At 45.2% G+C, this 143,072-nt stretch overlaps 4 protein-coding genes, 1 long non-coding RNA gene and 2 pseudogenes across 49 annotated transcripts in view; 3 read left to right on the forward strand and 4 right to left on the reverse strand.

The window, feature by feature from the left end:
* Nucleotides 1-7,419: 7,419 nt before the first annotated feature.
* Btnl1 (butyrophilin-like 1) lies at nucleotides 7,420-16,459 on the forward strand. 2 transcript variants are annotated; one of them, XM_006523364.1, is made up of 11 exons: nucleotides 7,420-7,689; nucleotides 8,122-8,273; nucleotides 9,791-10,008; nucleotides 10,093-10,144; nucleotides 11,258-11,539; nucleotides 11,647-11,847; nucleotides 12,403-12,423; nucleotides 12,538-12,564; nucleotides 12,759-12,785; nucleotides 14,658-14,684; nucleotides 15,565-16,459. In XM_006523364.1, exons 2-11 carry the CDS (start codon nucleotides 8,192-8,194, stop codon nucleotides 16,071-16,073), a joined length of 1,446 nt encoding a protein of 481 aa, XP_006523427.1. In that variant the 5' UTR covers nucleotides 7,420-7,689; nucleotides 8,122-8,191; the 3' UTR covers nucleotides 16,074-16,459. The 2 variants fall into 2 exon arrangements, with proteins under 2 accessions (XP_006523427.1, NP_001104564.1); NM_001111094.1 differs by having other exon boundaries at nucleotides 7,429-7,689; nucleotides 9,791-10,144; nucleotides 15,565-16,325.
* A 6,240-nt stretch (nucleotides 16,460-22,699) lies between these two features.
* Nucleotides 22,700-23,114, forward strand: Gm15321 (annotated as a pseudogene).
* Nucleotides 23,115-29,063: 5,949 nt separating this feature from the next.
* BC051142 (cDNA sequence BC051142) lies at nucleotides 29,064-91,031 on the forward strand. Of its 38 annotated transcripts, none has more exons than XM_017317560.2 (33): nucleotides 29,064-29,150; nucleotides 46,764-46,901; nucleotides 47,539-47,830; nucleotides 48,260-48,401; nucleotides 49,152-49,238; nucleotides 49,849-49,881; nucleotides 50,684-50,710; nucleotides 52,150-52,284; nucleotides 58,392-58,442; nucleotides 60,228-60,278; nucleotides 64,824-64,844; nucleotides 66,080-66,100; nucleotides 66,492-66,512; nucleotides 67,468-67,506; nucleotides 67,997-68,017; nucleotides 69,478-69,498; nucleotides 70,134-70,154; nucleotides 70,625-70,645; nucleotides 71,164-71,184; nucleotides 73,735-73,755; nucleotides 74,335-74,355; nucleotides 75,784-75,795; nucleotides 76,316-76,330; nucleotides 77,254-77,274; nucleotides 78,391-78,417; nucleotides 78,600-78,629; nucleotides 79,063-79,119; nucleotides 79,548-79,571; nucleotides 80,106-80,126; nucleotides 81,928-81,951; nucleotides 82,797-82,811; nucleotides 90,160-90,416; nucleotides 90,491-91,031. In XM_017317560.2, exons 4-33 carry the CDS (start codon nucleotides 48,380-48,382, stop codon nucleotides 90,545-90,547), a joined length of 1,215 nt encoding a protein of 404 aa, XP_017173049.1. In that variant the 5' UTR covers nucleotides 29,064-29,150; nucleotides 46,764-46,901; nucleotides 47,539-47,830; nucleotides 48,260-48,379; the 3' UTR covers nucleotides 90,548-91,031. The 38 variants fall into 38 exon arrangements, 37 of the variants coding, with proteins under 37 accessions (XP_017173049.1, XP_017173050.1, XP_017173046.1 ...); XM_017317561.2 differs by having other exon boundaries at nucleotides 90,494-91,031; XM_017317557.2 differs by having other exon boundaries at nucleotides 52,150-52,179; nucleotides 52,255-52,284; nucleotides 90,160-91,031.
* Nucleotides 91,032-98,706: 7,675 nt separating this feature from the next.
* On the reverse strand, nucleotides 98,707-107,725 carry Btnl4 (butyrophilin-like 4). Of its 4 annotated transcripts, none has more exons than XM_006524760.2 (10): nucleotides 107,282-107,725; nucleotides 106,150-106,245; nucleotides 104,301-104,651; nucleotides 103,203-103,487; nucleotides 102,889-103,089; nucleotides 102,663-102,683; nucleotides 102,554-102,580; nucleotides 101,276-101,302; nucleotides 100,358-100,384; nucleotides 98,707-100,075 (listed from the first exon to the last, which is right to left on the reverse strand). In XM_006524760.2, the coding sequence occupies exons 2-10, from the start codon at nucleotides 106,232-106,234 to the stop codon at nucleotides 99,339-99,341; spliced, it is 1,761 nt and encodes a 586-aa protein (XP_006524823.1). In that variant the 5' UTR covers nucleotides 106,235-106,245; nucleotides 107,282-107,725; the 3' UTR covers nucleotides 98,707-99,338. The 4 variants fall into 4 exon arrangements, with proteins under 4 accessions (XP_006524823.1, NP_109671.1, XP_030105824.1 ...); XM_030249964.1 differs by having other exon boundaries at nucleotides 99,944-100,075; nucleotides 102,663-102,715; NM_030746.1 differs by lacking the exon at nucleotides 107,282-107,725 and having other exon boundaries at nucleotides 99,339-100,075; nucleotides 106,150-106,234.
* A 9,976-nt stretch (nucleotides 107,726-117,701) lies between these two features.
* Nucleotides 117,702-127,726, reverse strand: Btnl5-ps (butyrophilin-like 5, pseudogene; annotated as a pseudogene). Its single transcript, NR_004051.1, has 9 exons — nucleotides 127,360-127,726; nucleotides 126,216-126,312; nucleotides 124,402-124,752; nucleotides 123,316-123,597; nucleotides 122,775-122,795; nucleotides 122,666-122,692; nucleotides 121,154-121,180; nucleotides 119,445-119,471; nucleotides 117,702-119,095 (listed from the first exon to the last, which is right to left on the reverse strand). The product of NR_004051.1 is annotated as a butyrophilin-like 5, pseudogene (transcript).
* Nucleotides 127,727-128,102: 376 nt separating this feature from the next.
* Gm15331 lies at nucleotides 128,103-134,551 on the reverse strand. 2 transcript variants are annotated; one of them, XR_001782249.1, is made up of 4 exons: nucleotides 134,290-134,551; nucleotides 133,023-133,099; nucleotides 131,434-132,561; nucleotides 128,103-128,397 (listed from the first exon to the last, which is right to left on the reverse strand). It is a non-coding gene; the product is annotated as a predicted gene 15331 (long non-coding RNA). The 2 variants fall into 2 exon arrangements; XR_876766.1 differs by lacking the exon at nucleotides 128,103-128,397 and having other exon boundaries at nucleotides 131,092-132,561.
* A 3,615-nt stretch (nucleotides 134,552-138,166) lies between these two features.
* The window catches only part of Btnl6 (butyrophilin-like 6), a 10,907-nt gene continuing 6,001 nt past the window's right edge, over nucleotides 138,167-143,072 (reverse strand). The window contains exons 8-10 of one of the 2 annotated variants that reach the window (XM_030249938.1): nucleotides 142,259-142,285; nucleotides 139,186-139,212; nucleotides 138,167-138,836 (exon numbers count right to left, since the gene is read on the reverse strand). In XM_030249938.1, coding sequence (XP_030105798.1) covers nucleotides 138,232-138,836; nucleotides 139,186-139,212; nucleotides 142,259-142,285 — 659 coding nt within the window. In that variant the 3' untranslated portion in view covers nucleotides 138,167-138,231. The remainder of the gene's footprint in view (nucleotides 138,837-139,185; nucleotides 139,213-142,258; nucleotides 142,286-143,072) is intronic. The other variant, NM_030747.1, reaches the window with a different exon arrangement.

Genomic DNA, 143,072 nt, shown 5'->3' on the forward strand with positions numbered 1-143,072 from the left:
CTTAGTTACTGTCCAATTGACATGATGAAACACCATGACCGAGGCAACTTTATAAAGGAAAGCATTTGGTCTGGGGCCTATGGTTCCAGAGAGCTAGAGTCCATAACCATTATGGCTGAAGGGAATCTGGCAGCAGGCAGCCAGGTGTGGCACTGAAGCAATAACTGAGAACTTATATCTGACCCACAAGGATTAAGGCCTAACTTGGAACCATGTAGACTTCAAACCTCAGTGACTCACCTGCTCCCACAAGGCCACACCTCCTAACCTTCACCAGGGTCCACCAGCTGGGTCTAAGCATTCAATCATATGAGCCTACGGGGGCCATTCTCACTCAAGCCACCACATTCTTGTCATCCTTTTCTAAATTTGCTTTTTGATCCCCACTGGAGTTTATGTGAACAATAAAAGCAGCCAAGTTGAGTCCATGGGAACCTTGCTGGCAACCTATTCCTTTTCTCTTGCTGTCAAACCCATCCTTCACGTCCTTATAAGTGGGGTCTGCCAGTGGACCCATGGATCTGGTGCCCACATAAACAGCAGTGCCAGGATGCAGGAAAGACAGAGGAAGGATGCTGTAACCCTGAATAAAAGACATGCTGATTTTAACTGCACATACAAGTTCACCTTTAAGTCTCTCCTGGGCTCACTCCCTCATTTTTTGGATGGAGGAAACATCATAAAACTTGACATTTTAACTAAAAATTATAATCCCTCTAATAACAGTTGGCACCATACCACGACCAGTTAAGGAGGATAAAGTTCTGGACAACAGCAAATAATCTATAGCTCAATCCATCTTCCCAGAGCTGCCTGAGGAGCAGCTGCTACACGCTCTTATGCAAAATGAAATGAATACGTACATGAACTTGGTCCTAAATAACATGGCACAGACCAACCTAGGAAGCAAGAAATAGACTTTGAACTCCTGAGAGAACACAGCATGGGTGTCCAAAGTAGAAACAAAACTGAGCTAGCCATAAAAAGGAACCTCAAAGGGTGCCCAGGGAACGGATGGAAGTGTGAATGTAGATTTAACCAACCAGGCTAAGGGAGCAGAAGATAAGCACATTATACAACCAATCAACCCCTTCTAAAGGTCGGCCTCAATCTATACTCCGCGGTCAATCACCTGGTAAGGGAGAGATAATGGCAAGTGCTGAGATAACCTTGAGACCAGCTCTGAGACTATTGGAGACCTCTGACCTCTTCCTGAAGTGGAACACCCCTTCACCACCCAATGGATTTGGACTCTTCCTGTTAGACAAATATTCAGTAAAGAAAATGGGTAAACAGCATGGGGGAGGGGCAGATGAACACAAAGTCCCACCCCTTAGCTGAGGATCAATTGGCATCTGGTACCTGCTGGGAGAAGGGGAGTCAGTGTTCTTTAATAGTGTGATCCCTGGCTTATTGACCATACTGCAGGGTGGGCCCCACTCCCAAGAGCAGTTGGGCCTGGGAAAGAGAAAGAGAGATGTTGGGTGAGAAGGGGGCGGGGGTGGGGGTAGAGCTGGGAGAGGTAGGGGAAGGAGAGGGGATATGATCAAAGTAATCATATGAAAATCTCAAATAATTAAAACATTAGTTTTAAAAGGGAGATGGCTTTACCATATAAATTGTATACTTCTCTTTCTTTTGAGTCACAGATGCTGCAGGCCTATTTAGAATTCGAAGGCACTGCAAGTGCATTGGGCTAGTCTACATTTTCCCTTAAAATAATCCTCTGTCCTTTCTTACATTTAAAATATTTTGCTAGTCTATACCATCAGTATGCTTGTATAACAAAATGGTTTTCCCATCCCTTTTTCCTTATTTTTTTTTTCAGTGAAGGACTGGGTGTGGTGGTACCAACCTTTAATCGGGCAGATCTCTGTGAGTTTGAGGGACAGCCAGAGCTACGTATGGAGATCCTTTCTCATAAAAACAAACTCAGTCCTTCAGTAAAGACTAATGGGGGGGGGGGGAAGATGGGCAAAAGGAACCATGCCAGGAAGCATCAACTGAAATGCATCACTTGGAGATGAGGCTGGCCTCAAATGAGAGGAGAGGGTCGTGTGGGAAAAGCTCATTTGTCTTTAGAGGATGAGTTTAAGTAAAGACCTTTAAAAACTCTGGGCCAGGTGGTGGTGGACACCATTAACCCCAGCACTCAGCAGGCAAAGGCAGGCAGATCTCTGTGACTTTGAGGCTACCCTGGTCTCCAGAGTGAGGTCCAGGACAGCCAGGGCTACACAGAGAAACCCTGTCTCAGAAAAACAAAACAAAAAAAACGGTTCTCACTCAAAGTACAGCATAATAAATGCATCAATATATTAAGACCATTTAGGTCAAATCCAGCATCCAAGACTTTGACTGTCTCCAAACACACCTCTCCTTTTCTTTAACGTGTGCTGGTTGGTTTAGGGAAGATGGAGAAAATGTCTCCATCGGATTGTCCTATAGTCAGTGTGTGGAGCATTTCCTTGATTAATGATTGACATGGGAGGGCCCAGCCCACTGTGGGTGGCACCGTTCCTAGGCAGGTGGGTCTGGGTTGTATATAAAAACTGGCTGAGCAAGCCATGGGAGCAAGCCAATAAGCAGCCATCCCCGCACCCCTAATCCTTTGTGGCCCCTGCTTCAGTTTCTGCCTTGAGTTTCTCTTCTGATATCCCATGACCCGAGTGTAAAACAAACCCTTCCTCTCCAAGATTACTTGTTTCTTTTCTTTTTCTTTTCTTTTCTTTTCTTTGCTTTTCTTTTTCCTTTCCTTTCCTTTCCTTTCCTTTCCTTTCCTTTCCTTTCCTTTCCTTTCCTTTCCTTTCCTTTCCTTTCCTTCCCTTCCCTTCCCTTCCCTTCCCTTCCCTTCCCTTCCCTTCCCTTCCCTTCCCTTCCCTTCCCTTCCCTTCCCTTCTCCTTTCCTTTCCTCTCTTTTCTTTTCTTTTCTTTTCTTTTCTTTTCTTTTCTTTTCTTTTCTTTTCTTTTCTTTTCTTTTCTTTCTTTTCCCATTTCAACAAAGCCATAGAAAGCAAACTAGAACACAGGTGCACAAGAATCCCTCCAAAACCCAACAGGATGTTTACCCCTCCTCTAAAATGTTCTTCACATTCAGCTACTGGCTTCCTCAGAGTCATCTCCTTCCCAGAAGAAATGGTTGCAAGTCTGCTCTCCCCTCAGCCACAGTAACCCTTCCCTAACTCTGCTCTTCCTTTGAAGTTTCCAAGCTCCCTCCCACCTACTCCATCCCATCCTGATACACCCACACAGCCTCTGAGAAACAGGAGCAATACATCCTGGTTCTGTGTCCCTCACACCAAGGTTGGGGACCACACAGCAGGAGAGCATGGTGTCTGCGCCCACCATGCTCTCCAATGTGACCTCAGGGGCCATTCACTACTGAGGAATCAGCGGGATCAAGCCAGAATAAAAAGTGTGTCCGGATGCTCTGCCTGGCACCTTCAGAGTACATCATCATTGTCGCAGCAGAGCCCCAGGGAAATTCCATTATCACAGAGTTTTACAGTGTTTGCACAAGCTGATAGGTCATAGGTTTTTACAGCAGACAGGATAGCCTCATATAAAGCAAATAATTTATTGGTTACAATGGTGGAGTACTCTTGGAAGTGGGGTGAGAAGAAGGCAGGGATACCATGAAAACACATTCCCTGTGAAGATTTATTTGCCCTGGTGTGCAAATAAATCATTTATTAGATGAGGATTTAGAAATAGCCAAGGTGTGTTTGCAGACTCACCATGTGACTTAATCCTCCTATGCAGAAGACAGAAGGTCGGTGCTCCACATGCGGTAGGTTTTTGCCTGAGCCCCATGGAAGTGGAAGTGAAAGTGGGGTAGAGAAGAGGTAGACCAGAGGGACGGCCTGCAAACACCTGGATCCATGACAAGGAGATTGTCAAGGTTAGAGGGCCATGTCTAAGGGGCTCATGGTGGTGCTAAAAATGATCTCCTGTGACTTTCAGACAACTGTGGTGTCTTTCCCCAAAGAACACCAGGGTCCTTTGTCACTCACACAAAGACCCCTTGCCTCCCTTTTCCAGAAACAGCTTTGACCTGAACAACCATGTTCTGAGGCCATTAGTCTGCCCATGTCTCTAATCACTCCTTGAAAGAACATGTTATCTCTCACTGACTGAGAGAGAGAGAGAGGGGAGAGAGGAGGCAACCTGGAAGAGACTTAGCTCAGCCTCCTTGAATTCTCACCAACACTTTCCAGTATGACAAAGGGCTGCCTGTCCACTACCCACCTTCAGGATCCATGCTGTACCCCCCCCCCCCGCACTCCTTCCCTCTTGCCCATCATCCAGGAGAGCTTCGGACTGTCTAAATGCTTAGAGAGATGAAGGTTTCTTAGAACCTATCACCATCTCAGAGAGGGAGCCAGACAGGGTGACCCTGCCTTGCCTCCCGGCATGTCTCCTCCTGGATACCAGCAGGTCTCTCCTGTGAATCTTGCTCCAGATGCTTCAGGGGTCTGAGGGTCCTTGAAGAAGGGTTGGATGGACATTTAAGGATTCAGAAAACTGGAGGCAAGAAGACTCCTCCAGGAAACTTGGGGAGTAATCCTTCAAATGAACTAAGACGGAAGGAAAGACCATCCAGAGACTGCCCCACCTGGGTATCCATCACATATACAACCACCAAACCCAGACACTATTGCATATGCCAGAAAGACTTTGCTGACCGGACCCTGATATAGCTGTCTCTTGTGAGGCTATGCCAATGCCTGACACACACAGAAGTGGATGTTCATAGTCATCTATTAGATGGAACACAGGACCCCCAATGGAGGAGCTAGATAAAGTACCCAAGGAGCTGAAGGAGTCTGAAATCCTATAGGTGGAACAACAATATGAACTAACCAGTACCCACAGAGTTGTGTCTCTAGCTGCATATGTAGCAGAAGATGGCCTACTCGGCCATCAATGGGAAGAGAGGCACCTGGGTCTTGCAAACTTTATATGCCCCAGTACAGGGTAATGCCAGGGCCAAGAAGTGGGAGTGGGTGGGTAGGGGAGCAGGGCGGGGAGAGGGTATAGGGGACTTTCGGGATAGCATTTGAAATGTAAATGAAGAAAATATCTAATAAAAATGGGGGAAAAAAGGTCTCAAAACTAAAGACAAAATAGGATTAGAAAATAGGGCTTCAATGCAGACAATAGAGCTGTAGTAATTACATGGTTACAAGGTGCAGCCAAGAGCTGGGGCAACTGATTTCTTTCTTTCCAAACTATGTGTTCCAGTTAGGAGCCGACTGTTTGGGTTAATCTCCTGATTGCTTTGCTTATGCTTAGGATTCAGGATGAGCTACAGGACCCCTTGGTTCCTCAGTTTCCTCATCTGACAGTGTACTGGATGGTAACCCATGTCCTTAATTTTTTGAGATTACATAAATTAACATATGGGAAACAAGGGTGTCTATAGCCCATCCATTTAGCCAAGTGCTTGCAAGCTCTATCACAATGTATCTGATGCTTTGATACACTGTCATCTCCTGGCTAGTCCTCTATTCACTTAAGAAAGAATTGAATAGACAGGGACACAGTTCAACTTTCGGATTCTCATTCACTCAGGCCTGGAGATACCCTCCACAGACATTGATTAAATCTGCCTCATCCAGATGGGGAATACACAGCATGAACAGCCTCAGCTGGGCCCTTCCATTGTAGTGCCAAGGAAGTGTTTGATCCTCAAAAAAAATAGACAGGAGCCAATCTGATGCAGCTGACAACAGGGTCTTTATTCTATTCCAGCTAGCTCAGGCCCCCTCAACACACCACTATCACGCAGGATGTTTTTGGTTGGGGGGTGCCCCAAATACCTAGGCTTTATAGTAAGCAGCAAGCAGGGAGTACACATGCAAGCATCTAATTGGAAAGCTATTTCACATAATTGGCTGGTGCTAGAAGTCATATCATAAACTTAATTTTTTTCTTAATTTCTGCTTCCCTCTGCATTGGTGGTCACTACAAGACTAGAGCCTGTAACCTGGGGGAACATGTTTATTGGGGGGATAGCCTGGAGATGCTGGTCTTGTTGAGGGTGTGACCTGGAGACGCTGGTCTTGTTGGGGATTAGCCTAGAGACTGGAGCTAGGCTTGGGTTTTGTTGGTGGGGGGGCAACTTGTAAACTAATGCCAGGTACCAGCCTGTTAGTTTACCTGAGTTCAAACTTAGGTCAGGTTTTCTAAAATGGAGTCTGAACTAAAAAGATTTGGCCTCTCACCATCTCCCTCCTTTGTCGGCGAGCAAAGAGAGGGAAAGCCTGTGAATGCTGGAACAATTATCTTCTTGCTCACAATGACAAGAAAAAAAAAAAAAAACCCTTACAACAGTCAAGAAATCTGTGATTTGGCTGGAGAGATGGCTCAGTGGTTAGGAACACTTCAGGGGGCCTGAGTTTGGTTCCCAGCCCCCACATTAGGAAGCCTACAACTGTCTGTAACTTAGCTCCAGGGAACCCGAAGGTCTCTTCTGGACTCCAAGGACACTTGTGTTCATATTCACAAGCACACAACTCTCCCCACCCCCAACACACACACACACACACTTAAAAATAAAATAATTCTTTAAAAGGGAAGAAAGAAAGCACTGATTTGAATCCTCAAAATTCTAGCTCTAAGATTGAACGTCCACAAGCAGGTCATAGGAGGCACACAATGGAATGGAACAAGCACAGGCAGACATTTTCTAACAAAATTGTACATATCACAATTGTACATATCACAATGCTAACTTAAAGATGAAAAAGAAGCTTTTGAAAGAAATCATTCCAAGAAAATAATTCCCTTTTAAGTGAAGATATTCACTGAGACCGTGTGACTTTCAGCAGTTGTGAAGGGATGACAATATACAGTAGAGTATGAAGATGCAAAATGGAGGTGGAGGTAGAGAGATGACTCGGTGGTTAGGGGCACTGGCTGCCCTTACAGAGGACCAGGGCTGGTTTCCAGCACTCACATGACAGTTCACAACTGCCTGTGACTTTCCTCCTAAGGGATTCTGACACCCCCTTCTGGCCTCCATGGATACTGCACACATAACATCCATGAGGACACAATACCCATACACATGAAATACATTTTAAAAAATGCAAGCCTATTGAGAGATGAAAGAGACCCCTTTTGCTGGCATTTTGTTTAAGACATGGTCCTGTGTTGTTCTGGTTGTCCATGAATTCACCATGTAACCAAGGCTCTACACATACGGCCAGAAGTCAATCATTGTGGGAGGGGTAGAAGCATTCTTGGCTTTATTCTCTCAATCTGTTAGCTGTGTGAGTGACCTCCAATCTGACCACCAGACCTGAGCGCTTCTCCCTGGCTCTGTGGGAGGCAGCTTATGGTGAGAAGTATCTTAAAGTGGCTTTCAAGTTCCTATCAGCTTGTGGCTCAGCCCAGTGCAAAGTCCCTTGGGCTTTAATTACTTCCACCCTTAAATAAGAGCTGAAGATGGCTGCAGCTTTCTCCTAGACTCCTCCAGGAGAAACTCTAAAGCCAGAGCCTGGGGGCAGCATTGTGTGTCCACCTTGCCACTGAGAACATCTACGGAAATTGGACACTCTGGCCCCAGCATCCACACGCTTGACTGTTGGCCACAGTAACACAGGTGTGGATGGTCCCCAGAGCCAGGGTCCAGGAGTGCACTGAGGATCCCTGGGGCTTCAAGGAACCCACAGCTCTGTCCAGACGGTGAGTGAGGGTTTGTGGTTTCTGAGGGAGGTGTGGGCCTGAAGAAGGGTGAATTGAAGTCATGAGGATATAGTGAGAAATGGTTCCTTTTTTGGGGGGAAAGTAGGTAAATGAATTTTAAAAAAAGAGTAAATTAGAAGAATGAAAATAGACTGAATGTGGGAGTGGTCTACTTTCTTGTATGACTTCACTGCCCTACATTGGACTCAGAGAACCCAGCTCCAAGATCCCCCTTGGGACCATGAACTCACAGAAAGGCGAGAGAAAATGGGAACTTGGCAGCTTTCCATGTCCACGGGGAAATTGTTGGTCTTCTGAATAAAGAGGGGACATGAAAGGCCCTGGGGAGGGCTAGGGTTGGTGGGTTTTGTCTTAAGGATTTTGTGGAAGACACAGCTAGAAACCCATGAATAACATTAAGTCTTGGAACAGGGAATTTTTTTCCTGAGAACTTTCACCTGTTGCCCTCCTATGGTGAACCTGGACTTGACCTTCCACTCTGATGATGAAGGGCTCCCCCTCCGTCCCTCCAGCTGGTTGTCTCCTCCCTCTGCTCCTCCTGCTGTTTACCGGAGTCTCTGGAGGTCAGTGTTCTGCCTTCTGTGCTGTGTTGTGTCTTGTGTTCAATGACTTCTCTTGTGTAAATGAACTCCCGTGGCCATCTACTGGCCAAGAAAATATCCTCCCTGATCCTTTGGGTAATTTTTATAAAACCTGGAACTGCGATATCTTCCTAACTCTTTGCTGAGTGTGGGTGAGTTTGGCCTATAAATGCTACAGTGCCTGTGTGTTGAGATATCCTTTGTATGTTCACTGTGCGTGTGAGTTTTCTCCCTGCTGTGGCCAGCTACCTGTCAAGAAGTTTAAAGGTGGAGAGTTAGCTCATGGTTTGAGGGTGTATGGCCGGGAAGGTGTGCATTAGGGGGTTTGTGTGCACAGGAGCACAAAGAGTTTGGACTAAGAGTTCTTAGGTTGTGACTTTAAATAAATCATTCATTCCCTCTGGGACATTATCTCTTCCTTCATAAAACAAAAGCATCTTTAGGTTAGAATTCTCAGACTCTGGAGAGAACTCAGAAAGGAGACCATGTGAATGGCATAGTGGGTAAATATAAGAATCCAGATGAAACCCAGGGCACTGTACATGCTAGACAACTGGTCTACCATCAAACACACCCCAGCCCTAGTATCAAAAATGTTAATGTCCATGAATGCCAATTCAAAACTCTGTAAATTTTTGTGTAAAACATTTTTGTGTATTTGTGTGCATATGTATGTGTGTATGTATGCATGTATTCATATGTGTACCTGTGTGCATGCATTGTGTAGTTTATTGAAGGATTGTTTCTAGTAATAGAGTGAAGTGCTATAAATGTTACTGATTGCCCAAACTGCTGCATAATGATTGCATTCATGTGAAACCATGATTCCCCACTGCACTGTGAAATGGTGGAACGGACTTTCTAAACTGAGCTGCTGACATGTATATATGCTGACACCTGGTGTTAGGCAGAGGAGAACAAGTGTCCCCTGAGTCACAGAGGCACCCCACAATTGGAAGCAATGCAGAACTGAAAAGAGCCTGTCTCCACTCTAGCAACGGTCACTGTGACACTCCTAGCTCAGAACACCACTCTCTAGAGGGTATCATGGCCAGGGCCACCAACCCTAAATTCACACAGAGTTCCCTAACCCTGCCCTTCCTCCCTCCATCCACCCCTCTCTCCTTCCCTCCCTCCATCTCTGCTGCTGCTTTTGTGATCTTGGCTATGTTGGCATATTTGAAGAATGTCCATTTCCTAAACTGTACAATAAACAGGCTGCGTATTTGAGTAGATTCTAAATACTGAAGAAGCTAATATTTCTGAACAAGCATTAATGTTGTAAAAGTCCCAAAAATACACACATGTATATACATATACACAGAGACCGAGACATTTATACACTGAACTATTAAATTTTTATCTGTTAAAATTTAATACTTTTTCTAAAGTAATACAAAGGAGATAAATGTTTAATTCCCTAACTGTGAAAGTGCAGTGTTGTTTGTTTTAAGTCTCATATCTCTAACTTGCTTCCGCAATCTGTCTCTGTTCCCCAGAAGTGTCTTGGTTTTCTGTGAAGGGACCAGCTGAGCCCATCACTGTCCTGCTGGGGACTGAAGCCACCCTGCCCTGCCAGCTGTCTCCTGAACAGAGTGCAGCTCGCATGCACATCCGATGGTACCGTGCCCAGCCCACCCCTGCTGTGCTGGTGTTCCACAACGGACAGGAGCAGGGAGAGGTGCAGATGCCGGAATACAGGGGCAGGACCCAGATGGTGAGACAAGCCATTGACATGGGAAGTGTGGCTCTGCAGATACAGCAGGTCCAGGCCTCTGATGATGGCCTGTACCACTGTCAGTTTACAGATGGCTTCACCTCCCAAGAGGTCTCCATGGAGCTTCGAGTCATAGGTGTGTGAGCTTGGCACAAGGTCACAATGTAACTGCCACCATCAGAGTTTAACATCACAGACTTTACATTTCTGAACCTAAGAGGTGTGTATGTGTGCATGTGTGTGTGTCTCTGTGTGTGTGTGTGTACATGTGTGTGGTGTGCATGTATGTGTACATGGATGTGTATATATGTAGATGTGTGTATGTGTATGTATGAATGTGTGTGGTGTGTGTGTGCATGTGTGTGTGTGTCTGTGTGTAAATGTGTGGTATGTGGTGTGTGCATGTGTGCATGCATGTGTGTAGTGTGTGTGTGCATGTGTGTGTCTGCATGTACATGTATGTGGTATGTGATATGTGCGTGTGTGCGTGTACATGCATGTGTGTGCATGCATGTGTGTGTATGTGTGTATGCATGTGTGTAGTGTGTATGCATGTGTGTCTGCATGTACATGTGTGTGTATATGCATGTGTGTGCGTGCATGTGTATGTGTGTGTCTGTATACATGTGTGCATGCATGTGTGTGAGTGTGTGTGGTGTTTAGTATGTGTGTATCTCTGTGTGTGGGCATATATGTGTATGTGACTGTGTGTGTGCGCATGTGTGTATATACACAGATATGTGTATATCTGTGTATGTGTGGAAGGCAGAGGTCAACCCCAAGTCACTGTCCACCATGTCTTTTGAGATGGGATTCTCACTAACTGAGCTAAGCCGAGTGGTCAGTGAGCCCAGGGATCCACCTGTCTCTGATTCCCAAGCTTGTGCCGCCACACCCAGGCTTTAATGTGGCTTCAGGAAGCTGAACTCTGGTTGTCAAGTTTGCACAATAGGCACTCTGCTCACTGATGAGGGTTGCTTGTCCAACCCTCTGAGCCCATTTCAGTATCTTAAAAGACCCCAGAAAGTGTAGCAATGCTGACACCCTCTGGCACTAACTTTCAGTAAACCAAGACAGAAAATAAAAATTGGGCCAATTTTCAAGTTTACCTCTGCCAGTCCACACACATGCAAAGACAGTAAGCTGAGGTCAAGCAGTGTCACAGGGTAGCCTCAGCTGACCTCTTAGCTATAGTGAAGGTCGACCTCCCTCGGGCTGCAGGCCTCAAGATTGTGTCTTCTCTCCTCAGGTTTAGGCTCTGCCCCTCTTGTTCACATGACAGGACCTGAGAATGATGGGATCCGAGTGTTGTGCTCCTCAAGTGGCTGGTTCCCAAAACCCAAAGTGCAATGGAGAGACACCTCCGGGAACATGCTACTGTCCTCCTCTGAGTTGCAGACCCAAGACAGAGAAGGGCTCTTCCAGGTGGAAGTGTCTCTTTTGGTCACAGATAGAGCTATTGGCAATGTGATCTGCTCCATCCAAAATCCCATGTATGACCAGGAGAAATCGAAGGCCATCCTCCTCCCAGGTCGGTGAGGACCAAACTCTGACAGGGTGGGGGAGGGAGGGGAGAAAGAAGGGCTGGAAGGAGTTGCCTCCGGGCTGGTTTCTGACTGTCCACCTGTACCTTGTCAGAGCCCTTCTTCCCCAAGACGTGTCCATGGAAAGTAGCCCTGGTTTGTTCTGTCCTCATACTATTGGTCCTGCTCGGTGGGATCAGCCTTGGAATCTGGAAAGAACATCAAGTCAAAAGGAGAGAAATTAAAAAATGGTCAAAGGAACATGAAGAAATGCTTCTGTTGAAGAAGGGGACAAAATCTGTACTGAAGATCAGAGGTATATGTGGGGACAGCAGCATCAGTCAAGGGTCTGTGGAAAGACTGGGGATTGGGGGAGCTAGGGAAGCCCGGGATGCAGGGGTTCCACAGCGCACTAGTTTTGCAGGGGACCAGAGGACAAAGGAGAGGAACATCAGATCTCTGAAATGTGGCCTCAAACCACAGCCAGTGCCTTCACACCTTGATCATCACAGTCCCATGCTTTGCCCACGCCCACTCTCCACCCCTCCCCTCTGCCCCCACACCCCATCTTTCCCTGCACCCACACTCCTCCTCCAGAGGGTGCTGCCAGTTCTCTGGCATCGGGTTCTCCTTCTACGAATCAGTCAAGAACAGGTTTGAGAAGCCCTAAGACACCTTAAACTCCCAAGGTGCTGGGACATTGCTCTGTGACTCCATAGCACCTTATCCGGTTGGTGTCCCTGTGAGCATGCTCATCTCCTTTATCATGGGGCCTCTACGGGAACGCCAAGTCTAATTCGTTAGTTAGTGTCCAGACTCGGGACAGGCTGAGACTCGATTTGATGGCTTTTACACCTCCCTTTTCTTTCAGATGACCTCCAGGCCGACCTAGGTGAGTCTAGCTTTTCCTCCCCTTCGTTAGCATTTGTTTCTCCTCCCCAACCCCGCCCCAGCTTCCATCATTCATCCACATTGGGCCTTCTGTTTGTTTCTGTTTTGTTTTCAGATCGGAGGAAGGCGCTGTACAAAGAAGGTAAGAGACCATGGGTCCTGCACCTCAGATTCCCTGATGTAAAAACTCCCCCTCGGTACTCTCTCAGGGTGGGAATGAGGAGAGACTGGAAGGGTTACTGATGGCCAGTGCAGAAAACTGAGAGGAAATGGGGACAGATGGATGCGTGGGGCCACAAGTCAGAACTCAACTGTCTTGGGTCTGTTCTGTTGCAGACTGGAAGAAGGCCTTGCTGTACCCTGGTAAGTGACTCCTGGGCACTGGTTCTTACCAGTAACTCCCAAACACATATGAGCTTGTATATGCACACTTTATTGGCTGTCAACTTGCAAAGTGAAAAAAAAAGCATCAACAAGAAGAAGAAACTTTTAAGATAGGGTTTCACACAACATGCTCTGTACCTAAGGCTGGGTCTGAGCTCCTGGGCCTCCACCTCCCAAATGCTAGGATTTCAGGTGTGCAGCACCGCACCTGTCAAGTTGTGATCATTTTTGCTGGGGATTCAAACAGTCAGTTACTTTCTATAGCTAAAGAAAAAGGAAAAGCAACTAGAGTTATTGTTCATATGATATGTGAGTGAATGTGTGTGTATGTATGTGTGTGATGTGTATGACTGTGTACGTGTGTGTGTGCATATGTGCGAATGAATGTGTGTGCATGTGTGTGAATATGTGTGTAATGTGTGTGTGTGTGTGACAGGGTGTGTGTGTGTGAGTATATACTTGATTTGTGTGCAAGTGTGTGTGATTTTGAGTGTGTGATGTGTGTATACGTGTTGTGTGTGATGTGAAGAACACAAATACACTAGGTTCTTCCTTGGCCCCATCTGTGCAATTTCCTTTCATCAGACATTGTGCCACATGTAGGTGACACAGCTGTCACCTCTGACCCTGTGGAAGTTGAAAGGAACACGAGCGAGAAACCAGGCCACTCCAGGCAGCCTGAGTGCTTGCAGGACACACTTACTCAGTGGGACCTCCGACGGGTTACTAAGCAGTGTCTAGTGGGACTTTTCAATGATTTGCTTAAGATGTTCCAGCAGGGGCTGGAGAGAGACCTTAGCGGTTAAGAGCAGTGGCCACTCTTGCAGAAAACCGGAGTTCAGTGCCCACAGTCCATATATGGTGGCTCCTAGCCTCCTGTAACTTCCATCTCAGGGAACCTGGCGCCCTCTTCTGGCCTCTGCTGGCACTGCACTACATAGTCCACATACTGCATGCAGACAAACACACACACATAAAATAAAATTTAAAAATAAATCTTTTTTTTAAAACTTCCTGTGATTCTGAAAAGGGGAGTTAAGCAATGAGGATGGACGCCTGAGCTCAGGCGCCTGGGGAGTCAGCCACTCTCTTCACTGCAGGGTGGAGAGAGAGGACAGGCTGTCTTTCCTAGCCACTCCTCCTGACTCCTGTCCTCTCCCCGCTACATTTAAGAAGTGAATTTCTTTGTGTGTGTGGAAGGAGGTTATTGAGAGACCCAGTGATCTACCTAACAGCGAAAAAAGTCCTTATCTGTCCCTCCTCCCACGGCTACAGACCTATCTAACTTCTGCATAAAACCTTGAAGCCCAGCTGCTGCTGCATCTGAACAAGAGGAACGGATCACCCACTCCAACCCTCACCCCACCTTCATCCCCACTCCCACCCTCACCCTCATTCTCACACTCATCCCTACTCCCACCCTCATCCCTATCCTCACCCTCATCCCTACTCCCACTCCCACCCTCACCCTCATCCCCACTCCCACTCCCACCCTCACCCTCATCCCCACTCCCACTCCCACCCTCACCCTCATCCCCACTCCCACTCCCACCCTCATTCCCACCCTAACTCCTGCCCCTCCCCCACACATCCTCACCCCCACCTTCATCCTCTCCCACCTCCACCTCCCATCCCCAACCCCACCCTTATCCTCCTCCACCCCCAACTGTAGCCCTGGGTCTCTAGGGAGCAGTTCCTGAGAGCACAGAGAGCACCCTGCATGCCGGGAGTTCCTGGACACTAGAAAGTCTGAGGGGCTTAGTGAGGAAGGAGAGAGGAGGGGAGAAGCACTGAGAGCGCACACCTCCTTTTCCTTCACTGTGTGAAAATGTTTGCTCTGCTCTCTTCCAGACTGGAGGAAGGAGCTGTTCCAGGAGGGTGAGTGGATTTGCTCATCTACCTCAGAGGTTGCTTCTGGTCTTTTGTTTCTTGTCTTGGATATGAGTGTCAAACCTTGCATATGCCGGGCAAGCCACTGAGCACACCAGCTCCCCAGTTTGCTCTCTGGTGTCTTGTGTGATCTTCCTGGCATACACTTGTTCAAGCTGAATGGGGAAAAGAGGAAGGGATTGTGCTGTGTGAGCCTGTGCTGGAACCCACGGCCAAGCTTGGCCACACTGTTCAGTTCCCATCTCAACACACTGGCCCAATGGGATCCACTGAGCTTGGGTAATAGAAATCACCAATGCTCCTTACAGATGAGACTCCTGACTAAGGAAAAGCTGCTCCGAGTGGCAAGAGCACTCAGCTTCATTTTGTGAGGTCAGCTTGTGATTGGTCCTTCCATAATTGAGGGACAAGGCTCTGATCTAGGACATGGGGTGAACAATGTTCTTACATAATTCCTTCAAGTCCTGGCTCACTCCGTGCTCTCCCAAGACCCAAGCTGGAATGAGATGCAGAGCTCAGCATGCACCATGAGAGCACTCAGCCCAACACACAGAGGAGTGTTGATGTGCCAGCTCTCCACACCCAGTCTCCTTAAGACTGCATTTGTCCAGGAGCCTCCCACACACAGCGCTAGCTTTGAACTCAGTTATTAATATACAAACATTACAGTGGTGGCTTTGTCTGCTCCTCCTCTGCCCCTCCTCCTCCCCCTCCTCCTTCCACCCCTCCTCCTCTTCTGCTCCTCCTCCTCTTCCCCTCCTTCTCCACTTCTCCTTCTCTTCTGCCCACCTCCTCCTCTGCCTCCCTTTTTTCTCCACCCATTCCTCCTCCCCCACCCCTTCCTCCTCTCCTCCTTTTCCTCCTCCAGCTCCTGTGAGGATAAATTATGAAATGCCTGACCAGGACAAGACAGACTCAAGGACAGAAGAGAACAGAGGTGAGGAGACTGTCAGCAGCTCACAAGTAGACCACAACCTCATCACACTCTCCCAGGAAGGCTTCATGTTGGGAAGATACTACTGGGAGGTGGATGTCAAGGACACAGAGGAGTGGACACTAGGAGTTTATGAGCTGTGCACTCAGGATGCATCACTTACAGACCCCTTGAGGAAATTCAGAGTCCTGGAAAAGAATGGAGATGGATACAGGGCTCTTGACTTCTGTTCCCAAAACATTAATTCGGAAGAACCTCTGCAACTGAAGACACGTCCGCTGAAGATCGCCATCTTCTTGGATCAGGAAGACAATGACCTCTCTTTCTACAACATGACCGATGAGACACACATCTTTTCCTTTGCCCAGGTCCCTTTCTTGGGATCACCCTATCCTTACTTCACACGTAATTCCATGGGGCTCTCTGCAACAGCACAGCCCTAAGTGATGTGCACAGGGAATTCAATGGGTGGGTGCTGCAGCGTGCTACCCGTAAGGCCCTCTTAGGCAGGCACAGGGGGCCTCTGACCAAGAGGCCTCTTAACCTGAGACTCCATGAGCCTCGGGGATCAGATCCTGGACAAGATTCTCGGACCATCTGTGTCGTGCATGGTGTTATAGTTATTAATAGCCTTCCTTCTTTTGACAAAAATGTGTTTAATCATTCCTAAGATAAATGAATCCATGGCTTTCTGAGTCTGATATCATGGTTGCACCCTGCTTACACACCAGTGCATCAGCATCACTGTCACTAATTATATAGGGTTACATAGGACCATTTCCATACAAGCGTACAATGTATTCTGAGCACATTACCCCCCCCCCACACACACACCAGTATTATTCTTTGCTTATGCCTAACATACTGTAAGCCAATAATGTGGCTGGTTGGGTTTTTGTCAAATTGACTCAAGCTAGAGTCATCTGAGAAGGAGTGTCAGTCGAGAAATTGCCTCTCTCAAACTAGCCTGTAGGCAACTCTGTGGGACATTCTCTTGAGTGATGATTGATGTGGAAAGACACAGCCCACTGTGGGTGGAGCCATCCCTGGGCAGGCGGTCCTAGGGTATAAATGAAAGCAAGCCCTGGGGAGCAAGTCAGTAAATAGTGTTCCTTCATGGTCTCTGCATCAGTTCCTGCCTCTAGGTTCCTATCCTGACTTCCTGTTCTGGATTCCTCAGTGACAGTGTGACCTGGGAGTCCTGAGATGACATAAATCCTCTCCAAGGTGTTCCTCACTCACTGTTCCGTGGCTGTGAAGAGCCACCATGACCAAGGCAGCTCTGAAAAGAGAAAGCATTTAACTGGGGGCTTGCTTACAATTTCAGAGGTTTAGTTCATAATTCTCATCGTAGTGGGGTGCATGGTAGTACATAGAGTGCTGGAGAAGGAGCTGAGAGCTATGTCTTGGTTGCAGGCAGAGAGAGAGAGTGGGGTGGGGTGGGGGGTAGGAAGCTGGGCTAGCACAGGCTTTGACACACTTCCTCCAAGAATACCACAACCCCTAATCGTTCTACTCCTTTTGAATATGTCCACTCCCAGGGGACTAAGTGCTCAAATACATGAGCCAAGGGGTCATTCTTATTCAAACCACCACAGTTAGGAACAGCAGTAACAGAGACTCAAACCAAGACAAGCAGTTTTCTTAACTGAATTACCATAAAATTACACAACAGAGGCAAACCTTGCTATTGTGAAATTGTAGCAATTATAATAACTAGATTTAACATAAGTAAAATTATTCTGTGAATTTGCTTCATAAGGTTTGTTGTTGTTGTTGTTGTTTTTAGAAGGGTTTCTCTGTGTAGCCCTGGCAGTCCTAGAATTCACTCTGTAGACCAGGCTGGCCTCAAACTCAGAGATCCACCCGCCTCTGCCTCCCAAGTGCTGGGATTAAAGGTGTGTGCCCTCACTGCCCTGCTTAGCTCCACAAGTTTTTAACACTCTCTATCTGTGTATGTTTCATTTCATAAAGAACTGGCCATAAATAACTTCTGTATGGGCATCATTCACCAGACTATGCCTTTGATCACAGTGTTAAGGCAGCATTCAATAGAATAAAAATAAATCAAACCTCATGATTCTCAAACAAAAGCAGCAATGTATTAAAATATCAAAAAATGATCTTTCAGATATGCTCTGTAACAACCTAAGTACATCTTAAATGAAGTGGTGATTTAAGTAGAACTTTGAATATGTCAGCAGAGGGAAGGGAGGCTTGTTTCCTTCCACTCCACTCAAAACTACGTATGCCGTTAATGAGGAAAAACCCAGAGGAAACAGGGCCTCCCTCTTAGTTGTACGTTCTTCCTACTGCAAAGGCCAGAACATCTTGAATGCTCATTGGACACTGGGTCCAAAAGCGTGGGGACTTTGATAAAATATCTTAACTTGACTACAAAGCAAAGTTTAATAAGATAAAATTTATAGTGCCTAACACTAAAGGAATGAGCTGGGAAATGTCGTTCAGATGGAGAAGAAGTGGATAAATCACAGCTGTGTGGAACTGTTAGGTAGGAGTCAGTACCAAGAGTGTAGAAGTCATGGAAGTGACTGAATGTTGAAAACGCTACAGCAGATGTGATTCAGCTTTTTAAAACATCCAAATTAACTTCAATAAATGAAAACCTTAATGAGATGGTAGTTAAACTGCTGAGAACAGGAGAAAACAAATTAGTGCTTCACCCATATTCTCAGCCAGTAACCGACATACAGGTGGGGTCACGCCGCAGACAATGAAGGGATCCCCAGCGCCTCCACCTGCCAGCCCCTCCACCTGCCAGCCCCTCCACCTGCCAGCCCCTCCACCTGCCAGCCCCTCCACCTGCCAGCCCCTCCACCTGCCAGCCCCTCCACCTGCCAGCCCCTCCACCTGCCAGCCCCTCCACCTGCCAGCCCCTCCACCTGCCAGCCCCTCCACCTGCCAGCCCAGGTGTCTCAGCTCACTCCCAGCTCCGCTCCACAGACCCACTCTGTTTCCTCATAAGCCCTCATAGACCTGCTAAAAACGGGGGCTCCCAGAAGCCCCTTTCAGGTTCAGTTGCTTGTCTCCTGGAACTCATAGATAAGGTGAACCATTAAGGTATTTGAAACTCAAACTGCCTGTTCCCATGAATGGAATCAAACCATGACACACTCTAATATAATCTCTTAGAACTCTGCAGCAAAAGTTGATTCACGCCATTGCCAAACATGCCGTGGATATGCCCAGGAAGCTGAGACATAGTTGATATACTGTCCTATTCTACTTATCATTTTAAAGTTTTGTATCTTTAAACAAACAAACAAAAAAAAAGATCTATTTGTTTTATGTGTATAGCTATTTTGCCTACATGTATGTCTGTGAGCCATGTATGTGCCATGCCTGTGGAGGCCAGAAGAGGGCATCAGATTCCCCAGAACTGGACTTGCAGATGGTTGTGAGCTGCCTTGTACGTACTAGGAATGAACCCTACTCCCCTGGAAGAGCAGCCAGTGCTCTTATCTGCTGAGCTCTCTCTCCAGCCCCAAATTTTAGTATTGTACTCTATAGTTCGGAAAATATGTATTTTCAAACGATGTAAGCTGCTATTAAAACACAATTAGAATAAAATTCAACTGGAAAAAACTCATTTGTTTTATAGACTTTGTGTTGCTTTGGTATGTTTTACTTAATGGTATACTGAAGTGGCTGCTGGCTACAGTAAGCATTCGGACAGCAAACTCCGATCAGCCATTTGTGAGCTGAGATTTCCTAAGAGAGGCTTGAGTAAGCCAGTGAAATTTGCTACAGAGGTTTTATAGCCCGTTTTGTGCAGAGTCCAGAGTGGCCCCTGCTTGCAGGGTCATTTCCCATCCTACTTTGCTATAACACCCAGGAGCATAGGGCCAGTTTGTGAGTCTTAAGACTCCTTCTAGCCCAGTGCTAAATGCTGTCCCAGATGTGGAGACTCCTCCATAGGATTTATGCTGAGAACCCAAATGTCTTAGTTAGGGTTTTACTGCTGTGAACAGACATCATGACCAAGGCAACTCTTATAAGGACAACATTTAATTTGGGCTGGCTTACAGGTTCAGATGTTCAGTCCATTATCATCAAGGCAGGATCATAGAAGAGACTGGGCAGGCATGGTTCAGGAGGAGCTAAGAGTTCTACATCTTCAACTGAAGGCCACTAGGGAGAAGACTGGCTTCCAGGGAGCTAAGATGAGGGTCTTAAAGCCCACACCCACAGTGACACACCTACTCCAACAGGGCCACACCTCCAAACAGTGCCACTCCCTGGGCCAAACCACCACACCAAAGCCATTGTAATCTCTGCTGACATAGATCAGAACATAGCCAGGGATTCCCTGAAACTGACTCCTTCCTGAGATGTTGGTTCAGCCAGGAAGAGACCACGAGGCAGGAGAGATGCAGAAGTGAAGAGTCCCCGATCCACTGGCTACTGTCCCATACTCTATTTCTTCCTTCATCCATAGTGGACTTTGGCTTTGGACACCACGTTACCCGCGTTTCTCCCCTTGCAGCTCCTGTTTCCCTGGGTGGTATTCATCCTGCACATCTGAAGTTGCTTTTCTCCACCCTCACAATTCGGGCTTCCAGAAGGATCTTGCTTCCCTTCTTTACCATGGCTCATAATGGCTTATATATTTAGTGGGGATGGAGAGATGTTTCAGTGGTTATGACCGCTGGCTGCTCTTCCAGTGGACCCAGGACTCAGTGCCCACATGGTGATCCACGACCATCTATAATCTTTCAAAGGAGCTCACACCCGACTCTGACTTCTGTGGGCACCAGGCACAAATATGGCACACAGATGTACAAAACACTTGTATGCATAAAACGATTTTTTAATTTAAAGTCATGTATTTTAATAAATAGCCAGGCACATAAGAAGTAGGATATTAACTCTAAAGATAATACAAATGACCTTGTGGGATTGAAAATGGACCCTTCTCAGGATGGCTGGATAGTGTTTGCAGCTAACTCTGACCCCACCCCCAGGTTAGATCCTTAGGGCTCACTCACATGATAGAAGGTGGGAACAGACTCCTGAAGCTTATCCTCCATGGGTACAGGAGCACACACACACACACACACACACACACACACACACACTGTCTTAGTCAGGGTTTGTGTTCCTGCACAAGACATCATGACCAAGAAGCAAGTTGGGGAGGAAAGGGTTTATTCGGCTTACACTTTCATATTGCTCTTCATCATCAAAGGAAGTCAGGACAGGAACTCACACAGGGCAGGAACCTAGAGGCAGGAGCTGATGCAGAGGCCATGGAGGGATGTTACTTACTGGCTTGCTTCCCCTGCTGTGATGGTTTGTATATTCTTGGACCAGGGAGTGGCACCATCTGGAGGTGTGGCCTTGTTGGAATAGGTGTGAGTTGGTTGGAATAGGTGTGTCACTGTGGGTGTGGGCTTAAGACTCTCACCTCAGTTGCCTGGAAGTCAGTCTTCCACTAGCAGCCTTTGGATGAAGATATAGAACTCTCAGCTCTGCCTGCGCCATGCCTAAATGGATATTGCCATGCTTCCACCTTGATGATAATGGACTGAACCACTGACCCTGTAAGCCAGCCCCAATTAAATGTTGTTTTTATAAACTTGCCTTGGTCATGGTGTCTGTTCACAGCAGTAAAACCCTAACTAAGACACCTGCCTTGCTTAGTTTGCTTTCTTATAGAGCCCAAGACTACCTGCCCAGGGATGGCACCACCCACAAGGGGCCTTCCCACCCTTGATCACTAATTGAGAAAATGCCTTACAGCTGGATCTCATGGAGTCATTTCCTCAAGGGGGGGCTTCTTTCTCTGTGATAACTCCAGCTTGTTGTCAAGTTGATACACAAAACCAGCCTATACACACACATACACTCATAAGAACACACAGCCACACATGTGGACACACACACATGCACACACATGCTCACATACCCACCCACACTCGCACACAATCCCTCTTTTTGCTCCCTCACAGAAACCCCTCACCTTCCTTCTCTTCTCCCACCATCCCCACTGCTGACCTGTCTCACCTCTCCACTTCACAGTGAAGTTCTCCAGGACCCCAGAGCTGTATCTGCAGTATGTATTTACCACAGCCCAATTGTGCTCCAGGAGTTCCTTCCAGTTGTTCCTGTACTTGGCTTCCAGCCACCCCAGCTCGGTCACCTGGAGGTACTCACCCATATTGCTATCAAAGCACATGAACTCCTTCAGGTTGCACAAGTGTCTGAAAAGACACCACACTCGCTGAGTCCTGTTATAGAAACGACACTCAGATTTAAGTTGTTCTAAAACCATGCTGTAAGAACGGGACTTTTCTTCTCTGGTCTGAGTCCCAGAGTTCCTCTTCAGCTGCCCAAACTAAACCAGACACACACTTGACCCAGCCCCCTCTGATGTCACAACAACCCATGAAGCAGAGGGACACTCACCCCGGCCCAGGTCGGACATTGACAGTGGTGAAAATAGTGAAGAGATGGAGGAACTCTGGGAAATAGCCCCTATTCCCAGGAGAGGCAGGCAGTCCTCCCTTCAGTATCCGCCCCACCCATTTCTTTAACCTCATCGTGGCAGAAATGTCATGGGAGGGGGACACCTCTCAGCTGAGGTAACACCTCTTGCCAACACTGAGTTCATGAACAACAGACCACAGGGTCTGAGGGCAACAGTGAGAGATGAGGCTGAGGGCAACAGTGAGAGATGAGGCTTCAGGGATTGTTGGGGACCAAGCAAGAGAATCAGCAGACGAGCTTTAGAACCCATGGAATGCGGCCCTCCGGTTAGCACAGCCATGATGGGTGTGCCTCGGAGGGAAGGAGCCTGGAGGACTAGAGTCCTGAGAACTTGATGTTGTTGTGGAGCACCGCTGTGCTTCCTGCCTTCGAGGTCACCACATTCCTCCTGATCTACATGTTGCATGAGAAGGAGTTTCCAGCCTCTCATTGGGCCGTGTTATTAGTACTTATAATAATCATTATTAATGGGGTCGCAGCAGTTCTTGTGGTGGCGGCTAGGCAGTGCGGCTCCTCAGTGAAAGATCCGGTGACGCACGCGTCTCCCACCCCCGCCACGATGCCCAAGAGGAAGGTTAGCGGGTGCGGATGGAGCGATGAAGGCGGAGCCCAAGCGCCGCTCTGCGAGGCTGTTGGCCAAGCCCGCCCCTGCCAAACCGGAAAAAAGCCGCGGGAAAGGATAAAGCATCAGACAAAAAAAGTGCAGATAAAAGGGAAGAGGGGAGCAAAGGGCAAACAACAGGCTGAAGCGACTGACCAGCAAACCACAGATCTGCCCTTAGAAGATGGAGAGACGGAAAACCAGAGTCCAGCCTCGGAAGAAGAGAAAGGAGCCAAGTTTGACTAAGCATCCATCACGCCTGTCAGTGGTCCCGCCTCCCTTCTTGTACAGTCCAGAGGAATATTTTTATCAACTATTTTGTAAATGCGAGTTTTTTAGTAGCTCTAGAAACATTTTTAAAAGGTGAGGGAATCCCACCTCATTCCTTTTTTTTTTTTTTTTTTTTAAGAGTAAAAAATTTTTAAGAGGTTAAATCATTTGCTGGTTGTTTATTTTTTGGTACAACCAGAAAATAGCAGGATACTGAATCAGGAGAGGCTGTGACTGCCTCGGGGGTCACCATCACATTCCGTGGAGGGGGCTAGTTTTATATCCTACAATACAAAGCACACTAAATGGCAATTTGGAGACTCGGTGGTGCATTTGTGTCTGGAATATTTTTAGTTATATCTGGTCCTGTGTTTCTTGTAGAGCCATTTTATAAGAAAGCCAGTCTTTGGTCCTTGCCCTGTCAGAACTGTGATGTCTGTGGTCGTGGCAGTCCATTTTCCTAACAGTCATGATAATGTGCTGTGAAAGATGGAAATTCTGAGTACGTTCTCTGTGTGGCATAAAATTGTGAGTTGGTGGAGCTGAAGATTATGAACATTTGGTTGTTATGAGAGCTCTTAGGGAAACTTGCCAAGTTTGAGGCTGGAACATCACTGGAATAAGTTCATTTGTGTACATGAACACAATGAGACTACTCAGAGTTTGGGTGCATGAACACAGTATAAGGCTCTTTTTGGGTACGTATGATAAGAATTGGAATGTCTGTGTACTCTGCTCTTCAACCAATAAAATCTGTTGTGAAAGAGTAAAAAAAAAAAATCATTATTAATGATTGGTCTTTTCCAACCATTGCTGCTAGAGCAGGTTAATGATTCAACCTCCCCTCTCAGAAAGAACTTTAGTAATGACCACCACCCTTAGAAATAATTTGGAGATGTAGATTGTCAATAAAGTTTGGTTAAGATGTTTTTGCTCCTGGCTTTGACATAGAAATCTTGGGAACTAATTTAAATTTCAGAAAGGCACACTCTTGATAACTGAGTGAGGGAATTTTTTTTTGGGGGGGGGGCTAGGGAACAAGAACAATGGCAGCCTGGCTACTACTATAAGACCCCCTTTCAGGGACCCCCCACTCTAGTCTTGGGAGAGAGAGCACACCCAAAGAAACATGAGAATCCTTCTTGCTGTAAACACATGAGGCAGTTTAATGAAGGAGCTCCGGGTTGAAACATATCTCATGCAGGAGACAGTGGCTCAAAAGCTAGGGGGCTTTATGGGGTAAAGGGCTTAGGGGTGGGGAATTCAGCATAGCGACACACTATTGGCTTATTCAAACATCAGCAAAAGAATACGTGCAGGTCAGGGTGTCAGGGTTCTGTGAGTTGTTGACTCAGTTCAGATAGCCCTGTTACGTCCTCACATTCCTCTTTATCTTTATGGTCAAGCTGTTCCCAGGAATGTTTTAACTACGGGGCATGCCCAGGTTTGTTTTTCTTTGTTCTCAGCCCCAGGCAGCTTCTAGGCTCACAAACAACTAGCAATTTCTGAGTACTTTATATGTCTTACAGGTCTTGAAATTTTATCTTTCTTTCATTACTAGCTGATGTGTCTTTCTTGCTAAAGCTGGACTGGTGATCAAAAGTGAAGATTAATTTCTTGTACCCATTTTTGCCCTTGTCTTCCTGATATGACTTGAAAATTATTAATGAGCAAATGTGAACTCTGAAGATTTAAATAGAAGTGACTGGTTGTTTTTTACATAACAGTTTAGATTTGTGATTCTTTTAAGATTTTTATAAGATTGTTTAAGATAAATAATAAAAATAATTGATCTTTTTTTGTAACCACAAATTGCAGCGTGCCAGTAAGAAAAACTGGCAGAGAAAATTACCTTGCTTGCTTACACTTTGTTAATCTACAACATGTTGCTTGGTTGCAAATGTACGTGGGTTCTTGGGAATAATTTGTTTTTCACTCATAATACACAAGATCATGTGAGAGTATTGGGGAACATGTTTTTTTTTTTAAGTATACTTAGTGTAATCACTCATTCAAGAAAAATAGAATGTCACCACATTGTATTTTTTGTATTGCTTGAAAGACTTTGCTGGGTTATGCAAGCTGTGGGAGAAAAAAGTAAGTTGTTGGAGCTTTGTTTCATCCATATGTGTATATGCGTATATGTGTGTATATGTACATATTTATATGTGTGTGCATGTGTGTGTATATATGTATGTATACATGTAAGTGTCTATATGTGTATGTGTATATGTGTGTATGTGTATATGTGTATGTATATATGTGTGGATATGTATATGTGTGTATAGATGGATGAATGTGTGTATATGTATATGTGTGTGTATATGTATGTGTGTGTAGATGGATGGATGTGTGTATATGTATATATGTGTGTGTATGTGTCTATATGTGTATGTGTGTATATATGTAAAACTGTTGAAGCTTAGAGTTTCCTTCATTCACCAAATGTCTTTCACCAACCCCAGAGAATCAAGTTTTGTTCCCTCAGATTAAAGACTTCTGACTGACCTACAGTCTCTCATCTGAATTACAGATGCAGAGAATTCACAGACCAGACCATTTTAAAATCCGATATCAAATGTGACCCCAGGGAAAGGTAAGGGCATGTCTCCAGGATCTGGTGGGTCAGTCAGTCACATGAGCTGCTCTAGTCTCAATAGAGGAAGACACATCAGATGGACGTCTTTTCATTTTTTTTTTTTTTTATATTTAACCTAACTCAGAAAATGTTCCAGAGATTTGTGAAAAGCAACTCCAATAAAGGCAAGAACCAGACATTATCAACCTCAAAAATTCACAGAAGGATGAAGTTTGGGCCATTTTTTTTATGAGAAATACTTGAGGCAGTCACCACTACTCATGACTTTAAGAGAGAGATCACTGATTGTTTCAGAGACTAAATTACTCATCTCTGTGTTTGAGACAACACAGACTATAGTGAGGAGAATGGGCTTGGTTTTTATAAAAGGCAAAAGTGGAAGGAAAATGACAGTTTCAGAAGCCATAAGAATGGTCTATGTGAAAGACGCAGATGGAAGGGCAGAAGACAGGTCTGTGGGAGGTGGCAATGAGATGAGGCAGTTTGGAAGCTTCTGTGAGTCCTTTGATAACAGAGATAACAGCTTTGTTGGGGCTCCGTTCCAATGCTTTGATTTAATCCAGCCCCCAAATCGGGAAGATGCATGTTCAAATGCTGAAAGCCCTTGTCCCCAGTTGGTTTCTGATCAAGAAAGAGCCAACAGCTGGGCGGTGATGGTGCACGCCTTTAATCCCAGCACTTGGGAGGCAGAGGCAGGTGGATTTCTGAGTTTGAGGCCAGCCTGGTCTACAAAGTGGGTTCCAGGACAGCCAGGGCTATACAGAGAAACCCTGTCTTGAAAAACAAAACAAAACAAAACCAAAAAAACAAAAAAACAAAAAACCAAAAAAAAAAAAAAAAAAGAAAGAAAGAGCCAACAGCCAATGACTGTGCAGGGAGACTGAGGTAGGACCTTTAGATTTGCACGGGCTAGGGACTGGGAGAAAGGAAGACAGAGGATTGCTATGACTCAGGGGAGAAGGATAGGACGTAAGAGCTGCAGGAGAGAAAGACAACCAGCCATGTAAGATTAAGGAAAGTGGCCACTGGTCATTTCTCCACTGGGCCTGGGGTAACAAGAGAAGGTTTAGGAGTGCCCAGCCTTTGAGCTAGTCATGGCACGTCAAAAATTAACTGACGTGTGTGTGTGTGTGTGTGTGTGTGTGTGTGTGTGTGTATTTCATTTGAGAATCCAAAGAGCTCCTGGGCTCACTGAAAACCATGTGACTCACTGAAAACCAAAGCTGTGTTGTAAATTACATAGCTACATAGCTTACAGAAAGGAAGCATACAGTGGGGCAGCACACAGTGGGGCAGCAGCTTCAGGGGCTGTCACAGCAGCTACACTTTCTTTCCTGCCTCAGCCTACAGCCTTACTGCTTTACATGGCCATCTCTCCCAGTCCTCACACAGCTCTATAAAAAAGATCATCTCTTCCACATTTTACATTTCAGCCAAAGCAGAGAAGGGTCAGAGAATTTGCCCACAGTCCCAGCATTTGGGGGTCACAGCTTTCAGCAGTGTTAATAACCCCATCTTTTTTTAAAAAAAATTTTAATTAGATATTTTCTTTATTTACATTTCAAATGTTATCCTCTTTTCTAGTTTCCTCTCCAAAAACCTCCTATCCCATCCCTCTCCCCCTGCTCCCCAACCCACCCACTCCTGCTTCCTGGCCCTGGCATTCCCCTGTACTGGGGCATAGAACCTTCACAAGACCAAGGGCCTCTCCTCCCATTGATGACCAACTAGGTATCCTCTGTTACACATGCAGCTGGAGCCATGAGTCTCACCATGTGATTTCTTTGATTGGTGAATAATCCCATCTTTTATCCCCTGTGTGCATAGCACAGACTTTGATTTTTCTATGTGTGATGTATATGTGAATCATAAAACTAGGAAGGGGATCATATCCTGCAAAGAGAAGTCAGGTCTCTTTCATGGGCTCAGGCCAGAGAATATGGAAGAAAAATAAAAATGCAAACATGTTCAAATCACAAACACCAAATGGGTTCTAACCCACTCAGGGGTTTGAGAAGGGGCCTCAAGTTCGTTAGAACAGCCCACAGATGCCCATCATCTCGAAGGCTATTTCCTCAGTCTTAGCTGCTGTGTGCTCCCAAGGACAAGGGGAAACACTAGCCACCACCCAGCAGAGGTTCCACACGGGAACAGGCTGCGCAAGCACTGGGGCCAGGGAGAGAGAACGAGGAGGCCCTGGGTTCAGACACACAGGTGGCTAAGCAGCAGCTGCACAGCCTGCAGAGGGCGCACATGGATCTCCCTGCTATCCCTTGACTCTATGACACCTTCACAGAAATCTTCTGATTAGACCAATATTTTACTTAACTTTATTTTTTTTTACTAAAACAAAATATACAAAATAGAATAGAAATACACATATGAAGTTCTATTTTTATACAAAGACCTCTTTGCCTGGCATAGCTCAACCCATAAAACCCCTGTGTGAGAAGTTAATTTAATATCATGATTTATCAGTCCCCCTGGGGCCCTAATGGAAGATGACACAAGGCTAGAGATGTTACTGGAGGAAACTTGAAAAACAATGGCTGATACACAGGGACCTCTCACACAGCTCTTAGAGCACAAACATCCAGGCTTCTGTTTGGGGACATAGTTTGGATTTCATGTGAGGTCTGTGCATGCTCACAGAAAACATCCATAGTAACAAGGGACTTGGCCTGGACAGTGAGGAAGTTAGCTCCTTCCTCCCTCCGTACCCAGCAGCTCAGAACCTGAGGTGTGCACTTACACTGGGGGTCCCTGACCAAAGCCACAGAAGGGCTCAGCATCATCAGCATCACGATCACAGCGGCCAAACAGGGGCCTCTGGGGAGCCACAGTCACATCCCGCTGCAGGAGAGATAGTGGTCTCACACCTTGGCAACTATCTCCTCACTCCATCTATGCCCCAGGCCATAAGAAGCAGGAGATTCACAGCCTTGCTGCTGGATTGGATAAGGTCAGTATTAAGGACCAATCAGCGTCAGATATGAACTGCATCATCAGTTGCTAGTTAGAAATTCAATGTGAGGGACCTCTTTGAAACCAGCAATTTCTTTTTTATTTACTATTTTAGTGCTGGATCCAGTTGCAGCTGAAACATTTCAACCAGGCTGCGGAGTTGGGCCAGCTCTGTGATGGTCAGTCATTCACTCAGCAGTTTGAGGACTGGGGGTGGGGGTGGGGGGGTGGGGGGGTGGTACTCACTTTTCCTACATAAAGCTGTTAGGACAACTGTTGTATTTGAAGCTGTGCGAGAGCAAAGGAGGTGAAGGAAGACGACTGTGTAGCCAGGCACCTTTAGCCTGGCGCTTACTGCACTTCAGCTTAATAGTGTAGATGTCAAAAGTGATTTACGTGCACCCACTTCAGGAGACTCATATCCTAGAGCTGGAGAAGGCTGTGGCGCTGTGGACGCCTCCAGGAGCAGCCATCCCTGGTAACTGATGACGTAGCTAAGCTCAGCCTCTTGATTGGACCAGGGAATCCGCACTCCTTCAGTTAGGGGGATTCTAACAAGCCCGAAGGAAAGAGAAGGTTAGTCATGGTGTAGTCCTGCCACAGGCGGCGTGTCCAGCTCACTCCCCGCCCCCGTACAGTCCCTGAGCAGCGCGGCAGCCCCACAAAAGCTGCCGCGCCACAAAAGCGCTCAAAGCGGCGGCAGGTTTGTCCTTGCCGCCGCAGGCCACAGCCGACGCCACGATGAAGCGTCCCACAGGAGCTGTCCAAAATGGCGGCTCCTGTTAAAACGGCCTCACCGCGGCCGCTCAGCTTGCAGTGGCGGATCCCCTGTCCCGCCTCAGCCTACAGCCTTAGTGAAATACCGCCGCTGGAACTGTCCACCATGGCAGCAGCGCCTCCTCTCCAGTCTCCCCTAGCCTCCCCACAGAGATGGTGCCTCAGCAAACCCTGGCGAAGGCCGGCTGCAGTCAGGAAGGACTTCCTACCCTAACCCATGGGTCTGACTGATGCAGGGAAAGGGGGGGGGGGAGGGGGGATGAAAAAAAAAAGCCACCAATCCCTGAGCTTCCCACAAAACAAACAAACAAACAAACAAACAAAAAACCACCAATCCCTAAGCAGGAAAACCCACCAATTCCTGCGCTCTCCCAAGTTCAAGACTTAAAATCCCACCAATCCTCACTCTGGAAATCTCTGCCCCGAAAAACACTGCCCCCTCAGAAATCCTATATAAGCACTGCCCTTTCGTCCAGTTCCCTGCTGTCCTCTCCCAGGAGCAGAAGGCAGCCATCCCTGGTTTTGTTCCTCCACACCCATATGCCTTCCACTCGCCTCAAAAGAAGCCAAGAAGAAAAGAAACAATGAAGAGAAAAAGTGAAGAGAAGGAGTGGAGCTGAGGCTCCTGAGCTCCTCAGCTCAGCTGGGGAGACCCTCCCCTGGGAGCTGCAATGCCTCTGCTGAGGAGGCTTCCTTGCAGAGCTGTGTGGTTCCTGTGGTCTCCTGTCTCAGGATGCCCTTCTGCTGGGATATCATTTCCAGTAGAGCTGTAAGGTTCTTGGGCTTCCAAGATACCCTCCCATCCGAACAGAAACACATTTTAGTGCTGTGACTTGGATAGGCTCTCCTGGTGCCTGTGCTCCCCCTAGTTCTGGGGTCTGAGCCGCACTAGGACCCTATCCCCTATCTCCAGTTGGCTTGCAGCAGTCTCACCTTCCGGCTCACTGCTTACTTGACACCCCATCCACCAGTGACAATTAGGTAAGCTTCCCCTTCTGGTGGGTGTAAATGCTTCCCTGAGTCCGAGGATGTGACTGTTGGGTGTCTAGCACCCCGTTAGTACTCTTGGAGGTGGAGGTACCTCCAGCTGTGGTCTTTAAAGCTACAACTAGCACTCTTCACCTGCCCCCCATTCTCCCACCATTGGAGCTGCTATTCTACAGTTCCTTTAGGTCTCCTGGGCCATGGTGCCCCTACCTGCCCTTGCTCACCTTCCCTTCAGAGCTGCCTATCCCACAGCTCCTCTAGGCCCTGGTGGTTTTCAGTGCAGTTTTTGAGGGCTACTACAACCCTTCCTGTCCTGACTCTATCCCACCACCCTCAGAGCTGCAACCCTGCACCTTCTTTAGGTCCTACTGGGCCATCGAAACCCTTCCTGCCCCATTTTACCACTCTCACTTAAGCTAATTATAAATTCCACAACTTCTCTAGGTCCTTGTGACTTTTGCAACTCCATTCCCAAAATTTTCCTATGGATAAGACCCTCTATGAGAGCTTGGTTCTTGTTCTCACCTTTTGGCTTCTACAAAAGTCCTGATACCAGGCACCAAGACTCTTTGGCTTAGCCAGTCTAAGATGACCCCACTGAGTTGTAGTGATGACCCACTGACCCACTGAATGGCTTGGTCCTCAATTTGTTCTCCCTGAGTCAGGGGATGCCCATGACTACAGGCTGCAGGGACATTCCATTTCCCCTTTCTCATCTATGGGAATGGTATATTTCCTACGCTCTCATTGCTTTGGGATGTCTTTTAGAAACCACCAACCTGTATACCTGAAACCCAACCTGAAGGACCCTAAATTTATTCGCCTCTCCATTCAAAATTGGCCTCAATATTCCTTAGAGAATCAATATAAATGGCCACCTAATGGCATCCTTAATCCAATATTAATTGAGATGTTTACTGATACTACAAGCAATCAGGGATATGGAAAGAGATTCCCCATTCCCTATTTCTCTTTTCTCCAAACCTTGTTTGTCTCTTCCCAACCCTAAGTGTAAATGTGCTGTTCTCTAAGTTAAGGTTGATGACTCTGTAAGTTTGTTGCAAAATGGAAGTCAGAAGCCCAACCTACCAGGAATGGAATAAAGCAAAGGAGGTAGGACAGCTGCAGTAGGCTCACTTCTAAGCACACACTCCTGGCTGGCTGGTGAATCTCTCAGCTCCCTCCTACAGTGTGCTCCATCTATAGTCGGGCTCACAATTCCCCTACCTCCAAGTCTTCTTACTGGCTTCTGTTTTACAGGAATCCAGGTGTCTTTAGGTATAAGTGGCATTAGAATGTTGTATGGTGTCCCACTTCAATTAAAATCCGGCTCTGGAGTTGGATATGGCTCTCCCTCCTCTAGACCCAAGCATGCTTGTCTAAAGGTTTCCTTCAAAATCTCTGTCCTATATCAGGTGAGTCACCTGACTATGGAACAGAGAAAGAAGAGGGAAAATAAAGGGACAGAGTAATCACAGACCACTGCTGCTCATCTCTACTCTTTAGGTTTTGGTTTAATTCTCTACACTTGCTAAGGTATATGATTAAAATACTATAAAGTCTCTAACAAGGGGGTTAGCTTGAAACTTGTGACAACTGGGAGACAGTTAAATCTATACATAGGAAACATGTGGCTAGTTGCCATCTCAGCCACTATCCCTCCATCAGGATGGAGGCAGTCACATGGCTGACAGCTGTCTTTGCTGGGGTTTGAAAGGATGGACTTTGTCTTATACCCTCACTCCCATCCTGGTTAAAACATGATCAAATAGCACAAATCAAGGAAAAAACAGCTCCTCCTACCTGTGAGGCATGAACCAGACAATTCTTCCATTATGTTCAGTCACACTAACAAGCCACAACCCAGAGTAACATCCCTTTCTAGTCAGCCTCCCTGGTTTCTTTTTCCCCCAGTGACAGACTGCCCTCCCAGTCAGAACTCAGGTGGTCCAAGACCTGGACCCTAGATGGAATCACAATACCCCAGGGGGCATTCTAACAAGGAATCAATTTACACCTTGCTTCCTGGCCAGTCTCCACAAAGCTGCCCTTAAGGCCGTAAATTATGAAAAATTCCAAAAGCTCGTGCAAGATAAATATGAAAATTCATCACAATTCCTAGGCTGCCTTACAAAGGCCCTCCTAAAATATACTAATCTGGATCCCAAGACCCCAGGTAGAAAACAACTCCTATGAGCTACTTCTTTTCCCAGAGTTCCCCTAATATTAGGACCAAACTTGACTGTCTTAGAAAGGACCCCTGATTCCTCAGGTGGAAATCTTACCCATGGCCTTCAAGGTGTACCATGGGAGAGATGAAAAAACTCCAAAACAATAATACCCAATGACAGCTAAGGCCTCTCATGTGGCTAAAGTAAAATACCAGGATCTCTAAGTTCTCACAGCCTGAGAACCTAGTCTACATCCCTGGTCAAGAGGGTCACTGAGCTCAGGCCTGTCCAAATCTTATAATCCACCTAGACTAAGGTGCCATTAAAAGGACATTGAGCCCCTCATGACATGGGTCCATCAAACCCTGTTCGACTTTCAGCCAGTCTCCTTAGTCTGGCCATGGACAATTGGGGCCAAGGCTCCCTTGGCCTGACCACTGCCATCTCTGACAGGGAGCCTTGACCAAGCCTGCTCAGTCAGTCAATAGGTTTTCCAGTGCAAGAGTGAGGATTAAAGAGAAAACAACAACAACAACAACAACAATTAGACAACACTGTAGCATGACCCCAGCCAGTTCTGAGACTGAGGGCAGGTTTCATCTTTCCCAATCTGCTTTTATACCATTTCAATTACATGCAAGTATTAAGGGAGAGCAGTACAATAAGGAACTAGCAAGGGAATAAGCAAAGTGATTATTTTGCAAAAAAAAAAAAAAAAAAAAAAAAAAAGATTACTCCGCAGACTGTTGTTTCCAAGGGCTTGTCAGAATGACCAAAATACCTGAGCCCACTTCCTTGTCCAAGCCCAAAATCTGATTCTTGCCTGAAGCCTACTTCTTTTGTTCCACCCTAAGATTAAAATTCCTGCCTGCATCTAGTTCCCTGTTATAGCCTAAAGTTAGATTCTTACCTGAACTTACTTCCTTGTCACGGCCTAAAGTCAGATTCTTGCCTGAAGTCCATTTCCTTGTCTTTGGCCAATGTCAGATTCCTGCCAAGCAGCCCCCAAAGACTGTCCACAGAGCCTTGGGTTAATTATCACAGTATCAGGGTACTAAATATCCTTCCTTCTGAACCCTGGAGCCACATTTTCAGTCCTGACAAACTTCTGGGGATCTACCTCTCCTTTCCGTGCCTCTATTGTTGCAGTAAGTGCCGCCTTACAGGGCTTACCAGACCCCACCACTTAGCTGTATATTTAAGGGTATCCCCCTTAACCATTCCTTCCTAGTGATACCAACTTGTCCCATCCCCTTACTGGGAAGGGACCTCCTAGCCAAAATGGGAGCTTCTTTGCTTTTTGCTCCCTACATCCTCTTGACCCAAGGCTTGCCAGTTGTTCCCCTCCTCTTCCAAGCCACACTCTGGCACACCTTTTCCCTTACCTCAGGTAGATCCTCAGTTATGGGGCACCCCAAAACCCTATGTAGACAAACATCACACCCCCACCATTCAATTATAAAACCCCACCGAATATATAACGCAAGCTCAATACCCACTCCCCTCCATAGTTGTAGGGTAAGGACTTAAGCCTCTTAACTCTGACAACTTAGAAAAGAATCCTCTGTGTCCTACTTCATGCCCCCCTTTTGTTGTTGTTTGTAGAACATGATTTTAATATTTTCAACTGTCAATATTCAACAAACAATTATTTTTAAGATATATTTCATTGTTATGGCTCCCTTTTCATTTCTGATTTTATTAACTTGGATACTGTCTCTGTACCCTCTGGTTAGTCTGGCTAAGGGGTTTATCTATCTTGTTGATTTTCTCAAAGAGCTGGCTCCTGGCTTTGTTGATTCTTTGCATAGTTCTTTTTGTTTCTATTTGGTTAATTTCAGCCCTGAGTTTGTTTCCTGCTGTCTACTGCTCTTGGGTGTATTTGTTTCTTTTTGTTCTAGAGCTTTCAGGTGTGCTGTCAAGCTGCCAGTGTAAGCTCTCTCCAGTTTCTTTTTGGAGGCACTTAGAGCTATGAGTTTTCCTCTTAAACACTGCTTTTATTGTGTCCCATAAGTTTTGGTATGATATGTCTTCATTTTCACTAAATTCTAAGAAGCCTTTAATTTGTTTCTTTATTTCTTCCTTGACCAAGTAGACCGTTGTTCAGCTTCCATGTGTATATATATGTGCTTTCTGTTGGTTTTGTTGGTATTTAAGACCAGCCTTAGTCCGTGGTGATCTGGTAGAGCACATGGGATTATTTCAATCTTCTTTTATTTGTTGAGGCCTGTTTTGTGACCAATTATATGGTCTTTTTTTTTAAAGATTTATTTATTATTATATCTAAGTACACTGTAGCTGTCTCCAGATGCACCAGAAGAGGGTGTCAGATCTCATTACAGATGGTTGTTAGCCACCATGTGATTGCTGGGATTTGAACTCAGGACCTTCAAAAGAGCAGTCGGTGCTCTTAACCACTGAGCCATCTCTCCAGCCCCTATATGGTCAATTTTTGAGAAGGTACCGTGAGGTACTGAGAAATTATATTCTTTGCTTTAGGATGAAATGTTCTATAAATATCTGTTAGATACATTTGGTTCATAACTTCTGTTAGTTTCACCGTGTCTCTGTTTAGTTTCTGTTTCCATGATCTGTCCATTGCTGAGAGTGGGGTGTTGAAGTTTCCTACTATTATTGTGTGGGGTGCAATGTGTGCTTTGAGCTTTAGTAAAGTTTCTTTTATGAATGTGGGTGTCCTTGCATTTGGAGCATAGATGTTCAGAATTGTGAGTTCCTCTTGGTAGGTTTTTCCTTTGACCATTATGAAGTGTCCTTCCTTATCTTTTTTTGATAACTTTTGGTTGAAAGTTGATTTTATTCGATATTAGAATGGCTACTCCAGCTTGTTTCTTTGGACCTTTTGCTTGGAAAATTGTTTTCCAACCTTATACTCTGATGTAGTGTGTATCTTTGTCACTGAGGTGCATTTCCTGTATGCAGCAAAATGCTGGGTCCTGTTTATGTATCCAGTCTGTTAGTCTATGTCTTTTTTTGGGGGGGGGGGAATTGAGTCCATTGATATTAAGAGATATTCAGGAAAAGTGATTGTTACTTCCTGTTATTTTTGTTGTTAGAGGTGGAATTATGTTTGTGTGTCCAACTTCTTTTGGATTTGTTGAAAGATTACTTTCTTGATTTTCCTAGGGTGTAGTTTCCCTTCTTGTGTTGATGTTTTCCATCTATTAGCTTTTGTAGGGCTGGATTTATGGAAAGATATTGTGTAAATTTGGTTTTGTCTCGGAATATCTTGTTTTCTTGTTATTTACGGTAACTGGGAGTTTTGCTGGGTATAGCAGCCTGGGCTGGCATTTGTGTTTTCTTAGGGTCTGTATGACATCTGTCCAGGATCTTCTAGCTTTCATAGTCTCTGGTGTAATTCTGATAGGTCTGCCTTTATATGTTACTTGACCCTTTTCCCTTACTGCTTTTAATATTCTTTGTTTAGTGCGTTTGGTATTTTGATTATTATGTGATGGGAGGAATTTTTTTTCTGGTCCAGTCTATTTGGAGTTCTGTAGGCTTCTTTTATGTTCACGAGCATCTCTTTGTTTAGGTTAGGGAAGTTTTTTCTATAATTTTGTTGAAGATATTAACTGGCCCTTTAAGTTGGGAATCTTTGCTCTCTTCTACACCTATTATCCTTAGGTTTTGTCTTCTCATTGTGTCCTGATTTCCTGGACATTTTGGGTTAGGAGCTTTTTGCTTTTTGCATTTTCTTTGACTATTGTGTCAATGTTTTCTATGGTATCTTCTGCACCTGGGATTCTCTCTTCTATCTCTTGTATTCTGTTGGTGATGCTTGCATCTATGACTCCTGATCTCTTTCCTAGGTTTTCTAACTCCAGGGTTGTCTCCTATTGTGATTTCTTTATTATTATTATTCTATTTCCATTTTTAGATCTTGGATGGTTTTGTTCATTTCCTTCACCTGTTTGTGTTTCCTCTTTAAGGGCTTTGAGCTGTTTACCTGTGTTCTCCTATATTTCTTTTTTTTTTTTTTTTTTTTTTTAAGATTTATTTATTTATTTATTTATTTATTTATTCTATGTAAGTACACCTTAGCTGTCTTCAGACACCCCAGAAGAGGGAGTCAGATCTCGTTACGGATGGTTGTGAGCCACCATGTGGTTGCTGGGATTTTGAACTCAGGATCTTCGGAAGAGCAGTCGGGTGCTCTTACCTGCTGAGCCATCTCATCAGCCCCTCTCCTATATTTCTTTAAGGGAGTTATTTATGTCCTCATTGTTTAATATTTCAGGTATAAAGGGAAGTCCTCTCTCATCATCATGAAAAGTGATTTTAGATATTAATCTTTCTTTTCTGGTGTGATGGTGTATCCAGGACTTGCTATGGTGGGAGATCTGGGTTCTGATGATGCCAAGTAGCTTTGGTTTCTGTTGCTTATGTTCTTATGCTTGCCTCCCGCCATCTGATTATCTCTAGTGCTACCTGCCCTTGTTATATCTGACTGGAGCCTGTCCTTTCTGAGATCCTGGGTGTGTCAGAGCTCCTGGGAGTCAAGCTGCCTCTAGAACCCTGAGATCCTGGTGTGACCAAGCACCTGGGATCCAAGGATCCTGTGGTCCTGGGCGTGTTAGAGGGACTGGGTGTGGAGCTTCTTCTGGATGTTGTGGGACTGGCTGCAGAGTTTGTGCCCAGGTTCTGCTCAGGGCGCTGGCTCAGATGGAAGGAACCTGTGCCACTGGTTGGGTGGAGTTCCTGGGAACCTGGATCCTGCTGGTCCCAGTTACTCCTGGTGTTGGGGCAGATGTTGTGTCTTCCTCACCTCTGAACCTATGGTCCTGGGTGTGTTAGACCCCCTGGGAGTGGATCTTCTTCTGGGTGCTGTGGGACTGGCTGCAGAGTTTGTGCCCAGGTTCTGCTCAGGGCGCTGGCTCAGACTTCATTCCCCTTTAATATCATATATTGGAAGTTTAAAAAACAAAACAAAAATAATGGAACCTATTACTTGGTTCAAGATCTCTGGCTTGCAAATTCAGTAGTAATTCCCCTGCACTCTAACCATTATATCTAACCATTCTAATATCTAACCATTCTACTCTCCTCTTCATCATTCCCTCATAGACCTCCCATTTCTCTGTCCTAAATCTCAAGGATACCTTTTCTATTCCTCTGGACCTCCAATGAGGAAACATCTTTGCCTTTACCTGGACTGACCCAGACAGGCACATTTCTACCCAACTCACTAAGATCGTCCTACACTGGGGCCTCTGGGAAAGCCCATATTTATTTGGTCAGGTTCTTATCTCTGACCTACTTTCTTTGTCACTTCCTAAATCTAATACATAGATGACCTTCTCCTTCATAGTCCATCCCTGCAAATCAGCCAGGGAGACACACCTCTCTGCCCAGCCAGGGACATAGGGTCTCACTCTCTAAAGTCCACTTCTCCACCCCTCAGCTTACTTATCTGGGACTAGATATAACTCTTACAAAGCCATTACCCTAAATAGAAAACATCTAATTTGGTTACCCAGAGTCCCTACCACCAAGGACAAAATTCTATCACTCCTGGGGATAGCTTGCTTCTTACACTCTTGGGTTCCCTCTTTCTCTCTTCTCACTCTTATATGAGGCAGCCCATGTCCCCTCCCATGAATTCCTACTTGTGCCCATTACCAAGCCCTTTCATAGACATCAACAGACCCTCCTCCAGGCTCCAGCTTTATATCTTTCAGACTTAATTTTCTTCTTCATGTCACTGAAATGGAGGGATAGGGATGCTACACTTACCTTTCAGCCGTGTCCATTTTTCATCATTACAAACTGACTCAAGTTACTGACGTGACTCTCTTAAAGTATAAACAAATCATTTGCTTCTGCTGGCTCCTGCTACTTTCATATTTGGCTCCAAATTCTAGAGTCTGCCTCTCCAGCAGCTTCTTCCCCCAACCTTCTCTAACTATTTGTCTCTCCTTGCCTACTCAGTAAAGAGATGGCTTTTTCTGGCTCCTGGAGCTTACTTTGATCTCCAGAGCCTCACCATGTGGGCAACTCTCAAGTTACTAAAGAATTTGCTCCTCTCCCTCTACTAGGGCCTTTCCTGTTTCCTAGGAGCTGCCTAATAAGCCCACAGCTTCCTTAAGCCCTTCTGGGCCTCTGTGATCTTGTCTCCGGCTGATATTAGCATCCTCAATTTTCAATGATGACAACTTTTATCACTGTACAAACAAATGATCAAAAAATCTTTTATATTCTAATTAAGGATCCATGTTATCCCAGATGGGAGATGAGGGTCATTGGTAAACCTGACTAGCTAGCATTTACCACAGTCGCCCATTAAGGCACACTCTAACTATAGAGGGTACACATTCCACTCTCAACCCTATAGATAGATAGGGTAAAAAGAAGTGGTCCAAAGCTCCTCAAAGGTCCTCTTATCCCTAATAACACACCCCTTTAGGTGATATTGATCCCACCATCCTTTTTTTTTTTCCCCCAGAACTTAACCTCTGCATATCAGCTAGATTTACTAATAACAGATAGAGGTGATCTCTGTCTCTTCCTTGGGGAGAAGTGTTGCCCTTATGTTACCCAATTGAGTATAGTAAAAGATAAGATCTAACACTCCAAACAGATTTCCAAAAAATCATAAGAAACCATTCCATGTATCTGGCCAGTGAATCATTCACAGTCCCGTATAGAATTAGACACTACCCTTCCTCACCCCCTTCTCCTCCTTTTCTTAATCCTGCAAATTATATCCTGCCTTACAAACTTCTTATCTAATCTTATCCAACAACAAATACAAAAGGTTTCTAGACTTTTAACCAGTTGTAATTACAGGATTACTGGGATTATTGATCCTTAGCTACAGAGCCGGAGACTTGTAACACCAAATTTATATCCTCAGAGCTATGGCCAAACTTGCCCCAAGCTCCCCACAAAACCCCACCAATCCCTGAGTCCACCCCACCTCCCAGCAAGCTCAGGACTTGAAATCTCACCAATCCTCAACCTGGAAGTCTCTGCCCTGAGGAGCTCCACCCCTCAGAAATCCTATATAAGCCTTGCTGTTTGTTCAGTTCCCTGCTCCCAGGAACAGAGGACAGTCATCCCTGAATTTGTCCTTCCACACCCTGGACCCTCCAATAAATCTCTTTATGAGATTTACTGCCTGGTGTGACTCTCTCATCAGAACTGAAGCCAAGAAGAAAGGAAGCAATGAAGAGAAGAGAAGGAGCGGGGCTGAGGCTCCTGAGCTCAGCTGGGGATCCCCTCCCCTGGGAGCGTCAATGCCTCTGCTGAGGAGGCTTCCTCACAGAGCTGTGTGGATCCTGGGCTCTGTGTCTCAGGATGCCCTTCTATTAGGACAACTTTTCTTGCAGAACTGTGTGGTTCCTGGGCTTCCCAGTCCCAGGATACCCTCCCATCCGAGCAGAAACACGTACACCCTGAACTGTTGCTGATTTCAATGGCTCCCCTAGAAGAACAGATGAAGGTCTCTGTGGTCTTCAAAAACCACATAAGGGAGACACTCAAAGATGCAGAAACTGAGCATCCTGGGGAGAAGAAGGTGGGGTCCTGCCAAGGTTCAGCTGAAGTCCTAAGTGCCAGAGTCTCAGGAGTGTGGAGTGTAGAGAACCAGGCAGAGCTGGATTTGGACTGGAAGCAGTTCTCTGACTTGGTGTGCTGCTTGGGAGATGTGTTCATCTCTGCAGGCTACAGCTGGAGGCAAGGCTCTACTTCCTGCAGTATTTGAGTCAACTTACTGGTGTTATATCTGTTAGCACAACAGTCTGAGGTCAGATCAGAATTGCCCTGGAAGCTCAGAGAGGGAACTTCTCTCAGCCCTGAAGATTAATATCATACATGGGGAAGAGTTTAAGTTCTTTCCCCATCTAGATCTCCTGTCAACTGCACCATGGCAAAAGAGCTGGCCCCTTTAAAGATCAAGCTAACTCTGGGCAGATTAAAGTACTAGGGGTTGAACCTAAGACCACATGCATGCTGAGCAAGTGACTTCCACTGAGCTACAGGCCCAGATCTCTTTTTACTTTTACAGGACTCACTGTTTGGCAGATAACTTTGAACTTGTGATACTCCCATCTTACCCTCTGAAGTAGCTAAAATCACAGACTTGTGATCTACAAGGTCCCCGTAGGAAATTTTTTTCCTTCAAATTCATTTCAATATTCCACTAACTTACTATTATGCAGTTGCATGTGGTGTGGACAGAATAAGAACTGATCAATCTGAGGCTGGGGAGATGGCTCCGTTGAGAAAGGGCTTACAACACAAGCATGATGCCCTCAGCTTGATCTTCAGAACCACTATAAAAAGCTAGACTCATGACACCCAAATATAATCCCAGCACTGGAGAGGCTGAGGCAGGTGGATCCCTGAGGCCTGCTGGCCAGGCACACCAGCCTAACCAGCAAGCCCTATGTCACAGTGAGAGAGCCTGTCTCAAATAAGGTACATGGCTTCTGAGGAATGACATCCTAATTGACATCTGGCTGTGACACGCACACACATATACATGTGCACACTGTCACACACTTTTGCATTCTCTCTCTCTCTCTCTCACACACACACACACACACCACATGCACACACACACACTCACACACACACACACCACATGCACATAATAGAAATCAACCTGACCAGTAGACATATTTACAATCCATTCTGTAAATCCTGTGACTGGAATGTTTCTTATTTTATTAAAACTAAGCAGTAGAGCCTTTTGGTATTCAATTCACTGATAACCTATCCCAGCTGATGAATATGTTCCTAACTAATAGCACAAAATAAGTAGCATTTCCTTACAGTAACAATGTTTTATAGAAGTAAAATCAACTTAAATGTGTAACCAGCAATCCACGGAGTGTGTACGGATGGAGGTGCGCTCCTCGAGTTGTACTGACATTCCAAATATCATATCCTTGTAAGCCCGTACAGCACCAATATTGAGGAGCTAATCTCAGATAGAGATCTCAGACACCAGAAGTAACTAAGTCATGTTCTGACAACCATAGAAAGAAATAGTCATTAAACCCAAAGGCAGTTTTGTGCCCGTTAGCAGCTATGTGCCTACATGAAGCTGGCAGCATGCGTGCCCCACCTACACACGCTCACTGTCTGATGGGAGGTGAGTGCCCCCTGGTGGATACCTGTGGATAACACATCAATTTTCATTTTAGAGCGAAGCTGTGTGGCAGAGGCCAACTCCGAGCACTGATAAAGCCACAGGCTTCCAGAGGGAGTGGGAGATGGGGGCAGATTATCCTTGAAGGGCTAATGTTGGGCTAACTGCTGCCTTCTCAAAGAAGCCAGAGCAGAACTCCCCTTCTCTTCAGAGAGAGGAAGACATCATTTGTCACCATCAGGTTTCAATGCAGAAAACTGAGAAGGAGGTGTTCACCCAGAAGGAAGGGGCTCAGGTGGCACATATAGGGTAAAGAGCAGTATGTTGAATGTGTGGGACCTCTTAAATATGTCAGCCTATAACAATAACAATACTGTCCCGTGGAATTTTAGTGTTGCCTGACCCAGGAAGATAGGGACACGTGATTGGCATGCAAATCAAATGCTCACAGATGATAAAGAACTTTCTTGTAAAACAATTATTTGAAATATATATATATATATATATATGTGTGTGTGTGTGTGTGTGTGTGTATATATTTTTTTTATTGCCATATATTAAGAAGGATGCAGGGTGGAGAGATGGCTAAGAGCACTTGCTGATCTTGCAGAGGACCTGAGGTTGGCTAGCAATAGCTCACAACACCTATAACTCCAACTCCAGGAAGATTACTTCTGACTTGCATGGGTACCTGCACTCATGCACACATACCAACATGCAGACTTCGCCACTGGCACACACTCATATACATAATTTAAAATAAAATATGCTTTAAATAAATAACTGAAAGTGAAAGCCATTTTGCAGGCTAATGAGATATGTATTTGTCCAATACAACACAATCCAAAGATGCTCTGATTTGGCCCCACCTGGCAGGAGAGCTGCTCTGGGAAATACTAAGTCTTTAACTTAAATCTGCCAGTCACAGCACCTTGTTCCATAGAAGAGGAAAACTGTCAATACATCGAAAGCACTACAGGCACAGCAAAGGATAGCTTCTGGCTTGAGCTGAGGTGTGTCAGGTAGCACTGGCAGGTGTGGCATGACGTGAGGGTACATGTACAGCAAAGCACAGCATATCTTCATGTTGTATGTGGCTCTAGTAGTCCCATGTGCTGCTGTTTGACCAGGGAGCAACTGGTCTCTGAAGGCTCAGTGGTCATGGGGCTCTCTGGGCCTTGAAGGCTTGGTTCCAAGATGATGCCTAGAACCTGGATGCTTTTTGGTGGAATCTTGGACCCTCTGGGGATTTTTGTGGTGTGTGTTTTCTTGTTTTCAGGCAGCAGGGATTGAATATAGGGTCTTCCACAGGCTAGAAGCGTCCTGCCAATGAGTTCCTGGAATGCTCTTTATTGATGGTTACTGTACACTGTCATTCTATGTTCTTACAGTGCAGGTGGGATTCAGGGCTTCTCCCTGCTTCCATATTTATCATAGCACAATTCCTCATAGCTAACTGTACAGTCAGGCAGGATGCCTATTGATGGATGAATGGGTAAAGGAAAGGACTGAAAGTTTTATCTACTTAGCAACTGAAATGATATAGATACAGACATTGATAGATTCTGATGCATGTATCAGTTTTTATGCATCGGCTTCAGTTGTGTGTACGCATAGATATACTCATTCATATACATACACATATGACTAGACTCAGAAGAAAAGGAAATGAAAGAGTTAAGTCACTGAACTGTTTAACTTAGAAACCCTGACCATAGAAGCTACACACTGGATGCTTCATTTTCTCCCAGCATGAGGTATCCTGCCTTCCCAGGCCACTGCACAAAGAGGTTCAGGTGTGGCTCAACAACCAGTCCAGAGGGCACATATGTTAACTTTGGAGGCCTCAATGCACTGCTAATTCTGCAGGTGCACCAAGAGCAAGGGCTACCAGCCATGAAGGTTTCCATCCAGACTCCATGAGATGCACTGCCCACTGCGGCCCAAGAAGATGCTTGTTGCAGGGGTAAAGGACACCACAAAGAGACCTTACCCAGTCACCACCTAGGGACCACAGGACCAAGGCCACCACAAAGTCCCCATTAAGGCCTCAAACTCCATATTACCCCAGGCTGGCCCCAAACTTGTAATTCTTCTGAGCCAGTCTTGCAACTTCTAAGAAAACAGGCATACACCACCATATCCAGATTAGGAGCAAGAGATTTTAAACAATGGTAGAGAAATAACAATCAGGTGATATTAGGACATAGTAGTTTAGTAGGAGAAATATGTCATACATACATATGCACATACACACATGTATACTCATACACATGCAAAGTTAAAATAACTTATAAAACACTCTTTTAAAAAATTAAAATCAAATTTCCAAAATGACTCTAAATGTATCTACCAGGTTCCTTCCCTGCCCATTGCTCCTGATTACCAGGGCCATCACCCCACCTGCTTGTGAGCTTTGTTCATCTGTACTGACTAAATTGAATCATATAAATCATAGACTAAAACCCAGTAATCCACCCCAGTGTAACTGCACAAGAGAAACTGGAACACCATGGCATAGGTTCACACTCTCCTGGCAACACTGGCACTATGTGCTTGATGTGTTCTTTGGAAAGATGTCCATTAAGTCTTTGAACAATTTTAATCAAGTTATCTGTTATCTGGTTTCTGGGCTGTACATATTGCTTATATATTTTGAATAGCAACTCTTGTCTGATTGATAGTTTTCAACCTTTCCCCTCATTCCTTCAGCCCACTTCCCACTGTGCCCAGTCCCTCCACAGGTAGTTTGGTAGGGAAAAAAATGAGTGTGGGGTGTGTGTGTGCGTGCGTGTGTACATATTGTGATGGTTTGAATAGATTTGCCCCCCATAGACTCATGTGTTTGAATGCTTGACCTACCAGGAATGGCACTACTAGGAGGTTTAGCCTTGTTGAAGTAGGTGTGACCTTGTTGAAGAAAATGTATCACTGTGGGGGTAAGCTTTGAGGGTCTCCTAGGCTTAAGCTCTGCCCATTGTAGAACTACAATCTCCTCCTGGCTGTCTGTGGGTCAAGATGTAAAACACTAAGCTCCTTCTCCAGCACCATGTCTGCCTGCAGGCTACCATGCTCCCCACAGGGATGATAATGAACTAAACCTCTGAAATAATAAGCCAGCCCCAGTTAAATGTTTTCTTTTATAAGAGTTGCCTTGATCATGGTGTCTCTCCACAGCAATAAAACCCTAAGGCGCACACACACACACACACACACACACACACACACACACCTATATCTATCTATCTATCTATCTATCTATCTATCTATCTATCTATCTCTATATCTATACCTATATCTATACCTATACCTATACCTATACCTATATCTATATCTATATCTATATCTATATATCTGCTACAGAGAACCCTGTTTTGGTATCATGTTCTAGAAATAATTACCATAACCACACCACAAGGTTCTTTGTTTCTCATAGGATCTTACAGGGCCAGGTTTTCCCCTCGAATGTCCTGCCAGGTGTAGAAATGTCACGTGTGTTCTCTGTTACACTGAAGTGTCTTCTTTCCATATCAAATTTATTGCAAACTTCAATCATGGAAGAATGTCTAAATTTGAAAAGATGTTTTCTACAAATATTGATTCTGTGGTTTGGTTTTTCTTGCACTTTCTATCACCTCTTCTGATGTATGTGTAGAAATATCCTTGCATCTCTGGGACAAGCCCACATTAGTCATGCTGTATGACTCTTCCAGTGAGTTGTTGAATTGGGTTTGCTGGTATTTACTTGAGGACTTCTGCACCTCTGTGCCTGTGTGTCATTTGTTCTCATTGCCCCCGTTTGGCTTTGGTATCAAGGATTCTGTTAAAGTGAGAGTGGACGCCTTTTGTCTTCTTCAGTTATGCGAATGCTTGGGGAGGAAGGCTTTTGGTTCTTCATTAAATGTTTGGAGAATTCATCTGTGGAGTAATATGATTCTGTGCTTCCCATGGATGAAGTATCTGGGGTGTTTGTTTGTTTGTTTGTTTAATGGGCTCAGTCATCTTACTCATGGAAAGTCTGACTCTGTTCAGGGCATGACAACTTCATCTAGGGCGGCTGCAAGGAGAAAAGAGAGGGGAAATTCGTTTTAAGTGCCAAAGGCTATGATAAATCTATGAGGCCTTTCACATCAAAAGCAGCAGCTGTATGGACTGCCACAGCTGGCTTCCTCATCAAGAGCCCCTGAGGTGCCCAGCAGCTGCTAGAAGACAATGGCATTAACCATAGGGTCCTCAGTGGATTGGGAACAACTATGAAGTCTGAGGGCCCATGCAGAATAGCTCCTGTGGGTGTACTAGAAAGGCAGGTCACTGGCTCCAGGGGATCACTCTGCCTCTCTGATACTGGATACCCTCACCTTTCTTATCTGTTCCCCAATATCAGCAAGTGCCATCACTATGCCAGTCTTACTGTTGTGATGGCACTTGCTGATATTGGGGAACAGATAAGGTGAGAGTATCCCCTTTTTGTAAGCTCTCAATCACACTGACAAAAGATCTTAGAAACACACAAGAGAAACTTGAAACTTGGAAACTGAGCTGAGGTAGTAATTTGTTTTGTAAAATGTTATGCAACCAAATCCTTATTCTATTACCTTATCCTTATTGACTGTTATTACTGCAGTCAAAGTTTTATAGTTGAGGGACTGGAGAGATGGTTTAGCTTGTAAGAGGGTCTGCTATGCAAGCATGGAGTTTCAGTCAAGCAGCCACAGAACAAGTCAGGTGTGGACCTATGCATCTCTAACCTCAGCAGGGACTGAAGGATCACTGAGACTCTCTGGCTGCCAGCCTACCCTAAAAACCTGAACTCAGGAAAGAACCTGAAAAAGGAAACAAGACCAAGAATGATAAGTGCCTTCATGTGGCCACTACCACACTCACACCTCACACACATACACACACATTCACCATACATATAATGTCCATGCCAAGTCTTAACAAAGTTTTTAAAATTACTATTGAAATTTTAGAGATTTAAATTTATAGATATAAAACTTTCTTTCAAACTACCTCATGAACTTACACTATAAGAATGGAGGAAGGATTGTAACTATCAAGGTTGACTTAAAACAAAGTAGTACTGCCCAGTCCTAAAGGTGGGATATTTGACACTAAAGGGCATCCTTTCTCTTCCAGGGCTGGCTGCTTACCCCAGGAAACAAATCCTCAGACAGTAAGCCCTCAACTCTGAAGGAAAATGTGGCTTTGTACACATCACATGGCCTTTATGACAAGAAACTGAGCCATGTGTTAGTAGGGTAACTTCCAACGTCTGTATCCAACTTGAAAGTTTATTGGAGGGGGGACTATGAGGGCTATTGGGTGGGGTAGGATTGAAGGTTACTGGGGGTATGAGGGTTACCAGGGGTATGAAGATTACAGGCGGGGGTGGGGGTGGGGATAATGAAGGCTACTAGGGAGATAAAGGTTACTCAGGAGTATGAGGGTTACTGGGGAGTCTGAAGGTTATTAGGGGTATGAAGATTACTGGGGGGGATGCTTGTATGCTTGCAAGCTTCCCACTGCACAGCCATGTGGCTAACAGACTTCAGCAAGAGGTGCTTTGGTGCTTATTACTTTGTTATCAACACACGGTGTGAAACCCCAGAAGGTGCTTAGTCTACAGCACCACACACCTGATTCAACACCTGCACTTCTGGACTCTGTTACCTGACTTAATACCGTCACCTCCCTGGTATTCTTCATTTGAAGGCTCTTATCTTTATAGGAATTGTTTACCTTTTTAACATAATCGTAAAATACCTACTCTGCTAAAGGCTCTTAACATGAATTAGACATAATCTCTTGAGTTAAGAGTCCAGACTATTAGAAATTATTGTAAAGGCCAATAGTTTGAATCTCATATGTGAGTTCAAGATCCTCCAAAGTGTCCTTACATCTGGTCTCTCAGACCCCTCACCTCTAGGAACTTCCCTTGCCTTTGGATGTTCTGAGCCTTTGTTACAACACAGATTCTAGAACCTTCATAGGCCATATACCCCATACATCCGATCAACCTAAGCCACATATTTCCTGGGAGGCCTTCTGCACCTTTGTCTATGAGGATCTCCCTGATACTCAGGGTCTCATAGCTCAGGGATAGTGGCCTTTCAACGCTTGTTTTATCTTGAGCTCTCTCTGACAAAAGAGTCCAGATGACGTGGGACTTACTGGAGACAATAACCGGAAGATGGCAGATCTCGGTAAGATCCAGCTTTCTCTCTGGAATTTTCTTGATACCTACTCTCTCAAGAGCAGAGTCTTGAGGGCATTAACAGAACTGGCTTGCTCTCCTACCTAGTTTCCTCTCGAATCTACTTCCATTCTTTCATTCCGACTGATTCCTCTGAGAAGCTAAGGGAAAGTTGCCCATGGTCACCTCAGCTCTAGAGCAATCTTCTCCTTAGGTTTCTGCCATAGCTCCCTCCCCCACCATCCTTCCCATAACATTGTTCACTCGACTATCTGCCTCAGCGCTGAGAAATGACAACTTCATCCCTTTTGCCCCATACCCGGGATGACCGCATTTTCCAAATGCCCCCTCACAGACTATTTTGGACTTGAGCAAAGGGACCGCTGCTTTCAGGGACTTCCTCTGAGCTCACCATCTAAGCTTATATTACTTTGACCAGAGTTTCTCGATCTCATGATGGAGACGGGCTGTTGACTACAGTCCCAGCAAATCTCTGAAGGTGGATTTGGCAGCAGAATTTCCTCACATTGCCAAGTATCTATAAAGCCCCAGAAGACATATGTTCTTTCGGCTGATTGGAGGTGTGTGCTCACAATGTAATGTGGATGCCACTAGTGCTTTTTGAAAGTAGCCTTGATCACAGAATACTGTACTTCCTTGGTCATTCAGAATTTATTATTCTCCAGCATTTCCACTGTCACAGGTTTGTAGCTGCTAGGATTGTTATCTTCATTGTCTGTTCTGCCCTACCTTAAATATCAACTACAGATGAATCATATAGACAGACAGACAGTCCTAGTGTGGATTATCTCTCAGTCTCTGTGACAAACTTCACAAAAATATAGAAGTTCAAATGTTTTTTGCTCACCCCTCAGAGAACGGTTTTTGCCAGACCACTGATCTCTCCAACCTTCTCCTGCCAGAGGGCAGGGGTTCCAGAGAGAAGCACACCTCTCAGATTACCCACTTTAAAGCAAGGGTTATAGCAGCCACGGTGGTTCTTAGTATAAAACGAAGAGAGCGAGTATCAGAGCTAAAACTGAGCTGGAACGGGAAAGACAGAAACATGAGGAAGATAAATCCAGATGTGGGGCTTGCTGTGCAGCTTGTAATCCTGTACATGAAAGGCAGAGGCAGAATCGGGAATCAACACCAGCCTCAGTTACATAGTGAGCTCAAAGCCAGTCTGGGCTATGGCCACCTACAGGCAACAATATCAATTAAGGAGTTGAGGAAGAAGGATTCAGGGACAGAATGAACGGTGTGATGGTAGCAGTTGTCCTGTTGATGACATGGCTCAATGTCTTAAGGGTTTTTCTTTCTTATTTCAGAAATAGTTTTGGCTGTCATCCTGACTGTATTGGCCCTTGCTATTCTGACTATTCTGATAGCAAGATGGTCACGTCGTAGGAACAATGGTGAGTAACCATGGCAACTCGACTCCCCAGAAAAGTCTCACAGGGAGGGAAGACAAGATGAGGCTTGAGTCTGTCTCTACTTACAAGATAACTACAGACTTTGCCAGAGTGCTCAGAGATCTTTTCCACGAGGTGACTCTGCTCACAGTGTGAAACTCTAAAGCTCTCTCAGCACAGACGACAGCAATATCAGCATTAGCAAGTGAAATAAGAATACTTGAAGACAAAATCTATCTCTGCTCCAAAGGAAACAGTTCTAGTCTGAAAATGTGGGAAAACAAGATGCTGGCAGAAGCAAGCATCTAGCAATATGGAAACAGAACCCAGGGCATGGGACTGGTGCCTGCCAGAGGGATGGGACAGGGCTCAGAGAATTATGGTCCCTTTCCACAGAATCCTCCTCAATATCCATCCCGTGTGCCCCAGATTTCTTCTCAGTGCCTGTGAACCCTCAGAGAGAATACAGGATAGCACGGCAGTGCCAAATAGATATGCTAAGCTCCTGTCAGGAAGACTGGCTTGGGGCCTAGGTTTAGAGTACAGAAAGTTGGGTCAAGAAGAATACCTCTCTCAAATAGCTAACAGAAACATTTGCTTCACCCTTCCACAGGGGCAGGGATGTCCAGATTCGCTTCAGAACAGAGTGAGTACCTGATGGCAAGAGCATCGAAGCACTTAGCGCTCATGGGTTCTTTGCATATGGCTGGCTCCCAACGTACTTCCAGAACTTGATAGGATATGTCATACCAGCCGGGCGTGGTGGTGCAGGCCTTTAATCCCAGAACTTGGGAGGCAGAGGCAGGCGGATTTCTGAGTTCAAGGCCGGCCTGGTCTACAGAGTGAGTTCCAGGACAGCCAAGGCTACACAGAGAAACCCTATCTCAAACAAAACAAAACAAAACAAAACAAAACAAAACAAAACAAAACAAAACAAACAAGATGTCATACCATGAGCTACACTTTGGTCAGAGATCCAGATTAGATTAGTCGTGTGTGGGTGCGTGTGATCCTGTGGCTCCTCTTGGCAGCAGCAAAGACAACAAGCCTTGGGATCAGCAGGTCCCTTGGGCATTAGACCTTAAGGTTCAGGGGAAGGTGCAAGTCTTACTGTGAAGAGAGCCTCCATACGGCAGCTGGACAGAAGGTTCTAATAGTCAGGAATAGTGAGAGTTGGGACAGCGAAGATTTCCCTGATGGAGAGGGAAAAACAGTCACGTCTCTGAGAGCTGGCCCAGGACTGGTGCGTGGGAAGAGGAAGCTGGGTGATGTGGTGAGAGCACCCCCTCTTGGTCACCCGACTTAGCCAATTTTCTAAACTGTTTCTTCACAGTTAAACCACATCCCTAGAAATTCCTGCTTACATTAACTCTTAGATGTGTAGGTAGATTCCCATTGACCATCAAGAAAGTTCACCAGTCACGAAGTTCTTTCTCCTTTCTCCCTAGGTGCCGGGCTTCTGGACCATGAGGATGGTAGGGACAGAGAGATCAGGGTCTACAGACTAGTCATGAAGAATGTGTTCCTTAGGGAATAGTGGCTTCTCTCTTTCAGCTCTAAGTGTACAAGCAGCACAAAATCTGCTGTTACGCCTCCAACTGCCTTTCCCTAGGCTCAGGCGTATGCAATGCAAAAACAGTTGTACACTTTTCCCAAAGGGGTGAACATTTCTCTTAAGATCACTGAAATAATTTCCATTCTTGTTTATTCTCACCCCAAAAATCTTATAAAACCCTTTATGAAACAGTTTTACAAATGTTTGAAACGGTGCAAAAGAGACTGGAGAGATGGCTCAGTGATTAAGAACACTGGCTGCTCTTCCAGAGAAGTCAGGTTTAATTCCTACCACCCACATGGCAGGTCACAGCCATCCATATCTCCAATTCCAAAGGATCCAACACCATTTTGTAACTTCCATGGACACTGCTAGCACATAATGCATGTAGGCAAAACACCTGCCCCATACACTAAAAGTAATTTTAAATGAATAAATACATATTTTATAGACTGTCATGAAGGCTAAATAGCATATTGAAAGATACTTTGAAAGCTACAAAATAAAACATGGGACACACAAAATTTGTGATCCCAATTTTAGAAAATGAAGTTGATAATTTAAACAGCTGATGCTTGTGCACGCTCAGCTGCTAACAGGGAAGCCGAGCCCTGTGCTGAGGCTCGAAACTCCAGTGTTCACCCACGTGACTTAAGATTAAAAAAAAAAAAAAAAGACAGTTGATTGCCAAATTTCAATATTTAGCATTATCTATGGTTAGTTATCCACCAAATTAAGACATGTAGTCTGGCATGAGTGTAGAGTAATTACAATGGTAATTTGATGAGACTCCAGGGCACTGAGGTTTCCTGCATGGACTCATTTACTGTCCCACAGATGTCCTTCTCTCTGACACTCCAACATTCCCACTGTTCTCCCTCAAACCTTTTTCCAAGTGGCTATCTATGGATGTACCCAGGGCTCACTATCCCAACAGTCACATCTCATTAAGAGCCACTAGACTTGCTTATCATTCCTGTTTGAAGGTCAATCTATAACTAAAGGAACATGAAGCTATGGATTGTAGAAACAAACCAAACAAACACACTCACACACACACACACACACCCCACACCACAAACCACCCCCCCAAGAGTGGTGGAAAGTCTGGTAACTCAGTTTGCTGCATGTACCCTCCATTTATGTTCACTGCCCCTTTCTCTCCATCTCTATGATCTGTAACATGCAAGAGTGAAGAGCAAAGACCTTCTGGATCCTCTTTCTTTTCTGAAATTAAGGGTGAAGCGATAGGAACACTGGGAAATTGATAATAATGATGTAATGATGTGGTCTTGTGGTAAATTTACATCCTGATGAGATATTGATAACTCAGTCTCCTTTCTCTTTCTTTCATAAAAGGTATTTCCCATGGGAGACACAAAAGACGAGGTAAACAGTTTCGTTTCCTATGCAGGACTGGCAGTGTTATCAATGAGGACCCTCACTGTGTCTCCTTTCCTTTAGGATCTCGTTGCTCGTTTTCATCAGATAGCGGTAAATAAATTAAATAGTGGCTTGTTAAGAAATTAATATATACGTCTGTTTAGAAGATGTTAAGAACCTTACATTTTCCTTCACTCCTCCAGACATTTCATGAGATGACTGAGGTAAGTATATTTATGGTCAAGTTAGAGTGGGCTCAGTCCTTCTCCTTCTACCATGAGCGTCTGTAAGGCCCATGTGTTACTTATCCTGTGATAAAACAGCCGAAGGAAAGAAACACGTTTAAAAGAAAGAACTTAGGCTTGTCTGCTGACTCAGATGTCCCAGCCCATGGAGCCTTGATCCAGTTGCTTTGACGCTGTGGCAAAGGAAGCACACTTCGACAGGCGCTTGTTGGGACTGCCCACAGAAAGCACAGAATATTCACTTCCATGGCAATCCCTGGTGCAAAGCCATTAATCCACAGGTTTACAAACAAATCAATCCAGTCATGAGATGAGAGTGTTCCTGTTCTAATTGCCTCCCAAAGACCCTACTCCTGGACGCTGCACTGGGAGCCAAGTCTCCAAAGTGGCCTTCTGGAGTACCACAGGCTCATGCACATCCTGCAGTATAAAATACACCTCGCTCTTCTCCAAGACTTCCTAAAGTCTCAATGCTTCCAGAACAGGACAAACACTCAAGTCACAAGTTTCCTCTGAGACCTGAGGCAAATTCTCCGCTCCGGGCATCTTCAAAATATCAGACCAAACAATTCACATAGCTCCCAGATGCACCAGCATGGGGCAAATATTCTTATTCCAAAAGGGAGAAGTGAAGCAGCTGAAGGACACCTAGACTGAAGCCGGTCCAGCAGAGCAAGCTGAGTCCCTGAGTTCATATCACACTCCAGTGCACAGTAGCACAGTCCTGGCCTTCTGAATCCCCACACCACCTCTGCTGTCTGCAGCCCACTTAGGTCTTCCTCAGGACTGATTCCACCTCACTATGGCTTCCTTCAGCAGGTGTTCCATATTCTTGACACTGCCAACTTCTTAGGGTCCCCTCAATGTATCTTTTATTTCTCTTTCACCTACTCACACTTGCTTACACGCAGGAGTAAAACCTGTAAGCAATTACTCTGTGACCCACACCAGAGCTTTCAGAACCTCCTTAGACCATGAGTCTTGGTAGAAGCTTCTATGGCTATGTAACTCTTACATTCTATATACTTGCAAGCCAGCATCACACAGATGCTATGGGAACAGTAGGAGGACCACCACTCTCCCTTGGACCATTATTTTGGTGGCCCATGAGTCCCTGGGTTGTTGACTGAGAAACTAATCCCCAAGCAGCCCTGAGAGTCTTACAAACTCAAAGTCTGATACTTTTGACCTTGCCATGGGCAAAGTCTACAAACTTCATACTGTCCTGACACAATGTAGCCAGCTTCTTTGTAAGGAGCCTGATCTCTCTAACTTTCAAGCAATTCTGTTCTGGCCAAAGAATACTTTTCAAATCTTCCCACTGTTTTCCACTTACAATTCCCACCATAACGCTGCCTACAGCAGCCACAAATAGCCTTGCCAGCACCTGAAGAGTACAGGGCCTTGAAAATCCCAAATCAACTCAGCCTCGTCCATTCACTGTAAAATAGAAGGTCAAGAGAACAATCCCCAGGAGAATTCTAATTACTGCCTAAAACCATCTTTACTGCCTAGAGTCCTGTCAGCATCTGGTCTGAGCACAGGCACAGCTGCCCCAAAAGTTCTGTTTACAGCATCTACATGATCACCACATTGGTTGACTGGAAAGATAAGCTGCCAGACAATGTTCCACAGACTCCATCAAGAATATTTCTCCTAGGCCATTTCAGATACCTTCCCTGGGGCTCTTGAAACAGACCCTCTGAATGGCTCACCAAGTGTCTCCCAAAGGGCAGAATCTGGAAGCAGCTCCTGTTAGAAGGAGAAAAGAATCAGCTATTTGCAAAATTCATCAAAAGTCCAGGCCCACACACAAGTGAATTGACCTTACATTTCATAGAGAATGAATCCCATTCTCTCAAACTCAAAGTACTGGTGAGAAGGGGATGCTTTACTACTCAACAGTCCCAGAGCAGTGGTACATGGATACCAAAGCCAGGCAGAAGCACCAGAAGAAAATACCAGCTACACCACCAAAGAACCAGGTGCAAAAACAATGGATGAAATATAAGCAGACCAAATTATGTATTTCAAAAACAAGTCATTTGCCATGATCAATAGGGAATTACTTCTGCATTCAAACCAATATGAGATAGAAAATGAAGGAATTAAGTCATAGGACCACTTTGAGATTTGTAGAAAAGGCATTTGCAAAGTCCACCATTCTTCTGTGATTAAGGCATTTGCAAATTCCACCATTAATGAATTAGGTGCATAATTAATGAAGCACCTAACTGACACTTGTAAAGATCATGTCATATTCCAGGGTGGAAAACTGAGTCTTTTCCTCTATAGTCAAGAATGAGGCAAGTCCGCTCTCCACCCCCTCTACTCCTTGCATATCATGAATCATAGAGGTGGAGAGAAAGGGGCAGGGAACACAAATGGAGGGTACATGCAGCAAACTGAGTGATCAGATTTTCCTCAACTCCTGGGGGTTTGTGGTGTATGTGTGTGCATGTATGTGTGCATGTGTTTGTTTGCTTCTACAATCCATAGTTTCATGATTCTTTAGTTATAGGTTGGTTGGTGTATCCAGTTAAGTGGCTTCAAACAGGAATGATAAGCAAGTCTAGTGGCTCTTAATGAGATCTGGATTTGACTCATTATTAGGATTTGACTCTCATGTTAGGAGAGTGAGCCCCGGGCACATCCATAGGCAGCCACTCGGAGAAAGCTAGTAAAACCCTAACTAAGACAGGCTGGGTAAGAGAGGACCTCAGCTGAGAAGATGCCTCAGCTGGAGGCAGCCTGCAATGTGCTTTATTAGTTGATGATTAATGTGGAAAGGCTCAGTCTACTGAGGATGTGCCACCCCTTGGTAGATAGTCATGGGTATAAGAATTGATAGTGAGCCCTAAGGAGCAAGAAGTTAGCAGTGTTCCTCCATGGCTAGTGCTTAAATTCTTGCCTCCAGGTTGCTTCCCTGTCTGAGTTCCTGCCCTGACTTTTCTCACAGGTAGACTGTGGGTTTGGCATGGAGTGTATAACAAAATAATAAAAGACTATGAATTTGAGAAACAATAAATGGGCAATTCATATAAATAATAGATAGATAGATAGATAGATAGATAGATAGATAGATATGTATATAAAATGTCAACATCAAAAATTATAAAAGATCATGAATTTGAGGAGTGGGCAAGATGTGGAAGGAGTTGTAGGAAAGAGATGCAGGGGGAAAATTATTTAAATACAATATTCATATATGAAATTCTCAACAAATAAGCTTACAATTAAAAATAAATAAATTTATGCAAACATATTTGTATTAGTTAGGGTCTTACTGCTGTGTACAGACACTATGACCAAGGAAAGTCTTAAAAGCATTTAATTGGAGCTGGCTTACAGGTTCAGAGGTTCAGTCCATTGGGAGCATAGCAGCATCTAGACAGGCATGGTGCAGGCAGAGAAGAAAGTTCTACATCTTCATCTGAAGGCTGCTAGTGGAAGACTGACTTCCAGACAGCAAGGAGGAGGCTCTTAAGCCCATGCCCATAGTAACACACCCACTCCAAAATGGCCACACCTCCTAATAGTGCCATTCCCTGTGCCAAGCTTAAAGCATCACATTCCACTCCTGGCCCCCATAGGCTGTTCAAACATATGTCTATGTGGGCCATACCTAAACATAGCATAATGCAAAATACATTTAGTCCAACTTCGAAAGGCCCCCATAGTCTATAGCAGTCTTAACAAAGTCCAAAATTCAAAGTCTCTTCTGAGATTCATCTAATCACTTAACTGTAATCCCCAAAGCAAGACAGAAAATCAGCTGGGCAAACTCCAGACTTTTGCATCTCCATGGCTGATGTCAAAGCATGTTCAGATCTCCAACTCCTTTTTCATCTTTGTTGACTGCAACAAACTTCTTTCTCCTGGGCTGGTTCCACTCTCTGTTAGCAGCTTTCCTCAGCAGATAGCCCACAGCTCTGGCATCTCAAACATCTTGGGGCCTCCAGTGCAACTTCAACATTACAGCTTCTTATTTCAATGTCTGGGATCCACACATGATCTTCTGGGCTCCTCCAAAGGGCTGGTATCATTTCTCCAGCTCTGCCCTCTGTAGCACTCTAAGCTCAGGTTGATTCACCCCACTGTTGCTGTTGTTGAGAGTGTGACCTTTTTTGAGACTTTCTTTGTCAATGCAATTACTATACACCTCTTTAGCTTAGCCACAGGTAGACTCTTCACCAAAGCAGCCACATTCTTCACCAAAATACCACAAAAACAGTCTCTTGGCCACGTGTTAAAATTATTCTTCTCTGAAACCTCTAGAACCAAGCTTCTACCGTTCAAATCACCCTCAGCAACAAAGTGTTCCATATTCCTACTAGGATAGGCCATCAACCTCCCCCTCCTTAAAGCATTCCATGGCTTTCCAAATCCAAAGTCCCAAAATCCACATTCTTCCAAACAAAAGCATGGTCAGGCCTATCACAGCAATACCCCAGTCCCTGGCACCAACTTGTGTCTTAGTTAGGGTTTTACTGCTGTGAACAGACACCATGACCAAGGCAAGTCTTATAAAGGGATGACATTTAATCAAAGCTCCCTTACAGACTCAGAGGTTCAGTCCATTATCATCAAGGCAGGAACATGGCAGCATCCAGGCAGGCATGGTGCAAGAGGAGCTGAGAGTTCTACATCTTCATCCAAAGGCTGCTAGTGGAAGACTGACTTTCAGACAGCTAGGAGGAGGGTCTTAAGCCTATGCCCACAGAAACACACCTACTCCAACAAGGTCACACCTAATAGTGCCTCTCCCTGGGCCAAGCATATATATCAAAATATTAGATAGGCAATTATGAGAGACCAGGGGCAAAGGAACAGGCAATGCTAGTTAAAGGCAAACTTGACATTCTAGTGAGAGTACACCCTGAAGAGCTAATGACAGGGTAATTAATATATGCTTGCAATTCACTCAGTGAATGGATTGAAAGTATTCTCATCATGACAAGGAAAATAATCTGTGAAGTGATTAGCAAACTTGTTTGCTTTAATATGGTGATTGTTTTGCAATGTTTATATCAAACCAGTGTTTGGGGTGTAATTGTCAATGTTACATAATCTTATGCCAATATCACCCCAACACAGGTAGAAGAAGAAAATACCATCAGATTACTAGAGGGAAGCCCCTGCACCCCATTCCAGATCACACAAACACTAAACACTAAACACTAAAAGTGCTTTCCTTTCATTAATCCGGGGTACAGATCCCTGAAAATTGATTGCACTGTGGTATGATTTGGACAATGAAGTTACAAGTGTTCAAAGAAGTACGGGCATTATCTGGTGGTGTCTCTGTGGCTCTTAGTTCTTGGGGACTCACCTTCTCGGTGACAATCATGCCTCCTCAGAACACAGCCAGCCAGTGGGTGTAACTTTAATTTTTTCAAATCTTACTTTTAAGGATGGTTCTTAAATGTCCCTTGTAGGACACCACCCATCAGAGGTAGTGGAAAAGAAAGGATACCAGGGGGTAGGGGGAGGAGGGGAAGTGGACCTGTGTAGAAAGGTTCTTTGGAGCAACTCCTCCCATCAGTGTTGTCTGGAACTCAGCAGTTCAGTTCACAGATCAGCAGCAGCAGCTTGATCCACTCACAAACACTTCCCAGATACACCAGCAGTCCAAATCAGTTGAGTCAGGATGGCAAACAAAAACCACCAGCAGTGGTACTACCTAGCAGAGACAGCCAGGCCTCTGTGAGTCAGCAAGAGGGACCAGGGCCAACAGGAATGCCAGGAAAAGCAAGAAACAAAGTCTTACAGCAACAGCATTTATCTACTGAAAATTAAACTCTTTAAAGGGTGGAATGGAAAGCAATAGCTGGCCCAAGAAGGACACTACCAGGGCTGCCTCCCTGGGCTCTCAGTCCCTGAGAATGAGTGACAATAGCAGAGCCTGACAGGCAAAGGTTGGGAGCCCAAATCTGAGGACTGGACTCTTGATTTTCTGTTTATGTGTTTTAGGGCCATCTTCTGGTTCTGTGGGAGGAAAGTCAGTCAGTCATCACTCCCTGGGTGAGTGTTCTATGGCTTGCTTTTAGTTCTGCCATTTTTTGTTTTGCAAGCCTTAATGTTTCAAATACTTGCTGCTGCTGTTGTTTTTACCCAAGTCTCCACCCCGGGGCCTTCCTTTTCTGTGTCATGTTTGGCTTTGCCGTTTGGCTGGATTTGTTTTTTATCCTTAAATTTGTATAACACATTCTCTCCAGTTATTGCTTTTTCAAAGAATGGAGACAATCAATATTTTCTACTAGACAGTAACCTTTCATTGGCCATCTCCCAAAAGGCTTTCTTCCCACTCCAATGGCTGTGGACAATTAATAATGTTAAATCCACATAAACAAACAAACAAACAAAGAAGCAAAAACAGAACCTTTGTGTTGCAATGTCTGCCATAGTCTTTCTCCTTTCTCAACCATAATTGGCCTCTACATCTCACATGTGAGTGGCTGTTTCCCCAACCTTTTCTATGATTGATATCTTCAGGGGAAGCTCCTCGCCATCCTGAGTGTCCCCTATTTGTCACTTCTGGCAGTGATAAGTGACTTCTACACCACAATCAGAGGATTGCACCTAACTGCAAGGCTTGACTGTGTACATTTCTGTGGCTGTAACAAATTACCCCAGCTTTCTGGCTTAACACAAGTCTACCAAGCTTCATGCCATCTAGTCTTCTGCCTTTGCACGTACCTTCCTCTGTCTTATCTGTTGCCCTCTTTTTGTTTATAAACACAGCTAGGTCATGCTTGAAAATAGAAGAGTGTGTGTGTGTGTGTGTGTGTACACCTGCCTCTCATACAAGGACTCGAAGGGCGGTTATAGACAAAATGCACAACCGCAGATCTCTTTCCAGACAGTTCAGTGCAGCAGGAATAAAGCCCAGGCTTGTGCAGGAGTCGGTACAAGTCAGTGCTATATGCTAGGAGTTTAAAAGTCTTAGCAAAGACAGGTCACTGTGGAAGCACAAAATAATTCCCTTAACAGTTTATTCAGAACAATTCTGAGACAGCCTGACCTCTGTCTATGCACTGACCCCCACTCCATTAATAGCATCACAGGTCACAGGGGTTGTTGGGGCACAGAAACCTTCACGGGGGGTATTGTTCTGCTTAACACACACACACACGTGCAAGAAGGGAGGAATTTTTTTGATGAATCTCTTGGTTAGGGATACTGTTTGGTGAAACCCCAAGACCAAAGTCAACCAGGGAAGGAAGGAAACAGTTTCTTTGGCTTACATTTCCACATTGTAATCCAATACTGAAGGAAGTCAGGACATGAACTGAAGCAGGGCAAGAACCTGGAGTCAGGAGCTGATACAGATGGCATTAGAGGGTGCTGCTTACTGGCTTGCTCCCCATGGCTTGCTCAGCCTCCTTTCTTACAGAACCCAGGACAACCAGACCAGGTAGCACCACCCACACTGGGCTTGGCCCTCCTCCAACAATCAAGCTTGTCTACATCAGATCTTCTGGAGGCATTTCCTCAACTGAGGCTGCCTCCTCCATACTAACTCTAGCTAAAGTCAATATAACATAAAACTATCCAGCACATACTCTTAAGATCAATTCCATCACCAAAATAAACAAAGTCTTACAGCAACAGCATTTGTCTGCTGAAAATTAAGCCCTTTAAAGGGTGGAATGGAAAGCAATAGCTAGCCCAAGGACACTAGCCAGTGCTGTCTCCCTGGGCTGGCCCTCAGCCCCTGAGAATGAGTGACAGTAACAGAACCTGACAGTCAAAGGTTGGAAGCCCAAATTTGAGGACTGGCCTCTTGATTTTCTGTTTATGTTTTAGGGCCAACTGGTGTTTCTATAGGAGGAAAGTCAGTCAGTCACCACTCCCTGGGTGAGTGCCCCATGCTTGCTTTTAATTCTGCCATTTTCTGACTTACATGCCTTAATGTTCCAAATACTTGTTGTTTGGTTTTTCTTCTTTTTAAGTTTTTTTTTAAGATAAGGCACAAATTAATTAACACACATTGAGTGCACACTTTCAATGTATAAACACATCTTCAGTGTATGTACACACTCAATTTTAAACTCAACATCACTGTGTGTATAGACATTCCTATGTGAACCCACCTTCATTGTGCCAATTGATAAATCTTTGTCCTATTTCTCAAGCATAGATAATGCTGAAATTCTTTCTTTTGTCCCCATTACAGATCCTTTGCCCTAACCTTTCTCAAAGACTTATAAGTGAATTATGGTCTTTAATGTCTACTTGCAATATTTATACATTCTCACTGAATGCAATATATCATTCTTTATCTTATAATTTTTACTGAAGTGCTGTCTCTTTTAAGGCATCATTACAATTTTCATCTTCCTCAAAACTTTAATATTAAAATATACAGAAAGGTGACTTATGCACCTCAGTTGAGGAATAAAATCACAATTTATAAATATATAGTTTTTTCTAATCTTTTTCTTACTGATGCATTCTCAGTATATCCCCCAGTTCTATGTTTTCTCTTTACTAGCACCCCTCCAAATTCCTCAGAAGACAATCCCTGTAACATAGTCAGTCCTTTCAAGTCTGTGATTTCCTTGGTATCACAAACCTACTGTCTTGAGTTGCGTCTTATCATTATATAGGTTACATTTCTACATAAAAACCTTGCTCCAAATGATTTCCAAATTTGCTTCTGGGGGTTATTTTGGAAATAATATGTGTGCAGGGGTCTCATTTCTCTTCTTATTCAAAAACCAACTGTTCTGTTGGATCTGTTAACCCAAGTCTCTGCCCCAGGGCCTTCCTTTACTTGTCATGTTTGGCTTTGCTGTTTGGCTGGATTTGTTTTTTATCCTTAAATTTGTATAACACATTCCCTCTGGTTATTGTTATTTTTAAAGATGGAGACAATCAGTATTTTCTACTAAACAGTAACCTTTCATTGGCCATCTCCCAAAAGGCTTTCTTCCCACTCCAATGGCTGTGGAAATTGCTCTGTTAATAATATTAAATACACACACAAACACACACACACAAACAAAAGCCCACAGAAATACCTCTGTGCTTTATTGTCTGCCATAGTCTTTCTTCTTTCTCAACCACAATTGGCCTCTAAATCTCACATGTGAGTGGCTGTTTTTTCCAAACTTTTCTGTGGCTGAAAGTATTAGACTTCAAACTTGGTCTCATGAGTTTCACTGGAGGATGGAAAATTATTTTATTTTAGCACACAGCTAGACCACACTGGAAAATAGTGATGTTTTGTTTTGATTTGATTTGATATGATATGTTGGTCTACCTGCCTCTTATACAAGGACTCAAAAGGCTCTTATAGACAAAGTGTACAAACACAGATCTCTTTCCAGACAGTTCAATGCAGCAGGAATAAAGCCCAGGCTTGTGTAGGAGTTGGTACAAGTCAGTGCTGACATGGAGGGTATGCTAGGAGTTAAAACATCCTAGGACAGCCAGGTCACTGCAGAAGCACAAAATGATCCGCTTAAACTTTTGTTTCCATCAACACAATTTGGACAATCCCAAGGAGAGCCTGACCTCCATCTGTGCACAGACCCCTCTTCCATTGACAGCATCACAGGTCTCAGGGGTTGGGCACAGAAACCTTCAGGGGGGGGCTATTATTCTGTTTAATACAGAGAGAGAGAGAGAGAGAGAGAGAGAGAGCGCAATGCCAGAGGGGAGAAAAGAAATTTGTTTGGTGAATCGCTTGGTTACAGTTAATGTTGCTATGATGAAACCCCAAGACCCAAGTTGTCTTAGTCAGGGTTTCTATTGCTGCACAAAGCATCATGACCAAGAAACAAGTTGGGAAAGAAAGGGTTTGTGCAGCTTACACTTCCACACTGCTATTTATCACCAAAAGAAGTCAGAACTGGAACTCATGCAGGTCAGAAAGCAAGAGCTGATGCAGAGGCCATGGAGGGATGTTACTTACTGGCTTGCTTCTCTTGGCTTGCTCAGCTTGCTTTCTTATAGAGTCCAGGACTATCAGCCCAGGGATGGCACCACCCACAATGGGCCCTCCCCCCTTGATTACTAATTGAGAAAATGCCTTACAGCTGGGTTTCATGGAGGCACCTCCTCAACTGAAGCTCCTTTCTCTGTGATAACTCCAGCCTATGTCAAGTTGACACAAAACCAGCCAGTACAATTGACCCCTTGTCAACTTGACACACAAACACATCGCTATTAAGCCTCAACCCTTACTTTCTTATTCATTCCCAAGATCTAAATAACTTTAAAAGTCCCACAGTCTTTGCAAATTCTTATATATTAAAATTTCTATCCCCTTAAAATATCCAATCTCTTTTAAAATCCAAAGTCTTTTTACAATTAAAAGTCTTTTAACTGTGGGCTCCACTAAAATACTTTCTTCCTTCAAGAGGGAAAAATATCAGGGCACAGACACAATCAAAAAGAAAATCAAACTCCAACTATCCAATGTCTGGGATCCACTCACGATCTTCTGGATTCCTCCAAGGACTTGGGTCACTTCTCCAGCCCTGCCCTTTGTAGCACACACCTTGTCTTCTAGGCTCCAGCTGCCTGTACTCTACTGCTGCTGTTGTTCTTGGTGGCCATTTCATGCTACTAGCATCTCCAAAACACTTCCATTAGGCTTCACCAATAGCCTCTCATAGGCTCTCTTCATGGTGCCAAGCCTCAACTCCTTTGTATAACCCCTTCGGTCCTGGACCATCAATTGCAGCTGAGGCTGCACCTTCACCAGTGGCCTTCTGTGGCCTCTCACACTGACAAGCCTCAGCTGCTCTTCACAACCTCTTCATGCTTCAAAACCAGTACCACCTGGGTGACTCTTACACATTACCAAGTTCCCCTGCAGCATGAGGTATAACCTTGGCTATCTCAGGCACACAGCTTCTTTGTCCTCTCAGAAAACACTTCCCAGAAGATTTCACTTCAATGATGCTGGTCTCTTCTTAATCTCCACTAATTTCTTAGCTCCAGCTAACCAGCATCAATAGTCCCAGTAATGCAAAGGTTTCGCTTTAGTAGTTCTGGTAACTTGTTAATCACAGCTGATTCTTCAGCCCCAGCTAACCAAAACCACAGAATCTTCACAATCAAAATAACAACAGCCCCAATAAAAGTCTTTAATCTTCCCTCTGAAATTTCACAAGCCAGGCCTCCATTTTCTGTACTGTTCTCGACATTATCTTCCAACCTCCTACACAACATCCCACAGAGATCTTAACATCCCTATGGATCTTCTAGCTCAAAGTTCCAAAGTCTTTCCACAGTCCTCCCCAAAACATGGTCAGGTTGTCACAGGAATACCCCCACTATGCTGGCACCAATTTGTCTTAGTCAGGATTTCTATTCCTGCACAAAACATTATTACCAAGAAACAAGTTGGGAAGGAAAGGGTCTGTTCAGCTTACACTTCCACACTGCTGTTCATCACCAAAAGAAGTCAGGACTGGAACTCAAGCAGGTCAGGAAGCAGGAGCTGATGCAGAGGCCATGGAGGGATGTTACTTACTGGCTTGCTTCCCCTGCCTTGCTCAGCTTGCTTTCTTATAGAGTCCAGGACTATCAGCCCAGGGATGGCACTACCCACAAAGAGCCCTCTCACCCTGGATCTCTAATTGAGAAAATGCCTTACAGCTGGATCTCATGGGGGCATTTCCCCAACTGAAGCCCCTTTCTCTGTGATAACTCCAGCTTGTGTCAAGTTGACACACAAAACCAACCAATACAATGTTCATCATCGAAGGAAGTCAGGAGAGGAACTTAAGCAGGACAGGAACCTGGAGGCAGGAGCTGATGTAGAGGCCATGGAGGGGCTCTGCTTACTGGCTTGCTCAGCCTGCTTGCTTATAGAACCCAGGAATGGCACCACCCACAATGGGTTGGGCTCTCCCTTCATTGATCACTAATTCAGGAAGTGCCCGATAGCCAGATCTTATGGAAGCATTTTCTCAGATTTGGTTACCATCTTTGAGATAACTCTAGCTTGTTTCAAGTTGAGGTAAGACTAGCCTCACAGTGAACAGGTAGTCCCTGCAGAACTTCAGAACTTCCCCAGGCTTCACTAACCCCTTGACTGAGTTCATTCTCTGTTCACTCATGTGAACAAAGAATTATTTTCTGTATTTGTTTGCTCTATTTTGTTCTTTTTCAAAATGTCTGATCTTTACTCTGTGGATTCTAGTCCTTCTCAGTACTGCCAGTGTTCCTCAGGAAACACACTAGTGCCTAGGGCTATACCTGGAGGGTGGTCCAGAGATACCAGCTCACCACACTCCCCACAACCACCGTCAGAAAATGGGTTGTGACTCTTTCCTACAGCCTTGCTTCAAGGCAACGTTCACAGAGTCTGAGCGCTCTGTCAGTCAGTGAGACACTCACTCTGGTTTTGTTTTTTGTTTTTTTGTTTTTTGTTTTTAATTTCAGGACTGAGCAGATCCAATCCTGGTAAGTCGCTTCACTTTTCTTCTGCTCTGCCAATAGTCAGCCCCTTGGTCATCACAAGGCCACATCCCTGAACCATCACACCTCCTCCAGAAGCTTAGCAGAAACTCAAGTTCCACATTTCTTGGTTCACTATAAACAGACACCCCAATACTCTTTGTCCTTATTTAAGTCTTAGTCAAATATCATGTCAGGAAACACATAGATTTCCAAATCTGCATAACAAGGGCAGAAAAATATAGGAGGTGAGGGAATTCAATGAGAACAGGGGATGCAGCATGAGTGACTTAGTGTCATGTGTCTGTGGGGGAGTGAAAAGTTCTGTGTGACTGACAGCACCAACTCTCCCAAAGATGCCTCCAAGTCAGGCTGGCAGCAATGAAACAGTGCTGCAACTGGCATTGTTTGGGAATTGATTCTCTCTGGACTTCTTGTTTACACACACACACACACACACACACACACATACATACACACATTCACACATACACACACATACACACATACACACACACACACACACACACACACACACACACACACACACACTGAAGGTATGAGGCAGCTCTCCAGAATCATGAGCTATGAGTCCTATCACCCTGGCTTATTGGAGAACAGGCTCATGCACAGGAATACACAGCTTTTGAGCCTAATGAGTAAGCCCTTTAAGATGGCAGTCAGCAAGACCAGTAGCTGTTGTTGATGGAGGGGTAAGAGCAGGAGAGGCAGGGTCACAAAGGGACCAGGTAGAGAGATGGCACTGTGCCTCCTGGACAATGGAAAGCCTTCAGGTGTAGCTCCTGAGAAGATTCTGGGGATGTAGGTGCAGTGTGTGAACCACTTAATTAGGGTTTTACTGCTGTGAACAGATACCATGACCAAGACAACTCTTTTTTTTTCCCCCAAGACAACTCTTATAAGGACAACATTTAACTGGGGCTGGCTTATAGGTTCAGAGGTTCAGTCCATTACCATCAAGGCAGGAACATGACAGCATCCAGGCAGGCATGGTGCAGGAGGAGCTGAGAGTTCTACATCTTTATCTGAAGGCTGCTAGGAGAATACTGGCTTCCAGAGAGTTAGGACTAGAGTCTTAAAGCCCACACTCACAGTGACATACCTACTCCAACAAGGCCACACTTCCTAATAGTGGCACACTCTGGGACAATCATATACAAGCCATCACAACCACTGTCTAGACTAACTCAATTTTTTTTCTTTTTTCTACTCTTCTTCAGCTATAAACCAAGGACCACAAAGTGAGTTTTTTTCTATTTTCACAATCTTATATCATTAAATATATGTTATTAACTATAGAGCTACCATACAATACTGTAAGGACCCAGCAATCACTTCTCCTCTCCTGTTCTGTGATCACCAAATGAGAGGGCTGTCCAGCTATCAAAGCAAGGTAGTGTCAAGACACTGTCGCAATAAGTATTCCCCTAACTGTGGTACCCTCGGGAAGGGGATCCCAAACCTATGTTCTTAAGAACTTAGTCCTGACCAGGCAGAGAGATGGTGCTGTGCCTACTGGGCAATGGAAGACCTAGTGTATCCTGGGAGATTCTCCTGATAGATTCGGGGGTAAAGGTGCAATGTGTGAACCACTATCCACATTAACTTGATTTTTTTTGTACCCTTCTTCAGCTATTGCTCAAGAACCGCCAAGTGAGTTTTTCTTCTATTTTCACAATGTTATGTCATTGAGTTCCCATACTAGGCAGAGGACCACCCCCTTTCTTACCTGTTCTCCAATAAGCCAGGGTGATAGGGCTCATAGCTCATGATTCTGGAGAGCTGCCTCATACCTTCAGAACATTTCTCTGCAAGGCAGTGCCAACCTAAGCAAACTCATGCCTTTGGCCACACATTCCTCAGCTCCTCAGCTCCTCAGCTCCCTTCTGTATCTTCACATTCTATTAACACAAGAGAGTCTTCCTTTGACCACAGCCCTGTCTAGCTACAACCACCCCAGGGGAGTTTCTGCTCACAGACACTTTTAACTCATGCCTGAGTGTTGACTAACATCTTTCTGATGTATGGAGGACTGTTGTCAAGGTGCCTGGAGCTGCATCCCACTCCTTAGTTGTATGAACATAGGCAAGTCTCTCCTGAGAGCTTAAACCAGTTACCTAAGTAATCACAACAATAAACTTGAAAGATTTCAAACAGCTAGAAGGATAAGAAGTAGGGAAGCATGAAGACAGAGGAGGTGACACTTAGGTCTATAACCTCAAGACTCTGAACCATATCTGGGAGGAGGGAATAGAATCACCAGCCCTCTGTGGTCTAAACTGGAAGCTCACAGTTCTTCCCTTTTTGTAATATTTTCATGAACCTTTAGAGAATTGTATATAGTTTATTTTGACCATATTGATTACTACCAGTAATGGGATCTACCAGTCCCACACCATGTCCTCTCTTTTGAAAAAACTGTCTCTCAGCAGCTAGCTGTCTTGATCCTCCAGCCCTGACAGTCTTTCCGCCCCTTTTCAGAGATGTTTTCTAAGCCTCACATGTTGGACTGTAGATGTATTAATTGGGGGTGAGCACCTAAAATACAGTTGATTTCTGTATCTCAACCAGTTGTGGTTTTCAGGAATGTTCTTGATTTCTATTACAGGTAGAACAAGAAGCACCAAGTCCTTATCCGAACCTCTGAGTACGTTTCCCCAAACTCTAACTCTATTCCTGGGTCTGCTATGCAATGCCTGCTCTGGGGGGGGCTTATGAAGGGCGGTAAGGAGACACACTCAGACAGAGGAAGCTGTTTGACTCTTCCTGTCCCTCCCAGTGTGGAAATTGCCCTCCTTTCAAGTTCCTTTAAGTAACAGTTCCACCGCTTTATGCAACCCAGTGAAGAGTCTGCTAACAAAAACCCAAGTTCACTCAGTTAAAAGCATGAGGACAATCCTGGGGCCAGGTGAAGCACTTACAAAACAGTCTAGGTTAATAACCTTAGAGGGTGGCCTCAGTCTCTTAAACAACCAGAGGAAATGCACTGACTTCCCAGAATCCTCCCACATGGAGGACTCCGTGAATGCTTGGCCTGAATCCCTCCCCACCCACCCTCCCCACAAAAAAAAAAAAAAAAAAACAAATGCCCTGAGTCATGCTCCTTCGAAACTTAAGGTTTTGTGTTTCTGTTTTAGCCGGCAACGCTGGAGACATCTGTAAGTTCCTCTCTGCATTTGATCCTCAGCAGCTTTGCCTCACTACACAGAACAGCTTTGACATTTACTGCCCTGGCACCTCTATTTCCTCCTGTGACCACTGCCCACTCTTCCCCTTCCTTCCCTGCTCTTGACATACTGGGCGCCCCTGTGAGATAGAACCCCTCCCAAACCTGCAGTACCAGCTGCAAAGGGAGACTTGTCAGGGACAGACAGACTAGCAAAACGTAGAACTGTCTCTCTTCTTAAAGCTCCAGTGACACTCGAGGGAAAAGACTAACACGGTGTCCTCCTCAGCAATGGAGAGAGGGCTCCATGGCATTCAGAGAGCACCAGCCTATAGATGGAGGGTCCCCACACCATCAGTGATGGTTTGTGGGAGGAGTGAAGAGTGTGGTGTGGTGTGGTGTGTGTGTGGTGTGGTGTGGTGTGGTGTGCTGTGGTGTGCTGTGGTGTGCTGTGGTGTGCTGTGGTGTGTGCTGTGGTGTGTGCATGTGAGCACAAGTCTAGAAGAAGGGCCTGGAGACTATTGCAGGTGGCATTGTAACAATCATCTGTCAGGAGCTATGTGATGCAGAGCAGGAGACATGAGGACAGCTGATAGGACATTTGATCAGTCCCCTGCAGCCCCAGGGGGGAATCACCTTAGATTCTGATGGAGATACCGAACCTCAGCCTGGTGTCCACCCCTGGCCTACTAATCAGACCCTGTGTTTGTCAAGGTCACTGGTTTGTCAAGGTCACTGGGTGATTTACACATACATTAAAATTTGAGTTTCATCATGCTATAGGATCTGAATCTTCTGCACTTAGAAAGGAAATAAAAGCAGAGCACGGTTGACCCCAACTGAGTCAGCTTCTCCATCCCTGTGGAGTCTCCACACAACAGCATGTGACTAACAAGAAAAGTGAACCTCCTTGGGGCTTAGTGGATTTGTTAAAGTGTCTGCTCAGATTTCTGAGGCTGTTCATACCTAGAATAGGTTAATCCTGAAAGCAAGAGGAAAAAGAATGTCAGAGTCAGGGCTCATGAGTCACACCCTGCACAAGGAGAATGCTATTTTGCTGAGCACGGGAGTCTAGGCTCTGGATTCCTTCACCCACAATCCCTGCCTAGAATAGCTTCAGTCTGTCTCATACCACCATGGCAAGCCAGGTTACTCTGGTGAACAAGGATCTAACTCATCACAAAGATAGGAATTCCAATGTCTCCTTCAGAAGATGAGGCCATAGACTCTAGCTAAACAGTTGGAGATGGCCAGCTAACAGGAAAGCGATAGGTATGTTGACATCGCACTTACTCTCCCCGGGAGGGGGCTGACCCCAGCTCGTGCTGCCCATCGGAGTGAAAACGGCACTGTTGGCTTTGGTTTTGGAATTTCCCAAAAAGAATTTTGATGCAAACTGTTTACCTCTGCTAGAGAACTAACTGATTTTGGTTTATTTTTCCAATATTTTAGCTGGAACCATTGGACCTATAAGTGAGTTCTTTTTTTAACCTCTTTGTCCTTCTATGAGATCTGGGATCCTACCCTCTTTGTACCCCACCTGCCCCAACTCTTGTCTGGAAGGATTTTCCATGCATGTTTCCTGATCACATTAAAAGTTTAGAGCACTTCCTGATATCCAAGACCTAAGACAAGGTGTCATGAAATATCACTGAGTTTAAGAAAAGGGAACGTCTGGCTGGAGAGATGGCTCAGCAGTTAAGAGCTCTTCCAGAGGTCCTAAATTCAATTCCCAGCAACCACATGGTGGCTCACAACCATCTATAATGGGATCTGATGTGTGTCTGAAGACAGTGACAGTATACTCATGCATAAAACAAATAACTTTAAAAAGAAGAAAAGACAAGGGAACGTCAAGTAGTTCTTACATCTTTATTTTATTGTCATTTTATATTTTTATTAAATATTTATTTGTTAAGATGGGTGGGTCCTCGATAACTTGCTCTGATGGAAAGTCTCTGCTCTCTCTGAGATAGCTGCCATCTTTGTATTAGCGCTACCCCACCCTCACCCCCATTGAGTTGCTTTGTGATTTCTTTGGTGAATATTGGTGGCATGCAGATTCTGCAACTGTCAACCACATTGATACACTCTTGTTCCCATTACAGTGCAGTTCTCGGCACCTATTCGTGAGTATTTGTCCTCCACTCTAGCCCTGTGCATAGCAAACCTGCAGAGGTGTGAGTGGACATACCTCCTTACAGTTTGCAAAGAGGCCATGCATGCCATGCAGTGACCTATCCCACAAGCTGACTTAATAAAAGAACACTAGGGGGCAGTATAGTCACCCCTCAGAAAAGGAAATTATATTTCTCAAACCATAAGTCTCTAAGGAAACACAAGAAGAGAAATATATGCATTACAAACCCCACATCGTCTTTCTTGATTGTCTAAGGCAATTCATCACAGAATGAAAAGAAGCCTCCAGTCTTACATGTTCCCAGTGTTGTGCAATTGGAGGGCTGCCTATGACTAGCAATACAAGCCACCCTGGGTTTTCCTAGCATTTCCATGCACAATGTTGAAAGATGGGTATTCAGTTATTAGGTATTACCTTCACATCAATTAAGCATAATGATCTCTCTCCCCATCTCTCTAGCCGGAGCTACAGGACCTATCAGTAAGTTTATTGTCCCTTCTAAACTGTAGAGCTCATGCTTTTTCTGTGACAACTAACAGGTATTCTCCTGCTCTTCATGGTGGAGTCTCAAAGGTCTCATTGTGTCATTTTCTTCGCCTTTTTGTTTCTCCTCCCCCTGGCATGTCAGTGGGTCACCTCTGGGTTGTGAATACTGACAAAGCAGAGACAGAACCCCCATAGAACCAACAAGGGGCTCACCAACATCATGCCACACAAGAGTGTGAGGGAGGACAGTGGGAGGGGAAAAGAGTTCCAGCAGGGAGGGTTTGTCTAGTCCTTTGCAAGGGTTTAAGTTAAACCTTGGGCACCCACATCCCAGGGGGACTGTTGGGCAAAGGTCTTTTCCCTGCCTGAGCTTGTTCGAGCACTCATAGCAAGGGAACGAGCTTGCTATAGCCTCCATTAGGCTCGAAGTTCAGACCCCAGCTGAGGAGGCACATAGATGAGGGCAGTCAGAGCTCAGGACACCTGCTAACTTCTGTTCTGTTTCTTTCCAGAACTGACTCAAAAAACCTTCCGTAAGTCACCTGCGTCTCCGTTGCACCTCTTGACCCTCAAGAGACTTAGGGTAGCTGTTCGTTTTCATGCCAATCATCTGTACCCATAGACCCAAAGACAGAGCACTCCCACTGCTTGATCATCGTTTTCCAGAGCTCCCCAGGGTAGCAGTAAACCAGGCTCCACAGTAAAAGGATATTAACTATGGCAGTGGAACCCAAAGTGAAAAAAATCAGCCTATGGGCTGCCTCTTCCTGACCCACTAGTCCTTATCCAGCCCTACGGAGCCAGCACACAACAAAGACTTTCAATAGAGCCCCGAAACCCTCATGGCTTCCACGAATTTTGTTCATCCTGTAAGTGATGGAAACATCAAACTTCTTTTGACTTCCAAGTTCTCAGATGACTTTTCTCCAGGACAGTCAGCTTCTATTGTCGCCAACTTCCATGGCAACTGTGACTTCCCTGATTTACATTTTTCCACAGAAACACTATAAGGAGTGTCTGGGTGCCAAGAAAAAGTTGCTCATCTTATAGCTTTATGAATTGAGTCCTAGACACACATAAACTTTTTTTTTTTGCTCACCATTTTATAGTCTTACGAACAAAAATTAAGCTTTGTTTTGAATTTCACGACCACGCCATGGATGGCTAACTCTGTAACATCTCTTTGCCGTTTACATTATTTCCCTGGACCTCAAAATGCTGACTGTGGTGAAGATAACATAGGTAGGCCTCACAGCTGACCTTAATAAAGAAGACTCTTAGTCCTTCTGCTACCGTTGCTGGGCGTCACAAGCAGGTTACAGAACATGCTGAACTGGAGAAAGAACAGGCCTAACAGAAGAGAAAGCTTAAAAGCAACCACAAAGTAAAAGAGAAGGAAGATGGCAGCTAAAGAGAGAAAGAAAAGCAAAGCTGGACAAACAGAAGAGAAATGGGAAGAAGAGTGAGGGAGACAGCAGGTGGGAGATCAGACACGGCTGAGAACAGGAAGAATAGAACAGGCACACACGGCGGTACAAAGATGGAGACGAAGGAAAATGGAGGAAACAGAGTATCTTGTACCCATGTGAAGGTCATGTGGCTGGCTGGCATTAACTTAGCAGATATTCTAAAGCTCTACCACAAGAACAAGGGCATACACTCACATGTGCTTGTGTGTGCGTGTGTGTGTGTGTGTGTGTGCGCGCGCACGCACAACATACACATACACACACACACACACACACACACACACACTTGCTATAGCAGTTTGAATATGCATGGCCCAGGGAGTGGCACTGTTAGGAGGCGTGTGGCCTTGCTGGAGGAAGTGTGTCACTGTGGAGATGGACTTTGAGACCCTCCTCCCAGCTGCCTGGAAGACAGTCTTCTGTTGTTTGTCTTTGGAACAAGAAGTAGAACTCCCAGCTCCTCCAGAGCCATGCTTGCCTTGATGATGCCAAGCTTCTCACCATGATGACCGTGAACTGAAACTCTGAACCTGTAAGCCACACATACATGCACACATACATGCACACATACATACACACACAGAACTGCTAAATTATGTTGCAAAATACTCCAAATTCTAGCTTGTCTAACTGCTCAGAGCCCAGGGGATCTGGAAAGCCATGTTCAGATGGGTCAGTCACAGACATTTTCCATCATAAGCACCATGGCTTGAGACAGTGGGAAAAGTGGGGGGGTCTTGACCTGACTCTGAATTCACAGGATTATGGTAGCCGTCTGATACAGCCTACTCAGTGTGTCCTCAGCAGGAGAAAGCTGCCAGCCAGCAGGACAGCAGCAGCCAAACCCCTTCCTGAGAGTTGTCCTCACTGTGGACTCTGCAAAGCTCAAAAGCCACCTCAGAATATTCCCTTCCATGGTCCAACCAACAAAACAGAAGCTTCGCTGTCCTGGAAAATTCCCCCCACAGATCCTCGAGGCCCTGAGTACACAAATCTACAGAAATCCCACAAGAGGCATGGCCACAGCTTCTGAGCAGGTGTCTGTAGTTATCCATTCTGGATATATGCTACCCACCAAGGCTCCTTCCTACATAAGCAACACTGAGAACGAGGTGATGGGTTTCCAGTCTTCAGATTGCCGAAGCAGCATCAACTGAAAGCCAACTCTTCATTAAAAGCAGAAGGCTCCGCTCACTCACTGTTCAGACTCTGAAGCTAATCAAACTCAGACAGCAGACCCAACCATTAGCCTCCAAATAGCTAGAAGCTGGGAGAGGGATGAACAGGGCCCTCACCTACTACACCTTTATGCCCCTGGGACATAGTAGGCAGTGACTCAAAAAAAAATCTGACTCAATGCCAGTTCCTCATATAAGCTGGCAGAGGGGGAAGCACGGTTCTGTCTTTCTCTACTGTTCCCTATGCCCACAGCAGCCCCACAGTGAGTGTTGCCTGTGCTTTTGTTCATAGTTTGCAGACTGACCTAGCTCTCCACAATCTCAACACTGTCCCTGCACCCATGCTCTGCACCGCCCCCCCAATAAAATGCACACACACACACAAAACTCTTCAGCAAAAACATTCAAACTAATGTCAATTCTAATTTCTTTTCAGTGCAAACTCCTGGACCTATTGGTGAGTGAAAATGCCCTGGTTCATTATTAGTGACTTTCTCTGACTAAGACTTTGGCTTCCAACTGTTCACAAATTCTGCTCGTTGGCCTGGCTTTTCCTTGTATCATTACCATCCTCCTTAAAGACTAGTCATATTTTAGAAAATGGGGATCCCACGGCCTTAAAATTAGCATTAAGCAGCATGCAATCATATACTTACGATTGTAAGGATATGTCAAACATTGGGAGAGTTTCCAAGGCAAACAAAATGGTGAAGCGGATGGGGGAAAGCTTAAAGGGTAGGCACAGATATAAAAGGGGGCTGGCGAAGAGATGCACATGTGCCTGATAGGATGGGGGTGGAAGAAGGCAAGGAAAGGCTACCCCTAAGGATCTCACCTGTAGTACCTACACAAAAAGCAAGAATGAGGAGGCAGCCCCTGCTTCTAGCTAAGTCTACAGAAAGGCTGGGTGTCATGGGGACGATTGATGCTTACTGTTGGAGTCAGTGCCGCCTAGAAAGGCTGCTATCTGCACACTCCTTTGGAAAACAGTTTGCCTTCTTTCTGTCTAATCACAATCATTTGTATCTATTTACAGTACAATGTATGGATTCCAGTGGTAAGTCCCTTATGGGTTGTTTTGTTGTTGTTATTGTTATTGTTGTTTGGGGTCTTGTTTTGTTTTGTTTTGTTTTGTTTTTCTCTCTGGTGTTCCTTGCCCTTGCATAATGTTCAGATGGCCTGGCCTGTTGCTCCTCTTGGTGGTTTTTGTTACCACAGTATGATGGTTTAAATGTGTTGCTGTGCTTCCCGCTTTGTGCTTGCTAAGAATTCTCTAGAGCTATACATTAAGAGAGGGGCTGCAAAGATGGCTCAGCAGTTAAGAGCAATTGCTGCTTTTGCAGAGGACCCAGGTTCTGTTCCCAGCACCCACATGGAGCTCACAACTGTAACTCCAGCCCCAGAGGATCCAGTACCACCTTCTGGTCTCTGCAGATGCCAGCTACACACATAGTAACCAGATATATTTACATGCAGATAAGATACTCATACACAAAAAATAACTAATGAAAGAAAAAGAGCAAGGAAATGTTCACTTAACATCGTGATATGCTCTGAAACATATTAACACATGATCAGCAGTAGTCAGAAAAATTTTCTCAAGCACCAGAGAAAGATTCAGACGTTCTAAGAGGGCTCAGGAGTGCTTTCCAGTTCAAGAGAGAGGGCCTACTAGAGACTGGAGGAGGCAGGACAGCACCCACAAAATCATGACCATTGTAACCTCTACAATGGGTCGTTTCCTGCCATGAACTCTGGTCCTAATGATCTTTTTGTAGATGAATTAAAGTCATCATGAATTGACTTCTGGCATACAAGTTGGCACACATCTGTAGCCCTGACTCAAGGCTGCCTCCATCCATATTCTTGACCACCCCACACCTGCAGCCTTGGAAATTCTCACAGAAAAAGAAAATAATATTCCTTAGTGGCCTGAAGTCTACTATCAGTGTTTTCTCTGTGTAAATACTTTTGAAATATTATATATTTGAAATAATATATGTATACATGAAAATTGTATTGCTAGTTTTGTCTCTTCTAGCTATATGAGACGTGGGTGAAAAAGGAAGTTTAAGGCAAGTTGATTAAAATGAAAAGCATTTACAAGCCTATCAAAGGGAGCAGGAACGCCTGACTTTCAGATGGCTCAGGTGGTCAGGGGTAGGGACAGAGGGTTTGAAGGGAGTGCAGACAGCCAGAGCACATAGGTCATGATGTTATGAATCTCAAGAGCAGTTTGAAGAATTTTCCATTCTGGGTGGAAAGAGAATGAGTGAAACCTGGCTGCTGACAACACAGTCCCTTTCCTACCCAGGCCAGCAAAAGCACAGACAATACCCTCAGCTGACAGAGGCTGGGAGCCCTGCACCTCTTTATAGCTATAGTGTCATCCCTGTGATTTAGACTTTTAGCTTCAGCCCTACACACGAACACATGCACACATGCATGCATGCTGATATTTCTTCATTTGTTCTTCTGCCTTCAGAAAGCTGCACCCGTAAGTCTCTCGAATGCTGTTCGTAAGTAAGGACTCTCAGGTTGGGTCTTTCCCTCCACTTCGTCTGCCTTGTGAATGTAACATCCATCTCGTTTACTTTTCCCATCGTCTAGTTGGTGCCAGTCCCCAGGAAGGAATGAGCATGCTGCCACACTGTAACCTAGTAGTGGAGAGCTGGAGGAGGGGAAAATCAAGGGTCATAGGTCACCAGTGCCAGACTGGGCTACATGAGAGCTTGTCACACACATACACACTTTAGAGAAAGCCTCCCAAAGTTTATAGAGACTTGTCAGGGATGGGCAGGAAGACAAGGGTGGGAGGAAGGCTGTATGCATGAGTCAAGGCAACATGGGTTAGAGAAGATGCCACCCCTGAATGGAAGCAGGTGACCACACTGCAAAGGGAAACCCCACCCAGGGAGACAAGGCTCACTCTCGTGTGTCCCCCGGGAGGCACCCAGTCCCTCCACTGAGGGCAGGGCCACCAGACTCCTACACTAATTTATGCCTTTGTTTTTCAGCTGAGGGATCCAACGGTAAGTCTGACTGCCTCTTTTTGTGACAGACCCCCCAAACCGTTCCAGGAATGTTGAAAAGATCTTAAACCAAATTTCTCCATCCGTGATAGGACCCAGTAGCTGAACTCTCCAGTCCCTCGAGCTGTTATGGCTCCATTGGGTTATTAGTAGGCCTTTAGACTATTCCTTGACTGACTTGAAAATTGAGGAACAAAGGAAAATGTGTCCCTGTAGTTTTCTAACTTCTGAATTGGAGGCTTATACAGAAGGGAAAAATGAATGAAAGAAAAAGGATATTCCTGTCTTCCAGCTGCCCCATCTCCACAAGTGATCAGTGTATTGTCTGCCCCTGCTGTGCCTTTTCAGAGCCCCACAATTCCTATCAGACCTGGTGTTCCAACAAAGGAACTAAACATTCTCATTTTCTTAGCCGTCTGCTTTTCCACTGTCTGGAATTCCACAAAGTAGTCACCAGTTCTCTGAAAAAATTTAAATGCCTTTTGTTGTAGTGATATCTGTATCACCAGGAAAATACCCAGCAGGGAAGAAAACCAAAATGTGGCTGCTGGCTTGGTCTGCAAGCCTAGCTACTTAGGAGGCAGGGCTACAGTACTGCCTTCTTCGTGACCTAGCTTGGCCTACAGACTAAGGGAAAGGCAAGCCTGGGCAAACTAATATGACCTGGTCTCAAAATAAAAGGCAAAAATGTAAAAGGAGGGGGCTAGGAGAGGAGTGGCAGCATGTGAATCCTGAGGTTCTGCCCCTAATGTGGGGGCGGGGGGGGGGGAGCAGAGTACAAGCAGGCTTGGTGTGGCGGTGACATGTAAACCCAGTACTCGGGCAGTGGGGACAGGAGGTTCTAGGCTCTAAGTGACCCTGTTTCAGAGCCTCTCTCTGTAAAGGAAGCAAGGTAGTAATCAACTTCTCTAATTGCCTTCCAGCTGTAATACCTGTGGACATATGTAAGTTTACACCCATTCCCCCCTCCCCCATCTCCCACACACTAGGCTCCAACAGTCTTTATCTGGCCACTGGGGAGAGACTCCATGATCACAATCTGCTTGTGTTACTAACACTGTACTATAAAGTCTAGACTTGACTGATGTACAGACATAGAAAGCGAACACGGAAAGGGTTCTAAAACGTTACCTAAGTATCAACAGAAGACTGATTACAGAAAAGGAAAAACTGACAGCGGAAAGGGATGAGATGCTTACAAGGTGCCGCTGGGAGGACGCCCTGGCCTGTCTGTCCGTCCCATGGGAAACCATATTATCTAGGAGTTTCCCTCACCGTGTAGGAAATCTCAGAGCTTAAAAGCTGCTGTCTCCTTGGCACCGACTTTTACATCAGCATAAGTTTTTGACCTTTTAAATAATTTTATGGGGGGAAAAATCGAAGAATTGACTTACATAAAATAAATAACAAGGAGAAAATTTCTCAGCAATTTAAAATCCAAATTTTAGTTCAGGTTAGACATGCTGTCCCATAAGCCTGACTGGTAAGCTCTATCCTGAAACCACAGGAAGAAGCAGAGAGCCAACTCCAGAAGTCCAGCTCTGACCTCCAGTCATGTGCGTCTACACACCACACATAGACACACACACATCCTACACCTACACAACACAGACACACACACACACACCGCACACACTCACACACCACAGACACACACACACACACATCACAGACACACACATATACATACACCACACATACCACAGACACACACATACACTCACACCACATACACTATGTAAACATAAAACAAAGGGAAAATGGATAAGGAAAAATAAAAAGCAATAATTTTCTCTTCTCGAGTGGACCAACTCCTGTTTCCATCAGTAAATCCAGCTCTGGGGCCCTACAACCTCCCTTTCCTGAACAGTCCTAAGGTCGATGGGTTTAGGGAATATAAGACTTAACCTTCTGTATCAGAAGCCATGATGTCACTGGGCCCCTTCAGGTCTACTAACTGTCACAGGAGTCCAGGCAGGACCAGAGGGTGGTTAGAAAGAGTTCTAAAGGAGACAAAACAGTGCGAGAAGGAAGTGCTAAAGCCAATCTCTGTCCCACAGGTTGTCAACCAGCACTGAAGCCTAGCTGTGAGTTCTGCTTGATTTTCTCCTGTTTTTCTTTGTTACTGCTCTGTAAGCAGGCCCTGTCCATTTCTATGTTGCATGATTCTACCCCCACAACCACACCCCACCCCTTCCACTTGCCTCCACTCTGAAGACAAAACAGTGGGAGAAGGAAGTGCTAACTTCACCAATTCTCTGTCTCACAGGTTGTCAACAGCTAGCAATCAAACCTAGCTGTGAGTCCTGCTTGATTTTCTCCTGTTTTCCTCCGTTATTCTCTGAGTCCACCCTGCCCACTTCTACCCTGTGTGCAGACACACAAGATGTGTGATCCCCCACCCCACCCCACGCCTTCCCATCACCTATGTCGCTTAGCTCCACCTTTGCAGACAAAACAGTGGGAAAAGGTAAGTGCTAACCCCAGTCTCAGACTCGGCAGTTGTCAACAGCTACCATTGAAGCCTAGCTGTGAGTTCTCCTTGATTTTCTACTTCTTTTCCTTCTCGGAGCCAGCCCTGCCCACTTCTACCCTGTGTGCAGACAGGAGAAGTGTGATCCCACTACCATCCCCTCACCCCACCCCCTTCCCCTTGCCTGGGTCATTGCCCTTCACCTGTGCAGACAGAGCAGCGGGAGAAGGAAGTGCTAAGCCCATTCTCTGTCCCACAGGTTGTCAGCCTTGTCAGCCTTGTCAGCCTTGTCAGCCTTATCAACCTTGTCAGCCTTGTAAGTCCTGCTCGACTTTCTGTTTTCCTTCCTTATTGAGCTCTGTATGCCCTGCCCATCTCTACCCGGAGTTGCACACACAAGATGTGTAATCCCACCCCCACCCTAACCCTCCCCATCCCCACCCTCCCCACCTCCACACCCCCACTCCCTTTGCCTGTGTCATCTAACTGTTCCTGTGCAGGAAACTCTCCTCCCCTGGCCTCAGATACGCACCCCCTCCCCGTCCTGTAAGGACTAACTAATGTTCTAGTTGCATGGTCTTGTTTAAGCCCTATAAAGGAGCCGTTATTAATTCCTGTAAAGTGGATAGGAAACTGTGGCCAAATATTTACCCCTGAGTACAGTTGTGGGACCTAATACAAGCCTAGAGTTGTGAGCACAAGAGAAGCTTGAGCCAACCACTCACAGCCGCTCTCCCTTTTCAGCTCCGCCAGACACCTTGCCCTTATGTAAGTACTAAGTACTGTGCTTTGGTTTGATTCTGTTCACCTCTGTTAATGTGATCTGAGTCTTTCTCTTGCTACCTTCCTGCCCAGCTTCCCTGCACTGCACATATCTGCAGAATAGGATACAAAGAAGTAATGAGCTAGCGTTTGTCAACAAAAGTCTAATAGCAGAAGCCAGAAGATTTTTTTTTTTGAGAAAGAATAGCAGGTGTTAAGTGTGGAGTGTTCCTCAGAAAGCTCAGAAAGGAATCACAAAACCCCAGCCCAGGCATCCCTCGAAAGTCTGTGACCCAAAGTTGCCCAAGTATAGAATGAAGGGGGTCTGAAGGGCAGTCTGCCTCTTCCTCGTCACTACTTAATCCTGCATATAAATTTGAGCTGGGACTAATGTACATAGAGTCGTTCTGAAAGTACCCTTACTGCTTAGCTGAGTATTCCCCTAACAGACGCCAGCAAAACCATTAGATAACTTTATGTTGGTTCTACTTAAGGAAAATTAAACAGATTTCTCTCTTTTTTTCTCTCTCCCTCTCTTAGTAATTACACAGAGAACTTCAAGTAAGTTCTTTACTTTTCTGCTGGGATATGTGGGGGTTTTCATGGCTTAGCTGGTTCCACTTCTAAAAGTGAGATTCCTGTTTCGCACATCCATTTGTTTTCAGACTCACGGGGACCTGTGGGCTCCCAGAGATGGGCTTCCCTTTCCTGTTATGTGGGCTTCCCACTCTTTCTATTAGCAACTAGGCATTTTCAGGTCAAAAGTTGATGAGATGATGAGCCAGAACTCAGCCCACTCCAGGATCCTCCAGGATTCCTCACACTGAACTTTAAACGCAAAGGTCTTTCCAGGTCTTGTCAAAAACTCAAAATGCTCAACAGGCACCATAAACTAGTGTGGTGAGGCGAAGCCTGAGATGGGTGATGAAAGGGCATTGGGGGAAGGGCCGTCAGGAAGTTCCAGGGTCTGAAGAGGCTGCTCCACCCAAACTATTCTTTCATGGAAAACAAAAAAACAAAAGGCCAGAGGCAATCCGTGTTTGGGGTAAAATATCCCAATTTTAGCCATGGTATATATCCAGATCTGTCCCATAGACTGTAAACACATGCACACTCCACTTCCACCCAAGCACACTCAGAGTAGTTTCTAATAGTAAAATTGTAGTGCTCTTCATGTTAGGACAAAGAGCTGGTTTGATGGACTGGGATTGACGATTCTGGCCTAGGCTGAGCTAGTGCTTCTCTGAAGTCCCCATCCAAATATACCTCTCATGCCCTCAGATCATCTAAATATTCTCTCTGCACAATGTACATGCTGCAGTGCAGCCCCAAGGGCAGAGCTGGAAACTCCCGATGTTCCCGATTAGGCACAGGCCCTTGTGTTTGTCACTTTCTTGTGACAGAAAGCACCTTCAGGAAGAAGGTTTATTTTGGCTCAAGATTTGAAGGAGGCCCAGCATGTCAGGGCAGCAGGTGTGAAGTGGGGGGTCCAGCATGTCATAGCAGTAGGTTTGTGTGTGTGTGTGTGTGGGGGGGTGTCCAGCATGTCAGGGCAGCAGGTGTGTGGGAGGGGGGTCCAGCATGTCAGGGCAGTAGGTGTGGGAGAGGGGGGTCCAGCATGTCAGGGCAGCAGGTGTGGGGGAGAGGGGTCCAGCATGTCAGGGCAGCAGGTGTAGGGGAGGGGGGTCCAGCATGTCAGGGCAGCAGGTGTGAAGTGGGGGGTCTAGCTTGTCAAGGCAGTAGATTTGGGGGAGAGGGGTTCAGCATGTCAGGGCAGTAGGTGTGGTGGATACATCTGTATCATGCTGAACACAGATATCATCATAACACCATATACCACAGCCTCAGGTCTCATAACCGAGGCACCATTTACAGAGCCGTGCCACCAGGAGAGGCTACTTTCTTTCCTCATTTTCTCCCCAGAAGTTTGAAAATTCACTGTTAGATTTTTCTCATCCCTATTCTTTCTTATCCCTGGGGGGTCCAGCATGTCAGGGCAGCAGTTGTGAGGAGGGACACCAAAAGGCTGAATTCTAGGACAAGTACTTCCTCATAAGTGACAAAAGACTGCAATAAGAATATTTTAATAAAACATATACTATAGATAGCTTGAAGAAAGAGAAGACAGATATATAAGAAAGAAAAAGGAAAGACAGACACTTAGAGACAGAGAGACAGATGGGAGAGTAGTACGAGCCCCGTAGCCTCAGATCCTTCTCTCCACCCTGATGAAACTCCCCTCTTAGTCAATTTGCAAGACTCATCCCGACAATACACTCAGGAACAAGTATTTCTGTTGTCTATATAAAACAAAAACAAAAAACAAAAAACTCACTATACTAATTTGTCTTTTTCATTAAAGCAAAATGTGGACCACCTATAATATGTAAGTCCTACGTTTTGTTTTCCTTAATTGTAGTGTCATTAACTTCCTGCAGTTGAGTCCCCGTATTCATAGTGTGATTGTACCAAGATCCACCATTTCTATGGTCTACTAGCTTTCCAGCATCCCTTGCTCTCCAGTTTCTGGTTTCTTTACCCTATTCCCTATTCACAACTTGATCTCAGCTCTCTGTAGCCATACAGAGTTGATAAGGAAAGTGCTTAGTGCCTGGTGTGGTGCTATGATGATATCTGTATGGTACTTAGCATATGCCTATGTATTGCATCTGAGAAGTTCTTACTGCTAACATACATGGGAGGAGATTATTAGCTAAGTTGTTCTACCACAGTTAATCAGGCTAGGTCTCCTCAGCTGGCTCTTAAGCTAGGTGCTGGGAAATAATGACCACCCCCCCACCCATAAAATACTTACGCATATGGAGGGGGGGGGGAATGAACTTAAAAGCAACTGAGCCACAGTAGGATGGCCCCATTTGAACACAGTCTTTGCAAAGAGGCAAATAGAAAGAGGGATAAGAAAGATTAGGGATGAGAAAAATCTAACAGTGAATTTTCAAACTTCTGGGGAGAAAATCAGGAAAGAAAGTAGCCTCTCCTGGTGGCACGGCTCTGTAAATGGTGCCTCCGTTAGGAGACCTGAGGCTGTGGTATGGTGCTATGATGATCTCTGTGTGGTGTTATGGTGATCTCTGTGTGGTGCTATGATGGTATCTGTGCAGTACCATTCAGCAGCCCTTTTGCTAGAGTGTGGTGCAGAGTTTAAGAAGTACTTTGTGTTCCTCGTCCAGAAACTGTGTTCTCATCTCTTTACCTCTTTCTTTTCCACAGTGAAAAAGCCATCAGGTAAATGCTGTATCCTCTCACCCCTTTGGCTGTCTTTCCCAGCATGCTAGACTTTGAGTCTCTTTAGTTTTATTCTGAGCAGCTCTAAAGTCTCTGGCAAATAACAGACCCTACAGACAACAAGTCAGACAGTGAGCCACCTGCCTGAGGGTGGCTTGAAGTCAGGTATTTTCCTTTTGAACATTTTAAATCGGGTTATTTTGCTTATGACTTATTCACAATGGCAGAAGAGTGGTTCTGTTGATGGGCTACTGTGTATAGCTTGTTGTATCTATATGATGTCACCACAGCAAACTAGTCAGCACCCTCATTCTCTACACTACCCCCTTTCTTCGTTCAGTACTTGTCAGTCATCCTCTGTTAACCCCTTCTACAACATGGACTGCTTTGTCAGGAACTACCGGCCCTCATTACAGCAGGCCGGAAAGTATCCCTGCTGTTTTGAACAGTTTTCACAAACTGTCACCTGTGGAAAAAAATATTACCTGCTGTTTTTCTTGTTAGAGTTTATAGGTGACTGGGATTTTAAAAAAGAAAAGTTAGAAACAGCAGGAATCAAATTGAGTTAGCAAAGTCAAGCCACCTGTTACTCATACACAAAGGAAAAGAGAAGGTGGCCCCACTGAGCTCCAGGCAGGGCCAGGCAGGAAAAGGCCAGCCCTCCAAGAGCTCACTCACTCCTGCATTTAACTGTTCCTGACATGTTTTGGATCCAACGAGGTTGAGAGAAAGGCAAAAGGTGGTCTCCTGCTCCTACATCTAACCACTAACAAAGACGCCTTAAGAGAATGTGAGAGTGTATTTCTAGCCTCACTGAAGAAGACTGTGAGGATCTCTCGCTCTGCACTGGCTTCACCAACTACTGCAATTCTAAGGAATGTCCTGTTTGATCGGTACCTGCTCAGTGCAGGCCTGTCTGTCTCCATGTTAGGGGAGATCACAGGGCCTCCCAAGGAGCAGAATCTCCTGATTTTTAAAGGATAGGGCCCAATGACTAGTGGAACCCTCGGCACGACACTGTTATCCTGGTAAGTACATGTTTTTACATACTTAGAAAGACTCCGGAGTGACAGATGAGTAGAACCAACACCTACCAGATGTCCTCTGACTCCAACATGCACACCATAGCATGCAATGCTCAGAGGGGCAGGGAGGGGTTGCTAATAAATAAACAGAGCTGAGGCAGGCTCCCAAGCCAAGCTGCACTAGAGCATCCCAGCAATTCACAAAGTTCCACCCCGTTTGACTCAGTGGAAGAAAACTGGCAAACAGAAGTTAGAATTGTGTGAGCTCTCCCAACTCTTCAACAAAGAGACTTAAGTACACAGGGAAGATGTGTACATAGGCAAAGCAGGAAGAGTCTTGAGAGATGAAGTAACAAAATGGGGGCTATGTGGGTGAGGTGGGGCAAAAGCCAGAGAGAAGGAGCTGCTACAGTGTTTCATTTTCCAGAGAAACTGGTCACCAAAGTGGCTAACAAAGGAGAATGTCTCTTCACCTGTTCAAAATGCCCATGTTACTGTAAGAAGAACAACACAAGGCGGCTGCTCCCCAGGAAGGGCTGGGGGGGGGGCTCTTCTGAGGTCAGAATGCCTGTCTGGAAAGAAGTTTCCCTTAGAAGTCATTTCTGTTGCCCATGTCAGCCCACACTAACTGTCTGTATTTAGATTTTTAGCCCATGTAGCAGAACCTATCTGTAAGTGGTCTTTCTTTTCATCAATCTGGTGGAATTAAGGATCCCACAATGGAGAGAATACAGTTTCTAACCGATCTCTCTTCGGAGGAGTGCTTCTATTTATGAATACCCAACCCTCATCCTCTTCCTGAAAAATCTGTTACTAATTATTCAGTAGGAAGGTAAACACTTGACAGAAACATTGAGGGGGATAAAAATCTCCCAGACAACTTTTTTCCTAATAGCTTTTCTCCCCTTTTTGTAAATTGTTTATTTATCGTTTGTGTGCATTGATGTTTCGCCTGCATGTATGTCTATGTGAGGGTTCAGGTTCCCTGAAGGTGGAAACACAAATGATTGTGAACTGGACTTCTATGTGGGTACTGGGAATGGGCCCTCTGGAAGAGCAGCCAATGCTCTTAACCATTGAGCCATCTCCCCAGCCCAACAAGAGCTTTTCATAACACATGAAACTCTCCATGCTCAGGAAGAAAAACTGTGGAGGATACACAGGTATTCAGATAGCCAGGAGGAGTGCAGGGCACACAGACTGGAGGAGGGAGAGGGAGGTGGGTAGGATGGGAAAGGGGAACTGAACACATGGCAGCCAGTCACATCAGACCAGTCCCCCTTCCTTTAGAAAATACTCAAGCCTCTTACCATAGAAAGCTTCCCCCAGGAGGTCTGGTGTCAGTAGAAGGGGGGGAGGGAGGGGGAGAGAGAGAGAGCCTGTACCCTTGTTTCAAATATTCTGCTAATATGTTTTTTGTTTCCTGTTGTCCGGCCAGTCGCCCCAAGCCTTTTGGTAAGTTAAATACAATTCCTCTATTTCTACAAGCCCTCTCCTTCTCTGTTGTCTAGAGTCCCTTAGGCACTGAAGAGTTTACTATGTAATGTGCACAGTGTCTAGCCAGTAGTGAGGGAACGGAGAGAGCACTACAGACAAGCATGTATGCACCAAAGCATGCATCAAGACTCTGCATGGTGGTGGTTGCTTTAAGGACAATTAGTACTGAGACTTTTGACAGAGATCCTGCTTCCAGATATCACTGGCCCTTTAGAAAAACAAATGTGCCATGTGCCATGAGCCATGAGGTACATTAGCGTTCAGGGTCCTCATAATTCCATCTATAGAAACTCGCTGGACAGAGTGTGAGGTATGTGTCTCCAGCACCTCCTTTACCATAATTCCTGCTGGAGAATTTTCAAGGAAAGCATACACCGCTAAATATGGAATCTGTTTTCGCCTCCACTTCCTAAGAAACGTGTGGTTTTTGCCCCTTTCCCTCCGCATCTGTCTCTCCAGCTTTTTAGAATCAGGTCAAGGTGACAGTCCCCACCCATTAGCCGGGAAGTCAGTATAGATCTCTTCCCAGCAACACCTACTTTCACACATGGGATTGCTGAGAGTAGACGTGGTTGGTTAGTCCTTTGGTGCACTGCCAGATGCTCTCTGGGTAGACATGAACTCCTGCAAGCACCATGTGGTTGTCAGAGAACTGGGTTTTTAATGAAATAGCAGAACCTGTTAGCGTTAAGTCAGGTTTTGTTTAGGGGACTAGGGGAGCAATGAGCCCATCCTGGGTGACATTCTGCATCGAATTCACCCACCTCTCAGCTGCTTTCTGTAGCCTCCCTAACCCCACAAAGTCAGCACTTTTATCTAGTTAAGAGTATTTCAGCTCTTCCCCTAAATGCTCTTTGAACAAAGAGGAACCGTTGACGTTGCTCATGGCCTCTAACTCTTGTATGAAATTGCTCACTACTGTGTACTCTGGGCTGTGGATCAATCCCTACTGCTGAGTTCTAGTAGCTCAAGGTTTTTGTGAAATCATGGGGGTTATTGACTTTTCCTCAATCATGACATGAGATTACGGGGGTGGGGGGTGAGTGGGCTAAAGACAACTCCGACAGTCTAGGAGTAAAGCAAAGGGGCATAGGAACCTTGCAGGACGTGGTGAGAGAACAAAGAGCCAGGCTGACTCACTGAGACGGGCAAGCCAAGTTCAAGTCCCAAACCTACATTGTGCAAAGTTTTTAGAAGGCCCAGGCACACATGAATATACACACATACATGCATATGTACATACATACATTCATACATACAATACATACACACATACATATATATCCATACACACATACATACACACATAACTAGTAATTTTTAAAAATAAAAATGGTTTTCTTTCTGCTATTACCTTTAAGAATCTAGAGTATTTCTTTCATCACAAGTTCTTCTCAAGCCAGCTTTAGAACTCTCATTAAACCCCAGAGATTGTCAAAAATAGAAACTGTAGCCAACATTTAGAGACATGATTACAAACGAGCTTTCTGTGCTGTGTGAGAGAACACAGGGACATGATGATGACAATGTAAAATGAAGGAAATTTTAAAAAGATGCCATGAAGAAGGGGCTTGTGAATAGGAACCTGTCAGTCTCCTGAAAGTAAGGATGCTCTGACTTGGTTAAGAATCTTTTTTTTTCTTTTTTAATTTCATTTTGTGAATAAAAAAAAATGGCCATTACTCCTGTAACTGATCCCACAGGTCATAAAGCTGTTCTGGGTACCTGAGTTGTTGACATGGAGTCCAGAGCAGCTAACAAGAGGGCAGCACATGCTGGGGAAGGGAATCCTTCACTAAATCCCCTCTCTGGCCTCACAAGGGGAGCTTTCATGGGACCCTAGTACATAATTTATTTTAAAACTAATTTGTCTCCTTTTTCCTTTTAAGGGTTTGCACCGAAAGGCTGGGGTAAGTCTGCGTCTTCTCTCAGTCTTCCTCTGGGATGGGTAGTATCCTTGGCCTCCACTTACACTGGTACTGTAGACATCCAACCACTGAACTCAGTGGCAAATAGTTTTCCATCCCTTTCCCTCCACATTCCATAGTGTAAGTTTAAATCTTTTTACCTGTCTGCCTCCCCGAACATGTCTCTCCCGTCCCTCAACCTTCAGTAATTTTCTGAGACAGGGGCTTGAAAATGAAGCCAAGGTCTTGAAATCTGGCCTAAAGATCTCCCATTTCAAACTATAACTGAAAAATGATTATGGTGAAGATAGGGAGTGTGGCCTTGCTTGCCGAAGAACCGAGTTGTGAATGCACAGGAAAGCAAAGCATCCGACATTCACCCCAGTGGGCTCAGACAGCAGGGAGGATAGCCCATCCAATGCAGAGGCCTGCCTGGGGCTTGGGAAAGAAGGGAAAGCCAACAGCCACTGACCACCCTCCTTTGCCTTTATCTCTTTCAGTTGACAGCTCCTGGGAACTCAGTAAGTTTGCATGACTCCCTCGTCTCCTCTTCTGTGATTAACAGCCTGGACCTTCTGTTCCCAGATCCTCTTGAATTGCATATTCTTTTATCTGAGTCATTTTGCCTTCAATGGTTCAGTCTTGTTTCAGTTTTAGGTCCTTGTAGTCTAGTTTCCTTTTGGAGTAAACCACAGTATCTTGTCTCTGATTCAGTTACTGTGGAAGAGCACTGGTGGTCAGCCTGCCAGCATGCAGTCCAGCAGTTCTCAGCCTGTGGGTTGAGACCCCTTTGGCAAACCTCTGTCTCCAACAAATATTTACATTACAACTCCTAATAGTCACAGAGTGGAATTATAAAAATAATCTTATGTGGTTGGGGGCGGGGTCACCACAGGAGGAACTAACTGTCTTAAAGGCTCACAGCATTAGAAAGGCTGCAACCCACTGATAGTGTCTGTCATAACTTGGGGTCTGCTGTCTCTGTGCTCTGCCCTGGAAAACTGATAGTTTTCGTTTCAAATGAAAAATCCCGTCAGGTTTTGTTAAACCTGGGCACAACTGACACCGCTAGTCTGAGGATGTGAATCTTACTGAGTGAGACAAAGTTCTCCTCTCTGTGGGCACGACTGTGGCTGGCCTTCCTCTCTCAACGGGGAATGGAACGAACACAGTGTGCAGGAGCACTTGCTGCTCTTCCTGAAGGCTTGAGCTCAGTGCCCAGCACCCATGGGAGCTGCAACTTCAGCAGGCCTCCGAGGGCGCTCACATACACTGCACACTCTTTCGCAGACATAAATAAACAAATATAAAGATAATCTTCTAAAGAAAAGCTACTGGAAGGTGGGTTCTCCTGGGTGATTCCCACTGCTGTCTCTTTGGTGTTGTGCTTGTTAGCACTGCCTCCTATAGTAAGTTCCTTAACTCTTCTCAGGTAGATTACAGGGCTCTCAGGCTTTCTGCACTGGACACGTCTCCTCACAAAGTTGAGTGAGGCATATAATGCTAAAGGTCACATCAAGCATTCCTCTTTTCCAAAACCTAAGGCTGCCAGTGTCTGCTTTGAGGATATTGCTGCAGGGGAGTTGAAGGCAGGCCTACAAGAGAGCAATACCACCCAACCCTCCCCTTGGACCACTCTCTGAGCTCCCAGTGAGCATCCCTCACCCACCTCTAGCTGAACATGAGGAAAACACATGCAGAACCCAGCTGTTCATAGAACTCATAGTGAAGTCTCACCTCCTTTTTGCTGCCTTCTAAATGACTTTGACAGCAGGAGACACTGAGCCCCTGTGCACACTGAGCCTTCCTTCCCCAGCAAGAATCCTCATGGTTTACTTTGGAAGCTTAGACAAAAACACAAAATTTGTAGGTTTTATGAGATCAAACAGAAGTTGCTGCACAGGAGGGCTGGCTTACCCACGTGTAATTGAATGGACCTGAAATTGTGGCAAAATATACTAACACATATCAAGAAGTAGTCTAAAATGATAAAGCTGAGCTCTGAAATCTAACAGGTTTAGTTCCCAGCCCCACCTTTAGCATTACCTGCATCCACTCATTTCATCTTTCCATGCCTTGGTTTCTCCATCTGTAGAACTGAGATAACAATGGTGTCCACCTTACCTGGCTGTTGTGAAGACCAGGCTATTTAGTAGAACGTTCAAAAAACAGATGCTGTGCTGGGCTGGAGAGATGATGGCTTTATTGTTAAAAGCACATTTGGCTCTAACAGAGGACCTGGTTCCCTGCACCCTCATGGTGACTCACAGCTTTCCACAACACCAGGTCTAGGGGATCTGTCACTGTCCCCTGTCCTCCAAGAGCACTCCACAGACATGGTGCACTTTCACCAAAGCACACACTTAATACAAAAGAAGTAAGTCTAAGAATGTATGGAAAGTCAATGCTGAACAGTTAATGGTTATCAGCTATAACCCTCACGACTTCTACATGATGAGCTATACATCTTGTCAACGGGGACAGCACATTTGAGTTTCCTTCTGTTTTGAGAGATAATTGTTTTTCTCACAGTAATTCTGTTCTGACTTCTTCCCAAGCTACAGACTCATCATCCTCCTAGCCACTAGTCATTACCCTAACCTACTGAGCAAGTGGCGGGTTCCTCCCTATTACAGCTTACCTTTCTCTCACTGGCCTTCCAGGTCACTGAAGAGAGTCCAGAATTGCATTAATATCTACATCTTATTATTAGCTATTAACATCTGTTATCTAATACTTTAAGTCACATTAGTATTTATACTGTGTGATTTCCATCATTGTATATTTTAAAGGGAGATCTCCAGTCCTTAGTTTGTTGGTTCTAAGACATAGAAGGAAGTCAGCCTTGGGGGAGGGAGGAAAGGAAATGCTGCATACCTGAATCTCACGCTTTTGCTGTATACTCAGTTCTGTTCCCAGATTGCAAAGGCCAGATGGTAAGACATGGAGGGAGTGTAACCTTCCAGGGTATCGGAGATGACCAAATAAAGTGCTGTAAGGAGTGGAGAAGATGCCAGTGTGAATACTGCTGTCCAAAGAGATTCGAGCCCCACAGACGAGGAACCATATGGTGTGAACAACCAGCTCCTTCCTCTTCTCATCAGCATCAGCATCAGCAGCAGCAGCAGCAGCAGCCACCACCGCCGCCGCCTCCACCACGAAGTCAAGATGCTCAAGTAAGGGGTGACCAAAGAATGGAAAGTGAAATTGATGCCCAGACCATATGTTATGAAGAGCCATTCCTTTTCAGAAGACTGGAGTCCCTGATAAGGAGGAACCAAGACGGGATAGTAATAAAGCAGAATGAAGATGGCTTTCTGATAAAGAAGGCAGAGGAAGGCAAAAAGAAAAAGAAAACATCCAGGAGGGCATCAGCACACCCAGAAACAGATTCTGATTCCAGCGCTCCACAGACCGGAGAGGCTCCTTTCGAAAGTAAACCACCCGAAGAACAACCAGAGGGAGAAGAGAAGAAACGCAAGAAAGAAAAGAAGAAAAAGAAGAAAAAAGACAAAGACGGCTGAGAAAGGAGGAGGAGGACAGGGCAAAACATGGCCTCCAATGTGATCTCCCCATCAGATACAAGCCGCATCTGCCCTCACCCCGGTGCATCATGGTTATAAAATCCAATCCCTCTAGACATCTTCATTTTCTGCTGCTCAGAAGGTTGCCTTTATCACACCTCCCTGCCACATCTTCATCTTCCAAATTTTGCTTTATTAGTCAACATATATAATCCAATTAAGAAAGACGGTGTTATCTGAAATAAAATGTCTTTAGTAAATATCTAATAAGTTCCTTTGACAATGTTCTATCTCTATCTCTAGCTGAACCAGTTGACTTTGTGACCTTGGTGGTTGCAAATGCTTTATTAGCATATAAATTATATATATATATATATATATATATATATATACATATAAACATGAGCACAGTCATTTTTAAGAGTCAATTTTAAAATGTGTCCAAAAGTAGTTTACATAGACAGTCTTATAAGAGTTTAGACATAAAGGGATCAGGAATCTTGAGAAAGAAAAAATATATGTCTGTCCTCCTTCATAGGGACAGAGAACAATGACACCTTACAAGCTGTCATTGTTGGATTGCACATATGATGGATTACACATAGATACATGACAGAGCAAAAGAAGCAAGGGGGTCCCAGGCATGAGACATGTGCCACATGCTAGCATGCAGCTGAGACTCAGTGGGCCACCAGTGAGTCTGAACTTAAGTCAGGTTCTAAAAAATGATAGCGGGGAAAGGAGTTTCTAAAAACAAACCTGAGTTTACACGTTACTCTTTGGACAACTGAAAAGCTTCAGGGTATCTGAGGCAAGGTGGAGGGAGGGGAGGGACAAAACGGAGGAAAGGAGAGAAACGAGGGAGGGGAGGCAAAGGAGGGAGGAGGGAGGGGAGGAGACCAGAGTTCAATTCCCAGCACTTGTATCTGCTGGCTGGCTCACAACTACCTGGAATTCTGTTCCGTGGCATTCCATGCCCTCTTCTGCATCCTGAGGTCCTACATCCAAGTACATCCCCCAACACCCGCCCCCTACACACAGACACACACACACACACACACACACTTAGAACAACAGCAACCCATGTGGCTGTAGCCAGGAAACAGGCTTTGGAAGAGGCTGGAGGGTGTGAGGCCTGAGAATGTGGAGAGTGACATGTGCCACAGCTGCCAGAGCAGAGGCAGGTCAGATCCTAGTGACTCTGACCAATACTCAGTGGATCCCTGCCTGGCCTCACCAACAGCCTCCAGCTCAGCTTTTCTCCTCCCCAGGTTCCCCTGGACACACTTCCTGTCCTGTATTAGTCAGAGATCTCTAGAATAATAGAACTTAATGAATACACATACACACAAATATATTTTTATTTATATACTTATATATGGGTGTATATAACACATATACACCCATATATATAATATACACCCATATATATAATATATATATGTATATATACATACACATATATATAAATACACACATCAATATTCCCATGAGAAAAAGGAAAAAAGCCCTCACAGGTGCACCCAGACACTTGAGTTTTAGTTAATTCCAGATGTAGTCAAGTTGATGGTCAAGACATCACAGTCCCCAAAACATGAGAACTACTCAGGCTGCTAAGATTGACAGCAAGGAACTGTCACTGTCCCTTCCATGGCTACACTGAACCTACGTTCTCCCCATGCAATCAACCCTTTCCTCTTCTCACACCCACGAGCTCTTCTACACATCCTCTGTCTAATCACCCCCACTCCTCCTCTCCCCCTGCAAAGCTCCCCAAAGCTCTTCCCTTTCTCCAGCCCTCACTCCCCGCCCCACACCTTTCCACACTGTCTTAGTCAGGGTCTCTATTCCTGCACAAACATCATGACCAAGAAGCAAGCTGGGGAGGAAAGGATTTATTCAGCTTACACTTCCATGCTGCTGTTCATCACCAAAGGAAGTCAGGACTGGAACTCAGGCAGGTCAGGAAGCAGGAGCTGATGCAGAGGCCATGGAGGGATGTTCTTTACTGGCTTGCCTCCCCTGGCTTGCTCTGCCTGCTTTCTTATAGAATCCAAGACTATCAGCCCAGAGATGGTCCCACCCACAAGGGGCCTTTCCCACTTGATCACTAATTGAGAAAATGCCTTAGAGTTGGATCTCATGGAGGCATTTCCTCAACTGAAGCTCCTTTCTCTGTGATAACTCCAGCTGTGTCAAGTTGACAAAACTAGCCAGTACAATTGACCCCTTGTCAACTTGACACACAAACACATCACTAGTAAGCCTCAACCCTTACATTCTTATTCATCCCCAAGATCTAAATAACTTTAAAAGTCCCACAGTCTTTACATATTCTTAAATTTTCAATCTCTTTAAAATATCCATCTCTTTTAAAATCCAAAGTCTTTTTACAATTAAAAGTCTCTTAACTGTGGGCTCCACTAAAACAGTTTCTTCCTTTAAGAGGGAAAATATCAGGGCACAGTCACAATCAAAAGCAAAAGTCAATCTCCAACTGTCCAATGTCTGGGATCCAACTTACGATCTTCTGGGCTCCTCCAAGGGCTTGGGTCACTTCTCCAGCCATGCCCTTTGTAGCACACGCGTCATCCTCTAGGCTCCAGATGCCTGTACTCCACTGCTGCTGCTGCTCTTGGTGGTCATCTCATGGTACTGGCATCTCCAAAACACTGCATGACCCCTTCAGTCCTGGGCCATCAATTGCAACTGAGGCTGCACTTTCACCAAAGGCCTTCCATGGCTTCTCACAGTGCCAAGCCTCAGCTGCTCTGCTCAACTCCTTCATGCCTTCAAAACCAGTACCACCTGGGTGACCCTTACACATTACCAAGTCCAGCCACAGCACAAGGTACGACTTTGGCTATATCTGGAACACAGCCACTGTGCTCTCAGAAAACACTTCCCAGAAGATGTCACCTCAATGATGCTGGTCTCTTCTTAATCACCGCTAATTTCTTAGCTCCAGCTAACCAGCATCAATAGTCCCAGTAATGCAAAGTTTTTGCTTTAGTAGTTCTGGTATCTTGTTAATCACAGCTGATTCTTCAGCCCCAGCTAACCAGAACTACAGAATCTTCACAATCAAAACAGCAATGACCCTGAAAAGAGTCTTTAATTTTCCCTCTGAAATTTCACAAGCCAGGCCTCCATCTTCTGCACTGTTCTCAACATTATCTTCCAAGCTCCTACAAAACATCTGACAGAGCTCTTAACAACGAATGGATCTTCAAGCCCAAAGTTCCAAAGTCCTTCCACAGACCTCCCCAAAACATGGTCAGGTTGTCGCAGGAATACCCCACTCTGCTGGTACCAATTTGTCTTAGTCAGGGTCTCTATTCCTGCACAAACATCATGACCAAGAAGCAAGCTGGGGAGGAAAGGGTTTATTCGGCTTACACTTCCATGCTGCTGTTCATCACCAAAAGAAGTCAGGACTGGAACTCAGGCAGGTCAGGAAGCAGGAGCTGATGCAGAGGCCATGGAGGGATGTTCTTTACTGGCTTGCCTCCCCTGGCTTGCTCCGCCTGCTTTCTTATAGAATCCAAGACTGCCAGTCCAGAGATGGTCCCACCCACAAGGGGCCTTTCCCACTTGATCACTAATTGAGAAAATGCCTTACAGTTGGATCTCATGGAGGCATTTCCTCAACTGAAGCTCCTTTCTCTGTGATAACTCCAGCTGTGTCAAGTTGACAAAACTAGCCAGTACAATTGACCCCTTGTCAACTTGACACACAAACACATCACTAGTAAGCCTCAACCCTTACATTCTTATTCATCCCCAAGATCTAAATAACTTTAAAAGTCCCACAGTCTTTACATATTCTTAAATTTTCAATCTCTTTAAAATATCCATCTCTTTTAAAATCCAAAGTCTTTTTACAATTAAAAGTCTCTTAACTGTGGGCTCCACTAAAACAGTTTCTTCCTTTAAGAGGGAAAATATCAGGGCACAGTCACAATCAAAAGCAAAAGTCAATCTCCAACTGTCCAATGTCTGGGATCCAACTTACGATCTTCTGGGCTCCTCCAAGGGCTTGGGTCACTTCTCCAGCCATGCCCTTTGTAGCACACGCGTCATCCTCTAGGCTCCAGATGCCTGTACTCCACTGCTGCTGCTGCTCTTGGTGGTCATCTCATGGTACTGGCATCTCCAAAACACTGCATGACCCCTTCAGTCCTGGGCCATCAATTGCAACTGAGGCTGCACTTTCACCAAAGGCCTTCCATGGCTTCTCACAGTGCCAAGCCTCAGCTGCTCTGCTCAACTCCTTCATGCCTTCAAAACCAGTACCACCTGGGTGACCCTTACACATTACCAAGTCCAGCCACAGCACAAGGTACGACTTTGGCTATATCTGGAACACAGCCACTGTGCTCTCAGAAAACACTTCCCAGAAGATGTCACCTCAATGATGCTGGTCTCTTCTTAATCACCGCTAATTTCTTAGCTCCAGCTAACCAGCATCAATAGTCCCAGTAATGCAAAGTTTTTGCTTTAGTAGTTCTGGTATCTTGTTAATCACAGCTGATTCTTCAGCCCCAGCTAACCAGAACTACAGAATCTTCACAATCAAAACAGCAATGACCCTGAAAAGAGTCTTTAATTTTCCCTCTGAAATTTCACAAGCCAGGCCTCCATCTTCTGCACTGTTCTCAACATTATCTTCCAAGCTCCTACAAAACATCTGACAGAGCTCTTAACAACGAATGGATCTTCAAGCCCAAAGTTCCAAAGTCCTTCCACAGACCTCCCCAAAACATGGTCAGGTTGTCGCAGGAATACCCCACTCTGCTGGTACCAATTTGTCTTAGTCAGGGTCTCTATTCCTGCACAAACATCATGACCAAGAAGCAAGCTGGGGAGGAAAGGGTTTATTCGGCTTACACTTCCATGCTGCTGTTCATCACCAAAAGAAGTCAGGACTGGAACTCAGGCAGGTCAGGAAGCAGGAGCTGATCCAGAGGCCATGGAGGGATGTTCCTTACTAGCTTGCCTCCCCTGGCTTGCTCAGCCTGCTCTCTTATAGAATCCAAGACTGCCAGTCCAGAGATGGTCCCACCCACAAGGGGCCTTTCCCACTTGATCACTAATTAAGAAAATGCCTTAGAGTTGGATCTCATGGAGTCATTTCCTCAACTGAAGCTCCTTTCTCTGTGATAACCCCAGCTGTGTCAAGTTGATACAAAACTAGCCAGTACACACACCTCCACCTCACCCTCTATTCTTCATTCTGCAGTCCCCTCCCTCACAGCTACCCATAATGCAGCAGAGAGGTAGGGAAGCGTTGGTCAGCCTGATAACTGAATTAGGAGGCATGCGGTGATGTTGGGGTCACATGTTGGCCTTACCTTTCTCCATACAACCGTGAAAACAACTTTCCCACAACACCATTTTTTACTTTAAAAATGGTCACTAGAATTGCAAAATAAAATAATTTTGTAGCAGCCAGTTGAATTTCTCTATACCACTACAAATAGGCTTTCATGTCCACTTATATTTTATCAAAACAGCTCAGTTCTGTCTTGTTGGACCCAAGGCAGGCAGCTGTGATAGTTTGTATATGCTTGGCCCAGGGAGTGGCACTATTGGGGGGTGTGGCCTTATTGATGTAGGTGTGTCACTGTGGGTGTGGGCTTTAATACCCTCACCCTAGCTGCCTGAAACCAGTCTTCCATAGTAGCCTTCAGATGAAGATGTAGAACTCTTGGCTCCTTCTGCCCCATGTCTGCCTGAAATGCTGCCATGCTCCTGCCTTGATGATAATGAACTGAACCTCTGAGCCTTGGTCATGGTGTCTGTTCACAGCAGTAAAACCCTAACCAAGACAGAAGTCATACAGGCTGTCCAAATAAGAGAATACCACTATGTTCCTACAAAACTTTATTAATAGATACTAAAAATTGAGACTCTCACAAGTCTTACACACCACAAAGTACTATTTGATATTTTACATGAAATATAAACATTTAATATAAAATTACATTAAATATAAATATTCACAGGGCACACAAAAACAGTTTAATCCAATTTAAGATTTTTTTCAATTCTCACTGGGAGAAACAATTTTTAAAAGATATTTATTTATTTATTTATTTAATGTAAGAACACTGTAGCTTCAGACACTCCAGAAGAGGTTGTCAGATCTCCTCATTACAGATAGTTGTGAGCCACCATGTGGTTGCTGGGATTTGAACTCAGGGCTTTACAGAAGAGCAGTCAGTGCTCTTAACCCCTGAGCCATTTCTCCAGCCCCATTACAGTTCAGATGGCTGTAAGGCATCAAGAAGTTGCTGGAACTTGAACTCTGGAACTCTGGTCCTTTGGAAGTGCAGTTGGTGCTCTTAACTACTGAGCCATCGCTCCACCATGAGAAACTATTATTAATAAATTGTGAATATATTTAAAGAGAAATGATTTAAGTTGATAAAGCTGTTTTGGTTGTTCTTGTTTTGTTTTACAGACTGAGCATTGCACCCAGGGCCTCATACATGTGTGTCAAGTACTCTACCATGGAGCTGGGTCCTCACTACTTAATTTCTGAACTCTACCACACATTTCTCAAACACAGAACAGAGTCACACTTTCTCACTTAGGGCTTCTCTGCTGGGATAAGACACCATGACCATAAGACCATGGGAGGAAAGGGTTTCTTTCAATTACACTTCCACATCACAACACATCATCAAAGGAAGTCAGGACAGGAACTCAAGCAGGGCAGGAACCTGGAGGCAGAAGCTGATGCAGAGGCCCATGGAGGAGGCTGCTTTCTGACTTTCTCCCATAGCTTGCTCAGCCTGTTTTCTGGTATAGCATGCTGGACCAGCATTCTGGGGTAGCACCATCACAATAGGCTTCAGGCCTCACACATCAATCGCTGATTGAGAAATTTTCCAACAGGTTTAGATACAGGCTAACCTGATGGAGGCATTTTCTTAATTGAAGGTCTTTCCCTCTTCCAAAATGACTCTAGCTTGTGTCAAGTTGGCATTATAAACTAGCCAGCACACACATTAAATTTGTGAGGAAAACAAGATCCCACAATCCTGATACAAAAATCTATCTTCGTTACACTTCTATGGCTCTTCTTAACTGGCATGGCCAAGGCAATTCATAGAGTTTCCTGGGCTTAGTGTGCTTCCAGGAGCCCTCCAGACATGACCACTTAGACACGGTTTATACCCTAGTGAAAGTCTTTATCCCAGCTAGGTGGGAACATGCTCAAGGATTCGTGGACCCAGAGATAGCCCCAAGTGTCAAGAGGATAGCAATTTTGAATGTAAAAAAAACCTGGTCCTGGTGTCTCACTTGACAGTTTCCCATTAGCAGGCAGTTTACAGAAGCAGGGATAAGCTGGCTGGGACATAGTAACCTAGGGTTCCTAGGACACCGTTGGGTAGTTTTCTACAGGACTCTCCACCAAGGAGACCAAATTCTAGTTAAACTTGAAATGGCCTCAGCAAGAACACAAGACAGAGGAACCTCTACACCATCTTGTCCTGTTGTAAGGGCTCAAGGGCTCCAGATGAGGAGACTCCACAATGAGAGAGCTGAAGCACAGGGCATGGAGCAGCAGGAAGCAGAGAGGGCAGGCTGGGAGTGATGCCCTGGTTTAAAGCTTCAAAGCCCACCCCAGTAACACTCTTCATTAAGGACATGCGTCCTAAACCTACCCCAACACTACAGCCAACTGGAGACCAACAATCAAAACACTTCTATGTATGGGGGATGTTTTCATTCAAGCCCCAATACAAGCCAGCCTGGGTTACATGAAATCTTCTCTTTAAAAACAGAAAGATAATTGATAGATAGATAGATAGATAGATAGATAATAGACAACTAAACAATAAGAAGTTAAAATACATGAGGCCAACCTTTATAAAATATGAATTAATGTTTGTAGCTATATGTGTAATTCTGTAAGAGAGAGACTCAAACATAGAAATCAAAGAATTTATGTAAGAATCAAAGACAGATCTGATATGATGATAAGGCAGGTTCATGGAGATGGATGGACAGACAGGTCATTGTCCACTGAGAAGGTCCACTTCGAGGAACTATCTAGGATCCAGCAATCTCATCACCAGGAACAAATGTAGAAGTCAGGAAGTCATGTGTCAGACATCTCTTCCCCCATACTCACTACAATACTGGCCACAAGAGCCAAGACCCTAGGTGCCCATGGCCAGATGAACAAATTAAATAATGTTCACTCAGCCCTTGGTCTGTTTCATGCCAAATGACACACACACACACACACACACACACACACACACACAAAACTAATAAAATGCTATTTACCACCAGGAGGAAAATGCCTTCCCAGAGCTCAAAGTAGCCTGTTTTACACAAAGTCAGCACTTATCATGCACCAAAGCATGACCTCGCTGCCACCACAGCCACAGCCACAGCCACAGCCACAGCCTCAGCCACAGCCACAGCCTCAGCCTGAGTCAGACTGAAGAGCAGTGGGTCAAGGCTCCAGGCCCTTCCAGGACCCATGCGGGCTTTGGTCTGTGGCTTCTACATTCCCACAAGGAGCCACACTGACGACTTAGGCAGTGGTTCACACTATGGGAACAGAGAGTTCCTGGCATGCTGAAGGAATGGAGAGACTTCCTCTGGAAAAGAATCCACAACACAAGAGCCTGGAACCAGGCCCTCCCCTGCAGGACTCAGAGACTCCTCCAAAGGAAGCAAAACTAATTTCTTCCCCCTCTTTGTCCTCTTCCCCTTCCTCCCCTTCCTACTTCTTTTCCTTCCTCTCCTTCTGTCTTCTCCCTCCCTCCCCTCAGATGCGCATGCCATGGATTGGATAATCATTGAAACATTTCCAGACTTAAGCCTGAAGTATGGAAAAAGAGTCCCAGAGAAGGAAGCCTCATGGAAGGAGAACATGGGGGACATGTCACTCATGTTATAGAAGGAGATGTCACCTTCAGTGTAGTCCACAAACACCCCCACACTCTGCGGAGCTTGCCTGAGAGATAATAAAGCTGTCCCAGTGTCAATATAAGCCAAATATCCACTACTAGACCGCCCCACAGTCCAAAACCCCTTATGTGGACACTCTGAGAAACAGCCTTTCCTGTCCACACCTTCCCTACAGACCCCCAGAGTCCACTTGCTGCTGTCACCATTCCTTAGCTTCACCTCCCAGTAATGTCTTCCAGAAGAGATGCCTCTGATGCCTAACACACAGAAGAGGTCATCCAAGCACAGAGTGGAATCCTTCCGGCTCACACTCAGCCTGTCTGGGGAGATGGCAAGGATGGGGTGGGCAGAGGCTGGATCCAGAGTGAAAGTCCCTGTAGAGAGAGTTACCAATCACAAGAGGTCCTGTCCAGTACTCAGAAAAGGCTACAGCTGCCCCCCCCCATGTCAGAGAATCCAAACATCTTCTAACAGGATAAGTTCCTCATAGAAGAGCCTTGTAGCTCAAGAGTATGACTTGCAAGCAGGGGAAGGTCACTTCTGCCACCCACACCACTGAAGATGTCACCACCTGGGTCACCGTAGAGAACTGAAGGAGGGACAAGAGCCATCGGAAGGACAGGAAGGGTATCCCTAAGAAACACAGAGACACTCACAGGCCTCGAAGTGCTCCTTGCGCCAATCTACAAGAGAAGCACAGGTCATGTGAGCAGTTTCACAGCCTACACCCACCCAGTCAGCAGGGGGACTCAGAAACACAGACCTGGGAGGTGTGGGACAATGTACCTGTCATACACACTCGATCACACAAATACTATACATGCACATACATACACACACATTCATACACAATAGTACACACCTGCATACCCACATACATACACAAGCACACATGCACACACACACACCAAACACAACTTTGGAAAGGGATAGGGAGAGCCCTTTGCTTCTTTCCCAGGAACCAGTAATTCTCTGTACTCCCATGGGAGAGTAGCCTCATAATCCCAGTCTACTGCATGGCAGAATAGTAATGGACCCTGTCCTGGGAAGGTCTCCTTGAGTTGTCACATTTTTTGACAGCTCAAGAGGATAACAGCTACTTCCTGCTGGCTTTTATGTCATCTTGACACAAGGTAGGGTCATCTGGGAACAAAGAACCTGAGTAGGGAAAATGCTTCCATAGCACCTGCCCATGGGCAAGTCTGTGGGACATTTTCTTGACTGGTGATTTGATGTGGGAGGACCCAGCCCATGTGAGCACAGTTATCATTGGTATGTGGTTGTAGGATATAGGAGAAAAGAAACTGAGCAAGCCACAGGAAGCAATCCAGAAGCCACCGGAAGCAATCTGCCAAGCAGCATCCTCCATGGCCTCTGCCACAGCTCCCGCCTCCAGGTTCCTGCCTGCTTGAGTTCCTGACCTGACTTGCTGTAAACAAGAACTGGGAGTGTGAGTCAAGTAAACACTTTTCTCCTTGAGGAAATGCTTGGGGCTTGGGTTTGATCCCAGCAGGAGAAACTCTAGCTAAGATAGTGCTCTGCTCGGAAGGGAGAAGTCTATAGGAGTCACATACCTGCATAGAGCTGGGCCTTCTTCCAAGCTGAAAATGAACACACTCTGGTGAGAACCCAGTCAGAATAGCCCCACTCAAAGCTAACCTTCCTCCATCCATTCTAAAAGTGAGGCTTTGCCTACGAGGAGAGAGGACCCTGAGGAGCCAGCCCCTGCAAGATTCAGAGGCACCAGAGTATTATGGGAAATTCCCTGACCACAGATGAGAAAGATGGCATTGTAGAGTTAGTTCCCCCACTGCCCCGTTCTGTGGTGCACAGCTGTAGCTGTGCAATAGCTCATCTACTTCTAAAATGATACAGAAAAAAAAATAGTTAACAACCAAACCTTGGTAAATGGGAGAATATCTTAGAAAATAATAAAGTTATTCTACAATTGTCAGAAAACATTTGATATCAGAAATTTTGGACATGAAGTGAATTCGTGGTTGTAGTGTCCAGAGTTCCTCAGGTAAAATATCTCCAAAGCCAGGCATCACTATGCCAGCAACACCTAGCTTACCATCCCCCTCCCATGGAGGACAGCAGCCCAGGCTTCTGCCCATCACCTGATCAAAACCTTCACGAGTTAGGGGAACAGGCCCTTAGTGGATCTCATTTAGACAAAGGCTGGAGTTATCTGAGAAGAGGGACCCTCCATTGAGAAAATATCTCTAGAACATGGCTGTAGGCACAGCTATGTGGCATTTTCTTGATTAATAATTGATGTGAAAGGAGCTGCCCACTGTGGAGTCAACCCTAGGCAGGCAGTCCTGGAGTGAATCAAGTAGCGTGAACAAGCCATTGGAAGGAAGCAAGTAAGCAGCCTTCCTCTATAGTCTGCTTCAGTTCCTGCTCCCGGCCCCTGCTGTGAGTTCCTGCCCTGACTTTCCTCAACGATAGACTGTGGGGTAAAAATGTGTAAGAAGAGTAAACCCTCGCCTCCCCAAGAGGCTTGTGGTTGGGGTATTTACCACAGCAATAGAAACCTAACCAAGACAACTTTCTTTAATGAAATGTTCATACTCATGTCTGCTTCCAGGCACAGACCATACTCTAGAGCTACAGCAGCCCAAACTCAGCAATAAATGCATCAGGAATTGGTTAAATAAAGGCTCAGGACAAGGACATATCCAGGAGTCATACATTTTTCAGCTCTGGGCAGAGATCTGAAGAAGCCTAAACACAAGGCTTCCACCTTCCTGACCCTTCCATTTCGGGCCCCAGAAGCGGTTCCAACAATGCCAAGAATCAAGAAGAGAACAAGTGTGGAACCATGGGACACTGGGACAGTCACTCACCTGCCCTGTAAGCTGCTTTCCTTCGATCTGAAAAGTAACACACAGGAGTCAAGAGAGCTACTCAGATCCTAAGGGGACCAAAGGGCTCAGGAGGAAAAGCAGGACTCACCACGCTCCACCATGAGTGCGCCTGAAAAACAGGGAGGAGAGGAAGTCTGTACACTTGAGAGGAAGAAAGGAAACACAGTTTGGGTTCCTGATTCTCTGAACTACAGGCACCTGACCTAAGGACTCCAGCTGTCCTCTCTGGATTTTGTTTTCCACCTAATTTGATCCCAGAACACTTGGCCCTCCTGGGGCCTCTGAACCTGTCCTTCACTGCTATGGTGACTTACCAGCAGTCCTCAGAGCATCATCCCTTGTCTTCAGTGACTCATCCTTCTCACGCTGAAAATTCACCGTTTCCTGCTGCACCTTCAGCCTTGCAGAATGCTCCCTTCTGAGAAGATAGCTTGTCCCTAAGACTAGTAGTCCCATCATGGTCAGGGTCACAAGAAAAGCTGGCTTCCAGGGAGAGGCCTGAGGGAAGAAGGGCTCTGTAGCCCAGGCAGAGAGACAGTAATGGGTAAACCTGAGGAGAGACAGCCTACCACACTCAAAAAAGGCCACACACTTCCTGGGCTCTGTAGGAGTGAGGGACAACTCTCACCTGGGATGAACATGGCTGTGGCTTTCTCCTGGCCCAAGATAGGATTGAAGATGGAGCAGGTCACATTCCTCACAGAGCTGTCTCTCACAACCAGCAAGGTCTCTGTGCTGAACAGTCCTTCAGCATCTTTAGTGTGGGTCTCTGAGGAGAATGCTGTGAGATTCTCTCCTCTGGAGTCTTTCCAATGCACCTGAGGCTCCGGGTACCACCCTGAGGTCATGCACACAACACACACTCCACCATCTTCTGGACCTTTGATGTGCACTTCAGGGACAGAGCCCATTGCTGCAGGAGAACAGATGTGAACACCCTAGAACCCACTTTAGGTTGAGGGACCCATGTGAGCAACCATGTGACAGATGGAAACCTTTCACATGACAGATGGGAATTGGAGGGGAAAGGCATTCCTGCATTGGGACAAGGTTGGGCCCCTATTGCCTGACAGAGGAAAAAAGGGAGAGCGCATTGTGGGGAACAGACCACTCCTATATCAACCACAAGATCCTGAGGAAGCTGAAGGAAGTTGAACACAGGAGCCTGAGGTGGGAACCAGCACTCCATCTGTCCATTAATCACACACTTGTGAACCTCATGGCAGGCCCACACCCAGCTCTCCTCTCAGGGAAGACAGACCTTGAGCATCCTTCCTTCCTCCCCTCCATCACTTGCCTTTAGTATTGACCGCCATTTCTCACTGTCTGCTCACTAACACTCAGTGACTTCCCTGCTGACCCCTCTAAACTATACATTCCAACCGCTGGTATTTCCATAACACCCACAGGATCCCTAACCCACAGAACTAGACACAGCACATTTTAGGGGACCCACCTATAGAATTTGAGTTAAATTATGTATGTAGGAATTCACTACCCATTTCTCATCTCAAAATGGGAAACTAGAAATGAGTAGAGATAAAAATGACAGACGAGAGCACCCCTGTGAGCCCAGCACTGCACAGCAAGCTAAAGGACAGTCTGGCAAACATGAGAACTTCTCTCAAAACATAAAAGAAAATAAGGGGCTGAGTGACACGAGCCCTCAGTTTCCTCCCACACACAGGTCACCCAAGGTTTTTAGAACAGGGATCAGTTAACCAACCTGCCACCTTCAGTTCCAAGATGGCCTCATCATAGAACACTCCTTGCTGGAAGTGGCAGATGTATATCCCACTATCTGATGCCTGGACATTTAGGATCCTCACAGCAGCTGTGCCTTGATGGAACTGGTCCTTCACCAGCAAGGTGCGCTGTGAATACCCAGGCATCTGCCCTTCCTTCTGCTCCTCTTGGTCCCGATAGAAAAGTACTGCTTCTGAGAATCTGCTGCGGAACCACCTCAACTCTTCCATGTTCTCCACATTCATGGCTGGAAACACGGAGCAGGGAAGGATGGCTTCCCCACCTGGTGCAGCCACAATGGGGTCTGAGGGACCAAAGACCCGGAACTCCTCTGTGGACACAGATGTAGCAGTGAGAGGCTGGAAAGACACAGGAGGATGCAGAGAACACACTCTAAAGGGGAATATCATCCCAGCAGAAAGCAAGGGATAGATGGAGTTGCTCTATGCACTGTGCACTAGGCATGCATGACAAACTAATTCACTAATGTACAAGTAACCTTTGGACATAGCAGTGCACCCCATAAATGATGTAAAACAAAACAAAACAAAACAAAAGCTAAACAACAACAACAACAACAAAAACACACTTCTGCCTGTGTCCCTGACCACAGACCCTTCCATGAAGGAATCCCTTGTGTATTCTTTCTCCAGCCTTCATGTACCTGGTCACCAGAGCATTTCAGGGAACTGACTCTTCACTGAGAGCTCTAGCCTCAGTATGTTTGGGTGGGTTCAAGATCATAAATTTATAAAGATCACTACAGATGCTCACACAATCAAGTATATGGCCACACCTTGGGAGACACGGGTGTAACTGGCTGATCTCATACAAGACCCAGGGAAGTTCCAACACCCAATCCTAATCCTGTTATCAGCCAATTTCTTCATCCACTGAATAATGTGAATATTAAAACAGAGAGCTGAGGCTGAAGAGATGGCAGAACAACTAAGATACAGGAGATTCCTCTAGAGGATACAGGTTCAATTCCCAGCACCTACAGGATGGATCATGACTACTTATAACTCCCTTCTGGATTCTGTGGCCATAAAGAATACAGGTGTATGTTACACAGACATACATTCAGCGGAAATGCCCAAACACATTAAATAAAGCATACACAGCCAAAGTATACTTCTCTGAAAAAAGCCACCTGATTCCAGGTGCCCGATAACTTTTTGATAAAGAAGGAAGATTGACTGCCTCACACTGGGAACCCTTGGCCCTCTAAACTGGAGGACTTTGACACAGGCACTGTGGCCCTAAGAGCTCCTTGTCACTCTGCACTGCTCCACTTGTGTCTAGCACACTGCTGCCACTGGAGAGACCAGGACACCTGTCTGCTGTCACCCAACCCCACGTCTATGACCCTAACATGGAGTCAAATCCTGTCTCTGCTCTGCTCAAGGCTCAGTCCTGACTCTGCTTTTCCCACCAGGGATCACCAAGCCCCCAGGCCTGCTCCCAACTCAGTCCTCCCCAACACAGCTCCTGCATCTCTCTCCCTGAGTAATTGCAGCACTGGCCTCTGCAGCTCCTCACACCCCAGGCACACTGTCTGTCCAAGGCTATCCCAACTATGATCCCCAGGTAGGGTCTGGTTATGGAGCTCAGGCTAGCCAAGGACTTACAATATTCCAGTGTCAGCCTCTCAAAGGCTGATGCACACATTGTCACCTGATATTTTTATTAGTCACACAATGTAAATGGAAAGATGAAATCTTGTATGCCAGATTTCTATGGGTCTCCTGTACATCTGACCTACAGAGAACCTGGCAGCTCAAACCCACTGCAGGGAGACATGGGAAGACAGACCAGGACAGACTCACGTGTGGTCACCCAGCTAAGCAGCTGTGTAAGGACAAACAGACAGGGGACATGGAAGAGCAGAGAGGGCTTGCGGTGATTTTCCATGTCCAGCAGAACTGAAGAGAAAAACAGGAGAGGCAGATCAACACCCTGCGGCAGGAGGTAAGAGGCCAGATCCACCCAGATCTTGGACCCCTCATCAGAGCCAGCATTGCTCAGGGCAGGAGATCAGCCCACAGGACTGAAACACATCAGTGCTCACAGGGTGAAGGCTCCACACAACCCAACTCTGACAAACAGCCCGGCCTGGACTCCTCTCAACCCTGGGCAGACTGGGCAGCTAGGGACACACAAGTCATTTCGTGGAAGCTATTCCTTTCCTTCCCACCTCAGCCCCAGCTCAGGGGCAGCCAAACTCTACTCCGAATTATAGGCCCTTCCTTTCTCAGAGCCTTGAGGAGAAGCCAGTGTAGACACCATGACAACAACTCCCTGTTATGCACAAAGTGCCTGTGACCCCAAGACATGGAGCCTATGACTCTTCCTTGGGAATAGAATGGACCCGATATTCTATGGCTCCACAACTGTGACCAGCCCCTTACCAGCATCTTCAGAGACACACAGTTCTCCAAGAATGCTGACAGGCCCATCACAAATGCCTTATCCTAGCTATTGGCTTTGGAGATTGTGTATGCTTCTGTCCCAGACCAGCCCCGCCATGGTTCCAGGTTACACCCAGACTCAGCAGGTGCCACACACACATGCCCCACAGCACAGGTTTACTCTCATAGTCTCTGTTGATAATGACCAAGCTGAGTGTACACACAATTGAAAAGAACAGGAGAGAGGCCAGAGCAGGCAGGCTGACTGGGGCAGTTGGGTGTTGGGCAGGGGAGGGCTCAGGGCAGGCCTGAGTTACCAGGCCAAAGAGAGTGGGGGGGGGGGGGGGGAAGAGAGAGAGAAGGAGAAAACACTTTTCTTCCCAAACCACGGGGGGGGGGGGGGGAGCCAAAGGCCTGAGAAGGACAAATATAGGGAGTTCTGAGCTGCCTTCAGGCTCAGACACCAGGGAGGTGACCTGCTGAAACTCACTCAGCATAACCTCCTTTCTGCTCCTTCTGCAGGCCCCAGCTGCCTTTAGTGCCCACCTACCTGCTTTTCTTTGCCCCCAGCTTTGAAAGGCTGTGACTTCATCAGGAGAAGCTCAGGGCCAAGGGGACCCAGCAGACCCCAAATCCTCTTCTCACACTTCATCCCCTCTCCAAGAGGTTCTCACAGCTCTAAGCTCTGCTCGCCTCAGTGCCAGCCTTGGGTTGCCTCAGGTCCAGGATCATGGTTTCTAGGGCAGCAGACAAGAAGTGCAGCCTGACTCAAGTTGTCACAGCCTCTCCAGAGACCACGATGACTACAGAGACAGCAGCTGTGGAGACAGGGCAGGCACAGTGTCCACCATGAGGACAAGAGAGACAGCAGCAGAGAAGATGGCAGGAACAGGAACAGAGTCACTGCCTATTCAAGCAGTGCCCTTTGAGCCACAGAGCAATTAGAGTTTCAGCCACGGAAACTGAAAGCTACAGTAATGTGACCTGGGCGTATGTTCCTTCTGAATGTGATGTTCTGTCAGGAAGAGGTGAAGGTTCACCTCACCACCCCAACCACACCCCTATCCCACCACTACACACCCTGTCCAATGGAGGGACTTCTCAGACCTACACTTTATGGAATGCTAAAAGATGATACAAAAAAGACAACACAACTTTATTGAATCCATTTTAAGCATCAGGAGCAGCTCATGTCTGCACACAACAGAGTTATATCAACTCCTGTCACATCTCCAAACAGAGATGGTGTCATGAGCTTAGATCTAGCTCCAGTAACTACTAAGATGAGGGGAAGGTATGTCTTCCTGAAACACGTAGTTTCTGCCAAAATCCCTGCCCTGTGTGCAGCCCAGCCCAAACCCAGCACCCAGATCACAGATTAAGCAGGAACCTGCCAGGGACCTTGGACTCCAGGTGCCTGGATGTAAACAAACTTTATCTCCTCCAGAGTCCCCAGCCTATGGCTTCCAAAGGGGATGACAGGTGAAGGCAATGACCAGGAGCAGGTCAGAGAGCCTTAGAAGACGCTGAGAAGACCTGGATGGGATGTGCATTGTGTCTTCACACGGGGCATCAAAGTCAAGCCAGCTGTAGTGACGATAGGAATTAATAAAGAAGCCAGAGATGATTGCTTGTATAAAAACATGACCTTGGGGCCGGGCAGTGGCAGCACATGCCTTTACCCAGCTGTCCAGAGGCAGAGGCAGGCGGGTTTCTGAGTTCGAGGACAGCCTGGTCTACAGAGAGAGTTCAAGAACAGCCAGGGCTACACAAAGAAACCCTGTCACAAAAAAAAAAAAAACAACAACAACAACTACAAAAACAAAAACAAAACAAAACAAAACAAAAGGACCTAAACTGTGTACACTAATCATATCAATAACCCAAACCGTAATGATCCTAACCATAACCATAACCTGAACCCAAAGAACTCTACCCCTAACGCTAACCCTAACACAAATCCTAACAACCCTAACACCAACCATCACCATAACCCTAAAACTAGCCATAACCCTCACCCTAACCCTAACACTAACTCTAACCCTAACAACACTAACCTTAACCATAACTGTAAACAGAAACATAACTTCTCAGAAGGTAGAGGCAGGAGGATCAGGAACTCAAGCTGTCCTTAGCTACATAGTGAGTTCAAGGTCAGCCTGAGCTATGTGAACCCTGTCTCAAACTCTGGATCCTGAGTGATACAGCACACATCTTTAATACCAGCAATGGTGGAACACAGGATCTCTGTCTGTTTTAGCCCAGCCTGGTCTACGCATCCAGTCCAGGCCACCTCTGTAGTGAACTCCTCACTCAAAAAGAAAAAAGAAAAAGGGAAATGAAAGAAGGAAAGGAAGAGAAAGAAAGAAAGAGAGAGAGAGAGAGAGAGAGAGAGGGAGGGAGGGAGGGAGGGAGGGGGAGGGAGGGAGGGAGGGAGAGGGAGGGAGGGAGGAAGGAAGGAAAGAGGAAGGAAGGAAGGAAGGAAGGAAAGAAAGAAAGAAAGAAAGAAAGAAAGAAAGAAAGAAAGAAAGAAAGAAAGAAAGAAAGAAAGAAAAGGGAGGGAGGGGGAGAGAGACAGAGGGGGGGGGGGGAAATATCAACAGCAGAACAAGAGGTGACATCATGATTACATAGATAAAAAGCATTAGCCACCAAGCCTGACAACCTGAGTTTGATCGTGGACCCACATGAGGGTGAGAAAAGACCTGACCACCATCCTGTGACCTTCACAAGTGAGCCATGACAGGGCACACTGGTTCCCACTTGACTGTATTCACATATGTGCCCACCCTATACACCCAATAACAGATGAAGGATCCTTTTCAGAGATTCACTCTTGTTCAGTGTGGAAGCATGTTTGGCCTGAATGTCCTTATGTGCATCTCATGTGTGCCTGGTGCTCACAGAGTCAGTAGGGGGTGTTAGGAGCAGGTGAAGTGGAACTGCCGGTATGTGTGCACAGTTCTGTGGGTGCTGGGAAAGGAACCAGGGTCCACTACAAGAGCAGTAAGCACAGGCTGGAGAGATGGCTCAGCAGTTAAGAGCACTGACTGCTCTTCCAAATGTCCTGAGTTCAATTTCCAGCAACCACATGGTGACTCACAACCATCTGTAATAGGATCTGATACCCTCTTCTGGTGTGTCTAAACACAGCTACAGTGTACTCCCATAAATATAATAAATAAATCTTTTAAAAAAGAAAAAAGATAAGAAAGAAAGATAGAACACTAAGCACTATGATCCACTAAGACCTCTCTCCAGCCCCATAAAGAATTTTTTGCATTGAGACCAATAAAAGGCTTCCCTCAAGTGCTCTATTTCGGGTGACTTTTGATCACTATCACTTGTAGCATAAAGAGGAGACAATGAATATGGTACGTGGGTAGCTCTGGCAAACTGGTATCAGATGTGATTCTTGGTAGTCAATTTGAGGACATATGGAATTAAGTAACAGGCAAAACTGGAGGACACACTTGGAGGAGTTTTGCTCAGTTTGAAGTAGAACAATCTGTAGAGTGGGGATTTTGCTATCCAGCTTTAAGCTCTGTATGGACTGCACTACCAGCCCCACCCAGGTTCCCTCAGCTCTGCAGATGAAACACACACACACACACACACACACACACACGCACACACTAGCTTATTGTCAGCCTGCCTTATTGACTCAATTGCTGGGTACTTCTAATGCTTCCTTGGCTTCACTCCCAGCTCAGCACCCTAAATCTGCCCTTAACTTCAGTTGCTCAGTTACCTTCTCCTTGTTCAGCCCCCTAAATCTGCCCTCAGCTTAATTGTGTTTCTAATATCTCACCTGCTACCCCAGGTCCAAATGGGGAAGCTGCCAATGGCCATTCGTCTTGAGATCTCACATGGCTAATGGCTCAATCTACGCAACTCCCCCCCCCCCCATACCTCCATGCATGGTAAATCTTTTGTCCTTCCCTGGCTCTGCTAGTCTCCATGCAAGAAAACTGGAAGTCCCACCTCTTCAGCCAAGCTCACTGGCCATTAGCTAACATCTTTTTTTAGAGAGAGAGATTTTATTTCCTTTATTGAGAAACTTAAGTCTTGGGTACATCAAAACCAATTTCTGAGATGGGGCAAAAACAGAACCCACAATAGAAAAAAAATTATTATCTGGGCCACAACAGAACCCAGAGAATATATTCTTATAATTGAAATTTTCTAGGTGTTTCATAATTGACCTGATACAAAATGACCTATTGAATTTGCAACTTGGTGTGGAGGTTCACAGACAAACTAGGCTGTCTTCAGACCTTAGCTGGATGCCATGAGGGGTTATTTGGCTTTTGGCTGTTTATTCTTGTCTAAGAGGTATCAGCAGCAACAGTGCCCACCTCTGGGCAGCTTCTTTCTTGGCATGATGAGCCTGCAGGACTGCCACAGCGTCTTCATCCACCTTAGAACGGAGAGACTCAGGGGACTCCAGCATGTGCAGCAGCTCAGAGTTGTCCATTTCCAGCAGCATCCCCATAATTTTTGCAGCCACGTTTGAATGCATTGCTTGGATAAGTGGGAACAGACACTCCCCCAGCATCTGCTTCTGCTTGGGGGGGGGGGGGGGGAGGACGCTCCAGTCAGCATGGAGGCAGTCATGGGTCCTGACACTAGACATGGACTGTAGGCTGGGGGATCTGCTGCAACTTTAAAGCAGGGTGTGGGCTGACTAGGTAGCATCTTTATTGATAGATCAAGAACCAATTGCAGAACAGGGCCTTCAGAGTTCACATGCAGATTCCCCATCAAAGCATCAGAACCACCCCCTACATCTCACCTTCTCTGTCCAAGTGAAAAAAACTCTTCTCTCAGATACAAATTGAACAAAACCATAATAATCATGTAAACTGCAGAGGACATGTAAATTACAAAGTACTAGATGTGACAATTAACATCTAGTCCATCATGTTTATCAATTAGATAAAGTACTCTACCATTATTTTTAACTTAAAGACTTACAATTCTATCCCGGAATTATGCTTACACCTGAAACATCATCTGGAAACCATGTCTTCCACTCTATAACCTCTCTCTTAGTGCTAAACAATTTGAGTTTGATTATAACTAGTCTTCAACCCTGTCAGAAATCCGAGTACAAATTAAATATTACCTGAGTGTATAGGAAGCACCAAACATAGCTACCCAAACTTATAAACAACTATACAGACATCTGACTACCTGGACAGTCCATAATTTCTTATAATATTGGATCTTCTGTCTTCAGCCTTCTGGCCCAGAACCACCTGGCAGACCTTTCATGAAGGAGGAAATATGAAAGACCAGCTGACTCTGTCTTGGCAGAGCTTAGGAGTCAACTATCCCACTTCTGTTTGTCCTTTTAAACAGTACATTGTCTGTAGATGATATGAGCAATTTCTGTCTGGTGGCTACCTCTTGTGCGCGCTCAACTTGCCAGCAAGAACAACGCCACAACAGGATCCTTCTGCACACGTTTATTGGGAGAGCTTGATTGCAGAGGCGAAAGGCCCCGAGCCCAGAACTGGTGCTGCTTACATAGGCCTAGGAGAGGCGTGTCTTACACCCGGATTGGTTATGCTTACTACCTCATTTGCATGTCTCTCATCTGATTGGTTATATTCTCAAAACCTTATCTTGGCAAAAAACTTTACTGCGTGGTGGCCAGCAGTAGTCAGCACCACCCTGCAACAGCACGTGTGGCTTCCCACACCTACCTTGCCACAATAAGCAATCTTGCCTGGAGGTAAAGATGTCCAATTCTTCTTTAAAGGGGAATGGGAAAAGCTGTCAGAAGCAGGTATGTCTCATGGTCAAAAGATCCTTAATAATGAAATAACATTAAATATCACATTCTGTGGATTGTTGGTGTTTTTGAAGACTATCTAATAAAGTACCTTTGAACTGTTAAACCTTATCTACTCTTAGCCATTTCTATTGAAGTATACTGAAAACACTTTATTATCGTTAAATCACTATGTAACATAACCATGAGTTTATTATGTGGCGTTAACTTGTGTGACTTAATTATCCTAAACTGTCTGTAAAGCAGCTATTAAAGGACTGGCGCAAGCCTCAGTATTCTTAAAACTTAAACTGTATCATTATATGAATTCTGCACCAGTGTAAGAAATTATAACTTCAATTTGTATCAATTATAAAGACTTCTATCAATTAAGTTATGTATATACAATGTTTTTGAAGAATAAAATTAGTAATCCATCCCATCTATTTTCTTCCTGTTGAAAATAAGATCATTTTCAAATTATCTATAATTTATAAACTGACCAGAACCAGACACCCAACCTCACGGAATCAGGATGACAACTCTCCACAACTTCCTCCTGCTGAAAACGGTGATGAGAAATTCTCTAAAGGGCTGGGGAGGGGTTGGAAAATTAGAAGACTGGTTAGACTTAAGAAAGCCAACTTTAGCATCTGTTGTGCAGTCTCTGCATATTTGGAAGTTTCAGAGCTTGACTGATTTCTGACTGGTTCTTTCCATTTGAAAGGTTTGAGGAGAGATGACCGAGAATCAGGAGCAATCCTAAAGCTGTTTTCTTTTTCTTATTTAATTTAATTTGTTTTATTTATTTATTTATTTATTTATCCATAAATTACATTTTTATTATTTAAACAGTTTTTAAATTGAAATATATTTTGACCATATTTTTCTCCTACCCCAAGTCCTTTCAGGCCCTTCCCCACACCCACACAATGTTCAGTTCTTTCTGAAAAAATAAACAAACAAAAACCAATACAATAAAACCCCAAAACGAAGAAAACAAAATAAAACACCACCAAAAAATGAAAATAAAAACAAATGATCAAGCAAAACCCATCAAATTGTAACCAATTGGAAGCACAAACAGACGAAAAGCTGTGGAGTTCATTCTACACTGGAAGACTATTCCTGAGTATGCGGCCTGCCTTGGGGTGGTTGATATACCCTGTGTCATGCTATTTGAGAAAGCCCCTCAATTACCCCTTGCTTTTAGCCTTCTCTACCCATATCCCTCCAACAAGCCCTTCTCCCCTCCACTTTATGACTTGATCCTCCCATTGCAGCTGCCTCCATCCATAATCTTTCTTTTTTTTCTCTCTCTCTTCTAAAAGAAAACATTTAATTGGAGCTGGCATACAGTTCAGAGGTTTAGTCCTTTGTCATCATGGTAGGAAGCATGGAGGCACACAGGCAGACATGGTGCTGGAGAAGGAGCTGTGAGATCTGCATCTTGATCAGCAGGCAGCAGAGACTGTGTGCCACACTGGGTGTAGCTTGAGTGCAGGAGACCTCAAAACCCATCCCCACAGTGACACACTTCTTCCAACAAGGCCACTTCTACTTGAACAAGGTCACACCTCCTAACAGTGCCACCCACTCCCTATGGTCCAAGCACTCTTTTGTTTAGACTTTTGTTTGTTTGTTTGTTGATCTGTTTATTAGATATTTTCTTTATTAATATTTCAAATGTTGTCGCCTTCCCTGGTTTTCCTTCAAAAAACCCCCATTCCTCCCTTCCTCCCCCTGCTCACCAAGCCACCCACTCCTGCTTCCTGGCCCTGGCATTCCCCTACACTGGGGCATAGAGCCTTAAAGCTGTTTTTGAAGCAAGTCTCTGGACAGCAACAGGAAGCAAGGCACTGGAACAGCAGGTCAGTTGAGCAACCCAGCAGATGAATCTTGTCAGAGCTGTACATTCTGCAATATATGAATCGCATGACCAAAATTTTAGTACCATGAAGATATTTGTATGGATTGTGTAGAGTGCACAGGTGAATTAAGGATGAATTTTGTTCCTTGTTTGAGCAGGTTAAAGACAGCTTTTTTATGAGTAATTTTCTCAATAACCACTTGTAATAAATCTTCATTCATGTCATGTGAACAATGGCACAATGAACCTTTACCTGTCCTGCTTGATTTTCTTGATCTTAAATAGGTTTCAAGGGGTCTCCCCTATCATATCTGATCTATACTCTTACTCTGGAAGGGGTCCAAATCCTATTCTCCTTTCCTGTAACACAAATGTGCAGTTTTTCTTTCAAATTAGCCTGCCCTTGCCCAGTAACTGAGATTCATTGAACAGTAAGCTTGATCTCTCGCCCAGAGCAATTATAATATAAACGCCAAACTCATAGCCATACTCACTTTGATGAATAAAACATTTTTTTATATACATAGGGTTTCTCTGAGGAGACCTGGCTGTACTAGAACCCACTCTTTAGAAAAGGTTGGCCTCAAACTTAAAGATCCAGCTGACTCTAGGGATTTAAGGCAGGAGCCACCACTGCCCAGTCAAGATCCACTTCCATTTTTTAAGTTGAATTCCTGTATTTATTTCATGTATTTGTTTACTTTACATATTGACCAGAGTTTAGACACCTGCCTATACCCCCAGTTCTTCACACCCCACCTACCATCCCTCCCCCACATACCTTCTCCTCCATACCTTTCTCTTCAGAAGAGTGGAGGCCTCCCATGGATATCAGCAGGCCTTATTATATCAACTTGCAGTAAGACTCCTTTTCCTATTGAGGCTAGAACAGGCAGACCAGTAGGAAGTATGGTCCCAAAAGCAGGCAAGAGTCAGAGACAGTCCATGCTCCTGCTGTTAGGAGTCCCACATGAAAACCAAGCTGCTCAACTGTTACATATGACAGAGGGTCAGTCCTGTGTTTGTTCCCTGGTTGGTGATTAGGTCTCTGTGAGCCCCTAATCTGTTGGTTTTCTTGTGGTAACCTGGACCCTCTACTTCCTACAATTCTTCTTCTCAATTGTCTGCAGGATTCTCGCAACCTCAGACTAATACTGAGCTGTGGGTCTCTGAATCTGTTTCCATCAGTTGCTGGGTGAAACCTCTCTGATGAAGGTTTTGCTAGGCTCCTGTCCACAAGTATAACAGAGTATCATTAATAGTGCAATTGATAATAGAAGGGTGGGCTCCTCTAATGATTTGGGTCTCAAGCTGTGCCAGTCATAGTTGGCTTATGCCTAAAATTTTGTTCATCTTTATCCCTGCATATCCTGTAGGCAGGACAAATTGTGGGTCTAAGGTTTTCTGGGTGGGTTCGTGTCCTAATCCCTTCATTGGAAGTCTTACCTGGTTATAGGCAGTGGTTATTTCAGGTTTGATAACCCCCAATGCTAGGAGTCTTGGCTAGGGTCACCACAAAATATTTCTAAGACTTTCCACTACCCTTGATTTCTAGCTCTTCCCAGATATGTCCATGTCCCCCAACCCCATTCCAGTTGTCTCTCTAAATACTGTCCTCTTCAAACTCTCCCAAATGATCCCTCATATTCTGGTCCCCATCTCACTCCTGTAAAGTCCCCTCATCCTTACCCTACCCACGTACACCAACATTGTCTATTCCATTTCTCCTTCTCAGTGACTCCTGGATGTGTCCTTGTCTCTGAGTGTTAATTTAACCAGTTCCCCAACACACACACTCCTACTTTCCCCCTGCAAAGCCTACCAAAGCTCTTCCCTCTCTCCAGCCCTCACTACCCCCATGCCTTTCCACACCTCCACCTCACCCTCCATTCTTCCTTTATTCTGCAGTCCCCTCCCTCACTGCTACCCACAATGCAACAGGGAAGCAGGGAAACCTTGGTCAGTCTGAGATCCGATTTAGGAAACAGTGATGTCCACATGTGGTGATGTTGGCTCCAGATGTTGGCCTTACCTTTCTCTGTACAATTGTGAAACCAACTTTCCCACAACACCATTTTTTTTTTTACTTTAAAAATGGTCACTATAATTATGAAATAAAATAATTATTTTTTAAGATCCAGTAGAATTTCTCTATACCACTACAAATACACTTTCCTGTTCACTTATATTTTATCACAACAGCTCAGTTCTGTGTTGTTGGACCCAAGGCAGGCAGCTGTGATAGTTTGTATATGCTTAGCTGAGGGAGTGGCATTATTTGGGGGGAGTGCCCTTGTTGGAGTAGGTGTGTCACTGTAGGTGTGAGCTTTAATACCCTCACCCAAGCTGCATGGAAATCAGTCTTCCACTAGCAGCCTTCAGATGAAGATGTACAACCCTCTGCTCCTCCTGCCCCATGCCTGCCTGGATGCTGCCATGCTCCTGCCTTGATGGTAATTGACTGAACCTCTGAACCTGTAAGTAGCCGCAGTTAAATGTTGTCTTTTATAAGACTTGCCTTGGGCATGGTGTCTGTTCACAACAGTAAAACCCTAACTAATTCGTAAGTCATACAGACTATACAAATAAGAGAATACCACTATGTTCCTTTAAAACTTTATTAATGGATACAGAATTGAGACTCTCACAATTTTGACTCACCACAAAGTACTAATTGATATTTTACATGAAATATAAACATTTAATGTAAAATTACATTAAATATAAATATTCACAGGACACACAAAAACAGTTTAATCCAATTTGAGTCATAGTTGATTTTTCAATTTTCACTGGGAGAAAAAAATTATTGATAAATAATGAATATATTAAAAGAAAAATGATTTAAATTGATAAAGCTGTCTATTTTGCCTGTTCTTGTTTTGTTCTACAGACTGAGGATTGCACCCAGGGCTTCAGAATGACAGAGCTGAAACCCAGGAGCAGCAGGAAGCTGAGAGCTTAGGAAGCAGCACAAGCAGGAAGCAGAGAGGGCAGGCTGGGAGTGGTGCCCTGGTTTGAAGCTTCAAAGCCCACCCCAGTGACATACTTCATCAAGGACATGTGTCCCAAACCTACCCAAACACTACAACCAACTGGAGACCAACAATCCAAACACTTCTATGTATGAGGGATGTTTTCATTCAAGCCATGACACTTATCTACAAAGAGAGTTCCAAGCCAGCCTGGGTTATGTGAGATCTTCTCTTTAAATGATAGATACATAGATAGATAGATAGATAGATAGATAGATAGATAGATAGATGAAAGGTAAATAATAGACAACTAAACAATAAAAAGTTAAAATACATGAGGCCAGCCTTTATAAAATATGAATTACTTTTTGTAGTTATATGTGTAATTCTGTAAGAGAGAGAGAGACTCAAATACAAAAATCAAAGAATTTATGTAAGAATCAAAGACAGATCTGGTATGATGATAAGGCAGGTTCATGGAGATGGATGGACAGACAGGTCATTGTCCACTGAGAAGGTCCACTTCGAGGAACTATCTAGGATCCAGCAATCTCATCACCAAGAACAAATGTAGAAGACAGGAAATCATGTGTCAGACATCTCTTCGCCCATACTCACTACAACACTGATCACAACAGCCAAGACATAGAATAGAATAGGTGCCCATGGCCAGATGAACAAATTAACTAATGTTCACTCAGCCCTTGGTCTGTTTCATGCCAAATGGCAAAAAACAAAACAAACAAACAAAGAAAAAAAACCAACCACTAATAAAATGCTATTTAATGCCAAGAGGAAAATACCTTCCCAGAGCTCAAACCAACCTGTTTTACACCACCTGACACAAAGCATGACCTCGCTTCCACCTCAGCCACAGGCACAGGCTCGGAGTCAGACTGAGTAGCAGTGTGGGTCAAGGCTCCAGGCCCTTCCAGGACCCATGGGGGCTTTGGCCTGTGGCTTCTACACTCCCACAAGGAGACAAACTGATGAATTAGGCAGTGAACCACACTAGGGTGCAGTGAACCACACTATGGTTCCTGGCATGCTGGAGGAATGGAGAGTCTTCCTCTGAGAGAGAGTCCACAACACAAGAGCCTGGAACCAGGCCCTCCCCTGCAGGACTCAGAGACTCCATCTGGAAAGAAGCAAAACTAACTCCTTCATGCTCTTTATACTCTTCCCCTTCTTCTCCTTCCTCTCCTCCCCTCTTCTCCCTCCCTCCCCTCAGACGCACATGCCATGGAGCTGATAATCTTTTAAATATATCCATTCCTAAGCCTGAAGTATGGAAAAAGAGTCCCAGAGAAAGAAGCCTCATGAAAGGAGAACATGTGGGACATGTCACTCATGTTATAGAATGAGATGTCACCTTCAGTGTAGTCCACAAACACCCCCATACTCTGCAGAGCTTGCCTGACAGATAATGAAGCCCTCCCAGAGTCAATATAGGCCCAATATCCCTTACTAGACTGCCGCACAGTCCAAAACCCCTTACCTGGAGTCTCAAAATAAAAATCTTTCCTGTCCACACCTTCCCTACAGACCCCCAGAATCCATTTGCTGCCCTCTCTGTTTGTTAGGTTCACCTCCCAGTAATGTCTTACAGATGCCTCCGATGCCTAACACCACTGGAGAGGTCCTCCAAGCACAGAGTGGAATCGTTCCGGGTCACACTCAGCCTATCCTGGGAGATGGCAAGGTTGGCATGGGCAGAGGCTGGATCCAGAGTGAAAGTCCCTGTAGAGAGAGTTACCAATCACAAGAGGTCCTCTCCAGTACCCGGAAAAGGCTACAGCTGCCTACATCTCCATCTCAGAACCTCTTAGCTTCTTCTAGGGGATTAAGTTCCTCATTTAAGAGCCTTGTGGCTCAAACCCAGGTCTTGCAAGCAGAAGGAGGGAAAACAAAGCCAAACTAGAGGTAACAAGATAACAAGGCACTTGAGAGGGAGACCAGCTTAGTAACTGTCACCTCTGCCATCCACACCACTAAAGCCATCAACATTTGAGTCACCACAGAGAAGAGGAGAGACCAGAGCCATGGGAAGCACAGGAGGAGTGTCGCTAAGGAACCCAGAGTCACTCACAGGCCTGGAAGTGTTCCTTGCGCCAATCTACAAGAGAAATACAGATCATGTGAGGGGTTTCAGAGACTATATACCCATCTGGTAGTCAGAAAATGTCTTCAGAAACACGGACTTTCTGGGGTTCTGACGTGGGAGTAGTGGGGAGTTGTGGGGACAATATGCTTGTCACAGAGAGAGGGATACACATAAAAACACATACACAGAGAAAGAGAGATGTGATAAACATAACAACACACATATACACACATATAAATACACACATAAACAGAAACAGACATACAGACATAAAGCACACATATAGATATACACAGAAGGAAAGAGAGATACACATAAAAACACACATATACATACATGCATACATACATACATACATATATACATACATAAACAAAGACAGAGACCTACAATGCACACACAGGGAGAGAGATACACATAAAAACACACATACACACACACATATACATCTGCTATAGAGCTCCAATAAGGACTTGAAGAGTGAGGTCTAACACCCATCCCTAGTAAAGGCAGAGAAGCATCCTCTCACTGTGCCTTGTCAGGTCCCAGACACAAGCATCCTGGAAGCTACACATCCTTGAATCATAACTTTTCCAAGAATGGGAGGGAGGGATGGAGATGAAGCAGGATGCCAGTGAGATTGAGAGCAGCCTAAGCTATGTGAGTAATTAGAAAGAAGCCCGAGCCACATGGTAAGACCCTGTCTGAGAAAGCAGCAACATGGATGGTGCTCTACAGTACAGAGCCTGCAAGGCCCAGTGTTTGATCTTACAGAACAACAAATAAAAGAAAGTCCAAGACCACTTGGTGCTCTTGCAGAAGACATGGCTTCAGGTCCCAGCACTCTCATGGATGCTCATGATCATCTGTAACTGCAGTTCCAGGAGACTTACACACTACTCACCTGGACTCCAAGGGCACTAGGCATACCGATGGCACAGAGATACACATTCATGAAAAACACTCATTCACAGTATAAATAAACAGATGGATGGATGGATGGATGGATGGATGGATGGATGGATAAATAGAAAGATAGATTAGATAGATAGATAGATAGATAGATAGATAGATAGATAGATAGATAGATAGATAGACAGACAGACAGATAGAAGAGGGAAGGAAACTTTGTGGCTCTTGTCTCCTAATGGGCCCTGTCCTGTGCAGGTCTCCATTGGGTAGTCACAGTTTCTGACAGCTCAAGAGATTGACAACTACTTCCTGCTGGCTTTTATGTCATCTTGACACAAGACAGGGTCATCTGGGAACAAGGAATCTGAATAGGGAAAATGCTTCCATAGCACCAGCCTGTAGACAAGTCTGTGGGACATTTTCTTGACTGGTGATTTGATGTGGGAGGACCCAGCCCATGTGAGCACTGTCATCCCCTGGCAGGTGGTTGTAGGATATAGGAGAAAAGAAACTGAGCAAGCCACAGGAAGCAATCCAGAAGCCACCGGAAGCAATCTGCCAAGCAGCATCCTCCACGGCCTTTGCTGCAGCTCCTGCCTCCAGGTTCCTGCCTGCTTGAGTTCCTGCCCTGACTTGCTGTGAACATGGGCTGGGAGTGTGAGTCAAGAAAACACTTTCCTACTTGAGGAAATGCTTGGGTCTTGTTTTTTTCTCCCAGCAGGAGAAACTCTAGCTGAGACAGGGCTCTGCCCAGAAAGGGGTAGTCTATAGGAACCACATACCTGCATACAGCTGGGCCTTCCTCCAGGCTGAAAATGAACACACTCTGGTGAGAACCCAGTCAGGATAGCCCCACTCAAAGCTAACCTTCCTCCATCCATTCTAAAAGTGAGGCTTTGCCTAGGAGGAAAGAGGATTGAAAGGAATGGGCCCCTGAAGGATTCAGAAGCACCCGAGTATTATAGGAAATTCCCAGAACTGCAGAAGAAAAGATGGCATTGTATCGTAAGTTCCCCCACTATCCCCTGATGTATGGCTTTTTTAAAATCATTTTTTAAAATCTGTTTATTTTACATGTATGAGTGCTCTATTTGTATGTACACCTGCATACCAGAAGAGGACATCACATCCCATTACAGATGGCTATGAGCCGCCATGTGATTGTTGGGACTTGAACTCAGGCCCTCTGGATGTGCACACAGTGCTCTTAACCACTTAGCCAACTCTCCAGGCCTTCTGTGTGGCTTTTGGCTGAAAAAATAGCTGCATCTACTTCAAAAAGGAAAATAATAATAGGAGTAGTAATTACACTACTATTCTATAATTATGCAGCTTCACTGTTAACAAACAAAGCATCAGCTCTTTTCTTAGAAGGTGTATTTGGAGGTGTGCTGAAGAATAGAATGTGTATAATAAGTGTGGCTATGAAGTGAATTCGTGAGAGAAGCACCCAGTGTACCTCAACTGAAACAACTCCAAAGCCAGGTACACCTATACCAGGAGCACGAACATTCCCATCTCCTTCCCACTGAGGGACGCAACCCAAGTCTCCACCCATCACCTTGATCAACAACTTCAAGAGCTAAGGGAGCAGACCCCTGGAAGATGACTGAGGAATGGGTGCAGGTCATATTCCTGCATCTGTGACCTCTTTTGCTGGTTAGGTGTTGTCAATTTTCAAAAGCTAAAGTCATCTGATAAGAGGGAGCTTCAACCAAGAGAATGGCTCCAATAGATTAGCTGTAGGCAAGGCAGCAGGGTTTTCTTGATTGATTAATGTAGAAGGGGCCTGCCCACTGTGGGCGGTGCCACCCCTACACAGGTGGTCCAGGAATGGGCCAGCAGGACAGCTGAGAAAGCCATTGGGAGCAAACAAGGAAGCAGCCCTGGTTTTCCCCATTAACAAATTGTGATTTAAAAATGTGTACAGCAAATAAACTGTTCCTTCCCCCAAATTACACTAGTTTCTTACAGCAATAGAAACCTAATTAGAACACTTTCTTTACAGAAATGTTAACACTGCAGTCTGGTCCCAGGTGCAGAAAGAAGTCTAGAGCCACTGGACCCTAAGGGAGCAATAAAAGTATCAGGAAGTGGTTGGATTACGACATAGGAAACAGGACAAACCCAAGAGTCACACATTTTCCAGCTCTGGGCAGAGATCAGAAGGAGCCTAAACACCAGGCTTCCACCTTCCAGAAAATTCCACTTCTGACCCCCAAAGGGTACTCACTCAGCCTAGAATCAAGGAGAGAATGCATGTGGAGCCATGGGACACTGGGGAAGTCACTCACCTGCCCTGTAACCTGCTTGTCTTCGAGCTGAAAAGCAACACACAGGAGTCAAGAGAGCTACTGGGCTCCTGAGGGGATCAGAGGGCTCGGGAAGAAAACCAGGACTCACCAAGCTCCACCATGACTGCTCCTGAAAAACAGTGAGGAGAGGGAGGCTGTACACTTGGCAGGAAGAAAGGAAACACAGTTTGGGTTCCTGATACGCTGAACTACAGGCCACCTGACCTAAAGGACTCCAGCTGTCCTCTCTGAATTTTGTATTCCACCTACTCTGATCGCAGAACACTGGCCCTCCTGGGGCCTCTGAACCTGTCCTTCACTGCTATGGTGACTTACGAGCAGTTCTCAGAGCATCCTCCTTTGTCTTCTGTAACTCATCCATCTCACGCTGAAAATTCACCATTTCCTGCTGCACCTTCAGCCTTGCAGAACATTCCCTTCTGAGAAGAAGGCTCACCCCTAAGACTAGTAGTCCCATCATGGTCAGGGTCACAAAAAAAGCTGACTTCCAGGGAGAGGTCTGAGGGAAGAAGGGCTCTGTGGCCCAGGCAGAGAGCCAGTAATGAGTGAACCTGAGAAGAGACAGCCTACCACACTCAAGAAAGGCCACACACTTCCCAGGCTCTGTAGGAGTGAGGGACAGCTCTCACCTGGGATGAATATGGCCATGGCTTTCTCCTGACCCAAGATAGGATTGAAGATGGAGCAGGTCACACTCCTGACAGAGCTGTCTCTCACCACCAGTGAGGTTTCTGTGCTGAACAGTCCTTGAGCATCTTCATGATGGATCTCTGAGGATGCTGTGAGATTCTCTCCTCTGAAATCTCTCCAATGCACCTGAGGCTTCGGGTACCACCCTGAGGTATTGCATACAACACTCACTCCACCATCTTCTGGACCTTTGATGCGTACTTCAGGGACAGAGCCCATTGCTGGAGGAGAACAGATGTGAACACCCTAGAAGCCACTTTAGGTTGAAGGACCCCAGGAGCAACTATGACTCATGGGAACCTTTCACAAGACAGATAGGAATTGAAGGGGAAAGGCATTCCTGGATTGGGACTAGGTTGGGCCCCAATTGCCTGACAGGAAAGATAGGAGAGCACACGGTGGGGAACAGACCACTCCTGTGTCAACCACAAGATCCTGAGGGACCTGAAGGAAGTTGAACACAGGAGCCTGAGGTGGGAACCAGCACTCCATCTGTCCATTATCCACACAGCTGTGACCCTCCAGGCGGGCCCACATCCAGCTCTCCTCTCAGGGAAGACAGACCTTGAGCATCCTTCCTTCCTCCCCTCCATCACCTTAGCATTGACTGCCATTACTCACTGACTGCTCACTAACACTCAGTGACTTTCCTGACGACGCCTCTAAATGATACATTCCAACCACTGATATTTTCATAACACCAACAGGACCCTAACCCACAAAACTAGACACAGCACATTTTTAGGGGATCCACCTATAGAATTTGAGTTGAATTATCTATATAGGAATTCACTATCCATAACTCATTCCAAAATGGGAAACTATAAATAAATAGGGATAAAAATGAGAGATAAGAGCAACCGGGTGAGCCTAGAATGACAGGGAAAGCTCAAGGACAAGTCTGGCAAACATGAGAACTTCTCTCAAAACATAAAAGAAAATAAGGGGTTGAGTGACATGAACCCTCAGTTTCCTACCACACACAGGTCACCCAAGGTTTTTAGAACAGGAATCAGTTAACCAACCTGCCACCTTCAGTTCCAAGATGGCCTCTTCATAGAACACTCCCTGTTTGAAGTGGCAGATGTATAGCCCACTATCTGATGCCTGGACATTTTGGATCCTCACAGCAACTGTGCCTTGATGGAACTTGTCCTTCACCAGCAAGGTGCGCCGTGAATACCCAGGCATCTGCTCTCTTTTCTGTTCCTTTTGGTCCCGATAGACAAGTACTGCTTCTGAGAATCTGCTGCGGAACCACCTCAACTCCTCCATGTTCTCCACATTCATGGCTGGAAACACGGAGCAGGGAAGGATGGCTTCCCCACCTGGTGCAGCCACAATGGGGTCTGAGGGACCAAAGACCCGGAACTCCTCTGTGGACACAAATGTAGCAGTGAGAGGCTGGAGAGACACCGGAGGATGCAGAGAACACACTGAGGGGAATATCATCCCAGCAGAAAGCAAGGGATACATGGAGTTGTTCTATGCACCGTGCATTAGGCGTGCATGACTAGTGCCCTAACATTCAAGTTATCTTTGGACATAGCAGTGCACCCCATAAATGATGTAAAAAAAATTCTTCTACCTGTGTCTCTGGCTACAGACCCTTCCATGAAGGAATCCCTTGTGTGTTCTTTTTCCAGCCTTCATGTACCTGGTCACCAGGTGCATTTCAGGGAACTGACTCTTCACTGAGAGCTCTAGCCTCAGTATGTTTGGGTGGGTTCAAGATCATAAATCTATAAAGACCACTACAGATGCTCACACAATCAATCTGTTATATGGCCACACCTTGGGAGACATGAGTATAACTGGATGGTCTCATACAAGACCCAGGAAAGGTCCAATACCCAATCCTAAATTCCGTTACTAGTCAATTTCTTCATCCACTGAATAATGTGACTATTAAAATACTGAACTGAGGCTAAAGAGATGGCTGAGCAATTAAGATACAGGAGATTCCTCTAGAGGATGCAGGTTCAATTTCCAGCACCCACAGGATGGATCATGACTACCTGTAATTCCCTTCTAGATTCTGTGGACATCAAGAATACAGGTGTTTGTTACACAAACATACATTCGGGGGAAATGCCCATAAACATTAAATAAAGCATACACAGCCAAAGGATACATCTCTGAAAAAGCCACCTGATTCCAGGAGCCCCGATCACTTCTTGATAAAGAAGGAAGATTGTCTGCTCACTCTGGGAACCCTTGGCCCTCTAAACTGGAGGACTTTGACACAGGCACTGTGGCCCCAAGAGCTCCTTGTCACTCTGCACTGCTCCACTTGTGTCTAGCACACTGCTGCCACTGGACAGACCAGGACACCTGTCTGCTGTCTCCCAAGCCCCACCTCTGTGACCCTAACATGGAGTCAAATCCTGTCCCTGCTCTGCTCAAGGCTCAGTCCTGACTCTGCTTTTCCCACCAGGGATCACCAAGCCCCCAGGGCTGCTCTCAACTCAGTCCTCCCCAACACAGCTCCTGCCTCTCTCTCCCTGAGTCATTCTGCTGCAGCCAGCACTGGCCTCCAGAGCTCCTCACACCCCAGGCACACTGTCAGTCCAAGGTTATCCCAACTATGCTCCCCAGGTAGGGTCTGGCTATGAAGCTCAGGCTGGCCAAGGACTCACGATATTCCAGTGGCAGCCTCTCAAAGGCTGATGCACACATGCCCACTTAGATTTTCATTACTAACTCACTGTAAATGGAAAAATGGGGAAATCCTGGATGCCAGATTTATATGGGTCTCCTGTATCTCTGACCTACAGAGAACCTGGCAGCTCCAACTCACTGTAGGGAGACATGGGAAGACAGAACAGGACAAACTCACTTGTGGTCACCCAGCTAAGCAGCTGTGTAAGGACAAACAGGCAGGAGACAAGGAAGAGCAGAAAGAGCTTGTGGTGATTTTTCCATGTCCGTCCGAGCTGAAGAAAAAAACAGGAGAGGCAGATCAACACCCTGCGGCAGGAGTTAAGAAGCCAGATCCACCCAGATGTTAGATCCCTCATCAGAGACAGCATTGAAATCAGCCTACAGGACCGAAACACATCCATGCTCACAGGGTGAAGGCTCCACACAACCCAACACTGACAAACAGCCAGGCTCTGGCTCCTCTCAGACCTTCAGAAGACTGGGCAGCTGGGGACACACAAGTCACTTAGAGGAAGCTATTCCTTTCCTTCCCACCTCAGCCCCAGCTCAGGGGCAGCCAAGCTCTACCCAGAATTATAGACCCTTCCTTTGTCAGAGCCTTGAGGAGAAGCCAGTGTAGACACCATGACTCCAACTCCCCGTTATACACAAACTGCCTTTGACCCTAAGACATTGGGCGAATGACTCTCCCTCGGGAATACCTTGGACTCTATTCTATGGCTCCACAACTGTGGCCAGCCCCTTACAGGGATCTTCAGAGACACACAGTTCTCCAAGAAGGCTGACAGGCCCATCACAAATGCTTTGCCCTGGCTTTTGGTTTTGGAGATTGTCTACACTTCTGTCCCAGACCAGCCCCACCATGTTTCCAGGTTAAACCCAGACTCGGCAGGTGCCACACACACACATGTCCCACAGCACAGCTTTACCCTCATAGTCTCTGTGATAATGACCAAGCTGAGTATACACAGAATTGAAAGGAACAAAAGAGAGACCAGAGTGTGCAGAGCCAGAGAGAGCAGGCCAGAGCAGGCAGGCTGACTGGGGCAGTTGGGTGTTGGGCAGGGGAGGGCTCAGGGCAGGCTTGAGCTAGCAGGCCAGATAGAGTGGGGAGAAAAAAGAGAGAGAGAAAGAGAAAACACTTTTCTTCTCAAACCACGGGGGGGGGGGGGGGGACCAAAGACCTGAGAACACAAACATAGGGAGTTCTGAGCTGCCTCCAGGCTCAGACACCAGGGAGGTGACCTGCTGAAACTCACTCAGCATAATCTCCTCTCTGCTTCTTCTGCAGGCCCCAGCTGTCTTCAGTGCCCACCTACCTGCTTTTCTTTGCCCCCAGCTTTGAAAGGCTGTGACTTCATCAGGAGAAGCTCAGGGCCAAGGGGACCCAGCAGACCCCAAATCCTCTTCTCACACTTCATCCCCTATCCAAGAGGTTCTCACAGCTCTAAGCTCTGCTCGCCTCAGTGCCAGCCTTAGGTTGCCTCAGGTCCAGGATCATGGTTTCTAGGGCAGCAGACAAGAAGTGCAGCCTGACTCAAGTTGTCACAGCCTCTCCAGAGACCACGATGACTACAGAGACAGCAGCTGTGGAGACAGGGCAGGCACAGTGTCCATCATGAGGACAAGAGAGACAGCAGCAGAGAAGATGGCAGGAACAGGAACAGAGTCACTGCCTATTCAAGCAGTGCCCTTTGAGCCAACAGAGCAATTAGAGTTTCAGCCACGGAAACTGAAAGCTACCGTAATGTGACCTGGGCGTATGCTCCTTCTGAATGTGATGTTCTGTCAGGAAGAGGTGAAGGTTCACCTCACCACCCCAACCACACCCCTATCCCACCACCACACACCCTGTCCAATGGAGGGACTTCTCAGACCTACACTTTATGGAATGCTAAAAGATGATACAAAAAAGACAACACAACTTTATTGAATCCATTTTAAGCATCAGGAGCTGCTCATGTCTGCACACAACAGAGTTAGGTCAACTCCTGTCACATCTCCAAACAGAGATGGTGTCATGAGCTTAGATCTAGCTCCAGTAACTACTAAGATGAGGGGAAGGTATGTCTTCCTGAAACACGTAGTTTCTGCCAAAATCCCTGCCCTGTGTGCAGCCCAGCCCAAACCCAGCACCCAGATCACAGATTAAGCAGGAACCTGCCAGGGACTTTGGACTCCAGGTGCCTGGATGTAAACAAACCTTATCTCCTCCAGAGTCCCCAGCCTATGGCTTCCAAAGGGGATGACAGGTGAAGGCAATGACCAGGAGCAGGTCAGAAAGCCTTAGAAGACGCTGAGAAGACCTGGATGGGATGTGCATTGTGTCTTCACACGGGGCATCAAAGTCAAGCCAGCTGTAGTGACGATAGGAATTAATAAAGAAGCCAGAGATGATTGCTTGTATAAAAACATGACCTTGGGGCCGGGCAGTGGCAGCACATGCCTTTACCCAGCTGTCCAGAGGCAGAGGCAGGCGGATTTCTGAGTTCGAAGACAGCCTGGTCTACAGAGTGAGTTCAAGAACAGCCAGGGCTACACAAAGAAACCCTGTCACAAAAAAAAAAAAAAAAAAAAAAAAAAAAAAAAACAACTACAAAAACAAAACAAAACAAAGCAAAACAAAACAAAACAAAAAGACCTAAACTGTGTACACTAATCATATCAATAACCCAAACCGTAATGATCCTAACCATAACCATAACCTGAACCCAAAGAACTCTACCCCTAACGCTAACCCTAACACAAATCCTAACAACCCTAACACCAACCATCACCATAACCCTAAAACTAACCATAACCCTCACCCTAACCCTAACACTAACTCTAACCCTAACAACACTAACCTTAACCATAACTGTAAACAGAAACATAACTTCTCAGAAGGTAGAGGCAGGAGGATCAGGAACTCAAGCTGTCCTTAGCTACATAGTGAGTTCAAGGTCAGCCTGAGCTATGTGAACCCTGTCTCAAACTCTGGATCCTGAGTGATACAGCACACATCTTTAATACCAGCAATGGTGGAACACAGGATCTCTGTCTGTTTTAGCCCAGCCTGGTCTATGCATCCAGTCCAGGCCACCTCTGTAGTGAACTCCTCACTCAAAAAGAAAAAAGAAAAAGGGAAATGAAAGAAGGAAAGGAAGAGAAAGAAAGAAAGAGAGAGAGAGAGAGAGAGAGAGAGAGAGAAAGAAAGAAAGAAAGAAAGAAAGAAAGAAAGAAAGAAAGAAAGAAAGAAAAGAGGGGGAGAGAGAGAGAGAGAAAGGAAGGAAGGAAGGAAGGAAGTGAGAGAGAGAGGAAGGAAGGAAGGAAGGAAGGAAGGAAAGAAGGAAGGAAGGAAGGGAGAGAGAGAGAGGAAGGAAGGAAGGAAGGAAGGAAGGAAGGGAGGGAGGGAGGGAGGGAGGGAGGGAGGAAAGAAAGAAAGAAAGAAAGAAAGAAAGAAAGAAAGAAAGAAAGAAAGAAAGAAAGAAAGAAAGGGGAGGGAGGGAGAGAGAGACAGAGACAGAGGGAGAGAGAGACAGAGAGGGGGGGGGGAATATCAACAGCAGAACAAGAGGTGACATCATGATTACATAGATAAAAAGCATTAGGCACCAAGCCTGACAACCTGAGTTTGATCGTGGACCCACATGAGGGTGAGAAAAGACCTGATCACCATCCTGTGACCTTCACAAGTGAGCCATGACAGGGCACACTGGTTCCCACTTGACTGTATTCACATATGTGCCCACCCTATACACCCAATAACAGATGAAGGATCCTTTTCAGAGATTCACTTTTGTTCAGTGTGGAAGCATGTTTGGCCTGAATGTCCTTATGTGCATCTCATGTGTGCCTGGTGCTCACAGAGTCAGTAGGGGGTGTTAGGAGCAGGTGAAGTGGAACTGCCGGTATGTGTGCACAGTTCTGTGGGTGCTGGGAAAGGAACCAGGGTCCACTACAAGAGCAGCAAGCACAGGCTGGAGAGATGGCTCAGCAGTTAAGAGCACTGACTGCTCTTCCAAATGTCCTGAGTTCAATTTCCAGCAACCACATGGTGACTCACAACCATCTGTAATAGGATCTGATACCCTCTTCTGGTGTGTCTAAACACAGCTACAGTGTACTCCTATAAATATAATAAATAAATCTTTTAAAAAAGAAAAAAGATAAGAAAGAAAGATAGAACATTAAGCACTATGATCCACTAAGACCTCTCTCCAGCCCCATAAAGAATTTTTTGCATTGAGACCAATAAAAGGCTTCCCTCAAGTGCTCTTTTTCGGGTGACTTTTGACCACTATCACTTGTAGCATAAAGAGGAGACAATGAATATGGTACCTGGGTAACTCTGGCAAACTGGTATCAGATGTGATTCTTGGTAGTCAATTTGAGGACATATGGAATTAAGTAACACACAAAGATGGAGGGCACACCTGGAGAAGTTTTGCTCAGTTTCAAGTAGAACAATCTGTAGAGTGGGGATTTTGCTACCCAGCTTTAAGCTCTGTATGGACTGCACTACCAGCCCCACCCAGGTTTCCTCAGCTCTGCAGATGAAACACACACACACACACACATGCACACACTAGCTTATTGTCAGCCTGCCTTATTGACTCAATTGCTGGGTACTTCTAATGCTTCCTTGGCTTCACTCCCAGCTCAACCCCTAAATCTGCCCTCACCTTCAGTTGCTCAGTTACCTTCTCCTTGTTCAGCCCCCTAAATCTGCCCTCAGCTTAATTATGTTTCTAATATCTCACCTGCTACCCCAGGTCCAATTGGGGAAGCAGCCAATGGCCATTCTTCTTGAGATCTCACATGGCTACTGGCTACTCCACAACAAATCCCCCATGCATGACAAATCTTTTGTTCTCCCCTGGCTCTGTTAGCCTCCCTGCAAGAAAACTGGAAGTCCCTCCTCTTCAGCCAAGCTCATTGGCCACTAGCTAGCATATATACATATGCTATACATATATATAGATATACATATATATATATATATATATATATATATATATATATATATATATAGAGAGAGAGAGAGAGAGAGAGAGAGAGAGAGAGAGAGAGAGATTTTATTTCCTTTATTAAGAAACTTAAGTCTTGGGTACATCAAAACCAATTTCTGGGATGGAGGAAAAACAAAACCCACAATAGAAAAAAAAAAGTTATCATCTAGGCCATGCCAGAACACAGAGAATATATTCTTATAATTAAAATTTTCTAGGTGCTTCATAATTGACCGTCTGATACAAAATGACCTTTTGAATTTGCAACTTGGTTCTTGGTGTGGAGGTCCACAGACAAACTAGGACATCTTCAGACCTTACTTAGCTGGATGTGATAAGGGGTTATTTGGCTTTTAACTCTTTTTTTCTTATCTAAGAGGTAGCAGGAGCAACAGTGCCCACCTCTGGGCAGCTTCTTTCTTGACATGATGAGCCTGTAGGACTGCCACAGCTTCTTCATCCACCTTAGAACGGAGAGACTCAGGGGACTCCAGCATGTGCAGCAGCTCAGAGTTGTCCATTTCCAGCAGCATCCCGGTGATTTTCCCAGTCAGGTTTGAATGCATTGTTTGGATAAGTGGGAACAGATGCTCCCCCAGCATCTGCTTCTGCTCCTGGGGGGAGAGGGATACAGCCAGCATGGAGGCAGTCAGGGGTTACTGACCCTAGACATGTACTACAGGCTGGGAGGCCTACAGGGGCTGGATGGTAGGGTGCGGGCTGACTAGCTGGCATCTTTATTGATAGATCAAGAGCCAGTTGGGAAACAGGACCTTCAGAGTTCACACGCAGATTCCCCATCATAGAATCAGAACCACCCCCTGCATCTCACCTTTTCTGTCCAAATGAAAAACCTCTTCTCTCAGAAATAAATGGAACAAAACCATAATAATCATGTAAATTACAGAGTATTAGATGTGACAATTAACATCTAGTCCATCATGTTCATCAATTAGATGAAGTACTCTACCATCATTCCTAACTTAAAAACTTACAATTCTATCCCGGAATTATGTTTAGACCTGAAACATCATCTGGAAACCATGTCTTCCATTCTATACCCTCTCTCTGAACACTAAACATCTTGAGTTTGATTATGAGACTATAACTAGTCTTCAACACCGTCGGAAATCCGAGTACGAATTAAGTATTACCTGAGTGTATAGGAAGCAACAAACATAGCTACCCAAACTTATAAACAACTATACAGACAGCTGACTACCTGCACAATCCATAATTTCTTATAATATTAGATCATCTGTCTTCAGCCTTCTGGCCCAGGACCATCTGGCAGACCTTTCGTGAAGGAGGAAATATGAAGGACCAGCTGACCCTGTATTGGCAGAGCTTAGTAGTCAATTATCCCACTTCTGTTGGTCCTTTTAAACAGTACATTGTCTGTAGATGATATGAGCAATTTCTGTCCTGTGGCTACCTTGCCACAATAAGCAGCCTCACCTGAAGATAAAGATGTCCAGTTCTTCTTTGAAGGGAGATGGGGAAAGCTGTCCGAAGCATGGTCAAAAGATCCTTAATAATGGAATAACATTAAATATCACATTCTGTGGATTGTTGGTGTTTTTGAAGTCTATCTAATAAAGTACCTTTGAACTGTTAAACCTTATCTACTCTTAGCCATTTCTATTAAGGTATACTGAAAACACTTTATTATAATTAAATCATAATGTAACAAACCATGAGTGTATTATCTGTCCTTAACTTGTGTTACTTAATCACCTTAAACTGTCTGTAAAGCAGCTATTAGAAGGACTGGCTCTAAGCCTCAGTATTCTTAAAACTTAAACTGTATCAATATATGAATTCTGCACCAATGTAAAAAATTATAACTTCAATTTGTAGCAACTATAAAAACTTCTATCAATTAAGATTATGTATATACAACGTTTTCTCTAAGAATAAAATTAGTAATCCATCCTGTTGAAAATTAAGATCATTTTCAAATTATCTATAATTTATAAAATACCCATTACCAGACACCCAACCCCAAGGGATCAGGATGACGACTCTCCACAACTTCCTTCTGCTGAAAACGGTGATGAGAAATCCTCTAAAGGGATGGGGAGGAGTTGGAAAATTAGAAGACTGGTTAGACTTAAGAAAGCTAGCTTTAGCATCTGCTGTGCAGTCTCTGCATATTTGGAAGTTTCAGAGCTTGACTGATTTCTGACTGGTTCTTTCCATCTGAAAGGTGGAATGAGGAGAGATGACCGAGAATCAGGAGCAATCCTAAAGCTGTTCTCTTTTTCTTTTTTTATATAATTTAATTTAATTCATTTATTTGTCCTTAAATTACATTTTTATTATTTAAACAGTTTTTGAATTTAAATATATTTTGACCATATTTTTCTCCTACCCCAAGTCCTTTCAGGCCCTTCCCCACACCCACTCAATGTTAAGTTCTTTCTGAAAAAATAAACAAACAAACAAAAAACCAATACAATAAAACCCCAAAACGAAGAAAACAAAATAAAACACCACCAAAAAATAAAAATAAAAACAAATGATCAAGCAAAACCCATCAAATTGTAATCAATTGGAAGCACAAACAGACAAAAAGATGTGGAGCTCATTCTGCATTGGAAGACTACTCCTGAGTATGCGGCCTGCCTTGGAGGGGTTGATACACCCTGTGTCACACTATTTGAGAAAGCCCCTCAATTACCCCTTGCTTTTAGCCTTCTCTACCCATATCCCTCCAACAAGCCCTTCTCCCCTCTACTGCCTGACTTGATCCTCCCACTCCAGCTGCCTCCATCCATAATCTTTCTTTTTTTTTTTCTCTTATAAAAGAAAACATTTCATTGGAGCTGGCATACAATTCAGAGGTTTAGTCCTTTGTCATCATGGTAGGAAGCATGGGGGCACACAGGCAGACATGGTGCTGGAGAAGGAGCTGAGAGTTCTGCATCTTGATCAGCAGGCAGCAGAGACTGTGTGCCACACTGGGTGTAGCTTGAGCACAGGAGACCTCAAAGCCCATCCCCACAGTGACACACTTCTTCCAATAATGCCACATCTACTTGAACAAGGCCACACCTCTTAACAGTGCCAATCCCTATGGGCCAAGCATTCTTTTTTTTTGTTTATCATCCTGTTTGTTTATTAGATATTTTCTTTATTTACATTTCAAATATTGCCCCCTTCCCTGGTTTGCCCTCCAAAAACTCCCATTCCTTCCTTCCTCCTCCTTCTCACCAAGCCACCCACTCCTGCTTCCTGGCCCTGACATTCCCTTACACTGGGGCATAGAGCCTTAAAGCTGTTTTTGAAGCAAGTCTCTGGACAGCAACAGGAAGCAGGGCACTGGAACAGCAGGTCAGTTGAGCATCCCAGCAGATGAATCTTGTCAGAGCTGTGCATTCTGCAATATATGAATCACACAACCAAAATTTTAGTAGCATTAAGATATTCATATGGATTGCGTAGAGTGCACAGATGAGTTAAGGATGAATTTTGTTCCTTGTTTGAGCAGGTGAAAGACAGCTTTTTTATGAGTAATTTTCTCAATAACCAATTGTAATAAGTCTTCATTCATGTCATGTGAACAATGACATGAATGTTCTGTCCTGCTTGGTTTTCTTGATCTTAAATAGGTTTCAAGGGGTCTCCCCTATCACATCTGATCTATACTCTTACTCTGGAAGGGGTCCAAGCCTATTCTCCTTTCGTGAACACAAATGTGGAGTCTTTCTTTCAAAATAGCCTGCCCTTGCTGGAATTCATTGAACAGTAAGCTTGGTCTCTCTCCCAGAGAATTATAATATAAACGCCAAACTCATAGACATACTCACTTTGATGAATAAAACATTTTTTATATACATAGGGTTTCTCTGAGGAGACAAGGCTGTACTAGAACCCACTCTTTAGACAAGTTTGGCCTCAAACTTAAAGATCCAGCTGACTCTAGGGATTTAAGGCAGAAGCCACCACTGCCCAGTCAAGATCCACTTTCATTTCTTAAGTTGAATTTATTTATTTATTTATTCATTCATTCATTTATTCATCTATTTATTTACTTTACATATTGACCAAAGTTTAAACACCTGCCTATACCCCCAGTTCTTCACAACCCACTAACCATCCCTCCCCGCCATACCTTCTCCTCCTACCTTTCTCTTCAGAAGAGTGGAGGCCATCCATGGGAATCAACATACCTTATTATATCAAACTGCATTAAGACTCCTTTTCCTATTGAGGCTATAACAGGAGACCAGTAGGAAGTATGGTCCCAAAAGTAGACAAGAGTCAGAGACAGTTCATGTGCCTGCTGTTCAGAGTCCCACATGAAAACCAAGCTACTCAACTGTTACATATGACAGAGGGTCAGGAAAGGCGGGCATGGTGGTGCTTGCCTTTAATCCCTGCACTCGGGAGGCAGAGGCAGGCGGATTTCTGAGTTCGAGGCCAGCCAGGGCTATACAGAGAAATCGTGTCTCGAAAAAACAAACAAAAAAAAAAAAAAAAAAGGGAAATGACAGAGGGTCAGCCCTGTGTTTGCTCCCTGGTTGGTGATTGGATCTCTGTGAGACACTATGGGCCCATGTTAGTTGATTAAGTTGGTTTTCTTGTGGTGTCCTTGACCCTTCTGGCTCCTACAATCCTTCCACTCAGTCATCTGCAGGATTCTCGAGGCTCAGCCTAATATTGAACTGTGAGTCTCTGCATCTGTTTCCAGCACTTGCTGGGTGAAACCTCTCTGATGAAGGTTTTGCTGGGCTCTTTTCCACAAGTATAACAGAGTATCATTAATAGTGCCATCAATAATACATGGGTGGGCTCCTCTTATGACTTGTGTCTCAAGCTGTACCAGTCATTGGTTGGCTCATGCCAACAAGCCCATACCCACAGTGACACACCTATTCCAACCAGGTCACACCTATTCCAACAAGGCCACACCTCCAGATGGTGCCACTCCCTGGTCCAAGAATCCCAGCCCCACGCCTTTCCACACCTCCACCTCACCCTCTATTCTTCCTTCATTCTGCAGTCCCCTCCCTCACAGCTACCCACAATGCAGCAGGGAAGCAGGGAAACCTTGGTCAGCCTGAGATCTGAATTAGGAGGCAGTGATGTCCACATGAGGTGATGCTGGGGTCAGATGTTGGCCTTACCTTTCTCCATACAGCCGTGAAACCAACTTTTCCAAAACACCATTTTTTTAACTTTAAAATGGTCACTAGAATTATGAAATAAAATAATTATTTTGTAACAGCCAGTTGAATTTCTCTATACCACTACAAATACACTTTCATGTCCACTTATATTTTATCACAACAGTTCAGTTCTGTCTTGTTGGACCCAAGACAGGCAGCTGTGATAGTTTGTATTTGCTTGGCCCAGGGAGAGACATTATTTGGGGGGTGTGGCCTTGTTGAAGTAGGTATGTCACTGTGGGTATGAGCTTTAATACCCTCACCCAAGCTGCCTGAAACCAGTCTTCCACTAGCAGCCTTCAGATGAAGATGTAGAACTCTCTGCTCCTCCTGCCCCATGCCTGCCTGGATACAGCCATGTTCCTGCCTTGATGGTAATTGACTGAATCTCTGAACCTGTAAGTAGCCCCAATTAAATGGTGTCCTTTATAAGACTTGCCTTGATCATGGTGTCTGTTCACAGCAGTAAAACCCTAACTAATTCATAAGTCATACAGACTATACAAATAAGAGAATACCACTATGTTCCTATAAAACTTTATTAATAGATACAGAAAATTGAGATTCTCACAATTTTTACTCACCACAAAGTACTATTTGATATTTTAAATGAAATATAAGCATTTAATATAAAATTACATTAAATAGAAATATTCACAGGGCACACAAAAACAGTTTAATCCAATTTGAGTCATAGTTGATTTTTCAATTCTCACTGGGAGAAAAAAAATATTGATAAATTCTGAATATATTAAATGAAAAATTATTTAAGTTGCTAAAGCTGTCTATTTTGCCTGTTCTTGTTTTGTTTTACAGACTGAGGATTGCACCCAGGATTCCAGAATGATAGAGCTGAAACCCAGTACCTAGAGCAGCAGGAAGCTGAGAGCTTAGGCCTCAAGCACAAGCAGGAACAGAGAGAGCAGGCTGGAAGTGATGCCATGCTTTGAAGCATCAAATCCCACCCCAGTGACACACTTCATTAAGGACATGTGTCCCAAACCTACCCCAACACTACAACCAACTGGAGACCAACAATCCAAACACTTCTATGTATGAGGGATGTTTTTATTCAAACCATGACACTTATCTACAAAGAGAGTTCCACACCAGCCTGGATTATCTGAGATCTTCTCTTTAAAAGATAGATAGATAGATAGATAGATAGATAGATAGATAGATAATAGACAGCTACACAATGAAAAGTTAAAATACATGAGGCCAACCTTTATAAAATATGATTTAATTTTTGTAGTTATATGTGTAATTCTGTAAGAGAGAGAGGCTCACATATAAAAATCAAAGAATTTATGTAAGAATCAAAGACAGATCTGATATGATGATAATGCAGGTTCAAAGAGATGGATGGACAGACAGGTCATTGTCCACTGAGAAGGTCCACTTGGAGGACCTATCTAGGATCCAGCAATCTCATCACCATAACAAATGTAGAAGTCAGGAAGTCATGTGTCACACATCTCTTGCCCCATACTCACCACAACACTGGTCATAAGAGCCAAGACATAGAATAGACCCTAGGTGCCCATGGCCAGATGAACAAATTAAACAATGTCCACTCAGACCTTGGTCTGTTTCATGCCAAATGGCAAAAACAAACAAACAAACAAAAAGAAACTATTAAAATTATATTTACCACCAGGAGGAAAATGCCTTCCCAGAGCTCAAAGCAGCCTGTTTTACACCAGCTGACACAAAGCATGACCTCACTGCCACCACAGCCACAGCCACAGCCACAGCCACAGCCACAGTCTCAGAGTCAGACTGAAGAGCAGGGGGTCAAGGCTCCAGGCCCTTCCAGGACCCATGGGGGCTTTGGCCTGTGGCTTCTACACTACTACAAGGATTCACACTGACAACTTAGGCAGTGGTCCAGACTATGGGAACAGAGAGTTCCTGGCATGCTGGAGGAATGGAGAGTCTTCCCCTGGGATAGAGTCCACAACACAAGAGCCTGGAACCAGGCCCCCCCCTGCAGGACTCAGAGACTCCTCCAAAGGAAGCAAAACTAACTTCTTCCCATTCTTCCCCCTCCTCCCCTTCCTCCCCTTCTACTTCTTTTCCTTCCTCTCCTTCCCTCTTCTCCCTCACTACTCTCAGACGCACATTCCATGGAGTTGATAATCATTGAAACATTTCCACTCCTAAGCCTGAAGTATGGAAAAAGAGTCCCAGAGAAGGAAGCCTTAGGGAAGGAGAACATGTGGGACATGTCACTCATGTTATAGAAGGAGATGTCACCTTCAGTGTAGTCCACAAACACCCCCACACTCTTCGGAGCTTGCCTGACAGATAATGAAGTCCTCCCAGAGTCAATATAGGCCCAATGTCCCTTACTAGACTGCCCCACAGTCCAAAACCCCTTACGAGGAGTCTCAAAATAAAAGTTTTTCCTGACCACACCTTCCCTACAGACACCCAGAATCCATTTGCTGCCTTCTATGTTTGTTAGCTTCACCTCCCAGTAATATCTTCCAGAAGAGATGCCTCTGATGCCTAACACACAGGAGAGGTCCTCCAAGCACCTAGTGAAATCCTTCCGGGTCACAGTCAGCCTATCCTGGGAGATGGCAAGGTTGGTGTGGGCAGAGGCTGGATCCAGAGTGAAAGTCCCTGTAGAGAGAGTTACCAATCACAAGTGGTCCTGTCCAGTACCCAGAAAAGGCTACAGCTGCCTCCACATCCATCTCAAAACCTCTTAGGTTTCTTCTAGGGGTTTAAGTTCCTCACATAAGAGCCTTGTGGCTCAAACCCAGGTCTTGCAAGCAGAAGGAGGAAAGAAAACCCAACCTAGAGGTAACAAGATAGCAAGGCACTTGAGAAGGAGACCAGCTTAGTAACTGTCACCTCTGCCATCCACACCACTAAAGCCATCAATATCTGAGTCACCACAGAGAAGAGGAGAGACCAGAGCCATGGGAAGCACAGGAGGAGTGTCCCTAAGGAACACAGAGTCACTCACAGGCCTGGAATTGTTCCTTGCGCCAATCTACAAGAGAAATACAGATCATGTGAGGGATTTCAGAGACTATACCCATCTGGTGGTCAGAAAATGTCTTCAGAAACACGGACTTTCTGGGGTTCTGAAGTGGAAGTAGTGGGGAGTTGTGGTGACAATATGCTTGTCACACACACAGAAGGCAAGAGATATACACATAAACACACACACATACACAGAGAAAGAGAGATACAATACACATGACAACACACATATATACACACATGAATACACACATAAACTGAGACAGACATACACACAGACATAAAACACACACATAAACACACGCAGAAGGAAGGTGAGATACACATAAAAACACACATATCCACATACATACATACACACTCACATAAACAAAGGGACCTAAAAGGCACACAGATACACATAAAAACACACATACACATAAACATCTGCTGTAGACCTCCAATAAGGACTTGAAGAGTGAGGCCTAACACCCATCCCTACTAAAGGCAGAGAAGCATCCTCTCACTGTGCCTTGTCAGGTCCCAGACACAAGCATCCTGGAAGCTACACATCCTTTAATCAGAACTTTTCCAAGAATGGGAGGGAGGGATGGAGATGAAGCAGGAGGCCTGTGAGTTTGAGAGCAACCTAAGCTGAATGAGTAATTAGAAAGAAGCCTGAGCCACATGGGAAGACCCTGTCTGAGAAAGCAGCAGCATGGGTGGTGCTCTACAGTACAGGGCCTGGAAAGCTGAGTGCTTGATTTTACAGAAAAACAAGCAAACAAAAGTCCAAGACCACTTGGAGCTCTTGCAGAAGACATGGCTTCAGTTCCCAGCACTCTCATGGATGCTCATGACCATCTGTAACTGCAGTTCTGGGAGACTTACACACTCCCCTGAACATGAAGGGCACTAGGCATACAGGTGGCACACAGACACACATTCATGAAAAACACTCATTCACAGTATAAATAAACAGATGGATGGATGGATGGATGGATGGATGGATGGATGGATGGATGGATCGATCGATCGATCGATCGATCGATCGATAAATAGAAAGATAGATGGATGGATGGATAGAGGGATGGATAGATAGATAGATAGATAGATAGATAGATAGATAGATAGACAGGTAGGTAAAAGAGAGATAATGCCTATGAGCAATTCTAACTCGCATGTGGGTTTCCCTAATACAACCATCACAGGAAGTTGAACGTGGTTTCAAGTGGATCATTCATACCTCAGCAAGACCCTAAACATCCTGGAGGCACTGGTCCCCAAAATGAGAGCTCAAGGTCTAAACGCCCAATCCCTAAGTACCTGTGGTCTCAGAAGAAAGAACCAACAGGGACCAAATGTCAAGCAGAGAGGAGACGGAGACTGTGTGTGTTTGTGCATGCGCATAGAAAAAGAGACAGAGAAAAGGGTGAGAGAGAGTATTTGAGAGAAAGAAGGAGAGAGAAAGGGAGGGGTAGGTGGAGAAAGAGGGAGAGTGTGTGTGTGAGAGAGACAGACAGACAGAGACAGACAGACAGACAGACAGACAGACAGACAGACAGACAGACAGACAGAGAACACCAATAGACCAAAGGTCAATAAAGAAAAGGAACCCATAACTGAGACAAAAGCACAGAAACCCCAACTTTAAGGAGGACACAGAGACAAAGATGATCTTAGGGAGACCTGATTCCCAAACCTCCTAGGCTGACTTCTGGAATCTTCTGTAAGCAGCACTTCTGATTCACAAGGACATCATGGCCTCCTCCACAGTCTCTGCAAGCAGCTGAACTCCCCACTAACCCTGCACCTACAAGCTGTTTACTGATCAAGATGGCTGCAGACTGGGCCATGCTTACTCTGACAGTAGACAAACCCAGAATGTATTCTGTGAGTCTCAAGAGGAATCACTGCAGTCTTCTATGGAGGCTGCTGCAGTGACAGGGACAACAGAACGTTTAACTCATCCTGGGGCAGAAGGAATAGAAACTGAGAGAGAAGAGGATGACAGAAGCTGAAGAAAGAGATCTCAGGGAAACACAACAACCACGGTTGCACACACTCCTGCTGGGGAGATGAACAAATGTCTAGTCACACCGACAGCATGCCAAGGGCAGACCAAAGGGAAGACTCCACCCCAGTACAGTTTGTGGAAACAATGACCTCAATTAGAGTTCCTCACAAAAATGCCAGCTATGTATGAGCAACCACAACAATTGAGGGAAAAAAATCTCTCTGACCGATAGCCAATAATGTCTGCAGAATCACTTGGGGAAGGACATGATCAGAAGACCTTCCTCAAGCCGCCATTAACAGTGTATAAATCACAGAGAGGGTGACTGAGAGGACATGACAAGTAATGGTGCTTGTGCTGAGCGAGACTAAGCATGACTTCTACAGGCTGCCCTCTGATGTCTACACTCATGCCAACATGCACACAACAATACAAGGAGACAGACAGACAGACAGACAGACACGGACAGAGACAGAGACAGGGAGGCAAAGAAAGAATCTTGGGAAGAGAAAAGGAAACCTTTGTGGCTCTTGTCTCCTAATGGGCCCTGTCCTGTGCAGGTCTCCATTGGGTAGTCACAGCTCAAGAGGATGACAACTACTTCCTACTACTGGCTTTTATGTCATCTTGACACAAGACAGGGTCATCTGGGAACAAGGAACCTGAATATGGAAAATGCTTCCATAGCAACAGCCTGTAGGCAAGTCTGTGGGACATTTTCTTGACTGATGATTGATGTGGGAGGACCCAGCCCATGTGGGCACTGTCATTCCTTGGCAGGTGGTTGTAGGATATAGGAGAAAAGAAACTGAGCAAATCACTGGAAGCAATCTGCCAAGCAGCATCCTGCACGGCCTTTGATGCAGCTCCTGCATCCAGGTTCTTATCTATTTGAATTCCTGCTCTAACTTGCTGTGAACAGGGACTGGGAGTGTGAGTCAAGTAAACACTTTCCTCCTTGAGGAAATTCTTGGGTCTTAAGTTTCATCCCAGCAGGAGAAATTCTAGCTGAGACAGTGCTCTGCCCAGAAGGGGGCAGTCTATAGGAGTCACATACCTGCATACAGCTGGGCCTTCCTCCAGGCTGAAAATGAACACACTCTGGTGAGAACCCAATCAGAATAGCCCCACTCAAAGCTGACCTTCCTCCATCCATTCTAAAAGTGAGGCTTTGCCTAGGAGGAAAGAGGAGCTGGCCTCTACAAGATGCAGAGGCACCAGAGTATTAAGGGAAATTCCCAGAACTGCAGATGAAAAAGATGGCATTGTAGGGTAAGTTCCCCCCACTACCCACTGATCTGTATGGCTTTTTTGAAATCATTTTTTAAAATGTGTTTATTTTACATGTATGAGTGTTCTTTTTGTATGTACACCTGCATACCAGAAGAGGACATCAGATCCCATTACAGATGGTTGTGAGCCACCATGTGATTGCTGGAACTTGAACTCAGGCCCTCTGGATGTTCACACAGTGCCAGTGCTATTAACCACTTAGCCATATCTCCAGCCCTTCTGTGTGGCTTTGGCTGAAAAAAGCTGCATCTACTTCAAAAAGGAAAATAATAATAGGAGTAGTAATCACACTACAATTGGATAATTATTCAGCTTCACTGTTAACAAACCAAGCATCAGCTCTTTTCTTAGAAGGTGTATTTGGAGGTGTGCTGAAGAATAGAATGTGTATAATAAGTGTGGATATGAAGTGAATTCGTGAGAGAAGCACCCAGTGTACCTCAACTGAAACAACTCCAAAGCCAGGTACACTTATACCAGGAGCACGAACATTCCCATCTCCTTCCCACTGAGGGAAGCAACCCAAGTCTCTACCCATCACCTTGATCAACACCTTCAGATGCTAAGGGAGCAGAGCC

This window comes from Mus musculus, chromosome 17, assembly GCF_000001635.26.
Source record: "Mus musculus strain C57BL/6J chromosome 17, GRCm38.p6 C57BL/6J".
Taxonomy (NCBI): Eukaryota; Metazoa; Chordata; class Mammalia; order Rodentia; family Muridae; genus Mus; species Mus musculus.

What these genes read in the sequence shown, in the direction of transcription:
- Btnl1 (NM_001111094.1), top strand. Translation starts at nt 8,192, where the DNA reads ATGATGAAGGGCTCCCCCTCCGTCCCTCCAGCTGGTTGTCTCCTCCCT. An exon ending in TGACCTCCAGGCCGACCTAG is followed by an intron (nt 12,424 to 12,537) that starts GTGAGTCTAGCT and finishes TTTTGTTTTCAG; the next exon opens with ATCGGAGGAAGGCGCTGTAC. An exon ending in GAAGGAGCTGTTCCAGGAGG is followed by an intron (nt 14,685 to 15,564) that starts GTGAGTGGATTT and finishes TTCCTCCTCCAG; the next exon opens with CTCCTGTGAGGATAAATTAT.
- BC051142 (XM_017317553.2), top strand. Translation starts at nt 48,380, where the DNA reads ATGTTCTTTCGGCTGATTGGAG. An exon ending in GCAGTTCTCGGCACCTATTC is followed by an intron (nt 70,155 to 70,624) that starts GTGAGTATTTGT and finishes CCATCTCTCTAG; the next exon opens with CCGGAGCTACAGGACCTATC. An exon ending in GCTAGCAATCAAACCTAGCT is followed by an intron (nt 78,630 to 79,062) that starts GTGAGTCCTGCT and finishes TCTGTCCCACAG; the next exon opens with GTTGTCAGCCTTGTCAGCCT.
- Btnl4 (XM_006524760.2), bottom strand. Translation starts at nt 106,234, where the DNA reads ATGGAAAATCACCGCAAGCCCTCTCTGCTCTTCCATGTCCCCTGTCTG. An exon ending in CACAGCCATGTTCATCCCAG is followed by an intron (nt 103,090 to 103,202) that starts GTGAGAGTTGTC and finishes CCTGGGCTACAG; the next exon opens with AGCCCTTCTTCCCTCAGGCC. An exon ending in CAAGGAGCACTTCGAGGCCT is followed by an intron (nt 100,076 to 100,357) that starts GTGAGTGTCTCT and finishes CTCTCTCTACAG; the next exon opens with GGACTTTCACTCTGGATCCA.